We start from the raw sequence: 143628 nt of genomic DNA on the forward strand, positions 1-143628 counted from the left end.
CTACATATACCCTACATAACACTGTTGTAACTGGTCCTACTACCACGGCCTGGAGAAGGCCCTGAAGCCTGGTACGCTACATAACACTGTTGTAACTGGTCCTACTACCACGGCCTGGAGAAGGCCCTGAAGCCTGGTACGCTACATATACCCTACATAACACTGTTGTAACTGGTCCTACTACCACGGCCTGGAGAAGGCCCTGAAGCCTGGTACGCATACATATACCCTTCATAACACTGTTGTAACTGGTCCTACTACCACGGCCTGGAGAAGGCCCTGAAGCCTGGTACGCTACATATACCCTTCATAACACTGTTGTAACTGGTCCTACTACCACAGCCTGGAGAAGGCCCTGAAGCCTGGTACGCTACATATACCCTTCATAACACTGTTGTAACTGGTCCTACTACCACGGCCTGGAGAAGGCCCTGAAGCCTGGTACGCTACATATACCCTACATAACACTGTTGTAACTGGTCCTACTACCACGGCCTGGAGAAGGCCCTGAAGCCTGGTACGCTACATATACCCTACATAACACTGTTGTAACTGGTCCTACTACCACGGCCTGGAGAAGGCCCTGAAGCCTGGTACGCTACATAACACTGTTGTAACTGGTCCTACTACCACGGCCTGGAGAAGGCCCTGAAGCCTGGTACGCTACATATACCCTTCATAACACTGTTGTAACTGGTCCTACTACCACGGCCTGGAGAAGGCCCTGAAGCCTGGTACGCTACATATACCCTACATAACACTGTTGTAACTGGTCCTACTACCACGGCCTGGAGAAGGCCCTGAAGCCTGGTACGCTACATATACCCTACATAACACTGTTGTAACTGGTCCTACTACCACGGCCTGGAGAAGGCCCTGAAGCCTGGTACGCTACATATACCCTACATATCTTGTTTTTGTATAGTGTTCTTACGTTAATTAAATACAATCATGATGAACACTAACTCCGCTGCGCCTTGGTCTACTCTCTCCCGACAGCCGTTACAAACACTTGGTATTTTTTCTGAGGGGAGATGGAGAACTGTGTTCTCCGTTACTTTTTGTTCTCCGTGTATCCTGTGTTGGTCAGACCTTATCCTGACTCACTCACTCAAACTCCTAAATGATCAGCAAGAAACATGTCTTCCCTCTTGTCTTCTTCTTTAATAAGAATCCATGTTGTCACAACACCCAAGAGGTGTTTTTGTGCAACAATTCAGCATTTTGGACAAGGTACCAGACCTTTGCCACTCTAAATACAATATGTATTTACTTAACTTATTGACTGATTGGTTGGTTGTATGATTTAATTATTTCACATGCATACACACACAATCTATTGTATATCAGACCTGCACGAAGTACTTTCTCTGTAACACACAGATAAGAGAATAACATCATTATCTATATACTACTAACAACATCATAATCAATATAACATTTATAATCAATAACATCATTATCTATATACTATTAACAATAATCAATAACATAATTATCTCTATACTACTAGCAACATCATAATCAATATAACATTTATAATCAATAACATCATTATCTATATACTATTAACATCATAATCAATATAACATTTATAATCAATAACATCATTATCTATATACTACTAACAATAATCTACATCATAATCAATGTAACGTTTTATAATCAATAACATCATAATCTCTATACTACTAACAATAATCTACATCATAATCAATGTAACATTTTATAATCTATAACATCATGAGAGAAACTAAACTAGAAAATAAACCCCACCTACTATATTGAATTGTGAAAAATACAGTGTAGAAAACATTAAGTACACCTTCCTAATATTGAGTTGCACCCTCCCCCCTGGTTGTGGTGGCTGCATCATGTTATGGGTATGCTTGTAATCGTTAAGGACTGGGGAGATTTTCAGGATAAAAAAATTCACGGAATGGAACGAAGCACAGGCAAAATCCTAGAGGGAAACATGGTTCAGTCTGCTTTCCACCAACACTAGGTTACGAATTCAACTTTCAGCAGGACAATAACCTAAAACACAAGGACAAATCTACACAAGGTGCTTACTAAGAAAACAGTGACTGTTCCTGAGTGGCCGAGTTACAGTTTTTGTAACAGTTGTCGTACTGGAGAGAAGACCAAGGCGCAGCGGGAATGTGGATACTCATATTCTTTTAATGAAACACGCAAAGCATCCACAGGGAAAACAATAAACAGTACTCACGACACCAGGAACAGTTTTGCAGGCTCACAAAACGCAGTGCAAAAACAACTACCCACAACCCCAAAGAAAAACACACACTACTATATAGGACTCCCAATCAAAGGCAACTCAACACACCTGCCTTCAATTGGGAGAACAATCACCAACACAACACTTAACACACAAAAACCCTGCCACGTCCTGACCAAAACTAATACAATTGCTCCCTCTGCTGGTCAGGACGTGACAGTTTTGACTTAAATCCGCTCTTAAATCTATGGCAAGACCTGAAAATGGTTGTCTAGTAATGATCAATAACTAATTAGACAGAGTTTGAAGAAATGTTGTTAAATAATATTGGGCAAATGTTGTACAATCCAGGTGTGGAAAGCTCTTCTAGACTTACTTAGAAAGACTCACAGCTGTAATCACTGACAAATGTGATCCAAATAAGTATTGACTCAGGGGGTTGAATAATTATTTTATCCATTTTTATTCCACTTGGACAGAGTATTTTGTGTAGATCGTTGACAAAAAAATTACAAATCTATTTTTATCCCATTTTGTAAGTAAAGGGGTGTGAATATTTTCTGAAGGCACAACATCATAACAATAATCTGCATCATAATCAATATCAACATCATGAGAGATTTAAAAATCAAATAGAAAACAAACTACAACAATAAACCAAATTGACTTGTGAAAAATGTCCCCTTTTATTGAAGTGTTTAAAAATACAAAGAATGAAAAGATGATTATAATAATACATGGACTAATAATGGAAACACTTCAAGATAAATTATCTAACAGTAGGCTATACTAAATAATATAAAGACATGAAGACGAAAGCAAAAACTACAATAAATGAATGTATAGAATGCAGTGGAGGCTGGTGGGAGGAGCTACAGGAGGACTGGCTCATTGTATTGGCTGGAAGGGAATGAATGGAACGGTATCAAACAGATCAAATGTTTGACTCCGTTCCACCTACTCCATTACAATGAGACAGTTTTCTGAGGGCTCCTCCCTCCAGCCTCCACTGATGGAATGCAAAACAGACCTAATTGAGATAGTTTCTTCAATGAACCAAAACCCCATGTTACCCAAAACCCCATGTTACCCAAAACCCATGTTACCCAAACCCCCATGTTACCCAAACCCCCATGTTACCCAAACCCCATGATACAAAAACCCCATGTTACCCAAACCCCATGTTACCCAAAACCCCATGTTACCCAAACCCCCATGTTACCCAAACCCCATGATACAAAAACCCCATGTTACCCAAAACCCCATGTTACCCAAAACCCCATGTTACCCAAACCCCCATGTTACCCAAACCCCATGATACAAAAACCCCATGTTACCCAAACCCCATGTTACCCAAACCCCATGTTACCCAAACCCCCATGTTACCCAAACCCCCATGTTACCCAAACCCCATGTTACCAAAACCCCATATTACCAAAACCCCATGTTACCAAAACCTCATGTTACCCAGAACCCCATGTTACCAGAACCCCATGTTACCAGAACCCCATGTTACCCAGAACCACCATGTCACCCAGAACCCCCATGTCACCCAGAACCCCCATGTTAACCAGAACCCCCATTTAACCAAAACCCCATGTTACCCAAAACCCCATGTTACCCAGAACCCCATGTTACCCAGAACCCCATGTTATCCAAAACCCCATGTTACCCAGAACCCCATGTTACCCAGAACCCCATGTTTCTCTGGTGGTAAAAATCAAACTAAAAGGAATAATGGTGGTTGCAGTCACTCCTTTTAGATTTCTTCCAAGGCTCTAGAAAGAGAAACTAATTCTGAACTTTTTATTAAAATTAGAACCACTTCAGGTTTGTCACCACATTTTAAACACCAGTCCACTGCTGACCATCCATTTAAAACACAAAACTGACCTAAGATCAGCATGTAGGGTCAGCTTCATTCTACTCCTACTCCGTCCCCTGGGCTGCTCTCTCCTCTCCCGGTCCAGCTTCAGCTCTGGAGCTCAGAGAGACCATCTCCATGGCATTGACATAAAGATCCATGCTGCTCACCCTGTTCACTCTCTTCTGCCTCCTGGTGGGCTAGAGAGACACAGCACCAACAGTCAGACATTTACTCTCTAGTATCTCCATTCTCTCTCCCTCCCTCCCTCTCCCCCTCACCCTCTCCCTCTAGTTTAAATGACTTGTAACGTCTGAGTAAATGTCTTTACCTTGTAGTACAGGTAGGAGGTGGTGATGGCTGTCAGTAGGATCAGCAGCACTACAACGTGTCTGATGATGAAGGCTGGCAGAGGAGAGGCTGCAAACAGAAACACCTTTGATGAGGGGACTGATCATCATCAGATAGATCTGTGGGAAATCTGTCAATGACAAAGTTATAAGTCTGGTTCATGTTCAGTTACCTGTGATGGTGAGGGAGAGGAGCTCACTCTCAGAAGAGAAGTTATGAGAGAAAACATAATTCTCATAAACACATCTGTAGTTCCCTTGGTGGGAGTCATCTGCAGCAGGGAAGAGGAAGGCAGCAGAGTGATTGACAGCTGGCTGGGTCTGGGTTCTGTTGGAGCCGGTGAACGTGAGGAGGAAGGAGCCTCCTGGGTACTGTGGCTGAGTGGAGCAGGTGATGGTGAAGCTGTAGCCCCTGAACACCTCGGGCCCCTGGTGGCCCCTGGAGACCCCTCCCATTGAGTCAGTCAGGGAGATATCAGGCTGGACCAGGAGATCTGTAACAATAAAAGAGAACAAGAAAAACCTCTTCAACTAGTTTCCTATAGATATGACAATAACATCAGCATGTAACAGTGCTAGCCACCCTCCCTCACAGGGCAACATGAGTAGTGGGCCTACAGTCACTGAGACAACATATGTTGATATCAGGCTTAAGCAGGACATCTGGAACAAGAGGAGAGAAAAAGAAAACGTAGCTCCTCAACTACTTTCCTCATTTAGATATGACAATAACATGACATGTGACAGTGGTAGTGAGTAGAGACGTTCACTGAGATAACACTCAAATACAAAAGCATTCTGGGATATTTAAGTTGTATTTGATGTAGGGACTCCTGTTGAACCGGTACGTGGGGTATATAGTCACCCTGTGATGGTGTTGATTGGGTTGGTGTGGTAGGTGGGTATATAGTCACCCTGTGATGGTGTTGATTGGGTTGGTGTGGTAGGTGGGGTATATAGTCACCCTGTGATGGTGTTGATTGGGTTGGTGTGGTAGGTGGGGTATATAGTCACCCTGTGATGGTGTTGATTGGGTTGGTGTGGTAGGTGGGTATATAGTCACCCTGTGATGGTGTTGATTGGGTTGGTGTGGTAGGTGGGGTATATAGTCACCCTGTGATGGTGTTGATTGGGTTGGTGTGGTAGGTGGGGTATATAGTCACCCTGTGATGGTGTTGATTGGGTTGGTGTGGTAGGTGGGGTATATAGTCACCCTGTGATAGTGTTGATTGGGTTGGTGTGGTAGGTGGGGTATATAGTCACCCTGTGATGGTGTTGATTGGGTTGGTGTGGTAGGTGGGGTATATAGTCACCCTGTGATGGTGTTGATTGGGTTGGTGTGGTAGGTGGGGTATATAGTCACCCTGTGATGGTGTTGATTGGGTTGGTGTGGTAGGTGGGGTATATAGTCACCCTGTGATGGTGTTGATTGGGTTGGTGTGGTAGGTGGGGTATATAGTCACCCTGTGATAGTGTTGATTGGGTTGGTGTGGTATGTGGGTATATAGTCACCCTGTGATGGTGTTGATTGGGTTGGTGTGGTAGGTGGGGTATATAGTCACCCTGTGATGGTGTTGATTGGGTTGGTGTGGTAGGTGGGGTATATAGTCACCCTGTGATGGTGTTGATTGGGTTGGTGTGGTAGGTGGGGTATATAGTCACCCTGTGATGGTGTTGATTGGGTTGGTGTGGTAGGTGGGGTATATAGTCACCCTGTGATGGTGTTGATTGGGTTGGTGTGGTAGGTGGGGTATATAGTCACCCTGTGATAGTGTTGATTGCGTTGGTGTGGTAGGTGGGGTATATAGTCACCCTGTGATAGTGTTGATTGGGTTGGTGTGGTAGGTGGGGTATATAGTCACCCTGTGATGGTGTTGATTGGGTTGGTGTGGTAGGTGGGGTATATAGTCACCCTGTGATGGTGTTGATTGGGTTGGTGTGGTAGGTGGGGTATATAGTCACCCTGTGATGGTGTTGATTGGGTTGGTGTGGTAGGTGGGGTATATAGTCACCCTGTGATGGTGTTGATTGGGTTGGTGTGGTAGGTGGGGTATATAGTCACCCTGTGATGGTGTTGATTGGGTTGGTGTGGTAGGTGGGGTATATAGTCACCCTGTGATGGTGTTGATTGGGTTGGTGTGGTATGTGGGTATATAGTCACCCTGTGATGGTGTTGATTGGGTTGGTGTGGTAGGTGGGGTATATAGTCACCCTGTGATAGTGTTGATTGGGTTGGTGTGGTAGGTGGGGTATATAGTCACCCTGTGATGGTGTTGATTGGGTTGGTGTGGTAGGTGGGGTATATAGTCACCCTGTGATGGTGTTGATTGGGTTGGTGTGGTAGGTGGGTATATAGTCACCCTGTGATAGTGTTGATTGGGTTGGTGTGGTAGGTGGGGTATATAGTCACCCTGTGATGGTGTTGATTGTGTTGGTGTGGTAGGTGTGGTATATAGTCACCCTGTGATGGTGTTGATTGTGTTGGTGTGGTAGATAACCTTGACGTGTTGATGGTAGGATCAGAGGTGATGTCACTCTCTTGGAGTCTGGCTGAGGTGTCTGAAACCTGGCTGGTCAGACTACTGCTGGGATCCTGGGTGGAAGTAGCCACGCTGGGTTTAACAGAGGTGGGGGTCGATGGGGTAGCTGGGTTCCATGTCTTAACATAGTTGTAGTCATTCTGAGTAGCTGGAGTATGGGTTGGAGAGAGAGCTGTAATTAAACACCATGGGTTGGAGAGAGAGCTGTAATTAAACACCATGGGTTGGAGAGAGAGCTGTAATTAAACACCGTGGGTTGGAGAGAGAGCTGTAATTAAACACCATGGGTTGGAGAGAGAGCTGTAATTAAACACCAAGGGTTGGAGAGAGAGAGCTGTAATTAAACACCATGGGTTGGAGAGAGAGCTGTAATTAAACACCGTGGGTTGGAGAGAGAGCTGTAATTAAACACCGTGGGTTAGAGAGAGAGCTGTAATTAAACACCGTGGGTTAGAGAGAGAGCTGTAATTAAACACCAAGGGTTGGAGAGAGAGAGCTGTAATTAAACACCGTGGGTTGGAGAGAGAGCTGTAATTAAACACCGTGGGTTGGAGAGAGAGCTGTAATTAAACACCGTGGGTTGGAGAGAGAGCTGTAATTAAACACCGTGGGTTGGAGAGAGAGCTGTAATTAAACACCGTGGGTTGGAGAGAGAGCTGTAATTAAACACCATGGGTTGGGAGAGAGCTGTAATTAAACACCGTGGGTTGGAGAGAGAGCTGTAATTAAACACTGTGGGTTGGAGAGAGAGCTGTAATTAAACACCATGGGTTGGAGAGAGAGCTGTAATTAAACACCATGGGTTGGAGAGAGAGCTGTAATTAAACACCGTGGGTTGGAGAGAGAGCTGTAATTAAACACCATGGGTTGGAGAGAGAGCTGTAATTAAACACCATGGGTTGGAGAGAGAGCTGTAATTAAACACCATGGGTTGGAGAGAGAGCTGTAATTAAACACCGTGGGTTGGAGAGAGAGCTGTAATTAAACACCGTGGGTTGGAGAGAGAGCTGTAATTAAACACCATGGGTTGGAGAGAGAGCTGTAATTAAACACCATGGGTTGGAGAGAGAGCTGTAATTAAACACCATGGGTTGGAGAGAGCTGTAATTAAACACCGTGGGTTGGAGAGAGAGCTGTAATTAAACACCGTGGGTTGGAGAGAGAGCTGTAATTAAACACCGTGGGTTGGAGAGAGAGCTGTAATTAAACACCATGGGTTGGAGAGAGAGCTGTAATTAAACACCATGGGTTGGAGAGAGAGCTGTAATTAAACACCGTGGGTTGGAGAGAGAGCTGTAATTAAACACCATGGGTTGGAGAGAGAGCTGTAATTAAACACCATGGGTTGGAGAGAGAGCTGTAATTAAACACCATGGGTTGGAGAGAGAGCTGTAATTAAACAGGAAAGATAGTTGAAGACAAATTTCACATGTTTTCAACTTCATATTCATCATCTCCAGCAACATCAACATATGTGATAATGGTGTGTTTCTATGTTTAGTAGTAAACAAGACAGAGGAAGATAAGTGTTTCCAATGACATCATCAGTGTGCATCGTATGATTTTTAACCAATTACGTGTAGGCATTGCCTACTAATCACGTATTAATGTTCTACTAATTGGTTGATGATGTCATTGGAAACGCTTATATTCAATCTTGTTTACGACTAAATATAGAAACGCGCCATTATCACATATGTTGATGTTGCTGGAGATGATGAATATGAAGTTGAACATTTGAGAAAATTCCCTTCAACACAATCTACATGATGACACAGCCCTTTAAATCATATCTTGTGTTAGTCGTGTGTATAGTAAGGTAGTTGACTACACAACACAGGCTTTCTGGAACAATAAAGGACACTGAGAAAAACCTTTTCAACTACCTTCTAGTAATAAACTGAAAACATGATACATGCCAATGTAATGTTCAAATGAATCTCTCAATATTACCAGTCTCTTATCTGAACAGGTCACATGATGATAATATCCACCATCACAGTAACCAGGTCTTCCTTCTATGATGTCACACTGTAACAGAAGACTCATCTCCCCTACAGCCAGTCAGTCTGATTCCTCCTCTTCCCTCCTCAATCAGAACTCTAGATTCAGCTACAACATTCCCACAGTCCATCTCTCTACACACAACCTTAACCTCTCTCATCATGCCCCACCACCTAGAACATAGACCTGACCACTCTCCTCTGTAGAAGACTTCCACTGTCCCAGAACAGGAAGTGGTCCCATCCACCAGTCTGACTGAGAGTTCAGCTGTAAACAGCAGAGAGGAAAACACAGTGGTGAGGACAGATGATGACAGTGATTCTGTTATTCTAACAGCAGTAGTGCTTTGTGGTTGACAAGTATTAGTAGTTCCATAAAACACTACTTGTTATTGGGGTTTAGAATGGTTTGTATGGACACATGAATTTCTCCATGTGGGACAATAAAGTTGACTAATATTGAACTGCTATAATCACTGTAGATTTATACTCTACCTACCTGGTGGACTGACGCTTTGAGCCTGGAGATCTGAGGAGAAAGAGAGAGAAAGAGACAGAGAGATAGAGAGAAACAAAGGAGAAAGGGAGGAGTCAGAGGAAGAGAGAGACAGAGGTTAAATGAACATCAACATGACCTTTCATGATGTGATGGGGAAGACAGGCTTATCGTTGGTATGGTGCAACAACACCCATGTGTAAACACATTCCCCTTCCATGGAAAGGTGAACCTCTCTTTGCAGATGAGATTATATCATATCTAATTAAATATATTAGAATGTGTCTGTTCATAGGAAGTGGATGTTTTCATGATTGTTCATTTAAATAGGTCAGAGGTCAAGCTGACCAAGAGTGGAAGAGTGGAAAAGGTTACTGGCTATGATGACATCACTGGTGAAAAGTCAATAATGAAAAGAAATTCAGATGACTTGGCAAAAACTGGTTGAATCAACATTGTTTCCATGTCATTTCAACCCAAAACAATCTACGTGATGACATTGAATCAATGTAGAAAACTGATTGGATTTGCTAATTCATTAACGTCGGGGGATATCACTGGTATTTGAGGGTATTTTGGTACGTAGCTGTTTCACCGTTACTAATGAATGCACTGTCCAGATACATACAGAGGGGAGTGTTAGACCAATATAAAATAGAATATATACTCTAATTACATAGGGACAGATGCAATCAATCATTGACACACTGAATATACAACAGTCAGATGCATGACACCATCACAACTTAAAGATACTACTCTCACTGAAAACATAAAATCATTACCTAGAGATATTTTTGCAAGGAAAGACTTGGGTCATGAAAGTAGATGTGAATTTTTCAAATATAAAGTCAGAGTGGTAGCCATTAAACGTGCCAAAGAGCTGATGCACTTAAAGAACCTTAGAGAAAAGGAGATGATGAGCAAGCTTGACAGTTTTCTAAAGAAAGAGAATCTATCTGAAGAAGAAGAGTCTGTATTTAAGTCTTTACAACTAGAATTAGAAAGAAGAAGAGTCTGTATTTAAGTCTTTACAACTAGAATTAGAAAGAAGAAGAGTCTGTATTTAAGTCTTTACAACTAGAATTAGAAAGAAGAAGAGTCTGTATTTAAGTCTTTACAACTAGAATTAGAAAGAAGAAGAGTCTGTATTTAAGTCTTTACAACTAGAATTAGAAAGAAGAAGAGTCTGTATTTAAGTCTTTACAACTAGAATTAGAAAGAAGAAGAGTCTGTATTTAAGTCTTTACAACTAGAATTAGAAAGAAGAAGAGTCTGTATTTAAGTCTTTACAACTAGAATTAGAACAGCTTTACACGGGTCAAAGGGTGCCTTTGTAAGGTCAAGAGCAAAATGGATTGAAGAGGGGAAAAAACAATAGTTACTTTTTTGCACTTGAAAAGAGAAACTACAAAAGAAAATCTATAACTGCACTCAAAATTAACAATGTTTTATGCAAAGATCCCATTACAATATTATCATTTGTCAATTCCTTTTATGAAAACCTTTACAGCTCTCAATTTCAGGAAGATGGTTGTGAAAGCTACATTTGCCACATTCAGAATTATGTCCCTGTAATTGAGGATGATTTCCACTCAGTTTGCGATTCACCTGTGTCAATTGAAGAAATTAGAGAGGCTCTGAATTCAATGAAAAAAAGGGAAATCTCCTGGCCCTGATGGCCTATCAGTTGACTTCTATAGACAGTTTGGGGAGTTACTACAAGACCCGATTTTTAATATGTTTCAGATTGCATTAAAAATGGTGAAATGGTCTCCACTATGAAACAGGGCCTTGTTTCACTGATTCCGAAGCCCATTAAAGACCCTTCTCTCATTGACAATTGGAGACCAATTACTTTATTAAATATTGATTACAAATTGATTGCTCTGGTTTATGGCAAAAATTAAAGAAAGGAATAGATACCATTATAAATGAGACTCAAACAGGATTCATGAAGGGCCGTCACATCAGCTCTAACATTCCTTTAGTCTTGGACCTTATAGATTATTCAGATGCTATTGACTCAGATGCGGTTGTTCTGTAAAGCCTTTGACACAATTGAACATCAATTTCTCTTTAGGTCTCTTAAACTTTTTGGATTTGGTGAAAATTTTATCAAAGTAATTCGCATGTTTTACAAAGATATAAATAGTTCTGTGCTATTAAACCTTAATACTTCCAAAATATTCAGTATCAACAGAAGTGTACGACAGGGAAGGCGTGGGCTTACTTGAGAAATCTTGTTGTAATAAATATATAACACAAATTCTCCATTCACAAAACCAACTTACACCAAGAGGAAAATGTTTCTGGAACATGCTTATTCCTGACATTGTCTGGGAAAATGCATGGTTAAGGCCTAACAAAGATTGTATACCAAACTAAGTTAAGGAAGTGCACTTCAACATTCTACATAAGATATATCCATGTAATTCTATGATATCCACATTTGTGGCTATTGATGATATCTGCGTTTTCTGTGAAAAAGGGGAGAATCTGTCTCGTTCTTTGAATATAAATTTGTGTCAGAATTTTGGGAAAACCTTGCAAAATACTTATTTACCATTATGAACACGACCCATGTTTTTGACATGAAAGATATAATATGTTACTCTTGCAATGATAACAAGACCACTGAAATGATTGTGAATTTTTATATTCTTGTTGCCAAATTCTTCATACACAAACAAAAATTCCAATATTACTATTTTTTTTTATTGAATTTAACTATTTTATTAAAACATTAACCCTAGTGAACAACAACAAGAATAACATTTTCCTAAATCATTACAATAAGATTTTTTCAGAGTGATTACAATTGTACTAGAATTGTTTATTTTTTTATAAATTTTTTTGCTCCAGTATTTTCTCATTAATACCTGCGTTCTGTTTTGTATAATGTAAGAATGTAAATTATTGACCTGTATTTGAATAAAAAAAAAATAATAATAAATAAAAAGACATTCATTTGATGTACATGTTAGTCTGTCAGTCAGTTACTGTCGTCCTCAGCTGTGGTCCCTTTATGCCTCCTAATGTCAGTGTTCCAGAGTGGTAAGAGACAATATTGATGACATATTGAGTCTATCTATGGTTATAGAAGTCTAGAGACACAAAAACGAGGAATTACTAGACAATCTTGTCCTGTACAGAGGAGCCGTTCATTAAGCGTGGAACTTCCTAGAAACCCCCTGGCGTTCCGTCGACAGTAAATAGATTCCTCCCGTCCTCTCGCGAGCTTTATTACCGTGCTGTCATACGTGGCCACCGGCCAACAAGTTGCACAATTAGCATCAGGGGAGTTTCTAAACTCTCCGCTCCTTCCACAGACAATGACAACCAGGGAGAGTTTATAGCCCAGTCGGCGAGTTGCCATTAACTTTGCCACTTTTATATAACGTCAAAGACATCGACATAACATATTGTCTTGTTGGGAGTAGTTGGAGAAGCCTAGATATCACTCTTTAATTAGAGTTTTTACGCGATATGGAATCATCCCTGGAGTTCTCAAACTCTTTCACCAGTGTGTCTTCGCCCTCCGCGCGGTGTCGGATCTTCAAGATCATCGTGATCGGAGACTCCGGTGTCGGTAAAACTTGTCTCACCTACCGGTTCTGTGCCGGTGAGTTCCTCGACCGAACCGAAGCCACCATCGGTGTCGATTTCCGTGAGAGATTGGTCGAGGTCGAAGGCGAGAAAATCAAGGTAAGAGAAGTATAAAGTTTAAACCGTTATTTGCAAATGTTATGAACGAGTTGGGTCGTAATTAATTGGTGCATTACACAATTTAATGCACCAGAGAATCACTGCGTAAAGAAAATGTGCCTCATCATTTTTATGTTCACGCATTTTGAGAAGGTGTTGTTGATTTCTTTGAGACAATTTTTTTTCTATAGATATTTGCACTTTGTAAGCGTTACTCGTTAAACCTTTGTGTTTGCAGCTGAATCTGCGCCTACTATTGCGCATGAACATCAGTCTGTGGTACTATCTCTGGTCTATCAGTCTTAAATGCCCTTTGAAATATAGTTGTATTTGTACAGGACTAACTAACATGACTACTGTGTGGTGAAACAAAATGTAATCTATGTAAACGGTCCGTTTTTGACCTAAACCAGTGTAGGATATCTAAGTGTCATTAAAGGCTCAGTTGAAAGGACTGACACAGTACTGTTTGTTTGGCCTATTGGATCAACAGTCACTGTTTGGTTCGTTCAATACAATGGACGTTTTTTTTAACTTGAAACTAGTGTGTTTCAGAGTTACATGTGTAACCGATATGAAATGGCTAGTTAGTTAGTGGTGGTGCGCGCTAATATCGTTTCTATCGGGTGACGTCACTCGCTGTGAGACCTGAAGTAGTTTTTCCCCTTGCTCTGTAACGGCTGTGGCTTTTGTGGAGCGATGGGTAACGATGCTTCGTGGGGTGTCAGTTGTTGATGTGTGCAGAGGGTCCCTGGTTCAAGCCCAGGTTGGGGTGGGGAGAGGGACGGAAGATATACTGTTACACATACATACATACAACAGAACAAACCACATTTTCAATGCTTTTATATCTTTGACACATATGACAAAGGCTGTATCACAACCGGCTGTGATTGGGAGTCCCATTGGGAAACCTTTGTTCTCTTTATCAGAGCAGGGCAGACCACATGATAGAGGAAGCATGTCATGGTGATGAACAAAACATTGTTTTGCATCTGGGTTAAAGAAAGATAGAGGAGGCCAGACATGGGCAGAATACTTATTTAAAATATTACAAATACTTGAGATGCCTTAGGTTGCCTGCATGGTATACTGTTTTCACTTTTGGGACTATCCAATTGGTTCCATTGTGCAAGGACAAATTAAATCAAGCATTACTCACCTGCAAGTATTTTACATAATGTATTTCTGCCTTTTGGCATTCGTGTATTCTGTGTTTCTCTCTCTGACCTACCTCAGACTGCTTCAAAACACATATCTCGTTTAGGGGCCAAAAGTCCTCCATGTATTTAATCACAGCCAAACATTCCACTGCCTTTAGACAGTCTACGGAAACGGAGTGACAGAGCATCGTATACGGTCCGTTCCAAAAATGCAGCAGGACAAAAGTATGTAGAAGTCGATGCAAACTGCGCTCCGTTTACATCATAGGTAGAGGCCTTTAGAGACTCGAGGTTACTGTAAGACAGGGTTGACCTTCTGATTGGATGCACATATCATGAGAGAAGTGACGAGAAATCGTTATATTGACGTTGGTCTTCTATCTGCTGAGTCGATATATTGATGAAGTAGGATAACATCATCTGCTGACTAACCCGAATGTGAGAGAGTTTATACAGCAGCCCTCTCTCTCCCCCCGCCCCCTCTCTCTCTCCCCGCCCCCTCTCTCTCTCCCCGCCCCCTCTCTCTCCCCCCGCCCCCTCTCTCTCCCCGCCCCCTCGCTCTCCCCGCCCCCTCGCTCTCCCCGCCCCCTCTCTCTCCCCCGCCCTCTCTCTCTCTCCCGCCCCTCTCTCTCTCTTGAAATCTGCCACGCCCCCTTTAAATCAGCTATTGTTTTTCTCAAAGGAGAAATGCATGCAAACATTTATGCTACTTATCATTTTATCTATAAAATATCTTGTCCAACTATCAAAATAAGTTTTTATCACTTTATACATTTATTTTGGGATTCCACCCTCTAAACCTCATTAGCCTAATGACGCGCGATTGGAGAAGTCTCATTTCATACAAGCTCATTTTCTTCCACTTTCCCTCTCCTCACCGCCTCTCCTGGTTTAACTTGACCTTTTTAAAGGAGGACAGAGAGGATGGAGGAGAGAGGACGCAGGAGGTGAGCAAATCTAATTGAGAAAAGGCCTCCCACTCCCTCTGTCTGCTTCCCCCTCTTTCTCCATCTCTCTCTAAAACCCCTTCTCTCACATGTAGAATAGTTTCAACCCCCCAACCATCTCTCTCCCTCCAGCTCCAGCTATGGGACACGGCGGGCCAGGAGCGTTTCAGGAAGTCTATGGTCCAGCAGTACTATCGGAACGTTAATGCTGTTCTCTTCATTTATGACGTCTCCAGACCAGACAGCTTCAGAGGCCTGCCAGCCTGGATAGAGGAGTGTAGACGGTACTCACTGGGACAGGAGATAACCAGGTTAGTTATATACACACAACCTGGATAGAGGAGTGTAGACGGTACTCACTGGGACAGGAGATAACCAGGTTAGTTATATACACACAGCCTGGATAGAGGAGTGTAGACGGTACTCACTGGGACAGGAGATAACCAGGTTAGTTATATACACACAGCCTGGATAGAGGAGTGTAGACGGTACTCACTGGGACAGGAGATAACCAGGTTAGTTATATACACACAACCTGGATAGAGGAGTGTAGACGGTACTCACTGGGACAGGAGATAACCAGGTCAGTTATATACACACAACCTGGATAGAGGAGTGTAGACGGTACTCACTGGGACAGGAGATAACCAGGTTAGTTATATCACACAACCTGGATAGAGGAGTGTAGACGGTACTCACTGGGACAGGAGATAACCAGGTTAGTTATATACACACAACCTGGATAGAGGAGTGTAGACGGTACTCACTGGGACAGGAGATAACCAGGTTAGTTATATCACACAACCTGGATAGAGGAGTGTAGACGGTACTCACTGGGACAGGAGATAACCAGGTTAGTTATATACACACAACCTGGATAGAGGAGTGTAGACGGTACTCACTGGGACAGGAGATAACCAGGTTAGTTATATACACACAACCTGGATAGAGGAGTGTAGACGGTACTCACTGGGACAGGAGATAACCAGGTTAGTTATATACACACAACCTGGATAGAGGAGTGTAGACGGTACTCACTGGGACAGGAGATAACCAGGTTAGTTATATACACACAACCTGGATAGAGGAGTGTAGACGGTACTCACTGGGACAGGAGATAACCAGGTTAGTTATATACACACAACCTGGATAGAGGAGTGTAGACGGTACTCACTGGGACAGGGAGATAACCAGGTTAGTTATATACACACAACCTGGATAGAGGAGTGTAGACGGTACTCACTGGGACAGGAGATAACCAGGTTAGTTATATACACACAACCTGGATAGAGGAGTGTAGACGGTACTCACTGGGACAGGAGATAACCAGGTTAGTTATATACACACAACCTGGATAGAGGAGTGTAGACGGTACTCACTGGGACAGGAGATAACCAGGTTAGTTATATACACACAACCTGGATAGAGGAGTGTAGACGGTACTCACTGGGACAGGAGATAACCAGGTCAGTTATATACACACAACCTGGATAGAGGAGTGTAGACGGTACTCACTGGGACAGGAGATAACCAGGTCAGTTATATACACACAACCTGGATAGAGGAGTGTAGACGGTACTCACTGGGACAGGAGATAACCAGGTTAGTTATATACACACAACCTGGATAGAGGAGTGTAGACGGTACTCACTGGGACAGGAGATAACCAGGTTAGTTATATACACACAACCTGGATAGAGGAGTGTAGACGGTACTCACTGGGACAGGAGATAACCAGGTCAGTTATATACACACAACCTGGATAGAGGAGTGTAGACGGTACTCACTGGGACAGGAGATAACCAGGTCAGTTATATACACACAACCTGGATAGAGGAGTGTTGACGGTACTCACTGGGACAGGAGATAACCAGGTTAGTTATATACACACAACCTGGATAGAGGAGTGTAGACGGTACTCACTGGGACAGGGAGATAACCAGGTTAGTTATATACACACAACCTGGATAGAGGAGTGTAGACGGTACTCACTGGGACAGGAGATAACCAGGTTAGTTATATACACACAACCTGGATAGAGGAGTGTAGACGGTACTCACTGGGACAGGAGATAACCAGGTTAGTTATATACACACAACCTGGATAGAGGAGTGTAGACGGTACTCACTGGGACAGGAGATAACCAGGTTAGTTATATACACACAACCTGGATAGAGGAGTGTAGACGGTACTCACTGGGACAGGAGATAACCAGGTTAGTTATATACACACAACCTGGATAGAGGAGTGTAGACGGTACTCACTGGGACAGGAGATAACCAGGTTAGTTATATACACACAACCTGGATAGAGGAGTGTAGACGGTACTCACTGGGACAGGAGATAACCAGGTTAGTTATATACACACAACCTGGATAGAGGAGTGTAGACGGTACTCACTGGGACAGGAGATAACCAGGTTAGTTATATACACACAACCTGGATAGAGGAGTGTAGACGGTACTCACTGGGACAGGAGATAACCAGGTTAGTTATATACACACAACCTGGATAGAGGAGTGTAGACGGTACTCACTGGGACAGGAGATAACCAGGTTAGTTATATACACACAACCTGGATAGAGGAGTGTAGACGGTACTCACTGGGACAGGAGATAACCAGGTTAGTTATATACACACAACCTGGATAGAGGAGTGTAGACGGTACTCACTGGGACAGGAGATAACCAGGTTAGTTATATACACACAACCTGGATAGAGGAGTGTAGACGGTACTCACTGGGACAGGAGATAACCAGGTTAGTTATATACACACAACCTGGATAGAGGAGTGTAGACGGTACTCACTGGGACAGGAGATAACCAGGTTAGTTATATACACACAACCTGGATAGAGGAGTGTAGACGGTACTCACTGGGACAGGAGATAACCAGGTTAGTTATATACACACAACCTGGATAGAGGAGTGTAGACGGTACTCACTGGGACAGGAGATAACCAGGTTAGTTATATGCACACAACCTGGATAGAGGAGTGTAGCCGGTACTCACTGGGACAGGAGATAACCAGGTTAGTTATATACACACAACCTGGATAGAGGAGTGTAGACGGTACTCACTGGGACAGGAGATAACCAGGTTAGTTATATACACACAACCTGGATAGAGGAGTGTAGACGGTACTCACTGGGACAGGAGATAACCAGGTTAGTTATATACACACAACCTGGATAGAGGAGTGTAGACGGTACTCACTGGGACAGGAGATAACCAGGTCAGTTATATACACACAACCTGGATAGAGGAGTGTTGACGGTACTCACTGGGACAGGAGATAACCAGGTTAGTTATATACACACAACCTGGATAGAGGAGTGTAGACGGTACTCACTGGGACAGGAGATAACCAGGTTAGTTATATCACACAACCTGGATAGAGGAGTGTAGACGGTACTCACTGGGACAGGAGATAACCAGGTTAGTTATATACACAACCTGGATAGAGGAGTGTAGACGGTACTCACTGGGACAGGAGATAACCAGGTTAGTTATATACACACAACCTGGATAGAGGAGTGTAGACGGTACTCACTGGGACAGGAGATAACCAGGTTAGTTATATACACACAACCTGGATAGAGGAGTGTAGACGGTACTCACTGGGACAGGAGATAACCAGGTTAGTTATATACACACAACCTGGATAGAGGAGTGTAGACGGTACTCACTGGGACAGGAGATAACCAGGTTAGTTATATACACACAACCTGGATAGAGGAGTGTAGACGGTACTCACTGGGACAGGAGATAACCAGGTTAGTTATATACACACAACCTGGATAGAGGAGTGTAGACGGTACTCACTGGGACAGGAGATAACCAGGTTAGTTATATACACACAACCTGGATAGAGGAGTGTAGACGGTACTCACTGGGACAGGAGATAACCAGGTTAGTTATATACACACAACCTGGATAGAGGAGTGTAGACGGTACTCACTGGGACAGGAGATAACCAGGTTAGTTATATACACACAACCTGGATAGAGGAGTGTAGACGGTACTCACTGGGACAGGAGATAACCAGGTTAGTTATATACACACAACCTGGATAGAGGAGTGTAGACGGTACTCACTGGGACAGGAGATAACCAGGTTAGTTATATACACACAACCTGGATAGAGGAGTGTAGACGGTACTCACTGGGACAGGAGATAACCAGGTTAGTTATATACACACAACCTGGATAGAGGAGTGTTGACGGTACTCACTGGGACAGGAGATAACCAGGTTAGTTATATACACACAACCTGGATAGAGGAGTGTAGCCGGTACTCACTGGGACAGGAGATAACCAGGTTAGTTATATGCACACAACCTGGATAGAGGAGTGTAGACGGTACTCACTGGGACAGGAGATAACCAGGTTAGTTATATACACACAACCTGGATAGAGGAGTGTAGACGGTACTCACTGGGACAGGAGATAACCAGGTTAGTTATATACACACAACCTGGATAGAGGAGTGTTGACGGTACTCACTGGGACAGGAGATAACCAGGTTAGTCATATTAAAACCCAATTCCATTTGTCCTTTTTTGTTAAATCGCCCCCTTTACACTTGATCATTTCCACATGGCCCAGAGGAACTAGCTCTATCGCCAGGATCAGATTCAGAAAAGCTGTATTGTGTCAGCATTGGGCAGCTGTGTTACACACACCTCAACCAACACACAATAACAACACAGTAAACACATTGTTTTGAATACTCTGTAGTGGCCAACATTGCCTTTTGGGTTGTAACCTGTAACGTTTTTAACTCTCCATCTGTCTCCCCCTCTGCAGGTTCCTCGTGGGCAACAAGAGCGACCTCCGTGACACCTGCAGCTGTGACCCCTGCCCCATCGAGGTCGAAGGTCAGGTGACACGGGATCAGGCCCAGAAGTTTGCCGCGGCCCACGGGATGATTCTGTTTGAAACGTCTGCTAAAAGCCTCCCAGGGGGAGGAGAACCAGGAGAACCAGGAGGGGGGCATCAGCACAGCGTGGAGGATGTGTTCATGGCCCTGGCCTCCAGGCTGAAGAGACAGACCAGACCCCCTCCCCCGGTTCTCAACAACACAGGAGTGTCTGGGTCGTATTGTGGCTCCTATACAGGGACAGCTTCATTCAGACTGCCAGCCAAGAAGAACCCTCATAAAGACTTCTGGACATGCACCTGTTGAGAGAGGGAGGGTGAGAAGAGGGATGGAACATGGGATGGAAGGAGGGGGGGTGGGAACAGGGGAATTTAGGGTGCCCACCAAGAACTCAGAGAGAGACTTCTGGACATATACCTGTTGAGAGGGAGAGAGAAAGAAAGAAGAAGGAGAGAGGGGGAAGTCCTCTCTGATCAAGGCTACTGAGGGGAGGACAGCTCATAATAATGGCTGGAATGGAATGAAACACGTGTTTGATACTATTCAATTTACTCTGTTCTGGCCATTATTATGAGCTGTCCTCCCCTCAGCAGCCTCCACTGATCTATAGCCTGCTCTCAGAGCTGTTCCTTCTATAGCCTGCTCTCAGAGCTGTTGTCTCCTTCTATAGCCTGCTCTCAGAGCTGTTCCTTCTATAGCCTGCTCTCAGATCTGTTGTCTCCTTCTATAGCCTGCTCTCAGATCTGTTGTCTCCTTCTATAGCCTGCTCCCAGAGCTGTTCCTTCTATAGCCTGCTCCCAGATCTGTTGTCTCCTTCTATAGCCTGCTCTCAGATCTGTTTGTGCTCTTGCCAACTCCGTTGCCAACTCTCAAGCCAAAAATGAAAGATTGGTACCCAGGATAAAGCATTAACGAAAGGGTCATCCTACTAATTCGGTGCCTTTTTGAAAACGTTTGACTTCACCTAATTTTAACATTCTGTCATAAAGAGTACATGTTCAACTTCATTCAAAATATGTTTCCCATCTCAAGAGGATAAAGAAGAAAATTACTATAGTAAGTGCCAAATACTGTAACAGGGTTGACCGTGACGGGGTTGACCGTGACGGGGTTGACCGTGACGGGGTCGACCGTGACGGGGTTGACGATTTCATCTTAAATCAGCCATGAATCTCCTTGTGACAGGGGGAATGGAAGCTTGCTACTGTATGTGCAACAGGGGGAGGCAAGCTTCCCAAAACATTTTTAATTGTTAAAACATTTCTAGCCTGTCTATCTGAAGGTAACAGGGTTGACTTGTTATGCTCGACCCGCTCAGTTTTACTCCACAAAACACCAGGAAATGGACATAAAGAGTAGAACCAGCTCACCTGTTTTGACACTATGATTTGACTACTAGATGTTCAATGTTTCTTTGGGAAGAAATATTTAAAATAGGAATATTTTCACCATATTAAAATGAGAGTTCAATTCACGTAACAGGGTTGACCTTAAAATGAGGGACTGAATCACTAATCACAAAATAACTAGGTCTTTACAATGATGGAGAAATGTTGGGGTTAATCTTCCTAGAAGTCAGAGAGGGTGCACGGAGGGACATTTCAAAATGCTGAAGTCTATTCATATAAAATCTGATTTATTGAATTCTCCATGTGGTCTATATTAAATGGCACTTCATTTAATATAACAGGCTTTTCAACTTCAATATTGGTGCTCATTTTATACCTAAAATATCAAAGGGATGCAAAAGGCCCTCATTTCGTGGAATGACCCAAAAACAGTGGAGACTCTTGGAGATACTCCTCTGGAAGTACTGCATAATGTAACTTTCTGAAGCTTGTGCAGTGGGTCGTCTTTTATGTGTCTTGATCTGTCCATCTTTGCCATATGGTAATTGTATAGCAAGAAATATATGACTGTACATTATCATCCATGATGTGTGTAAATGTTTTCAATATTCAATAAAATAATCAATGTTCTACAAAGTTGTAATCAATAGTACCACTCTTTTCTTTGAACTGAAATGGGTTTTATATTGTTAGTCTGATTTTTCACAGCGATCTAATGCAGGTCTGTATGACTTTTCAGTGTTAGTTTTGCAGGTAAACTATGTACTACAGCACAGCAAGACTAGAACACGTTCAGTATGTTTCTTGGTCTCTGGATGACAAGGAGACAGTCGCTGCCCCAGGATATCAACTGTGAAAAGGTTACACTTCACAACCGATTTACTCCTGGAAACACTCCCATGGTTACTGTGGTAGAGGGACTACACAGGAGGAGTGGTGTGTTGGTCATGCAGGAGTGTGGGCGGTTGAATGGTGTGTGTGTGACTGAGGCCGTCACATGACCCTTCTTCTGCTCAGTGCAGCAGACGACACACTTGCAACACACATGCCACCAACAGCTGTGTGTGTGTGGCGACAGTATGGTGCAACATTCATCGGTTAGCTGACAGAGAGGTCCTTCTCAGTTTTCTCCTTTCACAGACTTCCTGAACTGACTGAACCAGAACAAGTGGAAGGTGCCTCCTGGTTGCCTTTAAGCACTGGCCTCAGGTCAGGGAGTTCATAAAGCATCTCAGAGTAGGACTGCTTATCTAGGATCAGGTCCCATGTCAACTCATTACCATCGACTTGACTCATAATGGTTCATTTGGGGTTAGTTAAATCTGATCCTAGATCTGCACTATAGCTGTGTTTTATAAACAATCTCTATTGTTATAGGTCTTTTTACAAACGCAAAATAATGACCTCTGTCGCAAATCATTTGGAGTCCGGGAGTTATTTCATTGATAACACGTCTAGGGTGACAGGCAAGCAAGGAGGAACTCAGGAAGCAGACTCTAGATGAAGATCCTATATTGACTACTGGCGCCAATTAAAAGTACTAATTCTCAGAGCATCATTAGGTGCAAAAACTCGACTTTACCCAGCATCGCCCACTTTTTGGAAGCGCAAACCACTCGATTTTGTCTCCTACGTTATATTGGCATCAAACATGTCACCCTCCCGAGGAGAGGAGGTGACCTCGATAATTGAATTAAATTATAGCCAGCAGCATACCACCCTGCAGCCCACTGCTGGCTTACTTCTGAAGCTAAGCAGGTTTGGTCCTGGTCAGTCCCTGGATGAGAGACCAGATGCTGCTGGAAGTGGTGTCGGAGGGCCAGTGGGAGGCACTCTTTCCTCTGGTCTAAAAAATGTATCCCAGGGCAGTGTAGGGTGCTGTCTTTTGGATGGGATGTTAAATGGGTGTCCTGACTCTCTGTGGTCACTAAGGATCCCATGGCATTATTGTAAGAGTAGGGGTGTTAACCCTGGTGTCCAGGCTAAATTCCCAATCTGTCCCTCATACCATCATGGTCACCTAATCATCCCCAGTTTACAATTGGCTCATTCATCCCTGTAACTGTTCCCTGGGTTGTTGCTGTAAATGAGAATGTGTTCTCAGTCAACTGACCTGGTTAAAAATAATTTATTGTTAAAACGATCTTTAATTTAAAGACCCTTGCTCCCTTCGGTCTCAACGTTGACTTTGATCTGAAGCCATTCTTGTGATTATTGTGAGTTTTCTATTGTAAATGTTTGTAGGCTTATGTAGCCAAATTGTATCTATGATCGTACGCTATCCATTTATGTTTTTTGTATGATATTTTAATATATGAGAATTAACCAACGATATCAGGCCACACCCGGACATGATTACAGACACCTGTGTGTGTCCTTTAACACTATAAACTAGTCACCCAGCAGTGTCTGTCATTATACCCTGATAAAGACATCTTGTCTGTTCCTTTACATGATGTATTCTCTATAAACTAGTCACCCAGCAGTGTCTGTCATTATACCCTGATAAAGACATCTTGTCTGTCCCTTTACATGATGTATTCTCTATAAACTAGTCACCCAGCAGTGTCTGTCATTATACCCTGATAAAGACATCTTGTCTGTTCCTTTTACATGATGTATTCTCTATAAACTAGTCACCCAGCAGTGTCTGTCATTATACCCTGATAAAGACAGCTTGTCTGTTCCTTTACATGATGTATTCTCTATAAACTAGTCACCCAGCAGTGTCTGTCATTATACCCTGATAAAGACAGCTTGTCTGTTCCTTTACATGATGTATTCTCTATAAACTAGTCACCCAGCAGTGTCTGTCATTATACCCTGATAAAGACATCTTGTCTGTTCCTTTACATGATGTATTCTCTATAAACTAGTCACCCAGCAGTGTCTGTCATTATACCCTGATAAAGACATCTTGTCTGTTCCTTTTACATGATGTATTCTCTATAAACTAGTCACCCAGCAGTGTCTGTCATTATACCCTGATAAAGACATCTTGTCTGTTCCTTTACATGATGTATTCTCTATAAACTAGTCACCCAGCAGTGTCTGTCATTATACCCTGATAAAGACAGCTTGTCTGTTCCTTTACATGATGTATTCTCTATAAACTAGTCACCCAGCAGTGTCTGTCATTATACCCCTGATAAAGACATCTTGTCTGTTCCTTTACATGATGTATTCTCTATAAACTAGTCACCCAGCAGTGTCTGTCATTATACCCTGATAAAGACATCTTGTCTGTTCCTTTACATGATGTATTCTCTATAAACTAGTCACCCAGCAGTGTCTGTCATTATACCCTGATAAAGACAGCTTGTCTGTTCCTTTACATGATGTATTCTCTATAAACTAGTCACCCAGCAGTGTCTGTCATTATACCCCTGATAAAGACAGCTTGTCTGTTCCTTTACATGATGTATTCTCTATAAACTAGTCACCCAGCAGTGTCTGTCATTATACCCTGATAAAGACATCTTGTCTGTTCCTTTACATGATGTATTCTCTATAAACTAGTCACCCAGCAGTGTCTGTCATTATACCCTGATAAAGACAGCTTGTCTGTTCCTTTACATGATGTATTCTCTATAAACTAGTCACCCAGCAGTGTCTGTCATTATACCCTGATAAAGACATCTTGTCTGTCCCTTTACATGATGTATTCTCTATAAACTAGTCACCCAGCAGTGTCTGTCATTATACCCTGATAAAGACATCTTGTCTGTCCCTTTACATGATGTATTCTCTATAAACTAGTCACCCAGCAGTGTCTGTCATTATACCCTGATAAAGACAGCTTGTCTGTTCCTTTACATGATGTATTCTCTATAAACTAGTCACCCAGCAGTGTCTGTCATTATACCCTGATAAAGACATCTTGTCTGTTCCTTTACATGATGTATTCTCTATAAACTAGTCACCCAGCAGTGTCTGTCATTATACCCTGATAAAGACAGCTTGTCTGTCCAAACATTGGATGTTAGGTTATTACATCTGAGCTCCTAGAGTGTGTGGCTCTCCTTTATCACCTAATCCCTGTTATCAGTCAATATAGATCAACCTGTACCTTCAACATCACCTAATCCCTGTTATCAGTCAATATAGATCAACCTGTACCTTCAACATCACCTAATCCCTGTTATCAGTCAATATAGATCAACCTGTACCTGGAATATCTGAGACAACAGTGAGGATATTGCATTCATCTACGTCAGTATTTTCTAAAACCACATAACATTTATAATGTCTCACTATGGTCCATACAATCACTATGCCTCACTATGGTCCATACAATCACTATGCCTCACTATGGTCTATACAATCACTATGCCTCACTATGGTCCATACAATCACTATGCCTCACTATGGTCAATACAATCACTATGCCTCACTATGGTCCATACAATCACTATGCCTCACTATGGTCTATACAATCACTATGCCTCACTATGGTCAATACAATCACTATGCCTCACTATGGTCCATACAATCACTATGCCTCACTATGGTCCATACAATCACTATGCCTCACTATGGTCTATACAATCACTATGCCTCACTATGGTCCATACAATCACTATGCCTCACTATGGTCCATACAATCACTATGCCTCACTATGGTCCATACAATCACTATGCCTCACTATGGTCCATACAATCACTATGCCTCACTATGGTCCATACAATCACTATGCCTCACTATGGTCCATACAATCACTATGCCTCACTATGGTCCATACAATCACTATGCCTCACTATGGTCCATACAATCACTATGCCTCACTATGGTCCATACAATCACTATGCCTCACTATGGTCCATACAATCACTATGCCTCACTATGGTCTATACAATCACTATGCCTCACTATGGTCCATACAATCACTATGCCTCACTATGGTCTATACAATCACTATGCCTCACTATGGTCCATACAATCACTATGCCTCACTATGGTCCATACAATCACTATGTCTCACTATGGTCCATACAATCACTATGCCTCACTATGGTCCATACAATCACTATGCCTCACTATGGTCCATACAATCACTATGCCTCACTATGGTCCATACAATCACTATGCCTCACTATGGTCTATACAATCACTATGCCTCACTATGGTCCATACAATCACTATGCCTCACTATGGTCCATACAATCACTATGCCTCACTATGGTCCATACAATCACTATGTCTCACTATGGTCCATACAATCACTATGCCTCACTATGGTCCATACAATCACTATGCCTCACTATGGTCCATACAATCACTATGCCTCACTATGGTCCATACAATCACTATGCCTCACTATGGTCCATACAATCACTATGCCTCACTATGGTCCATACAATCACTATGCCTCACTATGGTCAATACAATCACTATGCCTCACTATGGTCCATACAATCACTATGCCTCACTATGGTCCATACAATCACTATGCCTCACTATGGTCCATACAATCACTATGCCTCACTATGGTCAATACAATCACTATGCCTCACTATGGTCCATACAATCACTATGCCTCACTATGGTCCATACAATCCCTATGTCTCACTATGGTCCATACAACCACTACACCTCTTAGTGTGTCTCAGTTATTCTAAAAGCCCAACCGCAGCAGGTGTTGTGGAACATGTGTTTACACTCAGCATACACAGACATATACACAGTCAGCATACACAGACACATACACAGTCAGCATACACAGACACATACACAGTCAGCATACACAGACACATACACAGTCAGCATACACAGACACATACACAGTCAGCATACACAGACACATACACAGTCAGCATACACAGACATATACACACTCAGCATACACAGACACATACACAGTCAGCATACATAGACACATACACAGTCAGCATACACAGACACATACACAGTCAGCATACACAGACATATACACACTCACCATACACAGACACATACACAGTCAGCATACACAGACATATACACAGTCAGCATACACAGACACATACACAGTCAGCATACACAGACACAGTCAGCATACACAGACATATACACAGTCAGCATACACAGACACATACACAGTCAGCATACACAGACATATACACACTCAGCATACACAGACACATACACAGTCAGCATACATAGACACATACACAGTCAGCATACACAGACACATACACAGTCAGCATACACAGACATATACACACTCAGCATACACAGACACATACACAGTCAGCATACACAGACATATACACAGTCAGCATACACAGACACATACACAGTCAGCATACACAGACACAGTCAGCATACACAGACATATACACAGTCAGCATAAACAGACACATACACAGTCAGCATACACAGACACATACACAGTCAGCATACACAGACACATACACAGTCAGCATACACAGACATACACAGTCAGCATACACAGACATATACACAGTCAGCATACACAGACACAGTCAGCATACACAGACATATACACAGTCAGCATACACAGACACATACACAGTCAGCATACACAGACATACACAGTAAGCATATGCAGACACATACACAGTCAGCATACACAGACACAGTAAGCATACACAGACACATACACAGTCAGCATACACAGACACAGTCAGCATACACAGACATATACACAGTCAGCATACACAGACATATACACAGTCAGCATACACAGACACATACACAGTCAGCATACACAGACATATACACAGTCAGCATACACAGACACATACACAGTCAGCATACACAGACATATACACAGTCAGCATACACAGACATATACACAGTCAGCATACACAGACATATACACAGTCAGCATACACAGACATATACACAGTCAGCATACACAGACATATACACAGTCAGCATACACAGTCAGCATACACAGACATATACACAGTCAGCATACACAGACATATACACAGTCTGCATACACAGACATATACACAGTCAGCATACACAGACACATACACAGTCAGCATACACAGACACATACACAGTCAGCATACACAGACACATACACAGTCAGCATACAAAGACACATACACAGTCAGCATACACAGACATATACACACTCAGCATACACAGACACATACACAGTCAGCATACACAGACACATACACAGTCAGCATACACAGACACATACACAGTCAGCATACACAGACATATACACACTCAGCATACACAGACACATACACAGTCAGCATACACAGACATATACACAGTCAGCATACACAGACACATACACAGTCAGCATACACAGACACAGTCAGCATACACAGACATATACACAGTCAGCATACACAGACACATACACAGTCAGCATACACAGACACATACACAGTCAGCATACACAGACACATACACAGTCAGCATACACAGACATACACAGTCAGCATACACAGACATATACACAGTCAGCATACACAGACACAGTCAGCATACACAGACATATACACAGTCAGCATACACAGACACATACACAGTCAGCATACACAGACATACACAGTAAGCATATGCAGACACATACACAGTCAGCATACACAGACACAGTAAGCATACACAGACACATACACAGTCAGCATACACAGACACAGTCAGCATACACAGACATATACACAGTCAGCATACACAGACATATACACAGTCAGCATACACAGACACATACACAGTCAGCATACACAGACATATACACAGTCAGCATACACAGACACATACACAGTCAGCATACACAGACATATACACAGTCAGCATACACAGACATATACACAGTCAGCATACACAGACACAGTCAGCATACACAGACATATACACAGTCAGCATACACAGACATATACACAGTCAGCATACACAGACATATACACAGTCAGCATACACAGTCAGCATACACAGACATATACACAGTCAGCATACACAGACACATACACAGACACATACACAGTCAGCATACACAGACATACACAGTCAGCATACACAGACACATACACAGTCAGCATACACAGACACAGTCAGCATACACAGACATATACACAGTCAGCATACACAGACACATACACAGTAAGCATACACAGACACATACACAGTCAGCATACACAGACACAGTCAGCATACACAGACATATACACAGTCAGCATACACAGACATATACACAGTCAGCATACACAGACACATACACAGTCAGCATACACAGACATATACACAGTCAGCATACACAGACATATACACAGTCAGCATACACAGACATATACACAGTCAGCATACACAGTCAGCATACACAGACATATACACAGTCAGCATACACAGACATATACACAGTCAGCATACACAGACATATACACAGTCAGCATACACAGCAACACATACACAGTCAGCATACACAGACATATACACAGTCAGCATACACAGACATATACACAGTCAGCATACACAGACACATACACAGTCAGCATACACAGACATATACACAGTCAGCATACACAGACATATACACAGTCAGCATACACAGACATATACACAGTCAGCATACACAGACATATACACAGTCAGCATACACAGACATATACACAGTCAGCATACACAGACACATACACAGTCAGCATACACAGACATATACACAGTCAGCATACACAGACAACACAGTCAGCATACACAGACACATACACAGTCAGCATACACAGACACATACACAGTCAGCATACACAGACACATACACAGTCAGCATACAAGACACATACACAGTCAGCATACACAGACACATACACAGTCAGCATACACAGACACATACACAGTCTCAGCATACACAGACACATACACAGTCAGCATACACAGACACATACACAGTCAGCATACACAGACAACACAGTCAGCATACACAGACATATACACAGTCAGCATACACAGACACATACACAGTAAGCATACACAGACATATACACAGTCAGCATACACAGACATATACACAGTCAGCATACACAGACACATACACAGTCAGCATACACAGACATATACACAGTCAGCATACACAGACACATACACAGTCAGCATACACAGACATATACACAGTCAGCATACACAGACATATACACAGTCAGCATACACAGACATATACACAGTCAGCATACACAGACACATACACAGTCAGCATACACAGACATATACACAGTCAGCATACACAGACATATACACAGTCAGCATACACAGACATATACACAGTCAGCATACACAGACATATACACAGTCAGCATACACAGACATATACACAGTCAGCATACACAGACATATACACAGTCAGCATACACAGACACATACACAGTCAGCATACACAGACACATACACAGTCAGCATACACAGACATATACACAGTCAGCATACACAGACATATACACAGTCAGCATACACAGACATATACACAGTCAGCATGCACAGTCAGCATACACAGACATATACACAGTCAGCATACACAGACATATACACACTCAGCATACACAGACATATACACAGTCAGCATATCGTTTGATGATCGACACACAAACACAGTCCTGGATGTTATCCGCTGACTCTAGACGGTTTTATCTCCACATCTCTTTATTCAAAGACTCAAGCAGGGACACTCTTACTGACAGTTGTGGCTGCGTCGCGTGATGTATTGTCTCTACCTTCTTGCCCTTTGTGTTGTTGTCTGTGCCCAATAATGTTTGTACCATGTTTTGTGCTGCTACCATGTTGTTGTCATGTTGTGTTGCTACCATGCTGTGTTGTTGTCTTAGGTCTCTCTTTATGTAGTGTTGTGGTGTCTCTCTTGTCGTGATGTGTGTTTTGTCCTAGATTTCTATTTTTAATCCCAGCCATCCCCGCAGGAGACCCGCAGGATGCCTTTTGCCTTCCGGTAGGCCGTCATTGTAAATAAGAATTTGTTATTAACTGACTTGCCTAGTTAAATAAAGGTCAAATAAAATAAATAAAAAGACTGCAAAATGTTCATTTCCAGGAATGTGTTTTTCCTGTTTGTCATGCTCTGTTGAGAAGGAGATGACATTCCTGTCTAAATGTCTGGACGTGGTGTTCTGCTGTATTCAGAGCCTGAGGGATGGAAGAGGAGGGACCAGCAGCTCAGGACCCATTCTAATACTTTATTCATCCTTCCTCCTTTCCTTCCTCTCTCCTTGGTGATGGGGACATAGAGCCTGAGGGATGGAAGAGGAGGGACCAGCAGCTCAGGACCCATTCTAATACTTTATGCATCCTTCCTCCTTTCCTTCCTCTCTCCTTGGTGATGGGGACATGGAGCCAGAGGAAGGGAAGAGGAGGGACCGGTAGCAGCTTAGAGCCCTGTTGTAATACTTATTAAATGCATCCTTCCTCCTTTCCTTCCTCTCTCCTTGGCAATAGGGACATAGAGCCTGAGGAAAGGGAAGAGGAGGGACCAGCATGTCATAATAGTTGAAGCCGTGTTGTATGGACCAAACTGCAGACGGAATGTGGATACTCATCTTTTAATGAAAAGAATAATACATTAAAGCAAAGTATACACAGGAAACCAATAACCACGACAGGCTAACTACAACCAAAAGACTAGCAGTGTTAGCACAACCACCCACAAACCCAAGTGACAAACATACTCCTAAATATATGACTCCCAATCAGGAACAACGATCACCAGCTGTCCCTGATCGGGAGCCACACAGACCCACATAGAAATACAACACCCAGAACACACATACACAGACATACTCTGCCACGTCCTGACCAAAACTACACAACAACACCCTCTGCTGGTCAGGACGTGACACAGCAGCTCAGGACCAATTCTAATACTTTATGCATCCTTCCTCCTTTCCTTCCTCCCTCCTTGGCGATAGGGACATGGAGCCTGATGGAAGGAAAGAGGAGGGACTTGGAGCAGCAGAAGTAGCAGCAGCACAGTAGCCTGGTCCCAGATCTGTTTGTGTGCTGTCTTGCCAACTCCTATGGTCATTGTCACGTAGGATTTGACAAGACAGTCAAGCAGATCTGGGACCAGCAGATAATCATGCCCTGTTCTGTTCTAATACTGGTCAATAATCACTGACCTGTGGCTGGATAAGTGGAAGCTAGGTTAGGATTGCTTTGACTCTCACCAATCCATCCTTGTCAGATCAATGGGGACTCTGGGGAGAAAAGGAGGAGAGGAGGGGAAGGGAGGAGAGGGGAAGGAGGAGGAGAGGGGAATGGAAGGGGGAGAGGAAGGGAGGACAGTGGGAGAAAGGAGGAGAGGGGGGGAGGAGGAGGAGGAGAGGAGGGTAAGGGAGGAGAGAGGGAGAAGGGAGGAAAGGATTCATGTTTTAAATCAATTGAAAGAGGGCTGGTCATTGTAATATCCCTGGCAAGAACAGAATAGTTATAATATAATTATTTATAAGTGGCAGCAGCCAAAACAGACAACAACCACTCCTGGATTATTGAAATACCGTAGCATGATGGTAGCATGACAACGGTGTCATATAAAAACTACAGAATTCCACATGAAAAACTACAAATTCCACAAATCTAAGGGCTACGGGAGGGATGTGTGATGTCATGGGTCCATATGTTAAGTCTGATAGTGGTGCCTTGTGCAAGTCATCTGCTCTGACTCATGTGCAGCACTGATGAGTTGAAAATCATGTGTCTCAGAGCAGACAGGATGTATTGTATGAGGTCTTACAGTGTTTGCATTGGGTGAAACAGAGGGGGGTATAGGGGGGTGTTTGTTATGTTCCTCTGGGTACCAGCTCATGTGGGAGTAGACGGGAAAGAGGAAGTGGATATTATTGCCAAGCAGCCTCTTAAAACATCCTAGTGTTGAGATGGAATTGTCAATCAGTAAAGCAGAAGCCAAGGGGTTAATAAGAACAGTGGTTAAAAACAAATGGTAGGAGTTGTGGAACAAGGAGAGAAAGGGAAGACACCTGTATAAGATCCAGGAACATGTGGGGGCAGGGAGGTCCTCAGGCCGAGAGAGAAGGGAGGACAGTGTAGTCACAAGGCTGAGACTGGGACACACCAGGCTGAGACAGGGACACACCAGGCTGAGACTGGGACACACCAGGCTGAGACTGGGACACACCAGGCTGAGACAGGGACACACCAGGCTGAGACTGGGACACACCAGGCTGAGACTGGGACACACCAGGCTGAGACAGGGACACACCAGGCTGAGACTGGGACACACCAGGCTGAGACTGGGACACACCAGGCTGAGACAGGGACACACCAGGCTGAGACTGGGACACACCAGGCTGAGACTGGGACACACCAGGCTGAGACTGGGACACACCAGGCTGAGACAGGGACACACCAGGCTGAGACTGGGACACACCAGGCTGAGACTGGGACACACCAGGCTGAGACTGGGACACACCAGGCTGAGACTGGGACACACCAGGCTGAGACTGGGACACACCAGGCTGAGACAGGGACACACCAGGCTGAGACAGGGACACACCAGGCTGAGACTGGGACAAACCAGGCTGAGACAGGGACACACCAGGCTGAGACTGGGACACACCAGGCTGAGACAGGGACACACCAGGCTGAGACAGGGACACACCAGGCTGAGACTGGGACACACCAGGCTGAGACAGGGACACACCAGGCTGAGACTGGGACACACCAGGCTGAGACTGGGACACACCAGGCTGAGACAGGGACACACCAGGCTGAGACTGGGACACACCAGGCTGAGACTGGGACACACCAGGCTGAGACTGGGACACACCAGGCTGAGACTGGGACACACCAGGCTGAGACAGGGACACACCAGGCTGAGACTGGGCACACACCAGGCTGAGACTGGGACACACCAGGCTGAGACTGGGACACACCAGGCTGAGACTGGGACACACCAGGCTGAGACTGGGACACACCAGGCTGAGACAGGGACACACCAGGCTGAGACTGGGACACACCAGGCTGAGACAGGGACACACCAGGCTGAGACTGGGACACACCAGGCTGAGACTGGGACACACCAGGCTGAGACAGGGACACACCAGGCTGAGACAGGGACACACCAGGCTGAGACTGGGACACACCAGGCTGAGACAGGGACACACCAGGCTGAGACTGGGACACACCAGGCTGAGACTGGGACACACCAGGCTCAATAGTACAGTGAAAGTGTCGGGGAAACATCCGACTGGGAGGTGTGATCATTGTCAGGAGGAGATGGAGACAGTGGAACAAGTTCTATTTCAGTGGCAGAAATATGAGAGAGAAAGGGAGCACGTTATTCGATTTGAGGAGTAATGGGCTTGAAGAGACAGGATTAAGTGAACTAGTGGGGAAAAACTTCAGGGGATGTAGAATTTAATTATGTATTTTGTTCCCTTAGTTTAAGGGATTTAGATCTTCTCTGTCTCTGCTCCACACTCCAGTCCAGTTGATGGCGGTAATGCACCTTAAAGTTATTTGCCAACCGGCATATACAATCCACAGAAGAAGAAAAGGAAGGAGTAGGTGCCTTGCACACGCTGATCTTTAGCCCACAGATGCGTAAAAGACACAAGAAAGTCAAATAGTGCTCCATTTCTTTTACAAATGTTTAGCTTGTATGTGACAGTCCCATCAGGCTGGAGGTCAGGGCAGGCAGGTACGGAGTCCAGAAAACAGGCAAGGGTCAAAAACCAGGAGGACTAGCAGAAGAGAATAGAAGCAGGAGGACCAGCAGAAGAGAATAGAAGCAGGAGGACTAGCAGAAGAGAATAGAAGCAGGAGGACCAGCAGAAGAGAATAGAAGCAGGAGGACTAGCAGAAGAGAATAGAAGCAGGAGGACCAGCAGAAGAGAATAGAAGCAGGAGGACTAGCAGAAGAGAATAGAAGCAGGAGGACCAGCAGAAGAGAATAGAAGCAGGAGGACCAGCAGAAGAGAATAGAAGCAGGAGGACTAGCAGAAGAGAATAGAAGCAGGAGGACCAGCAGAAGAGAATAGAAGCAGGAGGACTAGCAGAAGGGAATAGAAGCAGGAGGACTAGCAGAAGAGAATAGAAGCAGGAGGACTAGCAGAAGGGAATAGAAGCAGGAGGACTAGCAGAAGAGAATAGAAGCAGGAGGACTAGCAGAAGAGAATAGAAGCAGGAGGACCAGCAGAAGAGAATAGAAGCAGGAGGACTAGCAGAAGAGAATAGAAGCAGGAGGACCAGCAGAAGAGAATAGAAGCAGGAGGACTAGCAGAAGAGAATAGAAGCAGGAGGACCAGCAGAAGGGAATAGAAGCAGGAGGACCGGCAGAAGAGAATAGAAGCAGGAGGACCAGCAGAAGAGAATAGAAGCAGGAGGACCAGCAGAAGGGAATAGAAGCAGGAGGACCAGCAGAAGAGAATAGAAGCAGGAGGACTAGCAGAAGGGAATAGAAGCAGGAGGACTAGCAGAAGAGAATAGAAGCAGGAGGACCAGCAGAAGAGAATAGAAGCAGGAGGACTAGCAGAAGAGAATAGAAGCAGGAGGACTAGCAGAAGAGAATAGAAGCAGGAGGACCAGCAGAAGAGAATAGAAGCAGGAGGACCAGCAGAAGAGAATAGAAGCAGGAGGACCAGCAGAAGAGAATAGAAGCAGGAGGACCAGCAGAAGAGAATAGAAGCAGGAGGACTAGCAGAAGGGAATAGAAGCAGGAGGACTAGCAGAAGAGAATAGAAGCAGGAGGACTAGCAGAAGGGAATAGAAGCAGGAGGACTAGCAGAAGAGAATAGAAGCAGGAGGACCAGCAGAAGAGAATAGAAGCAGGAGGACTAGCAGAAGAGAATAGAAGCAGGAGGACCAGCAGAAGAGAATAGAAGCAGGAGGACCAGCAGAAGGGAATAGAAGCAGGAGGACTAGCAGAAGGGAATAGAAGCAGGAGGACCAGCAGAAGAGAATAGAAGCAGGAGGACTAGCAGAAGAGAATAGAAGCAGGAGGACTAGCAGAAGAGAATAGAAGCAGGAGGACCAGCAGAAGAGAATAGAAGCAGGAGGACCAGCAGAAGGGAATAGAAGCAGGAGGACTAGCAGAAGGGAATAGAAGCAGGAGGACCAGCAGAAGAGAATAGAAGCAGGAGGACTAGCAGAAGGGAATAGAAGCAGGAGGACTAGCAGAAGGGAATAGAAGCAGGAGGACTAGCAGAAGAGAATAGAAGCAGGAGGACCAGCAGAAGAGAATAGAAGCAGGAGGACTAGCAGAAGAGAATAGAAGCAGGAGGACTAGCAGAAGAGAATAGAAGCAGGAGGACCAGCAGAAGAGAATAGAAGCAGGAGGACTAGCAGAGAGAGAATAGAAGCAGGAGGACCAGCAGAAGGGAATAGAAGCAGGAGGACTAGCAGAAGAGAATAGAAGCAGGAGGACCAGCAGAAGAGAATAGAAGCAGGAGGACTAGCAGAAGAGAATAGAAGCAGGAGGACTAGCAGAAGAGAATAGAAGCAGGAGGACCAGCAGAAGAGAATAGAAGCAGGAGGACTAGCAGAAGAGAATAGAAGCAGGAGGACCAGCAGAAGAGAATAGAAGCAGGAGGACTAGCAGAAGAGAATAGAAGCAGGAGGACCAGCAGAAGAGAATAGAAGCAGGAGGACCAGCAGAAGAGAATAGAAGCAGGAGGACTAGCAGAAGAGAATAGAAGCAGGAGGACCAGCAGAAGAGAATAGAAGCAGGAGGACTAGCAGAAGGGAATAGAAGCAGGAGGACTAGCAGAAGGGAATAGAAGCAGGAGGACCAGCAGAAGGGAATAGAAGCAGGAGGACTAGCAGAAGGGAATAGAAGCAGGAGGACTAGCAGAAGAGAATAGAAGCAGGAGGACCAGCAGAAGAGAATAGAAGCAGGAGGACCAGCAGAAGAGAATAGAAGCAGGAGGACCAGCAGAAGAGAATAGAAGCAGGAGGACCAGCAGAAGAGAATAGAAGCAGGAGGACCAGCAGAAGAGAATAGAAGCAGGAGGACTAGCAGAAGAGAATAGAAGCAGGAGGACTAGCAGAAGGGAATAGAAGCAGGAGGACTAGCAGAAGAGAATAGAAGCAGGAGGACCAGCAGAAGAGAATAGAAGCAGGAGGACTAGCAGAAGAGAATAGAAGCAGGAGGACCAGCAGAAGAGAATAGAAGCAGGAGGACCAGCAGAAGAGAATAGAAGCAGGAGGACTAGCAGAAGGGAATAGAAGCAGGAGGACTAGCAGAAGAGAATAGAAGCAGGAGGACTAGCAGAAGAGAATAGAAGCAGGAGGACCAGCAGAAGAGAATAGAAGCAGGAGGACTAGCAGAAGAGAATAGAAGCAGGAGGACCAGCAGAAGAGAATAGAAGCAGGAGGACTAGCAGAAGGGAATAGAAGCAGGAGGACTAGCAGAAGAGAATAGAAGCAGGAGGACTAGCAGAAGGGAATAGAAGCAGGAGGACTAGCAGAAGAGAATAGAAGCAGGAGGACCAGCAGAAGAGAATAGAAGCAGGAGGACCAGCAGAAGAGAATAGAAGCAGGAGGACTAGCAGAAGAGAATAGAAGCAGGAGGACCAGCAGAAGAGAATAGAAGCAGGAGGACCAGCAGAAGAGAATAGAAGCAGGAGGACCAGCAGAAGAGAATAGAAGCAGGAGGACTAGCAGAAGGGAATAGAAGCAGGAGGACCAGCAGAAGAGAATAGAAGCAGGAGGACCAGCAGAAGAGAATAGAAGCAGGAGGACCAGCAGAAGAGAATAGAAGCAGGAGGACCAGCAGAAGAGAATAGAAGCAGGAGGACCAGCAGAAGAGAATAGAAGCAGGAGGACCAGCAGAAGAGAATAGAAGCAGGAGGACCAGCAGAAGAGAATAGAAGCAGGAGGACCAGCAGAAGAGAATAGAAGCAGGAGGACCAGCAGAAGAGAATAGAAGCAGGAGGACTAGCAGAAGGGAATAGAAGCAGGAGGACCAGCAGAAGAGAATAGAAGCAGGAGGACCAGCAGAAGAGAATAGAAGCAGGAGGACCAGCAGAAGAGAATAGAAGCAGGAGGACCAGCAGAAGAGAATAGAAGCAGGAGGACCAGCAGAAGAGAATAGAAGCAGGAGGACCAGCAGAAGAGAATAGAAGCAGGAGGACCGGCAGAAGAGAATAGAAGCAGGAGGACCAGCAGAAGAGAATAGAAGCAGGAGGACCAGCAGAAGAGAATAGAAGCAGGAGGACCAGCAGAAGAGAATAGAAGCAGGAGGACTAGCAGAAGAGAATAGAAGCAGGAGGACTAGCAGAAGAGAATAGAAGCAGGAGGACTAGCAGAAGAGAATAGAAGCAGGAGGACCAGCAGAAGAGAATAGAAGCAGGAGGACTAGCAGAAGAGAATAGAAGCAGGAGGACCAGCAGAAGAGAATAGAAGCAGGAGGACTAGCAGAAGAGAATAGAAGCAGGAGGACCAGCAGAAGGGAATAGAAGCAGGAGGACTAGCAGAAGAGAATAGAAGCAGGAGGACTAGCAGAAGAGAATAGAAGCAGGAGGACTAGCAGAAGAGAATAGAAGCAGGAGGACTGGCAGAAGAGAATAGAAGCAGGAGGACCAGCAGAAGAGAATAGAAGCAGGAGGACTAGCAGAAGAGAATAGAAGCAGGAGGACCAGCAGAAGAGAATAGAAGCAGGAGGACCAGCAGAAGAGAATAGAAGCAGGAGGACCAGCAGAAGGGAATAGAAGCAGGAGGACCAGCAGAAGAGAATAGAAGCAGGAGGACCAGCAGAAGAGAATAGAAGCAGGAGGACCAGCAGAAGAGAATAGAAGCAGGAGGACTAGCAGAAGAGAATAGAAGCAGGAGGACCAGCAGAAGGGAATAGAAGCAGGAGGACCAGCAGAAGAGAATAGAAGCAGGAGGACTAGCAGAAGAGAATAGAAGCAGGAGGACCAGCAGAAGAGAATAGAAGCAGGAGGACCAGCAGAAGAGAATAGAAGCAGGAGGACAGGGAAACCGCTGGTTGACTTGAAAAACATTCAATACGACATCTACCCTCTTTCTTTCTACCTGTCCTTGTTCTGTAGGTCTTGTTTTGTATGATTTACTTTGTACCTACAACTCTGGGTCTTGTTGTTTCTGTCTGCTCTTATGTTTAGATCAGAATTGCACACTTGTCTTTTATACCTATACACCACTATTGTGTGTGTTCAATAAAAACATTACAGTGATGCAACATTCATGTAAATGTGTCGGGGTTAGACAGAAGATAACCTGCACCCGTAGTCACTGGGCAGTTAAGGGCTATTACACAGCCACTACACAAATACAAAATACTCACTAAATACAATGCAAAACAACCTATTCATAATAACAACACTATCATCAGGAACATACGAGGAACCACAGATAACTAGTGTGTACAGGTTTGGATAGATTTGAGCCATGTTTTCAATTGAAATGTAAAAGTGTAGTAATAAGTACAGTTTCTCAAGTCCATGGGCAGATTATTCCAGTATATGATAGTTCTTACTGAGAGGGCGGATTGTCCCAGTTTACAGTGTGGAAAAGGGACAACACAGTCCTCTCTAGTTCCTGCCCTTGTTATCCTGCAGGTGGTTTCCTTGAGCATGATATACCTGCGGAGGTGGAGGAGCAAGGCCATGCAGCATCATAAAGACAAAGTTTAAAGCTGTCCAGACTGAATACATGATGTTTGTGAATGACGTGACAATGGTGGTAACTGTTTGGTTTGTTATATAAAAGTGTTTGTAGAGTGATTCAATTGGTTTCTGAATGGTAGCTCCTACTAGTGACCAGCATGTGATGCTATAACTCAGATGGGAGAACATCATATCATACCTACATAGTTTGGTGGCCTCCAGAGGAAGGTGTTATAAACCTAAAGCTTAATCCAAACATGACCGTGTTAACCACCACCACCTTCGCCTGCTTCTTGAATATGAAGTTGGGAGTCCAAAATGATGCCGAGATAATTAGAGTTAAACACAACTATTGAGTTTCTCCCCATTGACCGGAACAGCTCGTTGGGTCGAATCAACGGTTTTCTTCCAGAAGTACATCCAAACAGTCTTGTGAATATTTAAATGCAGGCAAGAATCAGCCAACCATTTAGAGACGTGGACAATAGCTTCAGTTAACTTGTTAACAACATGTTGTCTGTTTGTTGACAGTACATACAGGACTGTATCGTCCACATACATCTGCATGTCAGCTTGTGGGCAAGCAGGTAGGAGATCATTTATATTGATGGTAAACAGAAGAGGGCTTAATATTGACACCCCCCCACCCAGACAAACCATTTGGCTTCTGTTCGTCAGATAGGAATACATTCAACTCATGGCTTCAGTGGACACATTACGGGAGGATAGTTTGGATAGGAGCACCTCATGATTCACAGTATCAAAGGCCTTTTTAAAGAGTTGTTAGTTCTGAATCCACATTTCATTTGATGTATGGAGTTGCCCTGTCTGAGGTGATCAGTCAGCTGGTCAGCCATCCATCTCATGAATATGATATCAACATTCTTTTTTCATTTTTTTGTGATTAGGAAACATCTTGAGGATTTCAGAAATGTATCATGTGTTGGGCGAATATGTTGGATAGATGTCTGAAGAGGTTACAGGAGACAGAAACGCAAAAAGGGGTACCACTTATTGAGAATTCACCCTGTATGTAGGCGACAGGAGGCTGCTGAGGGGAGAACGGTTCATAATAATGTCCGGAACGGAGCAAATGGAACGGCATCAAACACCTGGAAACCATAGCTGCTTCGCAAGTTAGTTTTAGGGTGCGTTTGTAAATTCACTCTGGAGTGCCAGCGTACGCTCTGGACGTTCGTAAATTCAGAGCGTTGTCAGATTGTTGTTTGTAAATTCAGAGCGTTTCACTCTTGGAGCATTCAGAGCGCACACTGGACGCTCTGGCTGAGGAGTAGGGTTGATCTGAGCGTTCTGACCTCACAACGGCAGTCGAGCACCCAACGCTAACTGGCACCCAACGCACCCAACACTGAGTTCAGCTAGCTTGCTAGTTACTTCCAGATATAAATGAGAGAACACCTCGCTCTGACCATTTTACTCTCCTAGCAGAGCTGGTTAGGCTGTTTTCATGTTATCCAGAGCGTTGGTGACTGTAACTATGCTGCTGGCAATAATTTAATTACACTTTTTTTGCCAATGTTTTCTGCCGCGGGCCATATTCAACGGGTGTTGAGTGTTCGTAAATTCATCAGTTATTCTGCGCTCTGGCACACTCAGATGAGAGCGCTCTGACATCTGAGTAGATAGCCAAAGTTAAATTTACGAACACACCCGTATTGGTATGATGTCTAGCTAGTAATTTGTTGCGCTAGCAAGAGGTTGCATAGCAACATCTTCAACTTCCAGTAGACAGGCGAAGTGTTAGTACGCTCAACTGAAATGATACAGTTTGTTTATAGTATACAAAAATGAACTAATAGTATGTAATAGCATGTAGTGTATATACTCATTAAGTATGTAGTATACAGTATGTCAGTATGGGTATTTGAACACAGCTCATGTGTTTGCTGTATTTGATACCATTCCACTTATTCCGCTCCAGTCATTACCACAAGCTCGTCTTCCCCAATTAAGGTGCCACCAACCTCCTGTGATGTAGGCCCACAGTAGAGCCCTGCCTGTCCATGGCTGTGGGGTATTTGTTCTGGATTTTGTCCCAAAATGGCACCCTATTCCCTATAGGTCCTGGTCAAAAGTTGTGCACTCTATAGGGAATACCAAATGCCACCCTATTCCCCATGGGCCCTGGTCAAAAGTAGTGCACTAAATAGGGAAAAGGCTGCCATTTGGGACGCATCCTATTCTCTGATGTATACTGAACAAAATGTATAAACGCAACATGGAACAATTTCAAAGATGTTACTGAGTTACAGTTCATATAAGGAAATCAGCCAAATGAAATAAATAAGGCCCTAATGTATGGATTTCACACGACTAGGCAGGGGCGCAGCCATGGGTGGTTCTTGGAGGGCATAGGCCAACCCACTTGGCAGCCAGGGCCACCCTCTGGGGACCCAGGCTGCACCAATCAGAATGAGTTTTTCCCCACAAAAGGGCTTTACTACAGACAGAAATACTCCTAAAAATGTCAGGGATTTTTTATTTCAGTTTATGAAACATGGGACCAACACTTTACATGCTGCGTTTATATTTTTGATCAGTGTACATGTCCTTCCAAGCTGCAGGAGAGGCCTAACTAATCCATTTATACATAGTAGTTGGGGGGAATGAGATGCTCTGGGAATCCGACAGGCACTTATCGAATAGGGCTATGGTAATATGGTTTTATTATGGTAGTTAGACTTATGCAGAAGTTATTATATGAAATAATACCACAATATGCATACTGTACTTTGATAAAGATCCGCCTGTATTTCTGGCATCTCCACGGTACTATACCAGTTGAACAAGCTAACATTTATGCCTGAACGAGATCTGGTCTGCCATTCTCATTTACGCATAACAAAATCCACCACAAAACTTCCAGAATATTTATCTGAAATCCATATAGAACCCCTTGAACATGATGTTCAAAATGTTTATTTTGTTTATTCCCCAAAAACCACGTGTCATGTCAAATCAACCTTTGACCTGTCGAGGATGACGTTTATAAAGAGGCGGGGGGTTGGTTTGCTCTCTTTGGTGAATTCTCTGCCTCCAGTCTAACGAGCGCAGTCTGTAGTTGCGTGATCACAGCTGGTCTCTCCTCAGTCATCCAGCAAGACTCCTGTACCACCACACACACTGTACACTAGATCCTGGATTTGATCAGAAATGTTTTTCTGTAGATCTGCTTGGCAGAGACTGGGGCTCCTGGCACGAATGACAGTCGCCCTACCCCTATCCAGAAATGGTGAGTGGATTAGAAGTGGTTCAATTTGATGGAGTATATTGTATTTGTTTGGGGCATTTTTATATGAAGCGTTTGTTGCATCCTAGCTGACGCGTCACGCGTGCGTGATGTGGGGATTTACGCGAAGGTCAATGCAATTACAGTGGGTTTTAATGACCGTCTGTGTAAACAGTTGAGCTTGATTTCTTTTACATTTGGATTGTCTGAATTTTGTATACAATATTTCAGGATTTTTCAATCAATGCAGTTTCCTTCAAATTGCGCGACATTTATGTACTTTATTCATTCCAGGATGATCCACGGTATCATTCTTTACTAGTTTATTGAAAAACATTGCAAGAAAAGTTACATATAATCATTTCAGCTTTACATTATTGCTGAGCGCTTGTTGGGGCAACACACCCCTTTTCCGTTGGGGAGGTGTGTCCATGTCCACAGAGATTAGAACATGCAGTTATGCACTATTTAGTTACGAAACAGCGCATCCCCGTCCAGAACGACTACATAATCGGTGTTATCAAGTGCATGTATTTAATATCAGATATATCCCCTAAATCGTAGTTTTTTTTAAGGCTAAGTGGAGATGTTGTCGCCTATATGATGTCCTATGGATATTCTTCACGTGTGACGGTAGCGCGTGTATAGGATAGGGGTTGTGTGTGTGTGTGTGTGTAGATAATTGGATTAGCCTATAGCAGCCCTACTTGAATTTGACCTGTCGAGTTCTGCAGAGACGTCACTCTATAATCCAAATTGATCGTGATGTTGTATTCATTCTCCCCAGACTCATCAGAGCGTTTTGTCAGGGAGAGAGAAATGTTATTGTTTGGTTAATAGCTTTGTGTGTGTTTGAGTGAAAACAAGGGGAAGAATGGATTTTGGTTGTGTTTTTAGTGTAGCTACTTTCCCATGCACGAGCTTCATCGATAGACTAGTTCTAGTCTGGCTTCATTCCGGAACTACAATCCCTATTTGCTTTGTTGGGTAAGGAATTTGCCCTGAGGGAGATCTGAACAGTGTTGGTTTAATTTCCTGTTTTCTAAATGTAAGAGCCTCTCCATCCTCTCCATGTTTTGACACTAGGATGTATAGATGTATATTCCCCCTGATCTATAGCTAGAAGCATAGACATGCATTATAACAGCTTTATCCTCTGTGTATTTCTGCACACCCTGCTCTGGATTATATTTAGCTGACTAATGACGTATTGATCACTAGTCAGTCGTTACTAGGTCTATGTCTAGGGCAGATGGGCCTCATGGTTAGGCTTCAGGCCTACGTAGGGGGCGGGCATTTCTTCATGCATGTATAGTCCTGTGTGTGTGTGTGTGTGTGCCACTGGTGTGAATGGTCTCTATTCAGTTGGAAGGAATCGGTGGTTCTGTGCCATGACTGGCTGTCAGGGAGGAAACTGGGATCACGTGTGTCTGTGACTCGTCTGACCTCCAGCTCAGCTTAACTGATTAGTACCTAGCTACCTGTATAAATAACTGGGCCTTCACAGGAACAGACAGGAACAGACAGGAACAGACAGGAACAGACAGGAACAGACAGGAACTGACTTGCTGTGTGATGGGATTAGAGAGAGCAGCGGAGTAGCTCTGGGTCAACCAGGATCAACGTCTGCTAACAACTGATGGCTGTGTTTTCTGAGGAACCTTTTACTGGCAATGACTGTTGGGATTTGTCTTGTCCTACTTTAGTTGAATGTATTGACTGTGTCTCTCTGGACCACAGTCTGCTAAATGGCCTCTATGTAAAAGGTGGTGTGTTTTTATTGAACCTTTATTTAACCAGGCAGGTCAGTTAAGAACAAATTCTTATTTACAATGACGGTCTAGGTAACAGTGGGTTAACTGCCTTGTTCAGGGGCAGAATGACAGATTTTTATCTTGTCAGCTCAGGGATTAGATCTAGCAACCTTTCGGTTACTGGCCCAACGCTCTAACCACTAGGCTACCTGCTGGTTACTGGCCCAACACTCTAACCACTAGACTACCACCAGGCTACCTGCTGGTTACTGGCCCAACACTCTAACCACTAGGCTACCTGCTGGTTACTGGCCCAACACTCTAACCACTAGACTACCACCAGGCTACCTGCTGGTTGTTGGCCCAACACTCTAACCACTAGACTACCACCAGGCTACCTGCTGGTTACTGGCCCAACACTCTAACCACTAGACTACCACCAGGCTACCTGCTGGTTACTGGCCCAACACTCTAACCACTAGACTACCACCAGGCTACCTGCTGGTTACTGGCCCAACACTCTAACCACTAGACTACCACTAGGCTACCTGCTGGTTACTGGCCCAACACTCTAACCACTAGACTACCACCAGGCTACCTGCTGGTTACTGGCCCAACACTCTAACCACTAGACTACCACCAGGCTACCTGCTGGTTACTGGCCCAACACTCTAACCACTAGACTACCACCAGGCTACCTGCTGGTTACTGGCCCAACACTCTAACCACTAGACTACCACCAGGCTACCTGCTGGTTATTGGCCCAACACTCTAACCACTAGACTACCACCAGGCTACCTGCTGGTTACTGGCCCAACACTCTAACCACTAGACTACCACCAGGCTACCTGCTGGTTACTGGCCCAACACTCTAACCACTAGACTACCACCAGGCTACCTGCTGGTTACTGGCCCAACACTCTAACCACTAAACTACCACCAGGCTACCTGCTGGTTATTGGCCCAACACTCTAACCACTAGACTACCACTAGGCTACCTGCTGGTTACTGGCCCAACACTCTAACCACTAGACTACCACTAGGCTACCTGCTGGTTACTGGCCCAACACTCTAACCACTAGACTACCACCAGGCTACCTGCTGGTTACTGGCCCAACACTCTAACCACTAGGCTACCTGCTGGTTACTGGCCCAACACTCTAACCACTAGACTACCACCAGGCTACCTGCTGGTTACTGGCCCAACACTCTAACCACTAGACTACCACCAGGCTACCTGCTGGTTACTGGCCCAACACTCTAACCACTAGACTACCACCAGGCTACCTGCTGGTTACTGGCCCAACACTCTAACCACTAGACTACCACCAGGCTACTTGCTGGTTACTGGCCCAACACTCTAACCACTAAATTACCACCAGGCTACCTGCTGGTTATTGGCCCAACACTCTAACCACTAGACTACCACTAGGCTACATGCTGGTTACTGGCCCAACACTCTAACCACTAGACTACCACCAGGCTACCTGCTGGTTACTGGCCCAACACTCTAACCACTAGACTACCACCAGGCTACCTGCTGGTTACTGGCCCAACACTCTAACCACTAGACTACCACTAGGCTACCTGCTGGTTACTGGCCCAACACTCTAACCACTAGACTACCACCAGGCTACCTGCTGGTTACTGGCCCAACACTCTAACCACTAGACTACCACCAGGCTACCTGCTGGTTACTGGCCCAACACTCTAACCACTAGACTACCACCAGGCTACCTGCTGGTTACTGGCCCAACACTCTAACCACTAGACTACCACCAGGCTACCTGCTGGTTACTGGCCCAACACTCTAACCAATAGACTACCACCAGGCTACCTGCTGGTTACTGGCCCAACACTCTAACCACTAGACTACCACCAGGCTACCTGCTGGTTACTGGCCCAACACTCTAACCACTAGACTACCACCAGGCTACCTGCTGGTTACTGGCCCAACACTCTAACCACTAGACTACCACCAGGCTACCTGCTGGTTATTGGCCCAACACTCTAACCACTAGACTACCACCAGGCTACCTGCTGGTTATTGGCCCAACACTCTAACCACTAGACTACCACTAGGCTACCTGCTGGTTACTGGCCCAACACTCTAACCACTAGACTACCACCAGGCTACCTGCCGCCCCCGTGTGTGTGTGAAGCACAAAACTACTGGTCTGAGTTCTGGGATGTTATCTAAGTTGCTTCGGTTATCTATGGAGCTGATAAGACTTGTGTGTATGTATCTGATCAGCTCACTGAAGTGGTACATGTGGTTCTGTTGACCTCTATCAGGGGGTAGATGAGTAGTCAGCATGGTAGCATACATGTGGTTCTGTTGACCTCTATCAGGGGGTAGATGAGTCAGCATTGTAGGGTACATGTGGTTCTGTTGACCTCTATCAGGGGGTAGATGAGTAGTCAGCATGGTAGGATACATGTGGTTCTGTTGACCTCTATCAGGGGGTAGATGAGTAGTCAGCATGGTAGGATACATGTGGTTCTGTTGACCTCTATCAGGGGGTAGATGAGTAGTCAGCATGGTAGGGTACATGTGGTTCTGTTGACCTCTATCAGGGGGTAGATGAGTAGTCAGCATGGTAGGGATACATGTGGTTCTGTTGACCTCTATCAGGGGGTAGATGAGGAGTCAGCATGGTAGGATACATGTGTTCTCTGCAGAGCTGCAGGATGAAATGTGATACTCTTTACATGGAAGGAACAGGGGTGGAGATCTCCCTTCTGTACATTGTTCCCTTACTGCAGCCTGGGCTGCTCTACACACACACACACACACACACACACACAACACACACACACACACACACACACACACACACGCTCTCTCTCTCAGCCAGAGACAGGTGAACACACATTCTCTCAGCCAGAGACAGGTGAACACACACACACCTCTTATAGAACACATGACGCTCACACACTCACCCAGAGACAGAGGTGCGGAAACATACACACCTCATGAGCACACACCACAGAGGCACCACTTATAGAAAGTGTCTCTCTTGTTTTGCCCTGTAGGTGCCCCTCTGCCAGACCTTTGCATTCTGGGACACATGTTGAACTTTGAACCTAGTCCCCTGTACACCACCACGGTACAGTTATATTCCTGGTGTTTTGTACTCAGGGCTGAATGTAGACAGTAGTCTATAGCAGTCCTTTACTAGTCTCTAATGGATTAACAGGCAGAACTACACAGTGGAACACGGCCACATTTCCTGTGTAGTTGACTGGTTTTATGTCGTGGGGCTGTGCCGTTTCTATGGTGTGTGATTGACTGGTTGTGTGTGTGATTTTAGGGAGTGTTTGGGTGACGGTGTAGCAGAGGAGAGGATCTTTGGTCCAGGAAGGACGAGGTTTTATTTATGTCTGTGTTCTAAATGCACCACCATTGCCAGTGTTGATAGGATCAGGCTATTTAGCCTGAGGAGAGCCAATCCTGTCAACCCTGGCAGTCTGTTTACTGAAGACTAGGCTCCTGCTATCCACCCAGCCCTACTGGCCATGTGGACCATGCCACCCACACAACAACAATAACAACCCATTATGGAGATTTATGGTCTTATCTCAAATCTCTATTGCTGCATTTGGGTCTTTCTTTAGTGTTGTTAATATGATGGTTCTGTGAAGATGATTCAGTGTCCCACAGTCTGACAGTGATTTTACATCAGCACTATGCTATTGGCAAAGATTCAATTGACATTAACCCAAATGAAATGTGTTTAGATGGGGAGGGGTTTAGAAAGCAGGACATGTTTATTGGGGGTTGTCCAATCAAACACAGTATCAGGCATAAAACAAGGACTAGAATAGATCTGCGTTCAAACACTATTTGAAATCTTTAACATACCTTTTGAGCTTTTGCTTTAGGCTTTTAGGAGCACCAGAAGGGTGGGGTTTGGTCCGTCTGTTGGTCCATTAAGCCAGGCAAGCTCAATCAACAGAAACTTCTTGAAATTATTTCAGGTATTATTTGAACCCAGGTCTGGACTAGGTTGGACTGGGATAGGTTGGCTAGTCGCGTTTAGCTTGGTAGGATGGACTGGGATAGGTTGGCTAGTCGTGTTTAGCTTGGTAGGATGGACTGGGATTGGCTGGCTCGTCGTGTTTAGCTTGGTAGGATGGACTGGGATTGGCTGGCTCGTCGTGTTTAGCTTGGTAGGATGGACTGGGATAGGTTGGCTAGTCGCGTTTAGCTTGGTAGGATGGACTGGGATTGGTTGGCTCGTCGTGTTTAGCTTGGTAGGATGGACTGGGATTGGCTGGCTAATCGCGTTTAGCTTGGTAGGATGGACTGGGATTGGTTGGCTCGTCGCGTTTAGCTTGGTAGGATGGACTGGGATTGGCTGGCTCGTCGTGTTTAGCTTGGTAGGATGGACTGGGATTGGTTGGCTCGTCGTGTTTAGCTTGGTAGGATGGACTGGGATTGGTTGGCTCGTCGTGTTTAGCTTGGTAGGATGGACTGGGATTGGTTGGCTCGTCGTGTTTAGCTTGGTAGGATGGACTGGGATTGGCTGGCTCGTCGTGTTTAGCTTGGTAGGATGGACTGGGATTGGCTGGCTCGTCGCGTTTAGCTTGGCTTATGCTAACACTTTCCGCTGCCTCTGCTCTGCTGTGTCAAATGAATGGTGCTACTGTGTCTTTCTTGTGTAACGCGATTAAGAGGGATAGAGGCTTGTTGCCATGGTACCAGAACACCACTGATGCCCTGAGTGGAAAGAAGATGGCTGGACAGGACAGGATGAACCCAGGCCCTGTTGTAGGACAATGTTGACCATGATGGAGGATAACATTAGATATGCATAGATTGACAATGCAAGAAACTGATCAATAGGGCCCATACAGAAATCATAGTGGGTCCATTGCCATGGTATGGTCATCTGTCCAATGCAAAACTAGCATCTTCCTTACTGTCTGGGTAGATGAACGAAAAGTGTACAACTTGCTTTCTATTCATATATTTACATGTTTTATGTATATCTCCCTCTGTATCTACAGTACCAGTCATAGGTTTGGACACTGACTCATTCAAGGGTTTTTCTTTATTTCTATTATTTTCTACATTGTATAATAGTGAAGACATCAAAACTATAAAATAACACACATGGAATCATGTAGTAACCAAAAAAGTGTTAAACAAATCTGAATATATATATTGATCATAGCTTTGCACACTCTTGGCTTTCTCTCAACCAGCTTTATGAGGAATGTTTTCCAACAGTCTTGGAGTTCTCACATATACTGAGCACTTGTTGGCTGCTTTTCCTTCACTCTGCGGTCCAACTCATCCCAAACCATCTCAATTGGGTTGAGGTCGGGTGATTGTGGAGGCCAGGTCATCTGATGCAGCACTCCATCACTCTCCTTCTTGGTCAAACAGCCCTTATGCAGCCTGGAGGTGTGTTGGGTCATTGTCCTGTTGAAAAACAAATGATGGTCCCATTAAGCGCCAACCAGAAGGGATGGCCTATCGCTGGTTAAGTGTGCCTTGAAATCTAAATAAATCGGTGTCACCAGCAAATCACCATCACACCTCCTCCATGCTTTACGGTGGTGGCTGCTACTTTGAAGAATCTTTCACAGACAGGAACCTTGACCATTTTTGGTAAACTGGTAAACCGCCTTCATGAGATCTTAATTATCCACAGTCTTTGGTAGCTCTCTCTTCTGGTCCGTCCCCTAACCATGTCCCCTTCTCCACTGTGTCTCCTTCCAGTGGTTCCAGTGCGGCAGATGTCCGTCGGGATCCCCGGTGGCTCTGCCACCAACGTGGCGTACGCTGTTCTGTGTGGAGGAGGCCTCACTGCCGCTGTAGTCTACGTAAGTACTGATTCAAGATCGGTTGTGTGTGTACCTAATGTTAAAGGGTAAGGTCTGGGCAGTATATGCTGATCCTAGATCAGATTTGTGCCTGAAGGACACCACCTACTCAGAACCGTATTCTACTATTTGAGTATCACCCTAGACACTGATCTTAGGTCAGTTTGTTTCCTCCCATAATGGTTAAGGTGATCTGGAGAGCGCACACTGATCTGAAGTCTGTTCCTGGAGGTTAATGTGAATTAAGCATGCTATATAGTTTACTTTAATTTCAAGCTTATTGATTTTTCCTTACTCTTCCCAGATCAGTTTTCCACACTTTAATCCAATGCATAAACATTAGGACACATGACCCCAGGCCAGTGGTTTGGTTAGGGAACAATGCATAAACATTAGGACACATGACCCCAGGCCAGTGGTTTGGTTAGGGAACAATGCATAAACATTAGGACACATGACCCCAGGCCAGTGGTTTGGTTAGGGAACAATGCATAAACATTAGGACACATGATCCCAGGCCAGTGGTTTGGTTAGGGAACAATGCATAAACATTAGGACACATGATCCCAGGCCAGTGGTTTGGTTAGGGAACAATGTGAGGAGTGGCTGCGGACCCCAACTTTTCTCTGACCGTTTTTCCTCCGGACTAAAGATGGTTTCACGTTCTGCTCGTGTTTATTCTGTCCTTGACTCTCTACCTGTAGAGAACAGGCTACTCTGTTGAATGGTGGTCGTTTTAATAAAGTTTGATCAAAACTGAATGTCTGCCAGATCACATAATGATAGTATTCTACAGGACCCAATATAATAGCATAGTATTACGTTACTGTAGGATGAAAACCCCACAACATTTTTTCTCTTATGTGGCTGAAACTCAACAGCACTCGCCTCAACTAGGAAAAATACACAGGTAGGCTATGCTTCAGTTAAACACCTGCTCTATAATTCTCTCACGCACAAATATCATACCCTCCCAAATAAATGCTAACCTCCCCCTGTAATTGTAATGTCTTGGCGGTATGATATTGTTGTTACTTTCTCACTCATCATTATTCACGTTTCATTCAGGATTGTCCGTAATCATGGTAGCATCCACGTTACTATATAATATTTTATTCTTATTTATAAGTGACTCAAAAATGACACATTATTTACCATTTTATTTCTATTGAGCACAAAATAATCTGGAACACAACCAAAACAAAGTAGTCGTTTCGTGCTCTGAAAATGGGACTAAATACTACACTTTTGACTACTTTTAACACTCATACAAGTGAAATTCTCTCAACTTTTGGTCCCCTAAAATGGGGGGGGACTATGTACAAAAAGTGTTAATTTCTAAATGGTTCACCAGGTATGGATGAAAATACCCTCCAAAGCTGACAGTCTGCATTTTAACCTCATGTCATTTTCATTAAAGTGCAGGAGTACAGAGCCAAAACAACAACAAATGTGTCACTGTCCCAATACTTTTGGAGCTCACTTTATAGCCTTGTGGTAACTGTTGTCATGGAGAACCCTTACCGCAGCAGTGGTGCTTTTTAAAGACCGTTATACCAGTTCTACAGACAACTGTTGGCAAGGACGTTCGCTTAGTCCACTGCTTTATTTAACACTACACTGTTACTTACTAGAGCTGAGGGAAGAGGATTCAGGTTCTCAACTTTCAGTTCAAGGCAGCCATTTTGAAATGCAGCTAGATTCCCTTTCTGTGTTCTTTTAGTTTGGCGTGTCCCTCCAACCTCTGTCTGTTCCATTCAGGCTTACAAGACTGTGAATGGTGACAGTGAGCGGTACAATGACAGACTCGCCGAGATGAACTCGAGGCCCAAGGGTGAGTACTAAGTAGCCTACTGTCTGCACTGCCACACACTCATTGATCCACACTCTTGACATTCTACCAAAAGACATGAACCATAGAATTTAGAACCATAGAATGTAGAGTCCTAGGGGAGTTGTAGAATTTATACTCTCAGTATTCCAGAATTCCTCATCATAATGGACAAGAATGGCCAGAGTTGTAGTGTCAGTTGGAGAAGGAATGTCTCATCAGAACGTTGAAACCATGACAATAATGTTTTTGTCCACGCTAAGCCTAGCCAAATGTTTTCATTTGGCATGGACCCTGTTTTGGCGCTGCCACCGACATGCCAGCATGGTGGAATGATCACCCTGAATGTGATTAATCTAGACTGTCAGGGCTGATTTCTGTCAGTGATGAATTGACCTGTTGGGGTTCCCGGGCCCTGTGCCCAGATCGCCTGATTGGTCTGTTGTTGGGCTAAGCTCCTTGGTTCACATAGTGTCGCTGGGAGCTCTGATTGGTTCATGTAGAGTCTAGTTTTCTGTTCCTACCTACATTCACCCATCCTTAGTACACTAGTGGCCATACGGTGTGTAGACAAACCCTAAACCTATATATAGACAACGGATGTCATTTTTTCTTTTTGTGTTACAGGCGAGGCAGAGGGGGAGTTCTTTTTGGAAGTCTTTTAGCGTGCCTGTGAAAAATGTAGCTTGAATGCTTTAGCAGATCCTGTCTGTCCGGCGCTGTGGTGATGGGGAATAGAGTGCCATTTGAGACACTGCTCTAGTCATACCTGGCATGAAACATCTTATAACTGCCTGTCAGAACAAAGCGTAACAAACTGCCATTTCATACCTTTGTGGTGGTGGGAGCCGCCATTTTGTAGGCTTCACTATTCAATCACATTAACTTTAAATTAAATTCTACACCTCCCCCGACACACCTGGCACTGGTAGCCATTTTGAAATTGCTAGCCAACAAACTTTCAATAACTAACTTGGATTTCTACATCTGGCCTACACGTATTCAACAAACTCTACCCCTGCCCCTTTAAGCATTCTGAACTCTCCTTTACCTGTTTCTAAAATAGCTACATAAGCTGGGCACACGTTAAAAGGAAAGGGTAATGTTGAGCTTTGATCAAAGATGTTCTTACCGGTGTCCATCTAGGAGATTTTCTTGCTTATTATTGCCCTTTTTACTCAGTAGTATTGTTTACTCTCCACACATTTCAGACTAAGCCATGGGAACTCATTCATTTCCTTCATATCTTCCTGTTGGTCTTTTTATGTTGTACATTTGCATATCTTTTGGTGTATTCCAGAAAGCTTGTTCTTTTTTTTCTGTCCTGACTGCATGTTATGTTTGCTCGTTGCTTCGTCTGTCACAGCGATATCGCCCAAAGTACCTGACCCCAAGTTCCTCGTCTTCTTAATTACACAGTTTAAAACAAGTTGAGGCTGCTGCTGTCATTCCTGGCTAATTAGTTGAGATCTTCTCCTTGTTCGTGTACTTGGGTATACTTCTACAACAGAATGTGTCTGGATCTTTAACTACTCAGGGGCCAGTTTAAATACCAATACAGACCACTGGCTAATCAGTTGATTATCCTTGTTACCTATTATAATGGTTTGTTAATAAAACCAGCTGATTTCAGTTAAGCCTAGTTAACCTTGACCTTAACCCTGCTCCAGCTGATCCCTCTGGCTGGGAGTGTGTCCCAAGAGGCACCCTATTCCCTATTTACTGCACCATGTTTGACCAGGGCCCATAGTGCACTACTTTTGACCAGAGCCCTATGTAGGGAAATGGGGTGCATCTTGGGATGTCTAGATCCCATCCTAGATTCCACTATTCCTCGCCGCTCTCTCAAAGCACATTGGAGGAAAGGATCCGAGGTCCTGCCCCTCTGACCTCCAATGACCTTTGAGGGAGCGTAATCAAGGAATAGGGATTTGACGGTTTTTCAAAGCCACAGGGGCCCTTTACAGCTGAGCAGGTGTCACCGACCTGGTCGGAGCCCTAAACGACGAATGTGGTGTGAGTCGTCTTTGGTCAACTCTGAGTTCAACTCAGACATGACTGTGGCTCACCTTTTTAACCAGCTACATTTCTATGCCAATGAATCCTTTAGAAGTAACTTGCACCAGGCAGGCGAACTATACTGATCCTGAATGAAGTGTTAAAGCCCTGAGTTGAGGACCGTTCCAATTAGACTTCCTCCCTCTGAGTGGATCATCTCTTTATTCTCCATATTTGAGGAAGACGACTGACTCAACATTTTATTAATCAACTGTTCTTGTGTTAAAAATTGTAATCAAATACATATGACAAAAAAACATTTAGTGACTGGAAGCATTTGAAACTTCACATGTGGTGCAACTTTCCTAATACAATGATTTTATCATGGGACTGGGTGGGAAAGGACTAATAACACAGAAGAAACAATGTGTGAGAGACTGTACTTCTAATAGTCCATTCCACACCATCGTCTGCTGAAATTGCAGGGTGACTATTTTTTGTTTCAATTTGATTTAGTCAAAAATGAAAATGTGACACTCTGGCACATGGATTGATGTTTTAGAATTGTTAATGACGAGTTCGGTGTTCGACTAGCTATGTAGTTACAAGCCTGGCTTGAGCAGGCTGGAGGAAGTGACGGGTGCACAATCAATATCTACCTAAGTAACATGGAAAAAGCCTGAGCTGGAATGTGAAGCTAACTGATGCTAGCTAATTTCAGAAAAGCCTGAGTACGTCTAGCTACATTCGTAGTGTACGCCTCAGGGGTTTCCAGAGGGTTCAAAAGTCAAACTGCGTCACACATTAAAAGGTAGTTAACACTGCTTAGCAGAGGACTAAAACTGAAAGCAGTTTAAACTTAGTATTTCTCTCCATGTTGGATCCACCTATCCTTTTCTTTCTGATCAGGATATGTTAGACCCAGGACCAGACCGCATGGTACAATTTAGAATCTGTCTTTAGGGGATTGATGTTGGAATTGGACTAAACCCTATAAGGAGGACACGTTCTCATCCCTCCCGACCTTTCTCTCTATTCCACTTCTCTCTCTCGCTCCATCTCCTTCCAGAAGCAGCACCAGCAGCAGAGGAAGTAGAATCCCCAGAAGAACCGGCACCAGTAGAAGCAGAGGTGTTAGCCGAGGTGGTCGCTGAGACAGCCGCCATCGAGGAGGTGCCTGCAGCAGCAGAGGAAGTCGTGGCAGAGGTCACAGCCGAATCCGTTGCTGTCGTAGAGGCGGTTGCAGAGGTTGCTGTGGAACCAGAGGTCGTCGCAGTTGAGGTGCCCGCAGTGGAAGTCGCCGTGGTTACGGAAGAAGCTGCCCCGGAGGCTGTCGCAGAGGCGGCTCCTGACGCCGTGGAGGCGGCTCCTGACGCCGTGGAGGCGGCTCCTGACGCCGTGGAGGCGGCTCCTGACGCCGTGGAGGCCGCCGGTGAGGAAGTTGTGGCCGAAGTAGTGGCTGAGACTGCTCCCACCGCCCCTGAGGCAGAAGCTGCCCCTGCCGCCGAGGTGGCAGCATAAGGGGTCAGAGGTGAAAGGTCAACCTAGAGGGGTGGGTTTAGCTGTGGTGTGTCCCTCTTACTACTACCCCCCCCTCCCAACCCTAAACCTGACCCCCCCCCCACAGGCCCCAGCTACACCCTATTCCCTGTGTAGTGTGCTACTTTTCCTGGTCTAAAGTAGCGCCCTACGTATGGAGTAGGGTGCCTTTTTGGATCACAGCCCCCTATCTACTAGCACATGTTACAATAAGAAGCAGGAGGTGGACTATGTTCTGTTAAAGAACACTTCAGTTAGGTATGATGTCATGGTGATGGGGACAGCTGTCTCTTCTCATTCTGACTCCTTTACAGCAGAGCTATAACCAGGGGTAAATACAGAGCTGTTTCAGGTTTTTATTAATACCGGTCTATTTGTCAAGCAATATGGTCGTATTTATCACTGGGGACAGGAGTTTTTTTTCTGGTCGGATCATGGTTGTTGGGGTAAACTCCTGGCTCTGTTTTTCTGAGGAGTTCCTAGGTGTTAAAGGGGATGTAAAGGGAGATATTGGATTCATGATGGTACATGTTGTCCTGACCCCCAAACCTATGTGCCTTTGAAATGCACCCTATTCCCTATATAGGACCTATAGGCTCTGGTCAACAGTAGTACATCACTATATAGGAAATAGGGTGCCATTTTTGGACAATTCTAATGTAAAGATTCAAGATGGATTTAGGATTTCTAGATAATGTCAGTGTTATCTTGGCTTTAAATCAAGTTTGCACTCCCATTTTGACGATGCGTTGAACGTGCTCCAAATTCAGATTAAAGTAAGGTAGTGTTATGAACCTCGACACGATAAGCACTTCAAGCAGGTTAAATGGTTATTATGCAAATAATAAATATACTAGTCGGAGAAGCATTTGAATTGCTTTTTGAACGGCATCTTATTGTGAAATGTGACCAAAAACCTGCTATCTCCTTCCTCCTTCCTGCTCTCTCTCCTCTAAGTGCTGCTCACACCTCTCCCTAGGATAAGCTCTAGAAGGATTAGTCGGTGATTTCATAAAGCTCAGTGTTCCAGTGCCCAAATGGAACTCCCAGTGATTGGAACTTTGGGGAACAATTGGATCAGTTGGTTCTCTGTGTCTTCGCTGATCTCTTTATGACATCATCTCTGTCTGATCCTTCTCATCACATCCTAGACACTGTGCCAGGGAGAAGTCTGCCCCCACCAAGCACAGATAAGGGATCAGTTCCCCCTTGCCCCCAATGCTGAGAACATAGGGCTGCAACCAGTGGTTCCAGAAGTGGATTCTCAACCCTCAAAACCCGTAGTGGTATCAAATATTATCAATATTACTGTGCAACGTAGACGTTCTATTTTCAACCGAGATTGCGAAACAATTTCTTATGTTGATGTAGTGTCCATCGGTTATGAATGTTTAAACCTCTGAGAAATCTCGTTTGTGCTCTGTTTGTTTCAAAGAGCACTAAAGCCTACACTAACCATGGCGCCTCGCGGTCTGTATCGTCCAATCACAGAGCAGGTAGAAGTCATGTGATCTGTTAGCGGCACATGATGTGGCACCGAACAGATGACGTGACTTGGATCTGCTCTGTGATTGGAAGATACTACAGCTATCGCGTACCATCATGTGTTCGCTAACAAACCACATGACTTGTATTCTGCTCTGTGATTGGATGATACAGACCGCAATGCTGTAGGAGATGAGTAGTTTGTTTGCCCCCCCCTAACTCTGGTACACTTTTATAAAAACATTTGAAAGCCATTTCTAATCTTTTCAATTATTGGTTCATCCTGGAGATGTGTAGCTATTCATCATTTGAAACCACAGTAAGCAGCATGTATTTTAAACAAGTGTTTATACAAAGAATTTGTGGCCCTGTCAGTTCCTGGAACCATAACCGTGGAAAGAGGGGCGCGGCCTGTTGCAGCCCTAGGAATTGTTTAATTAAAAGCGGGTCTTGGATAAGTGCTTGGTGGGAAGTGACTTCCACTAAAATGCACCTTTTTTAAATACCTGTTGTTTACAGAACCTGAGCCTCTACCTTGAACTTCAAACCTCACTTAACAAACTGTAGTAGTGAATTTGTCCTTTACCTGCCTTACCTCCTAGTGGAGCACCTAGTGGACCGTTTTATCTAGACGAGTCCACTACTAGTTTAATCAACCAACACTCAAGTTTGCCTTGTAACCACGGTGACTGACACACAAACCAGCCAAGACTTACATGATGTAATGAAGCTGTCCAGGACGATGCCCCCAGGCTGCATCCCAAATGATTCCCTGTATGGAACCTTTATTTAACTAGGCAAGTCAGTTAAGAACAAATTCTTATTTACAATGACGGCCTACCCCGGCCAAACCCTCCCCTAACCCGGATGACGCTGGGCTCTATAGTGCGCTTACGTTTCACCAGAGCCCTATGGTGTGGCCTATTGGCCTTGGTTAAAACTAGTGCGCTTTATAGAGAATAGGGTGCCATTTGTGATGCAGACATACATTCTACTACTAATACTGTCACACTAAGTGTTTTTTTCCCCTTTAGCCAACCAATCATTCACCATCTCTCAATAGAACTTCAAAAAGTCCAAGCCGTTTTGTTTATTTGCTTGCGCCGATGCTGTTACAAGTCTGTCTTTTTATTTCCTAACTGTGAAAGGTAAACATTAAGGGAACATTTTATAATAACCCAACAATCTCACTTCAACACTACTGTTCTATTGATCTCCAATCCATCGACATTGGAAATGTTGTACTGTCTGGAGATGATCGCCATGGGCCAACTAATAATGCGCCATTGTTGACAACTTTTAAGGAAATGTTTTATAAAGTATCAGTGAAGAAGTAAATCAGGAAGCTGAAGTCCTTCAATAAAGACGTTGTCAGTTACTTCTATGGTCCATTTCTTCTATTGTATTACCCTCACGTGTGTAATAAACACTATTGCTGCGTTTGTCTAACGTTTTTATCCAAATAGAAATTACCATTTCAGATTTGACAGCTTTTTTTTACAACACATTTGCATTTTAGGTCAGAGTTCCTGAACAGAACAAATGATAAGTTTTCCAGGAAAAAATGTTTTAAAATCAATATCTAAGCCTAACCTACACATTATGGAAAGGCAGGTTTTGTTAAATATTTACCAGTTATGTAGAACCTATAGTTCCCACACCCACCCATCCAGAACTCCTCTAGTCTAGACATACCCATGACCGTACATTGCTTTTAGTTTAGTCATGAGTTTTGGTAGCAGTTGGATATTATTTTTATGATCATCTATCAGGTGCCTCAATGCCATGTTCATGCTCCCATGTGTACTGAAGGGTTTTATGTAGCTGTGTGTGATCTTTTAGTAAAGCATAGACATCTTGTACCAGATTTCAGAATTGTCTAGTCTCTGTGCCTGTCAGGCTTTCAACCCAGAACTGGTACAAACTGGTCTGAAGACACAGCAGCAGATTGGTTTGACAGGTCTGGCTCTACAGGTTTTACAACATCAAAGCAAATGTAAAAACACTAAACCATGATTAGTTATTAAATAACATTCACCTTTTTTATGCTTTGTCTTTATGATGCGTTTAGTATTATGGTACTTGGCATGAATTGTTTTCTAGTTGAATTTGTCGGCTGGTTAAAGTAGTGCACATATACCAGGCAGTCAGACTGCCAGCAGTTGATCAACACTGTCCAATGGCCTTGGGCCCTGTGCACATCCAAACACGACCAGGAACTGGATTGAAGGAACAGTTCAGAGAACTAAATGGATCCGTACACGGTTGGCTACTCCTGAAGTGGAGTGTTTATCAGTCATAACATTCCAGCCTGTAGTAGGGTCTTTATCAACAAACCTCCAGGTTTTTATCCACACTACACAGACAAGGGGCATGACATGGCTGCTGGACTAGTCCCATGTGTTAGACCCCTCCCCCCCCCAGATGGTCACGTGCCCCCCACGGCGGAATGATGTCAAGGTATGTCATCCTGAGCCCTGAGGTGAATGGAAGGTAAGTACAGTAGACGGTAAACAATGTTTTAATTACTTTTATAAAGATTGAATGTTATTACTTCACACATGATTTGATATCTGTAATTAAATGACCCTATCAGTATGTAGGCTGTTGGTAAGACCGTGGTACAGGCCTACATAGATACCATTACAGTACGATACCTTTTTCCTTACATAAACTCAAGTTTAGATTAGTTGATGTCCATAGAGTTGATAACCTGCCAATATGTGATTCTCTGGAAGAAAATACTAGACTGCTGTAATACAATAACTCACCCACATCTAACATGGTTACTCTGTAGGTTATTACTGATTTAGTATGGTATCTGTTGTAATAATAACACTATCACCCACATCTAACATGGTTACTTTATGTAGGTTATGACTGATTTAGTATGGTATCTGCTGATCTGCTCCATCCTTTTGTATATACAATATTTTTGCATATACTTTTCTGAAAATCTCACCAAAGTGTGTCTGCAATATACAGGCATCCTTTTTGTCTTTCTTGCAAGACTGACATGACTGTTGCTTCTCTTTTTAGATGCTGTGTCTGACATCACGTCTGCCTCCATGAAGCTCCTGGCCAGCTCTGAGATCGCTGCTGCCTCGGTAGCCGAGAGGAGGCTCATGCCCGCCGTCCAACACCTAGAAGACCGGACTGAAGAACCCTTGCTCGCTCCCGCTGAGGACATTCTAGAATCCCTGGAGGTTCCTAAAGCTAAGGTAGAGCAGGAAGTAGTATCTGTGGAGGTGGAAGTGGCAGTAGAAGCATCAGCTGCAGAAGCAGCTGTCGTGGAAACTGAAGAACCAGAAGAGGAGGCTGTTGTTGCTGCCCCTGATGTCACAGAGGAAGTGGTTACTGAGGCGACCCCTGAGCCAGAGGAAGTAGTTCCGGTCGCCGTAGAGGAGGAGACGGCTGCACTTCCCCTAGAGGCCCCAGAGCTCCCTGCCGCTGTGGAAGTACCTGTGGCTGAGGCTTCTGCCGCTGTGGAAGTACCTGAGGCTTCTGCCGCTGTGGAAGTACCTGAGGCTTCTGCCGCTGTGGAAGTACCTGAGGCTTCTGCCGCTGTGGAAGTACCTGAGGCTTCTGCCGCTGTGGAAGTACCTGAGGCTTCTGCCGCTGTGGAAGTACCTGTGGCTGAGGCTTCTGCCGCTGTGGAAGTACCTGAGGCTTCTGCCAAGGAGGGACCAATAGTAGAAGCACCAGCAGTAGAGGAATTTTCCCCAGAAGAGGCTGCCCCAGTCGAAGAGTCAGCGCCAGTTGAGGCAGAGGTACCTGCAGCCGAAGAGGTAGCAGTAGTAGAGGATGCTGCCCCAGTGGAGGAAGCCCCAGTAGCGGAGGAAGCCCCAGTAGCGGAGGAAGCCCCAGTAGCGGAGGAAGCCCCAGCAGCGGAGGAAGCCCCAGCAGCGGAGGAAGCCCCAGCAGCGGAGGAAGCCCCAGCAGCGGAGGAAGCCCCAGCAGCGGAGGAAGCCCCAGCAGCGGAGGAAGCGGCAGCGGCAAAGGAGGCTGTGGAGACAGCCCAAGTGTCTGAGGATGAGGGGCTCGTCGTGGAGGCGGCAATGCTGGCAGCAGCCTCAGCCCTGGATGTTGTGGAGGCAGAGGCAGCCCCGGCTGAGGAAGTCAAGGAGGCCCTCTTCACTTCATGCCACCAATGTGAAGCCCCAGCTTCTGAGGCTCCCCCAGTTGAGGCTGCTGTGGCAGTCACCCCCGTGGAGGTTGTAGAGGCTGCATCTGTGGTGGAATTAGAGGCTCCCCCTGCTGGTGTGGAGTCAGTTGGTGAGGCAGTGGAGGTGACCGCAGAGGAGCGTGCCACCGATTGGCCTGTGGAGCTGACCGCAGAGGGAGTGGAGGAAGCCAAGGTGGAAGGTAAGTCAGATCTCTACACTCTATTTCTTATGTGGGATTTTTAGTATAGTTCTTTTTTGTTGTTTTTACATACATTTAGAGTTAGGAAAAGGCAGACAATTTAGATAAATATATTGCTTGTTTTCTTTGAGTAAAGGGCCCTTTGGTCACAAACAACAGGGACATGTTTCATTTTTATAATATAATTAATTAGGATAAGAAACAAATGTAAGACCCCGACCAATACCACATATAATACAATACCTACTGTGGCCAACATATAGTAGATTCTCCCTAAACTCTGTCCCGTTTCTGTCCCACCTTTACTATGCCAACAGGAGAGACTGCCAGGCCAGTAAAGAGGTCCTGCTCAGTGATGTAATAGTACAGAAGGTAAATAGAATGACAGTAGCATAGAATTAGAACTAGGACAACAGACGTTCCCATTCTAAGCAACATTCCATTTGAATGTTTGATCATGGCATTAGAATTCTGTGCCCCTTCAGAATTCCGTACATTCCGACTCTTTCACACAAGAAAAGGACATTATTTTCAGAGCTACTGTGTGTCTGCTCAATTTATTCTAATTCTATGGACAGAACACATTGGCCCCAGATAGCTAGTAGTTGCTTGCATGTTGCATTACACATTGGATTAGTTGCTAGGAAGGATACATGGATTTTCACTAAATACTGTTATTCTTTTTCCTCCCCAGGTGCACAGAGTATGAGCCTGATGTTGCTGACAGCCCAGTCCTGACTAGAGACTAGCGAGATGTGCCTTCTGGAATAGTCAACGCCCACAGCTGTCAATCAAACAGGACGATCAACATAAAACACACACAGAATTAGAACTGGTTTGAATTTAATTCTATAATTATAATAAACTAATTATATTTAAATGTTGTCTAATGACAACAGTTGTCAACCTTGTAACTACATTCCAGGTTCTCACTCAGTTTCTTGGTCTTGTATTATCCCTACATTTATATTTACGTCATTTAGCAGACACTTTTATCCAGAGTGACTTACAAATTGGTGCATTCACCTTATGATAATCCAGTGGAACAACCACTTTACAATAGTACGTCTATATCTTTTTTTGGGGGGGGGGTAGAAGGATTTCTTTATCTTATCCCAGGTGAGGTGACACTTCTGTAAGGGTTTGAAGTCTGACTTTATTCTTAGGTTCAGACCCAAATGTCACCTTATACCCTATATAGTGCACTACTTTTGACCAGGGCCGTAGGGGAATTGGGTACTATTTGGGACGGACATCAACTATTTCTCAGTACCACCCTGTTCCACAAGGTGCCACTGTTACCAAGCTGACGAAGACCACTTGAATGTATTTGAAGTTACTTGATAAATTATCGTGTACTTGACATAGCCTAATGAATTCTGACTGTATTTTTTTTGATTGAATGAAATAAGATCTGAATTGGTGTATTAAACAGTAGGCTATTAGACAATGTCTAGATGATTGTGTTCTTCAAAGACTGTTGGGTTAGTTCTGCATGGAGTTTTTTTTATTCTATCAGGGAATATCTAGATTAAGTTTAGTTCCCAAGCCAGTAAACTGTTGGTAGACAGTATTGTACCTATGTGATGTAAAAATAAAATGTATGTTTCAGTCCAATAACAATCTATGTAATAGCTTTGCAGGTGGGGTTGGTTGGTGAGGTTGGGTGGTTGTGTGTGTGTAACACAGTATGGAAAGACTAGTTGTCCAAACTATCCTGTGGTTATATATTCATGTTGCTTGTGTATATTCTATAGAAAGACTAGTTTGAAGATCAAAACTAACACTATCCTGTCACTATATAGTCATGTTGTGTATATTTTAGATGGAAAGACTAGTTTAAAGGTGGAAACTAACAATATCCTGTCATTTATTTAAGTCATAATATAATTGTCATTATGTAATTACTAAAAAAGCTACTATGATGTCATACTCAGAAAAGTGTAATGTTGTATTTCTAAATTGAATGGAGCTGTACGCTTATTCAGAATGGACAAGTGGACTGTACACTTTTGACTTTGAACTTCATTGACATGATTCCATATCTAATTATGAGATTCAATTTGGAGAGGCCTTTTTTTAATGGATGAAATGATCAACTCAATAATTGTTTTATGTATAGTATGTTATTGTAAAGACTAATTCTTTGTAAATAAATAAAGGTGATTTAAACTGTTTGGTTGGCAATGTAATTATTGGGATGTTTTTGTATGCTACAGGATAAAACAACATTTTGGACAGTAGATGGAGCTCAATACTTCCATTCGATCTCCTTCAATCCGTTTGAATGGGTAACAGTCTCATTCAGCCAATGTTTATTGAAATGTATTCATTAGAGACTGGATGGCTACATGACTGGCAGTAGTGCAAAATGACTAGCAGTAGTGCAAATTATATGAAAAGAAACGCACAGAGAACGGGCATATCCTTCAGAAAATTATTTGATACACAGAAATAAAGTTGTATTTCAATGCTATGAAACATAACATCAGTAGTATAACAATTTTGGAGAATGTAGCAAAATCTAAATGACACTATTTATGGGGAAGGTTCGGGGGGCAGTTGCTGTTCTGCGTGACGTCACGGCCGGTGTGTCATTCGCTGGCAGGCTGTGTTGTCGTTTTCTGGACCCGAACCTCTCCTCCCAGCAAAAACAACGAGTCCAGCCCCCTTGGAAAAAAACACCGTTTTATTTATTGTTCAGAATAACATAGAAACAAACGTGCTTTCACAACGACCAGAAACAACCAAATCTAAATGTTGTAGATAGCGTTACACAATGGTTCGCTAACAACAAACGGGTTGCTAGTGAACGTTAGCTAGCTTTGGCGTTAGCAACGCTAGCTAGGTCTGTTCGGAGGAGGTTACGGAGTGTCACTGGCAGCAGCTAACGTTACCATTGTGTCTGTTGTTGACTCGGCCTTGCATCAGAAACCCCCTTAGGACTGGGCAGAAGAGGCATTTCAAGGTAAGGACATTCTTGTAGCTATCCATATGCTAATTATGCAAAACCATTTATCTAGCTAACAAGCTGATAATCGTGAATACCAGAACATATGCATGTTAGCTAACTAACTAGAAAGGAGGGGGCGTCACAATATAGCTAACGTTAGTTAATAATGGTAACTAGTTAGCTAGCCGCTGTGGGTTTTAAATAAATAAACTCTTTAATTAATGTTCATGTTTGAGAGCGAGAGAGGGCTCCAGAAAGTTACAGTAAAATGGCTAGCTAGTTAACTTACTATCCCAGTGCTGTACATCTCGCCCTCAGTTTTGTTTAATACCCATACATTTACACTGGCAATGCCCCTGGTAATGACAACTTAACCCAATACCACCCCAATGTACTGTTGCCCAGGAGTTAGACTACAGACTATAGTGTAGTGTCGGCAAAAGCTGCAAAGGCGTCCGTGGGTTTTGTGAAGCACTCGTAGCTACTCTGCTACATTTTATATTTTAGTCATTTAGCAGACGCTCTTTTCCAGAGTGACTTACAGTAGTGAGTGGATACATTTTCATATTTCATTTTCCTACATTATTAATAAGTTATTCAGACTAGCTAAAACAGCCGTTGGTCTGTCTGAATGTAATGTTATCTTGCCCTAGATAAGACTATGGCGGCACTTGACATTTGTCCTGTGATAACTGCTTCCCTCACAAGGAATTTGTGACTAGCTGCTAATGCAAACAAACGGAGAGCTAACTGAGTAGCACTGGCGTAGAGTAACCTTTGAACCAGCGAGCTAGGCCCTGAAGGATAGTTATCTCACAAGTGAACCAACGGTTTCAGCTTGGCACCAATGTCCTTGTTAGGCAACCAGTAACTAGAGTCCAACAGACACCGTTTACACAGTGAAACTTGCAGTGTACCGACTGTTGAACAAAAGCGTACGTTTACTTGAATATTACATATTGGGTGAATGTTTGGTTGGTTCTCAAGAGGGGGGTGGTGGGATGGACCACAGGGTTACCATAGTGATATGAGATGGGGTGGCAGGGGATGAATAAATGCTCACAGTGAGGGTTGGGTTCTCTGGTCAAACTCTGGCACTGCTAGAATACTGTCCTTGTAGAGTAGATACACACAGTGGTATGCTACACCTTATAGGCTACTTGATCTTGGGGGTGTGCTGAGCACACAGTCTAGTCAACATCCATTCTCTCAGGCGCTGACTGGGTATAAATAATACGACCTCTCTGGCACTGACTGGGTATAAATAATATGACCTCTCTCAGGTACTGACTGGGTATAAATAATACGACCTCTCTCAGGCACTGACTGGGTATAAATAATATGACCTCTCTCTGGCACTGACTGGGTATAAATAATACGACCTCTCTCAGGCACTGACTGGGTATAAATAATACGACCTCTCTCAGGCACTGACTGGGTATAAATAATACGACCTCTCCGGCACTGACTGGGTATAAATAATATGACCTCTCAGGCACTGACTGGGTATAAATAATACGACCTCTCTCTGGCACTGACTGGGTATAAATAATACGACCTCTCTCTGGCACTGACTGGGTATAAATAATATGACCTCTCAGGCACTGACTGGGTATAAATAATATGACCTCTCTGGCACTGACTGGGTATAAATAATATGACCTCTCTGGCACTGACTGGGTATAAATAATATGACCTCTCTCTGGCACTGACTGGGTATAAATAATATGACCTCTCTGACACTGACTGGGTATAAATAATATGACCTCTCTCAGGCACTGACTGGGTATAAATAATATGACCTCTCAGGCACTGACTGGGTATAAATAATACGACCTCTCAGGCACTGACTGGGTATAAATAATATGACCTCTCTCAGGCACTGACTGGGTATAAATAATACGACCTCTCTGGCACTGACTGGGTATAAATAATACGACCTCTCTGGCACTGACTGGGTATAAATAATATGACCTCTCTCAGGCACTGACTGGGTATAAATAATATGACCTCTCTCAGGCACTGACTGGGTATAAATAATATGACCTCTCAGGCACTGACTGGGTATAAATAATATGACCTCTCTCTGGCACTGACTGGGTATAAATAATATGACCTCTCTCTGGCACTGACTGGGTATAAATAATATGACCTCTCTCTGGCACCGACTGGGTATAAATAATATGACCTCTCAGGCACCGACTGGGTATAAATAATATGACCTCTCAGGCACTGACTGGGTATAAATAATATGACCTCTCAGGCACTGACTGGGTATAAATAATATGACCTCTCTAGCACTGACTGGGTATAAATAATATGACCTCTCTAGCACTGACTGGGTATAAATAATATGACCTCTCTCTGGCACCGACTGGGTATAAATAATATGACCTCTCTGGTACTGACTGGGTATAAATAATACGACCTCTCTCTGGCACTGACTGGGTATAAATAATATGACCTCTCTGGCACTGACTGGGTATAAATAATATGACGTCTCTCAGGCACTGACTGGGTATAAATAATATGACCTCTCAGGCACTGACTGGGTATAAATAATATGATCTCTCTCAGGCACTGACTGGGTATAAATAATACGACCTCTCTGGCACTGACTGGGTATAAATAATACGACCTCTCTGGCACTGACTGGGTATAAATAATATGACCTCTCTCAGGCACTGACTGGGTATAAATAATATGACCTCTCTCAGGCACTGACTGGGTATAAATAATATGACCTCTCAGGCACTGACTGGGTATAAATAATATGACCTCTCTCTGGCACTGACTGGGTATAAATAATATGACCTCTCTCTGGCACCGACTGGGTATAAATAATATGACCTCTCAGGCACCGACTGGGTATAAATAATATGACCTCTCAGGCACTGACTGGGTATAAATAATATGACCTCTCTGGCACTGACTGGGTATAAATAATATGACCTCTCTCTGGCACCGACTGGGTATAAATAATATGACCTCTCTGGTACTGACTGGGTATAAATAATACGACCTCTCTGGCACTGACTGGGTATAAATAATATGACCTCTCTCAGGCACTGACTGGGTATAAATAATATGACCTCTCTCAGGCACTGACTGGGTATAAATAATATGACCTCTCAGGCACTGACTGGGTATAAATAATATGACCTCTCTCTGGCACTGACTGGGTATAAATAATATGACCTCTCTCTGGCACCGACTGGGTATAAATAATATGACCTCTCAGGCACCGACTGGGTATAAATAATATGACCTCTCAGGCACTGACTGGGTATAAATAATATGACCTCTCTGGCACTGACTGGGTATAAATAATATGACCTCTCTCTGGCACCGACTGGGTATAAATAATATGACCTCTCTGGTACTGACTGGGTATAAATAATACGACCTCTCTCAGGCACCGACTGGGTATAAATAATACGACCTCTCTCAGGCACCGACTGGGTATAAATAATATGAACTCTCTGGTACTGACTGGGTATAAATAATACGACCTCTCTCAGGCACTGACTGGGTATAAATAATATGACCTCTCTCTGGCACTGACTGGGTATAAATAATACGACCTCTCTCTGGCACTGACTGGGTATAAATAATATGACCTCTCTCTGGCACTGACTGGGTATAAATAATATGACCTCTCTCTGGCACTGACTGGGTATAAATAATATGACCTCTCTCTGGCACTGACTGGGTATAAATAATATGACCTCTCTCTGGCACTGACTGGGTATAAATAATATGACCTCTCTCTGGCACTGACTGGGTATAAATAATATGACCTCTCTCTGGCACTGACTGGGTATAAATAATATGACCTCTCTCTGGCACTGACTGGGTATAAATAATATGATCTCTCTCTGGCACTGACTGGGTATAAATAATACGACCTCTCTCTGGCACTGACTGGGTATAAATAATATGACCTCTCTCTGGCACTGACTGGGTATAAATAATATGACCTCTCTCTGGCACTGACTGGGTATAAATAATATGACCTCTCTCAGGCACTGACTGGGTATAAATAATATGACCTCTCAGGCACTGACTGGGTATAAATAATACGACCTCTCAGGCACTGACTGGGTATAAATAATATGACCTCTCTCAGGCACTGACTGGGTATAAATAATATGACCTCTCTCAGGCACCGACTGGGTATAAATAATATGACCTCTCTGGTACTGACTGGGTATAAATAATACGACCTCTCTCAGGCACTGACTGGGTATAAATAATACGACCTCTCTCAGGCACCGACTGGGTATAAATAATATGAACTCTCTGGTACTGACTGGGTATAAATAATACGACCTCTCTCAGGCACTGACTGGGTATAAATAATATGACCTCTCAGGCACTGACTGGGTATAAATAATATGACCTCTCTCTGGCACTGACTGGGTATAAATAATACGACCTCTCTCTGGCACTGACTGGGTATAAATAATATGACCTCTCAGGCACTGACTGGGTATAAATAATATGACCTCTCTGGCACTGACTGGGTATAAATAATATGACCTCTCTCAGGCACTGACTGGGTATAAATAATACGACCTCTCTCTGGCACTGACTGGGTATAAATAATATGACCTCTCTCTGGCACTGACTGGGTATAAATAATATGACCTCTCTCTGGCACTGACTGGGTATAAATAATATGATCTCTCTCTGGCACTGACTGGGTATAAATAATACGACCTCTCTCTGGCACTGACTGGGTATAAATAATATGACCTCTCTCTGGCACTGACTGGGTATAAATAATACGACCTCTCTCAGGTACTGACTGGGTATAAATAATAAGACCTCTCTGGCACTGACTGGGTATAAATAATACGACCTCTCTCAGGCACTGACTGGGTATAAATAATACGACCTCTCTCAGGCACTGACTGGGTATAAATAATACGACCTCTCTCAGGCACTGACTGGGTATAAATAATACGACCTCTCTCTGGCACTGACTGGGTATAAATAATATGACCTCTCTCAGGCACTGACTGGGTATAAATAATATGACCTCTCTGGCACTGACTGGGTATAAATAATATGACCTCTCTCAGGTACTGACTGGGTATAAATAATACGACCTCTCTCTGGCACTGACTGGGTATAAATAATATGACCTCTCTCTGGCACTGACTGGGTATAAATAATACGACCTCTCTCTGGCACTGACTGGGTATAAATAATACGACCTCTCTCAGGCACTGACTGGGTATAAATAATACGACCTCTCTCAGGCACTGACTGGGTATAAATAATATGACAGTTGGTGGTGAATAACTGCTTGTGTCTGTCTGTAACTGTTGATGTTGCTGTGGGAGTTGTTACAGTTGGTGGTGAATAACTGCTTGTGTCTGTCTGTAACTGTTGATGTTGCTGTGGGAGATGTTACAGTTGGTGGTGAATAACTGCTTGTGTCTGTCTGTAACTGTTGATGTTGCTGTGGGAGATGTTACAGTTGGTGGTGAATAACTGCTTGTGTCTGTCTGTGGTTGTGTGAGATCATGTGATGTTGACTTGTGTGTGCACTTTTGGTCATCTAGGCCTAAATTGTGTGTGTGTGTGTGCGAGAGTGAGGGCAGGGCAGGGCGTTGTATCTTTAACAACTAGCCTCAGTCTGAACAAAAGCTCTGTTGTTGCAGTATCATGTGACGCTGTGTGTGTGTGTGTGTGTTCCACCCTCATCATGTGATCTGGGGGCAGGGCTCACACTCTCAAAGTGCTGAGTCTCTGTGGCTCACTCTCTTTCCACCGCATGGAGAAGACGGAGAGGGGAGAGGGATGAAAAGAGAGGAGGATAGAGGGATGGGAGAGAGAGAGAGAGAGAGAGAGATATAGAGGCAAGAAGAATGGTTCTGCAGTGCAGCAAGAACACATTCTCTCTCTCTTTCTCCTCTTTGTATCATTACTTGTTTATTTAGCTGGTTGAAAGACAGTCAAAGAAAGCTCCTACCTTTTTATAGATGTCATGGATGAATTAACAGCAGAAGGAACTCAGAATGTTGTGGGATTCCTCAGAACGTTGGATACTTGTATGGAATGTTGGAATCCTTCCAATATAGGATCCAGTCTGGGGATGAATGTGCAGGGTTCAGATTGAGCATGTGGAGCAGTCATGAGACTCTGACTCTATCTAAACCTGCTCTCTCTGTTCCATGGAGTTCCTTGGTAAGTAGCCTGTCTGAGGAATGTTTGCAGTGGTTGTTTGGCTCCTCTGTATCTTGTATGGTGAAGATGTTGGCTTTCGTTAGACTTTGGAATGACAGGACTTTGGAGTGAGTGATAACCTACATTCTCTTTATGTAATGTATATGGATAGGCGTTCTGTAGTGTTTTTATGCCAGTAGTCCAAACTAATCATGCTAACTTTGTAAACTAAGAGCTACAGTTTGGTGGGGTTGTTTTTTGCCTGTCTTTTGTTGACTTTTAGGGTTTGCAACTGTTGTGTACTTCTGTGGTGACATGGCAGCCTCTCTTGACGGGCCTGTAATTCTGGTTTGAATGTTGAAGGTCTTGTTTGAGACTTGTTTAGTCTGCTGCTGTGTGTGTGTGTGTGTGTGTGTGTGTGTGTGTGTGTAAGGCCGTCATACCTGTTTGTCCCACATTAACTAGCTACAAAGAATATGGTACTCCGTTCTAGTATTTGAACAAAGGAACATTGGGTGCAACAGCTGTCAGGGAATGTTTGTGTGTGGACTTTGAGGTCTGACGAGGCTACTTTATATCATGTTTATGAAACCACTACAGCTGGCGCCACTGCATTTCCAATGTTTTTGAAAGAGGGAGTGCGAGGCAATGGGAGAGAGAAAGAGGGAGGGAGAGAGAGAGACCATCCTCCAGCTGGTTTGTGATTTGCTGATGGCATCCTTTCTTTGACTGTTATCTTAGTGTCAACGTTTTCCACCAGCCTTGAGCCAGAGTGGAAAGAAACTTGTAGATGTTGCAGCCCTCAAGGATGCAGGGCTGTGCACTTTAACACTTACACACAGACAGTCACACACACACTATGTTCCTTGGATGATTGGGCTGCCTATTCCAAGGTCTTGACATATCACTGTGTGACCAGGCAACGTCCATTGCACTGCCCACATGCACAGTTGCGCACGCTCACTCAGCCAGCCGATCACTCAGCCAGCCGATCACTCAGCCAGCCGATCACTCAGCCAGCCGATCACTCAGCCAGCCGATCACTCAGCCAGCCGATCACTCAGCCAGCCATCCAGCCTCTCACTCAGCCAGCCATCCAGCCACTCAGCCAGCCATCCAGTCACTCAGCCAGCCATCCAGTCACTCAGCCAGCCATCCAGCCACTCAGCCAGCCAGCCAGCCACTCAGCCAGCCAGCCACTCAGCCAGCCAGCCACTCAGCCAGCCAGCCACTCAGCCAGCCAGCCACTCAGCCAGCCAGCCACTCAGCCAGCCAGCCACTCAGCCACTCAGCCAGCCACTCAGCCAGCCAGCCAGCCACTCAGCCAGCCAGGCCTCACTCAGCCAGCCAGGCCTCACTCAGCCAGCCAGCCACTCACTCAGCCAGCCAGCCACTCACTCACTCACTCACTCAGCCAGCCAGCCACTCACTCACTCACTCACTCACTCACTCACTCACTCACTCACTCACTCACTCAGCCAGCCACTCACTCACTCACTCACTCACTCACTCACTCACTCACTCACTCACTCACTCACTCACTCACTCACTCACTCACTCACTCACTCACTCACTCAGCCACTCAGCCAGCCAGCCACTCACTCACTCAGCCAGCCAGCCAGCCACTCACTCACTCACTCACTCACTCACTCACTCACTCACTCACTCACTCACTCACTCACTCACTCACTCACTCACTCACCACTCACTAACAATATGTTTAATGACCAGGCTATAGGAATAAGGTTAGGCTAATGACCAAGGTCTTCTCTCTCTGAGTCTGTTTTAGTCCACTACAGGTTAAGTGAACTAAACTACATGAATCAAGTTGTTAATAAGGTCTGCAGGTCCTGGATCAGTCAGCTGTGTTGAATAATTGAAGAAGGTTTTCTATTAGTATTGATCCCAGCCCTGTCCTCCTACATTACAGTATGGAACACCACGGCAGCCTGTCCCATTAACAATACTACTACATTACAGTATGGAACACCACGGCAGCCTGTCCCATTAACAATACTACTACATTACAGTATGGAACACCACGGCAGCCTGTCCCATTAACAATACTACTACATTACAGTATGGAACACCACGGCAGCCTGTCCCATTAACAATACTACTACATTACAGTATGGAACACCACGGCAGCCTGTCCCATTAACAATACTACTACATTACAGTATGGAACACCACGGCAACCTGTCCCATTAACAATACTACTACATTACAGTATGGAACACCACGGCAGCCTGTCCCATTAACAATACTACTACATTACAGTATGGAACACCACGGCAGCCTGTCCCATTAACAATACTACTACATTACAGTATGGAACACCACGGCAGCCTGTCCCATTAACAATACTACTACATTACAGTATGGAACACCACGGCAACCTGTCCCATTAACAATACTACTACATTACAGTATGGGACACCACGGCAGCCTGTCCCATTAACAATACTACTACATTACAGTATGGGACACCACGGCAGCCTGTCCCATTAACAATACTACTACGTTACAGTATGGAACACCACGGCAGCCTGTCCCATTAACAATACTACTACGTTACAGTATGGAACACCACGGCAGCCTGTCCCATTAACAATACTACTACGTTACAGTATGGAACACCACGGCAGCCTGTCCCATTAACAATACTACTACGTTACAGTATGGAACACCACGGCAGCCTGTCCCATTAACAATACTACTACGTTACAGTATGGAACACCACGGCAGCCTGTCCCATTAACAATACTACTACGTTACAGTATGGAACACCACGGCAGCCTGTCCCATTAACAATACTACTACGTTACAGTATGGAACACCACGGCAGCCTGTCCCATTAACAATACTACTACGTTACAGTATGGAACACCACGGCAGCCTGTCCCATTAACAATACTACTACGTTACAGTATGGAACACCACGGCAGCCTGTCCCATTAACAATACTACTACGTTACAGTATGGAACACCACGGCAGCCTGTCCCATTAACAATACTACTACGTTACAGTATGGAACACCACGGCAGCCTGTCCCATTAACAATACTACTACGTTACAGTATGGAACACCACGGCAGCCTGTCCCATTAACAATACTACTACGTTACAGTATGGAACACCACGGCAGCCTGTCCCATTAACAATACTACTACGTTACAGTATGGAACACCACGGCAGCCTGTCCCATTAACAATACTACTACGTTACAGTATGGAACACCACGGCAGCCTGTCCCATTAACAATACTACTACGTTACAGTATGGAACACCACGGCAGCCTGTCCCATTAACAATACTACTACGTTACAGTATGGAACACCACGGCAGCCTGTCCCATTAACAATACTACTACGTTACAGTATGGAACACCACGGCAGCCTGTCCCATTAACAATACTACTACGTTACAGTATGGAACACCACGGCAGCCTGTCCCATTAACAATACTACTACGTTACAGTATGGAACACCACGGCAGCCTGTCCCATTAACAATACTACTACGTTACAGTATGGAACACCACGGCAGCCTGTCCCATTAACAATACTACTACGTTACAGTATGGAACACCACGGCAGCCTGTCCCATTAACAATACTACTACGTTACAGTATGGAACACCACGGCAGCCTGTCCCATTAACAATACTACTACGTTACAGTATGGAACACCACGGCAGCCTGTCCCATTAACAATACTACTACGTTACAGTATGGAACACCACGGCAGCCTGTCCCATTAACAATACTACTACGTTACAGTATGGAACACCACGGCAGCCTGTCCCATTAACAATACTACTACGTTACAGTATGGAACACCACGGCAGCCTGTCCCATTAACAATACTACTACGTTACAGTATGGAACACCACGGCAGCCTGTCCCATTAACAATACTACTACGTTACAGTATGGAACACCACGGCAGCCTGTCCCATTAACAATACTACTACGTTACAGTATGGAACACCACGGCAGCCTGTCCCATTAACAATACTACTACATTACAGTATGGAACACCACGGCAGCCTGTCCCATTAACAATACTACTACATTACAGTATGGAACACCACGGCAGCCTGTCCCATTAACAATACTACTACGTTACAGTATGGAACACCACGGCAGCCTGTCCCATTAACAATACTACTACGTTACAGTATGGAACACCACGGCAGCCTGTCCCATTAACAATACTACTACATTACAGTAGGGGACACCAGCCTGTCTCAGTAACAATACTACTACATTACAGTAGGGGACACCAGCCTGTCTCAGTAACAATACTACTACATTACAGTAGGGACCACCAGCCTGTCCCAGTAACAATACAACTACATTACAGTAGGGAACACCGGCCTGTCTCAGTAATAATACTACTACATTACAGTAGGGAAAACCAGCCTGTCTCAGTAATAATACATCTACATTACAGTAGGGAACACCGGCCTGTCTCAGTAATAATACTACTACATTACAGTAGGGAACACCGGCCTGTCTCAGTAATAATACTACTACATTACAGTAGGGGACACCGGCCTGTCCCAGTAATAATACTACTACATTACAGTAGGGAACACCGGCCTGTCCCAGTAATAATACAACTACATTACAGTAGGGAACACCAGCCTGTCCCAGTAATAATACAACTACATTACAGTAGGGAACACCAGCCTGTCCCAGTAATAATACAACTACATTACAGTAGGGAACACCAGCCTGTCTCAGTAATAATACTACTACATTACAGTAGGGATTGGATAGTTACTAGGTTAAACTGAAAGACCATGAGTAAATGACAATTAGGCTAAAAGAGAGAGAAAGTGAATTATTGGATAGAGAGATATTGTTAGTTGAGGATTAATTGGCCATGGTCTCAAAGAAATGAGAGGAGAGACTCTTGTTTGAGAATGGTGTGTGTTGAGTTCTGTCCTAGATAGCACTGAGCTGGGACAGATACCTGGGAACAGTCATTATGTTTTGGTATTGACCTGTCCTGTATCTAACGGAGGAGGGAACAGTCGTTATGTTTTGGTATTGACCTGTCCTGTATCTAACGGAGGAGGGAACAGTCATTATGTTTTGGTATTGACCTGTCCTGTATCTAACGGAGGAGGGAACAGTCGTTATGTTTTGGTATTGACCTGTCCTGTATCTAACGGAGGAGGGAACAGTCGTTATGTTTTGGTATTGACCTGTCCTGTGTCTAACGGAGGAGGGAACAGTCATTATGTTTTGGTATTGACCTGTCCTGTATCTAACGGAGGAGGGAACAGTCATTATGTTTTGGTATTGACCTGTCCTGTATCTAACGGAGGAGGGAACAGTCATTATGTTTTGGTATTGACCTGTCCTGTATCTAACGGAGGAGGGAACAGTCATTATGTTTTGGTATTGACCTGTCCTGTATCTAACGGAGGAGGGAACAGTCGTTATGTTTTGGTATCGACCTGTCCTGTATCTAACGGAGGAGGGAACAGTCATTATGTTTTGGTATCGACCTGTCCTGTATCTAACGGAGGAGGGAACAGTCATTATGTTTTGGTATTGACTTGTCCTGTATCTAACGGAGGAGGGAACAGTCATTATGTTTTGGTATTGACCTGTCCTGTATCTAACGGAGGAGGGAACAGTCGTTATGTTTTGGTATTGACCTGTCCTGTATCTAACGGAGGAGGGAACAGTCATTATGTTTTGGTATTGACCTGTCCTGTATCTAACGGAGGAGGGAACAGTCGTTATGTTTTGGTATCGACCTGTCCTGTATCTAACGGAGGAGGGAACAGTCGTTATGTTTTGGTATTGACCTGTCCTGTATCTAACGGAGGAGGGAACAGTCGTTATGTTTTGGTATTGACCTGTCCTGTATCTAACGGAGGAGGGAACAGTCGTTATGTTTTGGTATTGACCTGTCCTGTATCTAACGGAGGAGGGAACAGTCGTTATGTTTTGGTATCGACCTGTCCTGTATCTAACGGAGGAGGGAACAGTCGTTATGTTTTGGTATTGACCTGTCCTGTATCTAACGGAGGAGGGAACAGTCGTTATGTTTTGGTATTGACCTGTCCTGTATCTAACGGAGGAGGGAACAGTCGTTATGTTTTGGTATTGACCTGTCCTGTATCTAACGGAGGAGGGAACAGTCGTTATGTTTTGGTATTGACCTGTCCTGTATCTAACGGAGGAGGGAACAGTCGTTATGTTTTGGTATTGACCTGTCCTGTATCTAACGGAGGAGGGAACAGTCGTTATGTTTTGGTATTGACCTGTCCTGTATCTAACGGAGGAGGGAACAGTCATTATGTTTTGGTATTGACCTGTCCTGTATCTAACGGAGGAGGGAACAGTCATTATGTTTTGGTATCGACCTGTCCTGTGTCTAACGGAGGAGGGAACAGTCATTATGTTTTGTCAGTGATCTGCTTTCTAGAATTCTGCCTCCTACAGCTCTGCTGCTGTGTGTGCAGGAGAGAAAGTGAAGTGTGTGTGTGTGTGTGTGTGTGCAAGTGAAGTGTGTGTCCAGTCCATATTTCCTCCTCTCAAAGTCCAATCATTCTTCCTCTGAGCAGGAAATGAGGGCCTTAGCAACCATTGCCATGGTGTCTGTTGGTCATCAGGCAGAGGGCAGTGGAGCTCAGTCAACTTCCTGTTTTGGTTCTTAGTTCCCCTCTCCACCAACAGGCACTTCCTGTATTCAGGAGATTGGAACGGAGGAGGGAGGGAGAGTTGGCGAGGAAATAGGCCCTTACAGATATGAGGGAGGGAGGGAGAGGGAATTGGCCCTTAGAGATGGGAAGGAGGGAGCGGGAATAGGCCCTTAGAGACAGGAGGGAGGGAGGGAGAATAGGCCCTTAGAGATGGGAGGGAGGGGGATTAGTCCCTTAGAGATGGGAGGGATGGATGGAGGGAGGGAGGGAGGGGAAATAGGCAGGGAGGGAGGGGAAATAGGCCCTTAGAGATGGGAGGGAGGGAGAGGGAATAGGCCCTTAGAGATGGGAGGGAGGGAGGGGTATTAGTCCCTTAGAGATAGGAGGGAGAGTTGGAGAAGGAATAGGCCCTTAGAGGTATGAAACCTGGTACTGGCTCAGTGGTAAAGAGGGGAAGAGAGCAGCAACTAGATGTTTCCCTAGACAACAGGTCTCTCTTACCATCATGTAGGCCTGTCCATGCCAAAGAGAATTTGCTCTCAACGACTGGCTTTATAAAGTTGAAATAACTCTTCTTCTGTCTCTTCCTCAGTGGTCTGAGCTGTGGCCTGGCTGCAGTACCGGAGGCCACCAGGTGGGGCCAGGAGGCAGCAGTGATTAGGCCGGGGCTGGATCTAGCCTGGAGGGGCATGTGTCATGACCTCGGTGGTGCTCGTTGACAGTGGAGGGGCGGTGGTGGAGTATGTCACCGCCGTGGAGGACCCTCATCAGGTGAGTGGTGAGAGGGTTGGACTGAGTAACAAACACCTTTCATGAACTAACACTCGCACTTGACTTTGCTGATAACTACTTTAATGAGGAAAAATGTACTGACTATGACTGAGATGTGTTTGTTTCACCTAGCTATCTGAAGATGAATTCACTAACTGTAAGTTTCTCTGCATAAGAGCATCTGCTAAATGACTCAAATGTAATGTTGAATTATGAGCAGTGAAATCACCTAGGACCTAGACTGGCTTCCTTTACACGTCTCCTTTCCTTAAAGATAGGACTAGATAGGTGCTGCGCTCCAATATTCACACTCACTGGCTTCCTTTCCTTGTTTCCTTGCTTTTAAGAAAGGAGATGATCAGGACTGCGCTACATCATGTTACCTACACTGGCCGCCTCCTTTACACGTCTCCTATACTTTGAGGACTGTATAGCAGTAGAGAAAGTGCTCTGTTTGGGATGTTCTGTTTTCTTAACCAAGCTCCTCTTCTTCTCCCCTTCTGTTTTTCTATCCTCGTCCCTCTCCATCCTCTTTGTCCTACTCCCTGACCCCTGTTCTCCAGGAGGGAGAGTGTGAGGTGGAGGAGTGTGAGGAGGGAGACGGTGAAGCTGAGGTAGAGGTGGTGGAAGAAGAGACAGACGGGGACCTGGATGAAGAGGAGGACTACCCAGCAGTGATCGTGGAGGAGGTCCCAGGCAGGGGGCTGGAGCAGTGTTTCTCTGCCCAGGTTCTGGTCTACGATGACGGGACCTACCTGATGCAGGACGTGGGGGAAGAACAAGAGGTGGAGACTGAGATGATGGAGACAGGTGAGAGGGGTGGGATGTACACACAGGCCTAGGCCTACATATACCATATACCTACCCAACCTGAATACACTAGTGGTATGTATACATTCAGTACCGGTCAAAAGTTTGGACACACCTACTCGTTTTTCTTTATTTGTACTATTATCTACATTGTAGAATAATAGTGAAGACATCACAACTATGTAATAACACATATGGAATCATGTAGTAAGCAAAAAAGTGTTCAAAGAGTGTGCTCAGCTGTCATCAAGGTTAAGGGTGGCTACTTTGAAGAATCTCAAATATATTTTGGTTTGGTTAACACTTTTTCGGTTACTGCATGATTCCAAATGGGTTATTTCATAGTTTTGATGTCTTCACTATTATTCTACAATGTAGAAAATACTCAAAATAAATAAAAACCCTTGAATGAGTAGGTGTGTCCAAAATGTTGACATGCATGCATGTACCTTTATATACAACCTGAATACACACACAGTAAAATAAGAATAGAAGTGGGACAGCTTTCAGCTTTGGCACCAGCTGTTGATAATAAAGCTAAGTGTTAGAGGGGGATAGTGAAGTATTACACTTAGCTTTTTACATTCACTTGACATAGACACCCCACACCAGTTTACAGATGCTATTTTCATTTGGGGAGATGTACATTATTTTCAACACCTTCATCCACAATACTACAGTCACTCACAGCTTTGGTCTGGTTGCTAGGAAACTCAGAAAGCAGATATATAAGGCCTGTCTGCCAGTAGACATCACCCTCTTGTGGCTGTCCACTGTAGTACATAAAAAGTCCACAAGTGTACTGTTTGGAAGTTGTAAACATGTGTTGATTGCTGTTGTGATTCCACTCTTATTATTATTTGACCCTGCTGGTCATCTATGAACATTTGAACATCTTGGCCATGTTCTGTTATAATATCCACCCGGCACAGCCAGAAGAGGACTGGCCACCCCTCATAGCCTGGTTCCTCTCTAGGTTTCTTCCTAGGTTTTGGCCTTTCTAGGGAGTTTTTCCTAGCCACCGTGCTTCTACACCTGCATTGCTTGCTGTTTGGGGTTTTAGGCTGGGTTTCTGTACAGCACTTTGTGAGATCAGCTGATGCAAGAAGGGCTTTATAAATACATTAGTTAGGCAAAAAGGTTAGGCAGACAGTTTATAGCCTATAGTTAGTTGGACAAGGTGGGAAAACCCCCCACACCAAACGCATGTAAAAAGTAAGGTATTTATTTCATTATTTTTGAAGTATTCTCTTTGGAAAGGAGTGTGGTCCAGCCAGGTAAGCAGACAGACAACGGTGTGTGCACATTCCCTCAAAGTTTCTAAAGTAGTCAGCCTACTGTACCATCCTAAACATATTTTTATTTTTTAACTCCTTGTTTTTCTTCCCTTTTTAAATTCCGTCATTGGTTGCTGAAACAATGACCTGTGCGAGTGGCTGAGTGCTGTCTGGGGCGTAGACTTGGTGTTAGACTCCAATCAGAAAACTAACCCATTAAAGTGGATGACCTAAGTACCTACATGCTCTGGCATCAATCTAAACATTTCTGCACTCTGTACCTCAGCAGACTTTCATTTTTAGTTACTTTAGTAAGAGATTTTTTAAAATCAGGTTTATATCATTCCTACTTAGCCTAAGGTCGTTTTGCTATAATGCAAATGAAGACACTTTTATATGCTCTTAAAATATTTATTCCTTGAGTTTAATGTTCATTGTTAGGAATGCAATACATACATTATATTAATGGTGTCTTAAAATGCTCTGTTATGCTTTTTTTAATGTTGAATGCACGGGCCTATTATGGAGGAATTTTCCTTTTTTCCTGCTTTGGTTGACGTTCGATCGATGCAAGAGCAGAGATGGAAAATGAAGCGAGACATCTCACTCGCTCCTTTTTTCTGCTTCCTATACACGCAAAGAACTAAGCGGATCAGACCCAGCTGCTAATGTATTGGTGCCTATGGGAGAGCCACCCCTTAAGCAGACAGGAATAAAAAAAAATGGTTAACGGCCTGAGTGGGACATCTAAATGTATCCACCATCTTTGGCAAGAGCTCGAGAGAGAGCGGAGGATTTCCTGTGTTTAGCGCGGAAGGATACCCGTCCGCCGCGGTGTGGGGGTTGTGAAGCGGCCAGGATGAATTTGAGATTTCCTGTGGCGGCGGAGTGATCTGAGCTTTTGGCTGCCTTTGCATTTCAGTGTGAAGTCAATGTGAATCTGCAACACGGGAAGAACATGGCGACTTCACTTCATGAGGGGCCCGCTAACCAACTCGATCTGCTCATCAGAGCAGGTAACGGAATTTATTTACAACTCGTTCTACCGGCGACCGTTTGTTGACACGTTATGTGTTTATTTTAGCGACCGCTGCGCCCCCATATCCGTTAAGTAGTTTCGTGAAATAATGGAGGGCAAAGCAGGAAGTGATCACCTTGCTTAGTAACCTGCATGGCGATGTCCGCTTTTCTTCAGTCGTTCTTAAAATGTTTCAAATTACCGTTTGGCTTTGAGCACTGGAGGATTAGACCGCAATCTGCACGTAGCAGCACGTGCATATCGTGATTTATAGTTTGTTAGTCCATGTGTATCATAATAACTGGTTATTCGGGCAGAGAGGGAGCCCCGCTGAAACCAGGAAGTGTTGTAGATGTGTTGTCTTTCCTACGTCTTTGCCACGCTGTCTGAGTCGGAAGGGCATGTGGATTTATGTTTATTCCGCGTTTATCATGGCATTAAATACACAATCTGTATATATGATCTATCTATATTGAATCAGTTATGTTGTGATTGTATCCATGTATTGAAATATAGTCTATCGAAATATTTTTCCTTGTTGAATAACACATACAGCCAGTTTGTTCAAACATTGAATGACACGGAAGTGAGTGTAAACATTTAGTTGAAAGCTGTATTCTAGTCATTTTGCGACTTTTTTTCTCATCTATTTTCAGCCATGTTCAGTTTCTCTGAGTCAGATTCGGACCGTTATCTAAGTATGGGCCCAGTGGTTTATCCCGTGAAGTGTGTGGCTGCTAACGGTGCACTCAATGCTGGCTTTTGCGTTTTACTCGCTAGCGATTTTTAAGTGCAAATCGTGTCTCGTTTAAGTTCAGTTCGGCATACAAAGGTTATATATATTTTTTTTTACATTGGCTAGAGTTATATTTTCTTCCTTGATTTAACGATATTTTTCTATTATTTTTGGATCATTTCGATGGCGGAAGCATTGTTATGCATCTAGGCGGGTTGTGGCTTGATTGACAGGTACAGTTGACCAACGGCGCTCGTGAGGCGTTCGAAATCCTCCCACCAGCCAATGAGCGCTGCTAGATGGGTGGGCGTAGATTACTGATGTATCCAATGGCGTCCGGGGCGGGGAGTGAGTGACGTGGGGATGGAGACCGTCTTCACCGTCTTCGAAGAGAACTGGAGGGAAAGGCTACGCGAGTGTAAACACGGAAGTCATCGGGGACAGCACTACTTTGTGTCGGACTTGCTATTATTGGCTCGGTCAAATAGTATCAGCTTATTCTTTCTTGTCGAGAAGTAATGATGAAAATCATATTTATTCACAATCATTTTGTACTTTGAAATATGCTGCCTTTTAGACTCAATTGCCTTTGACAGATGTTAATTAATTTTCTTAAGAAATACAATGACTGAATAGGGTAGTGTAGCAGTACTATTTCAACCCGAGTCTGTACCCATCCGAATATTCGGATAACCAACCTCTCTTAACCAAACACTGACTGTTGAACGAATCCCTAGAAATATGAAAATGCATAACATTTTATTTCAGACAGACTTTTACACTTAAACCCATATGTATGATATGCTTACAGAAAAATGCATCTTAGTATGTATGTCAAATGGCTATGTTTATTTATAGCCTATGTATCTGTGTCAAAGTCTCCAGTGCCCAGCCTATGTTATGGTCTATGGTGGGTTTATTTAGGTAGTCCTGCCTGGTTTCAAGTGCAGCTCGGCCTATCAGGTGCCTATAGTAGGTTTGTTTGTGTGTGGGGCTACAGTTTGTTTGCGCTTGGGATGATGGGTAGTGTGTGTGTGTGTCAGGGTCTGAATGAGGGGGGGCAGTCTTCCTAAAGATAACCCCTCTCCCCTACCCTGTGCCTGCCTCGTAGCCTAACAAGGGCAGTGGTGATGGTAACCAGAGACGTGCTTCCCAGAGAGGGACAACAACAGGTGCTCTGGGATTGGTCCCAAATGGCACCCTATCCGCTATATAGTGCACTACCTTTGACCAGGGCCCATAGCAGGTCCCATAGGGCTCTGGTCAAAAGTAGTGCACTATAAAGGGAATAGGGTGCCATTTTTGGAAGTATCCCTGGGCTTAGTCTGGCTCCTAGTTCCTCAGAATGACTGCATACCCATACTAATAAATTGCTTCATTTTTCCTTGTCTCCTTTTCTTTGTGTAACAATTCCTAGCCCAAATGATTTACCATGACCAGATGAGCCCAAGGAAACCCTCTAGACCCCTTGTTGTAGACAGCCCATAATGAGGAAAACAAAGGCCCAGAGGTTTTTCCAGGTTGGGTCATTTTATAAGGAAAAACCTCAGGGCCCAAAGGAAAGGAGGAAACCATGACTTCTGACCAATACTTATTGTATGGTTAGTTAGTTACTTGATGCTCTGTAACATCTGTTTTAAGGTCAGTTTGACACTGTAGGACATAGTGGTAAAGAATTTGACTTTTATTTGCAGCTGATCCTACATCAGTTATGCCATAGTAACTGGAGACGGAATGGTTGCCAGAGAGAGAATGTCAGCTTTGACAGACTTTAGAAGTCCTGTGTGAAGTGTAGTAAACAAGCCATTGATGTGTCTCAAACTTTAGTTTAGTAGTAAACCGTTAATGGTGGAATGTCGACAGTGTTTTCACAATAAAAACCAAACCGTGGTAACAGTCTGAGGTAACCAAACACAACTTTTATTTCCAGTAGGATTCATCAGAACCCCTCTGTACTGTACAAGTAATGAAATGCCGACACCGGCTGTACAGACCTGCAACGGTGCCGACACCGGCTGTACAGACCTGCAACGGTGCCGACACCGGCTGTACAGACCTGCAACGGTGCATTTCACCTTCACTAACGTGTGTTTTCTGTGTTTCAGTGGAGGCGTCCGTCCATTACCAACAGTCTGGCACCAGTATCTACTGTTCTGATAAGACCATAGAGGCTGCCGAGGCTCTGCTACACATGGACTCTGTTACCAGCCTGAGAGGGGACCGCAGCCCAGGTAACTCACACACACACTCACTTGAATCTTTAATTTGTATTCACCATGCCATATTGCATCCATAAGCAGCTGAGAGACAAGAACAGAGAGACGTCATTGATGTCATAGATCTCAGATGGTTTCTTACGAATGTTGGTGTTCACACAACGTCATATCCACCAGAACACACACACACACACACACACACACACACACACACTGTTTCTCTCTTCTTAACGTTTTCCCTCTTGTCCCACTAGATGTGTTCATCCCGGCAGGGTGTGTGACCACCCCAGACTTCATCCACGCTGCGATGCGTCCAGACGTGATGACCGAGACTGTGGTGGAGGTGTCTACGGAAGACTGTATGGACGAGGACATGGAGGTCACCCTCATAGAGGAACCAGACGAATCAGAGCCTGACCACCAACCTGTCAGGAAGAAGAAAGGTTAGTGATGAGGACATGGAGGTTACCCTCCTAGAGGAATCAGAGCCTGACCACCAACCTGTCAGGAAGAAGAAAGGTTAGTGATGAGGACATGGAGGTCACCCTCCTAGAGGAATCAGAGCCTGACCACCAACCTGTCAGGAAGAAGAAAGGTTAGTGATGAGGACATGGAGGTTACCCTCCTAGAGGAATCAGAGCCTGACCACCAACCTGTCAGGAAGAAGAAAGGTTAGTGATGAGGACATGGAGGTTACCCTCCTAGAGGAATCAGAGCCTGACCACCAACCTGTCAGGAAGAAGAAAGGTTAGTGATGAGGACATGGAGGTTACCCTCCTAGAGGAATCAGAGCCTGACCACCAACCTGTCAGGAAGAAGAAAGGTTAGTGATGAGGACATGGAGGTTACCCTCCTAGAGGAATCAGAGCCTGACCACCAACCTGTCAGGAAGAAGAAAGGTTAGTGATGAGGACATGGAGGTTACCCTCCTAGAGGAATCAGAGCCTGACCACCAACCTGTCAGGAAGAAGAAAGGTTAGTGATGAGGACATGGAGGTTACCCTCCTAGAGGAATCAGAGCCTCACCACCAACCTGTCAGGAAGAAGAAAGGTTAGTGATGAGGACATGGAGGTTACCCTCCTAGAGGAATCAGAGCCTGACCACCAACCTGTCAGGAAGAAGAAAGGTTAGTGATGAGGACATGGAGGTTACCCTCCTAGAGGAATCAGAGCCTGACCACCAACCTGTCAGGAAGAAGAAAGGTTAGTGATGAGGACATGGAGGTTACCCTCCTAGAGGAATCAGAGCCTGACCACCAACCTGTCAGGAAGAAGAAAGGTTAGTGATGAGGACATGGAGTTTACCCTCCTAGAGGAATCAGAGCCTGACCACCAACCTGTCAGGAAGAAGAAAGGTTAGTGATGAGGACATGGAGGTTACCCTCCTAGAGGAATCAGAGCCTGACCACCAACCTGTCAGGAAGAAGAAAGGTTAGTGATGAGGACATGGAGGTTACCCTCCTAGAGGAATCAGAGCCTGACCACCAACCTGTCAGGAAGAAGAAAGGTTAGTGATGAGGACATGGAGGTTACCCTCCTAGAGGAATCAGAGCCTGACCACCAACCTGTCAGGAAGAAGAAAGGTTAGTGATGAGGACATGGAGGTTACCCTCCTAGAGGAATCAGAGCCTGACCACCAACCTGTCAGGAAGAAGAAAGGTTAGTGATGAGGACATGGAGGTTACCCTCCTAGAGGAATCAGAGCCTGACCACCAACCTGTCAGGAAGAAGAAAGGTTAGTGATGAGGACATGGAGGTTACCCTCCTAGAGGAATCAGAGCCTGACCACCAACCTGCCAGGAAGAAGAAAGGTTAGTGATGAGGACATGGAGGTTACCCTCCTAGAGGAATCAGAGCCTGACCACCAACCTGTCAGGAAGAAGAAAGGTTAGTGATGAGGACATGGAGGTCACCCTCCTAGAGGAATCAGAGCCTGACCACCAACCTGTCAGGAAGAAGAAAGGTTAGTGATGAGGACATGGAGGTTACCCTCCTAGAGGAATCAGAGCCTGACCACCAACCTGTCAGGAAGAAGAAAGGTTAGTGATGAGGACATGGAGGTTACCCTCCTAGAGGAATCAGAGCCTGACCACCAACCTGTCAGGAAGAAGAAAGGTTAGTGATGAGGACATGGAGGTTACCCTCCTAGAGGAATCAGTCTGACCACCAACCTGTCGGGAAGAAGAAAGGTTAGTGATGAGGACATGGAGGTCACCCTCCTAGAGGAATCAGAGCCTCACCACCAACCTGCCAGGAAGGTTAAGATGACTCTAAGACAGAATAGAATACTGGCTATCCACTGAGAAATCAAGAAACTTTCCATAATACAACCCAAAGATGCTGGCTGTTGATTAAGATGCTGGCTGTTGATTAAGATGCTGGCTGTTGATTAAGATGCTGGCTGTTGATTAAGATGCTGGCTGTTGATTAAGATGCTGGCTGTTGATTAAGACTAAGTAATGCTAAAGAGCCTAAATGGTTTTAATGATAAAGGTACTATAAAGATAATGATGGTAAATAGGACTGACTTGTCAGACTGACTGTATCTTGTAGACAGGATGTTGACGTTAAATAGGACTGACTTGTCAGACTGACTGTATCTTGTAGACAGAGCGCCATCTATTGGCATATTGGGAGATTGCACGCAAAGTGAAATGCTCATGTCTTCGACTAATGTCAATTGATTTGATTTAGTTTGAACAACTTTATTGGTCTGTTTGTCTGTGTAGCGGGGAGGAAGCCAAAGACTCACCAGCCTGCTGTGTCCAACGGATCACCGGACCTCGCCATCAAGAAGAAACCCAGAGAAGGAAAAGGTGGGACACACCAAATATATAGAAAGGACACATGCATCAACTCCTAGGATTTCATGTGTTGACTAGGGGTTTGGACTTCATTTTCCCACAACCATATTCTTTGTGAAGTTAACCTGTTGTTTAAGCCTGTAAACTTAGAGAGAGGGATACATATTGTCTCCCTGTTGACCTGTCTGTCTCTGTTCCCCCAGGCAGCACCACGTACCTGTGGGAGTTCCTGTTAGACTTACTCCAGGACAAGAACACGTGTCCCAGGTACATCAAGTGGACTCAGAGGGAGAAGGGCATCTTCAAGCTGGTGGACTCCAAGGCCGTGTCCAAGCTGTGGGGTAAACACAAGAACAAACCTGACATGAACTATGAGACCATGGGACGGGCTCTGAGGTGAGGGCTTACCCAACAACCGTCTAGCACTTGAAATGGACTGGCATTGACTGTGAAAGAGGGTTTAAGCTGAGTTAGATTTGTTGGTTGTGGGAATACTGTTGGTTGGATGAGTTCCTCTGAGGAACATTAGTGTTTGTGTTTTTGTCAGTTATGACCGGCTGGATACCACTTCCAGTTCAGTCTGAACTTTACCATTCCCCCTCCTCTATTTCCCTCCCTCCCTCTCCTTCCTCCTCTATTTCCCTCCCTCCCTCTCCTTCCTCCTCCCTCTCTACCAGGTACTACTACCAGCGTGGTATACTGGCCAAGGTCGAAGGTCAGCGGCTGGTCTACCAGTTCAAGGAGATGCCCAAGAACATCGTTGTCATCGAGGACGACAAGGCCGACTCCAGATCGGACGATCTTATTGGCTCAGAGAAGTCTTACCACGAGAGAGTCCTGCCCTCGTCGGAGACGATACTGAATGTGGCCGAGCTCGCCACGACGCCCACCATCCTGAGGGGTGTGACTAGAACCATAGTCCATCCTCCGGTTGCTAAGGGCAACAAGGCGGTGATGACGGGGCGGGGCGGCAGTGGGGGTTCCGACGATAGTGACCATTTCCACGGCGCCAGACGGAACCCAGACGCAGCATTCTCACACGGCCATCATCCCCACTCCCTCAGGACCCAGGTTAGAGAGACACCCTAATACTGACCCTAAAACATACAATTCACTTTGGAGGTTTTATGCTGAATGTAAAATAGTTTATCTATCTAGCGATATCTAGTAAGTTTGTATTTACAAAACTTTGTCACTGACTCCATTTTGTTATTGTTTCCGTCTCCAGGACTGTACGGGTTGCCATGCAAGTGCCTGTAGTCATGACAACGTCACTGGGCCAGAAGATCTCAACGGTTGCCGTGCAACAGGCGCCAGGGACATCGGGAGGCCAAACGACGTACCAATTGGCCAACGCCTCTCCCATCGGCACGGCAACGGGCAACGCGAACTCCCAACCGAAGGTGGGTAACCACGCTAGTTAGCTAGTTGGTGTGTCAGCTAGCTACTCTGTAGTGTAGACAGAATGGACAGCAGGCACGCCTCATACTAACCAAATCCACGATTCAAAACTTGAATCTTGGAAACCATATTATCTTTTGATCTCATGAAATTGACTACATCTTTACCTTCTACATCATAATTATTTTGCCCGCGTTGTAATCAGACCACCCCCCCACTCTGTATAGATCAAGAATGTGTAGACCTGTTCTCTCCAGGTTGTGATCCAGACCATCCCCACCGCTCTGTATAGATCTAGAATGTGTAGACCTGTTCTCTCCAGGTTGTGATCCAGACCATCCCCACCACTCTGTATAGATGTAGAATGTGTAGACCTGTTCTCTCCAGGTTGTGATCCAGACCATCCCCACCACTCTGTATAGATCTAGAATGTGTAGACCTGTTCTCTCCAGGTTGTGATCCAGACCATCCCCACCACTCTGTATAGATGTAGAATGTGTAGACCTGTTCTCTCCAGGTTGTGATCCAGACCACCCCCCACTCTGTATAGATCTAGAATGTGTAGACCTGTTCTCTCCAGGTTGTGATCCAGACCATCCCCACCATGGTTCCAGCCACAGCGGAGAACGGAGACAAGATCACGGTCCAACTGGCTAAGATCATCACCATCCCAGCCCACCAGCTGGCCCAGTACCAGCAGCAGACCAAGCCTGGCCTGGGGGGCTCCCCGACGGGCAGCATCTCTCTCCTGGGCGGGACAAACTCCTGGGGGGTACGAGCCCTGCCACCTCATGTTACCATGGCTACCATGGCTGCAGGGACACAGGTGACTTAAAAAAATAGTTATTTTTATTTGCCATTTTAAGCTAGAAATTGGAAACACATACTTTGAAACATCACAAGATACTGAAATGCAAGTAAAAAAGTATTGCATTTGGGCCCAGACTTCAAATGTGTTTTTGTGTATTAATTTGTATTTATTTTTGTTACAAATTCAAACAACGTCTTCATTTATGTAATTACAAATTGTATCCCCTGTGACCAAGGTGATGAGGCTGGCTGTTCCCACAACGCTGCATCATCATCAACAACAGACACATCATATCGTCACGACGACGCAAGGTGGCGGGACCGGGACAGCAGTGGTCACCGTGACGACGACAGCCAATCAGAGCGCTCCGGTGGCGGCATCCCATATCATCAGCGGCATCATCAAGAGATCTGCCACGGCAATGAGAGAACCGCAGCAGCAAGCGAAGACGCTGACAGTTGAAACGGTGTCGGTACAGGCCCTTCCCGTCCAGACAACGTTACCGGAAGCACCGGAGATCATCCCGGTAGTCGTCCAATCAGAAGAGGTTCCGCCTGAGATCAAATCAGAAGATCCGGAGTGTTGAGGTCACAAGTACGGACACACACACACACACACACCTCATTGTTTGTACAGTTTTTGCCCAGATAGGAGTTTGTTCCTCTTTTTATACATGACAGTCTGAGAGACTATAAAGACCCACAACCACCTCTGATTTACCCTGGGGTGGTCTACCTTCCAACCACAGCCTCATCTCTATGGAGACCCAGAATGCATCCCAAATGGCGCCCTATTCCCTATACAGTACACTACTTCTGTAGGGAATAGGGTGTCATTTGAGTCGTACAATACTGTAGGACACCCAGCCAACATAGGAACCCAGCAATGACTTTTGAAAAGGGAAGAATGTCCTTCAGAAAAAGGGACCAAGTCAAACTTAAATCACTACATGTTCTGTTTCTGGCAGACGAGACACTAGCTAACTAAGCTACAACGAAAAACGCAAACTTAACAGACAAAACGAGAACACTAAAAAAAAGGCTCATTATAAAAACCAAAAAATGTGAACCGGTAAGGAGGGAGGGGGTTTGTATAGAAATGTTTCTGTGTACAACCAGCATTTTATTTGCCTAATCACTGTGCAGATTCCTGGTGCATAAACAAACCACACGAAAGACGGGGCTGTTCTAGGATCAGCTCTTACAAGGGGGAAATAAAAAGCGAAAGGGACTTTATATGTATATAACTATTATACAGTTTAGGGGAATTAAATTCAAAACAAAACAACCTTAGAATGATGTTTTTATTTTTCATTCATTGTTTATAAGATAAGCAGATCTAGCTTTTTTTTGTATTACGGTTTCTTGACCTTTTGATACCTTGTACCAACACAGTGTTATAAAACAATATAGCAACACCATTCTTCTATTATAGTTTGAAGCCCAGGTCCGTGCATGTGGGTTGGTTGCAGGGTTTGGCGTCAAATCCGTTTCAATTCAGGAAGTAGACTGAAATTCCAATTCTCTTCAATGATAAAAACAAAATAGCATCGTCTGAAATGGAATTGACTCCAACCCTGGTTGGTTCTAGTAGGCCTTGACCACATCTACTTCCCCATGGTAACTGTCTCTAGGGTGACTGCCTGCAGCTTTTGTAAACGAAAGCTCGCCAGCATGAACTTCTCGTCAGCCATCTTGGCTCTGCCCCCTACATTTGTTAGTTGTATGAAGAGGGAGAAAGCTGTTCGGACTGAACTAGTTTGTATATTCAACATTTGAAGTATATTCTATTTTGTTGTACTCTTGTTTCAAAGTGTATTCAAGTAGATTTTACTGAAATATAAAAAAAAAACATTTGAATTAAACTATTTTCTGTTTTGTCTTTTGTTTAATGAAATTATGCTCTTCCAAAGGCGATGTTCCTGCATTTGCGGTAAATGCTCTTGTTGGCTCAGACATTGGCCGTGTTAGAGAGAGACACACCACCAGGAAGCCTTCTCTCTGGGACCTGTTCCACTCTACATGCAGTGAAATACAACTAGTTCTAGTCTCTGTTGTATTTCACTGAATGTAGGTTGGAACAGGTCCCCTCTCTCTGACGGTTTTGACGCTCTCTAACACGGCCAATGTGGTTGCAGGGATTCTGTTTTTAAACAGTTCCATTCAGCATTTAACCACCAGGGTTTAATGGGAGGCAACAGACTGGCTTCAATGGCTCAACTGGTTGGTGCAGAGTTGACTATTCACCACCCGCCTGACTTCCAAACGACTGCAATGTACTTAGTTGTAATTCAGTGTGTAGATGGAGTACGGTACCATTTAATCAGACTTCTAGACGTTACTATGTTGTAGTTAATATCCACGTTTCACTTGCTGGTGATGATGGTTAACTAGTTCTAAATGGATTGTTCCACAACTTACCACCAGGGGGCATTGGATGGCAGTTAAACTGGTGAGGTAGAAAGTGATTTATAATGCCTAGAACACCACACAGAGACAGAAGAAAATGGCAGATTATTTTATTGCACATAGTCTGACAGCTTGAATATAAAACTACTGTCCTGCATGTTATCCTGGGACTGATGCTCATGGACTGGAAATAACAGTATGCATGTAGTCTTGTGTGGGTCAGTTGGTACGTGGCACCATGGTTTCCCACAGGGGCCACCCATACAATGTATAGACACACTACTGTAAGTTTGCTTTGGATAAAATACATCTAGATACTTTTTATTACAAATTAAATGTACCGTGGTGGTACGCTCACCCCCAGCTGAACGTTCAGATAGAAATATGCTATGTAGAACAAACATGCATCTCTGACATATACAATAAGGAATCACATTGGCTCTATTTAGTGGTATTTCTATCTGCAACGTTCAATAACGTGTTTGTACTGAACATGGCCCTGGTACAAGTAGGTATTAATGACACACCTGACCAGTATTAGACCAGAAAAGGACAGATACCCACACAGTGCATTTGGAAGTATTCAGACACGTTTACTTTTTTCCACATTTTGATTCTAAACTGTATTACTTTTCATCAATCTACACACAATACCCTGTAATGACAACCTGTTTTTGCTTTAAGACATTTTTGCAAATTTATTACAAATAATTCATAAGTATTCAAACTCTTTACTCAGTACTTTGTTGAAGCACCTTTGGCAGCGATTACAGCCTCAAGTCTTCTTGAGTATGACGCTACAAGCTTGACACACCTGTATTTGGGAGTTTCTCCCATTCTTCTCTGCAGGTCAAATGTATTTATATAGCCCTTCTTACATCAGCTGATATCTCAAAGTGCTGTACAGAAACCCAGCCTAAAACCCCAAACAGCAAGCAATGCAGGTGTAGAAGCACAGTGGCCAGGAAAAACTCCCTAGAAAGGCCAGAACCTAGGAAGAAACAGGCTATGAGGGGTGCAGATCCTCTCAAGCTCGGTCAGGTTGGATGGGGAGCGTCGCTGCACAGATATTTCAGGTCTCTCCAGAGATGTCCGATCAGGTTCAAGTCCGGGCTCTGGCTGGGCAACTCCTGCGTTGTCTTGGCTGTGTGCTTAGGGTCGTTGTCCTGTTGGAAGGTGAACCTTCGCCCCAGTCCGAGGTCCTGAGTGCTCTGGAGCAGGTTCATCAAGGATCAGTCTGTACTTTGTTCTGTTAATCTTTGACTATTCTCCCAGTCCCTGCCACTGAAAAACATCCCCACAGCATGATGCTGCCACCACCATGCTTTACCATAGGGATGGTGTCATTCATGCCAATGAGTTCAATCTTGGTTATCATGGTCAGAGTCCTTTAGGCAAACTCCAAGCGGGCTGTCATGTGCCTTTTACTGAGGAGTGGCTTCCGTCTGGTCACTACCATAAACGCCTGATTGGTGGAGTGCTGCAGAGATGATTGTCCTTCTGGAAGGTTCTCCAATCGCCACAGAGGAACTCTGGAGCTCTGTCAGAGTGACCATCGGGTTCTTGGTCACCTCCCCGACCAAGCCACTTCTCAACCAATTGCTCAGTTTGGCTGTGCGGCCAGCTCTAGGAAGAGTCTTGGTGGTTCCAAACTTCTTCCATTTAAGAATGATGGAGGCCACTGTGTTCTTGGGGACCTTCAATGCTGCAGAAATGTTTTGGTACCCTTCCCCAGATCTGAACCACGACACAATCCTGTCTCGGAGCTCTATGGACAATTCCATTGTTGTCAACTGCAGGACTTTATATAGACAGGTGTGCCTTTCCAAATCATGTACAATCAATGTAATTTACCACAGGTGGACTCCAAACAAGTTGTAGAAACATCTCAATGGAAACCAGATGCACCTGAGCTCAATTTCAAGGCCCATAGCAAAGTATTGCTATAAATAAGGTATTTCTAAAAACCTGTTTTTGCTTTGTCTTGTGGGGTATTGTGTGAAGATTGGGGTTAAAACATTAATTTAATCAATTTTAGAATAAGGCTGTAATGTAACAAAATGTTGAAAAAAGTAAAGGTGTCTGAATACTTCCCGAATGCACTGTATACTTCAGAATATTTAGGCTAGTTAGCCGGCTAACTCCTTGATCCTGCTCTGTACTATTACCCTGCTGAATTGAAGCAGCCCAGGACAAGTAGAACCATTGAGTTGGATAGTACAAACAGCAGGTAGGGTGCAATCATCAGTGTCAAGAGGTACAACAACAGCACCTATACTGTAGACAGGCACCATAGAGCCTAGTTTCAGCAGTCTGTCCAGTCCATTCCTCTTGGTCTCTCCTTCATTCAGAGTGTTTTAGTCAATGAAAACATGACTTCTGAAAAGTAAGCTCACACCAGAGGGTAGTCTCCTCCCTCTTTCCCTCCTGTTCTCCAGTCATCATACCCCAGAGATGGGTTCGGACTCAGAGGGATAGTGGCGCTTCTGTTCCCTCCATCCTTCCATCCCTCGTTCTGTTCCCTCCATCCCTCGTTCTGCCACTCCATCCTTCCATCCCTCGTTCTGTTCCCTCCATCCTTCCAACCCTCGTTCTGTTCCCTCCATCCCTCGTTCTGCCACTCCATCCTTCCATCCCTCGTTCTGCCACTCCATCCTTCCATCCCTCGTTCTGCCACTCCATCCTTCCATCCCTCGTTCTGCCACTCCATCCTTTGAATTGTCAATCAAGTGTCCATATGATCCTCTTCACTCCTCCTCCTTTTTAAAGCTGAAGTCACACACCAGCGAGAGGTGATCGGAGGGGTAGTTGTACGACGGAAGCCTGTTAGGGCCAATCTGTTCCTCTGTAGGCATATCCAACACGGCGTCCACACGGAAAGCTTCTCTAGAGTACCAGATATAATCCAATGTGGTACAACATTCTCCCGTCGGTCGGATCTTCCACGTGGTATAGGCCGGTTCCGAAAGCCCGTCCCGGCTTAACCGTTTATAGGCCGAGTCAAGGATCAACGGCGACGAGGCGAAACGTTGGTAGACGTCCTCGGAAGGCACAGCGTTGAAGTCCCCGCAGACAAGGAGAGGGGTGTCTGGGGCGATGCCTATGGGACCCGAAGGACCCCCTGGTGATTGGGTGAGGGTGGTGAGGTTCCGGAGAAGGTCGGAACCCTGGGCGCTACGGAGACGTTCCCAGCCGCTCCGGGCTTTGAGGTGCGTCACGGCAACACACAGCCGCCGGCCTGTCACCCTGCAACGCAGCGTCGTGACGACCGCCACCTGTAGGGAAGACGATGGCATAAAACAGTTAAGGGTTACGGTCTAGTCAGTATTTCTAACAATCTACACAAAAAGTAGCTGTCCAGGAGGAGGGTTGACCTCTCTTGCCTGTTATGAAATAGGATCCTGTTGGAATCCTTCATTCCTTGAGGTAATCATATTACGGTCAGACCAGTGATTACTTCAAAGAAGAAAGGACAGTTAAACTAGCATAGCTTTACAAACCTGGTTGGTGGGTATTAAAACGGCACACAGCCGGACATTCACACTATCCACCAAGTCAAACCGGGCTTCATCATAGAACAGAGCACACCCATCCGGACCGTTGTTGCCCTCCACATCCAAACACGGAGACCAGGGCTTGGGGCAGAAGTTGCTGCGGTAACCCAGGCTGGCCAGGATTGGCTGGAAGGTGTCGTAGTAGTGGTCGACTTCCTGTAGACACAGGATGTGAGGTCGGTAGGTGAGGATCTCTTCGAGGATGAGGTATTTACGCTCCGCCCAGTTCAGTGCTTCCAGGGGACAGTTGACGAAACTGTCCATCCCTTCACCTAGAGCTGGAGGGAGAGAGAGAATTCATCTGTCAGTCTATTCATCCATCTCACTGTCCTTGATGCCAATTAAAATGAGCCATAATATACCATTTAATAACCCTGAATTAGATGAAACGTTCATGATTATTTTTGCTAAAGAAAGGCTTCAATAAAAAAACATTTACCTTGAGCCAGTATGTTCCACTGCATAACCCTGATGGTCCTCTGAGTGGCACTGTTGTCCACTTCCTCCCTGTCCACCTCTCCCTCCCCGGGGCAGATGAAGGCTCTGAGGAGGCGAGGAGGCCTGTCCCGTAGAGCCTCCTCACACTCCCTCAGCAGCTCCAGGGGGTCCGTGGGGTGCTCCGGGGGAGAGTGACACCCCTGGGAGGGGTGCTGGGGGTCCTGGTGATGGGCCAGCGGGGTGGTAGTGGTGCTGTTGTTGACTAGGGTCTGGGCCAGGGAGCTGTAGAGTCTACTGGCACCACTGCCCATTGGACAGACTGGAGAGAGAGGGTGTAGGGAGATAGAAAACATGATCATATGATATTTTACAGGACACTTTAGTCCAATACCAAGTTCCAAACTATTTTAACCACAACATAGAACCACACAAAGGGCCAACAAGGGTACCCCGAGGTTGATTCCATCCCAGAAATAGGTGTCAGTCTCTAGGGAGAAGTCCTGCTAACCCTGGGCCTCACTCCCCACGTGCCTGGTTCCTCACACTGTAACAGGGCCTAGTGTTGTACTGTTCCATGTCTACTGCTGTAGCAACACCAGCTGACACTTTTCCCTACACACTGATCTTAGGTCAGTTTTACCTCCAGCCCTTTATGGTTAAGGATTTGGGGAAGCTGATCCTAGATCTGTGCTTAAGGGTGACATTTATCTTCTCTCTCAATTCAGGGAGGATCCGACCAACCAAAACACACTAACCTAATCCCTTTGGTCAATCAGGAGTAAGTTCAAAGGTGAGATTGGGGTTGTTGCCAGGTGAAGGGGTAAAGGTCACCTATTGACTAGTCACTTGACTTGGAACAACATATTGACAACCTAGGCCTTTTTGTTTTCTACCTCAAATGTGTTTTTTTTTTTTGCCCTAGAAAATTATCTGAATAGGACATCTATGGGTGGACTATCGGACGGTGTGTGTTTTTGCAAGGCAATTGTGTGTGTGTGTGGTTCAGTTCATGTGCGGATACAGAAAGACTGCTTGTTAGCTGGCTGATGAGCCTTACCTTGTCCTTGGACAACAACAGTAGCTCTGTGTGCTTTGAGGGAGTGTGTGTGTCATCTCTGGTTTCATCCAGTCAGTGTATGTGTGTGTTTCATTCCTCCAAAGTGTGTGTTCTTTTGGCTCCGTCTCGCTCTCTCTCCACTTTGTCGGTCAATATATATATATGTGTGTGTGTGTGTGTGTGTGTGTGTAGTATTTATTTCTCTGCTTTCAGTTTGTCAGTTCTTCTCTCTCAACTAGTCACATGCACCAGTGACCCTACAGCCCAGTTTGAAGTGACTGTGTGTGTGTGAGCGCCTGGACAGCAGTATGCTGTGTGCTGGGAGATAAACATGTCAGTGTCAGCTGACTGTGTTCCTCTCTTTGCCCTCTCTGGACACATGAACCAGTAAGGCTCAGTTTCTAGTAGGACTACATCTCCCAGCTCTCACATGAACCAGTCAGGCTCAGTTTATAGTAGGACTACATCTCCCAGCTCTCACATGAACCAGTCAGGCTCAGTTTATAGTAGGACTACATCTCCCAGCTCTCACATGAACCAGTAAGGCTCAGTTTATAGTAGGACTACATCTCCCAGCTCTCACATGAAGCAGTCAGGCTCAGTTTCTAGTAGGACTACATCTCGCAGCTCTCGGTCTAATGGCAGCGTGTAGTTGGACTACCTCTCCCAGCTGTCATCTCTGTCTAGTCTTCATTGTTTCTAAATTCTAGTTTAACCTCTGATGGCCTTCAGTTGAACTGGATTAGCCTCATCTAGTCCCCTGACAGTATCTCTCTACCTCAATACTGATCTAGGGTCAGTATGGTTATTAACCTCATGAAGGTAAAGGGTTATGTCAGGGGAAGGGTGATCTGATCCTAGATCTGTGGTTAATGGAAACTCCTGAGTATCTATGAATGGTGAATCAACCCATATAAAAGGGGAAGGGTTAGCTGATCCTAACCGGTGTTTAGGCTCCGCATCTCAGTGCTAGAGGCATCACTACAGACCCTGGTTTGATCCCAGGCTGTATCACAACCGCTCGTGTTCGGGAGTCCCATAGGGCGGCGCACAATTGGCCCAGCGTTGTCCGGCTTAGGGGAGGGTTTGGCCGGGGTAGGCTGTCATTGTAAAATAAGAGTTTGTTCTTAACTGACTTGCCTAGTTAAATAAAGTTAAATAAAAAAGAATAATGTATGAGTAAATCAAAACATCAAACTATTAGGTAGGTTACTAAGCAACAAACAAGAAGACCTTTTGTTGACATTACCACTAAAACGCCATCTCTGTGACAAGACCAATGGCCATCCAGAAACAGTCAGTGGCCAGCAGTTTTATTACCTGCTGTTTGTTCTATTGCAAACTCCTGATTTCTGACGATCTCATACTGGCCCATATGCCCAGACGATCTCATACTGGCCCAGACGATCTCATGCTGGCCCTGACGATCTCATGCTGGCCCAGACGATCTCATACTGGCCCTGACGATCTCATACTGGCCCTGACGATCTCATGCTGGCCCTGACGATCTCATACTGGCCCATATGCCCAGACGATCTCATACTGGCCCTGACGATCTCATGCTGGCCCTGACGATCTCATGCTGGCCCTGACGATCTCATACTGGCCCATATGCCCAGACGATCTCATACTGGCCCATACAGACGATCTCATGCTGGCCCATAGCCGACGATCTCATACTGGCCCTGCGACGATCTCATACTGGCCCATATGCCCAGACGATCTCATACTGGCCCATATGCCCAGACGATCTCATACTGGCCCATATGCCCAGACGATCTCATACTGGCCCATATGCCCAGACGATCTCATACTGGCCCATATGCCCAGACGATCTCATACTGGCCCATATGCCCAGACGATCTCATACTGGCCCATATGCCCAGACGATCTCATACTGGCCCATATGCCCAGACGATCTCATACTGGCCCATATGCCCAGACGATCTCATACTGGCCCATATGTCCAGAGGACCCACCACATGTCCCTATCTGTTGCTCTGAGACCAGGACATGGCTGTTTACCAGGGTGTGATGACCAGGTGCATGGTCTAAACCAGAGCTATGGTAACCAGGTCAGACACAGTGATGGGATAAAGGTAGGGTTTAGCTCTTAAACAAATACTACATGTCGGTCTACATTTTCAGTGTGTGTGTGTGTGTGTCGGTCGCTGACAAATGAACCACATGCATCATATGGATATTTTCCAACAGGATCCCTTATCTCTGACTCCTTATCTAAACACATCTGAATCACTACTGCACCTCGTTCTGAAAGAATTCCTTCCATCTAACAATGAATGAGTTGCAGCTCTGAAGACTCATTACAGAAAGACAACAGAGCTTACATACAGAGAGATGTCACTAGGATACTAGTCCCTCGTTTCACCTTAACAGTGACCAAGACAGACAACTGTGTGCTTCCTAACCAACATAAAGGACGTTGTGTTGTCCCACTAGGGGCCCTAGCAAAGTCTGACCTTATTGGGTGAAACAGAACACCGGCACCCCTCCCCCAACGTCTCCCCCCTCAACCAAACAAGGATGAGACTACAACTTGAGAAAACAAACATCACACTACCCATTCTACCCAAACACTAGGATACACACAACAATATGAAGGAGAATTCATCCATTACCTTACAACAACCAGTAGCTCCATAAGTTCAATAAACACCAGTGATACTTGCAAGCGCAGTGTACTGGTTTTTCCTTTCAATTTACTGCCAGATCATTCCCAGGCATCTGCAACAAGTCCCCTCAGACGGGCGAGAGCCTTTCCCATTACAACGACCAATATAAACCCGCTAACGTAAGAGTTTAATAAAGATACCACAGTCATGCTCACCCATAGTTTCCATCATTATAGTCTCTTGCTTCCTTGTATGTCTGACTGACAGTCTTGAGAAAGAACGGTCAGTAAATGTTGCAGAACTTCTGATAAACACTTGATGTGTTGTCTCTCGTCAAGTGTGTGAGAGACGTACTCGCTGTGTTTCTGAGTGAGCTCAATGTTCACTACACCTTATAACCCATAGGGAGGGAGGGAGAGAGAGATGAGGAGGGAGTGACGACAGCAGTCCGTATGAGGCGTCACTACAGATCATGTGCTTGGGGACAGGATATAATGCTGCACAATCTCCACCGCTGATTCACACACAGGGTGCGTTCTTGTATAAACAGACGTACACATAGGGAGGGTTATTTCACCACACTCACACACGCAAGGGTTGTGGTTTGGTTCATGACTATAGAGTTAACGGAATCAATGGCAGTCATTAGCAAACAGCCACTTCAGTGTCACACACAGTTCCTCAATATGTCCATAGATAGAACGGTGTCCCCAGATGCCCACAGACCTGTTGTATCTGCTCCTGACCACAGATGATGTAGGAAAAACACATTCATGCATTTCCTCATTTAAATTTTTCCACTTCATATTGGGTAATTGTCCTATCCTCTCCTATCATGTGTAATTGTCCTATCCTTTCCTATCATGTGTAGCTGTCCTATCCTCTCCTATCATGTGTAACTGTCCTATCCTATCCTATCCTGTTTTTCCACTTCATATTGTGTAATTGTCCTATCCTGTGTAACTGTCCTATCCTCTCCTATCATGTGTAATTGTCCTATCCTATCCTGTTTTTCCACTTCATATTGGGTAACTGTCTTATCCTCTCCTATCATGTGTAACTGTCCTATCCTGTGTAATTGTCCTATCCTCTCCTATCATGTGTAACTGTCCTATCGTGTGTAATTGTCCTATCCTCTCCTATCATGTGTAACTGTCCTATCGTGTGTAACTGTCCTATCCTCTCCTATCCTGCGTAATTGTCCTATCCTCTCCTATCATGTGTAACTGTCCTATCGTGTGTAACTGTCCTATCGTGTGTAATTGTCCTATCCTCTCCTATCCTGTGTAACTGTCCTATCCTCTCCTATCCTGTGTAATTGTCCTATCCTCTCCTATCATGTGTAACTGTCCTATCCTGTGTAACTGTCCTATCCTCTCTTATCATGTAACTGTCCTATCCTGTGTAATTGTCCTATCCTCTCCTATCATGTGTAACTGTCCTATCCTCTCCTATCATGTGTAACTGTCCTATCCTGTAACTGTCCTATCCTCTCCTATCATGTGTAACTGTCCTATCCTGTGTAACTGTCCTATCCTGTGTAACTGTCCTATCCTCTCCTATCATGTGTAACTGTCCTATCCTCACCTATCCTGTGTAATTGTCCTATCCTCTCCTATCCTGTGTAACTGTCCTATCCTGTGTAACTGTCCTATCCTCTATCATGTGTAACTGTCCTATCGTGTGTAACTGTCCTATCCTGTGTAATTGTCCTATCCTCTGCTATCGTGTGTAACTGTCCTATCATGTGTAACTGTCCTATCCTCTCCTATCATGTGTAACTGTCCTATCCTGTGTAATTGTCCTATCCTCTCCTATCCTGTGTAATTGTCCTATCCTATCATGTGTAACTGTCCTATCGTGTGTAACGGTCCTATCCTGTGTAATTGTCCTATCCTCTCCTATCCTGTGTAATCGTCCTATCCTCTCCTATCGTGTGTAACTGTCCTATCATGTGTAATTGTCCTATCCTCTCCTATCATGTGTAACTGTCCTATCCTGTGTAATTGTCCTATCCTCTCCTATCATGTGTAACTGTCCTATCCTGTGTAATTGTCCTATCCTGTGTAACTGTCCTATCGTGTGTAATTGTCCTATCGTCTCCTATCCTGTGTAATTGTCCTATCGTCTCCTATCCTGTGTAATTGTCCTATCCTCTCCTATCATGTGTAACTGTCCTATCCTCTCCTATCATGTGTAACTGTCCTATCCTGTGTAATTGTCCTATCCTCTCCTATCTTGTGTAACTGTCCTATCGTGTGTAATTGTCCTATCGTCTCCTATCCTGTGTAACTGTCCTATCGTGTGTAACTGTCCTATCCTCTCCTATCCTGCGTAATTGTCCTATCCTCTCCTATCATGTGTAACTGTCCTATCGTGTGTAACTGTCCTATCGTGTGTAATTGTCCTATCCTCTCCTATCCTGTGTAATTGTCCTATCCTCTCCTATCCTGTGTAATTGTCCTATCCTCTCCTATCATGTGTAACTGTCCTATCCTGTGTAACTGTCCTATCCTCTCTTATCATGTGTAACTGTCCTATCCTGTGTAATTGTCCTATCCTCTCCTATCATGTGTAACTGTCCTATCCTCTCCTATCATGTGTAACTGTCCTATCCTGTGTAATTGTCCTATCATGTGTAACTGTCCTATCCTGTGTAACTGTCCTATCCTCTCCTATCATGTGTAACTGTCCTATCCTCACCTATCCTGTGTAATTGTCCTATCCTCTCCTATCCTGTGTAACTGTCCTATCCTCTATCATGTGTAACTGTCCTATCGTGTGTAACTGTCCTATCCTGTGTAATTGTCCTATCCTCTGCTATCGTGTGTAACTGTCCTATCCTGTGTAATTGTCCTATCCTCTGCTATCGTGTGTAACTGTCCTATCATGTGTAACTGTCCTATCCTCTCCTATCATGTGTAACTGTCCTATCCTGTGTAATTGTCCTATCCTCTCCTATCCTGTGTAATTGTCCTATCCTATCATGTGTAACTGTCCTATCGTGTGTAACGGTCCTATCCTGTGTAATTGTCCTATCCTCTCCTATCCTGTGTAATCGTCCTATCCTCTCCTATCGTGTGTAACTGTCCTATCCTGTGTAATTGTCCTATCCTCTCCTATCATGTGTAACTGTCCTATCCTGTGTAATTGTCCTATCCTCTCCTATCCTGTGTAATTGTCCTATCCTATCATGTGTAACTGTCCTATCGTGTGTAACGGTCCTATCCTGTGTAATTGTCCTATCCTCTCCTATCGTGTGTAACTGTCCTATCATGTGTAATTGTCCTATCCTCTCCTATCATGTGTAACTGTCCTATCCTGTGTAATTGTCCTATCCTCTCCTATCATGTGTAACTGTCCTATCCTGTGTAATTGTCCTATCCTGTGTAACTGTCCTATCGTGTGTAATTGTCCTATCGTCTCCTATCCTGTGTAATTGTCCTATCGTCTCCTATCCTGTGTAATTGTCCTATCCTCTCCTATCATGTGTAACTGTCCTATCCTCTCCTATCATGTGTAACTGTCCTATCCTGTGTAATTGTCCTATCCTCTCCTATCTTGTGTAACTGTCCTATCGTGTGTAATTGTCCTATCGTCTCCTATCCTGTGTAACTGTCCTATCCTCTCCTATCCTGTGTAACTGTCCTATCCTCTCCTATCCTGTGTAACTGTCCTATCCTCTCCTATCCTGTGTAACTGTCCTATCCTCTCCCATCCTGTGTAACTGTCCTATCGTGTGTAACTGTCCTTTCCTCTCCTATCATGTGTACAGTGAGGGAAAAAAGTATTTGATCCCCTGCTGATTTTGTACATTTGCCCACTGACAAAGAAATGATCAGTCTATCATTTTAATGGTAGGTTTATTTGAACAGTGAGAGACAGAATAACAACAAAAATATCCAGAAAAACGCATGTCAAAAATGTTATAAAATGATTTGCATTTTAATGAGGGAAATAAGTATTTGACCCCTCTGCAAAACCTGACTTAGTACTTGGTGGCAAAACCCTTGTTGGCAATCAGAGGCCCCATGTCCCATCCTATTATGTGTAACTGTCCTAATCTCGCTTATCGTGTGTAACTGTCCTGTCCTATCCTCTGTGTTTACTGTATCCGTAAATTCTACTGTCTATCTTGTCTATTGCCGGCAGCACCATTTCACCAAGCCAGATGGTATCAAGGAGATTCTGATATGGATGCCTACATGTGACAATGAATCAATGTTACTAAAAACAAGTCATGTTTTGATCTGCTCTCCACTGACTCGTAATATTTCCTAGGAATTGAGGAAGAAGCATTAAATATATACAGACAGGTCTGCACAAATGCAGAGGGCTGGTTTCCCAGACACGTATTAAGCCCATATCATTGGGCCTTGAAGACTAAAAAGCTTAATGGAGAATCTCCATCCAAAGTGCTTTTAAAAAGGCCCAGTGCAGTCAAAATTCTGTTTTGTATCATATTGTACAACAGCTGATGAAACTAACATTGTAAAATTCTGAAAGAATGTGATCAGTGTTATTTCCACGATAACAACAGCCACCAGTAGCACGCGCTCCAGCAGGTATATCTCACTGGTCACCATAACAACACCCACCCGCAGCACGCGCTCCAGCAGGTATATCTCACTGGTCATCATAACAACACCCACCAGTAGCACGCGCTCCAGCAGGTATATCTCACTGGTCACCATAACAACACCCACCCGCAGCACGCGCTCCAGCAGGTATATCTCACTGGTCACCATAACAACACCCACCCGCAGCACGCGCTCCAGCAGGTATATCTCACTGGTCACCATAACAACACCCACCAGTAGCACGCGCTCCAGCAGGTATATCTCACTGGTCACCATAACACCCACCCGTAGCACGCGCTCCAGCAGGTATATCTCACTGGTCACCATAACACCACCCATCCGTAGCACGCGCTCCAGCAGGTATCTCTCACTGGTCACCATAACACCACCCACCCGTAGCACGCGCTCCAGCAGGTATATCTCACTGGTCACCATAACAACACCCACCCGTAGCACGCGCTCCAGCAGGTATATCTCACTGGTCATCATAACAACACCCACCAGTAGCACGCGCTCCAGCAGGTATATCTCACTGGTCACCATAACACCCACCCGTAGCACGCGCTCCAGCAGGTATATCTCACTGGTCACCATAACACCACCCACCCGCAGCACGCGCTCCAGCAGGTATATCTCACTGGTCACCATAACAACACCCACCTGTAGCACGCGCTCCAGCAGGTATATCTCACTGGTCATCATAACAACACCCACCCGTAGCACACACTCCAGCAGGTATATCTCACTGGTCACCATAACACCACCCATCCGTAGCACGCGCTCCAGCAGGTATATCTCACTGGTCATCCCCAAAGCCAACAGCTCCTTTGGCCGCAGTTCTCTGCTGCCAATGACTGGAACGAACTGCAAAAATAGCTGAATGTGGAGACTTATATTTCCCTCACTAACTTTAAACATCAGCTATCTGAGCAGCTTACCGATCACTGCAGCTGTACATAGCCCATCTGTAAACAGCCCACCCAATCTACCTACCTCATCCCCATATTGTTTTTATTTACTTTTCTGCACACCAGTATTTCTACTTGCTCATCATCATCTGCTCATCTATCACTCCAGTGTTAATTTGCTAAATTGTAATTACTTTTCTACTATGGCCTATTTATTGCCTTACCTCCTCACGCCATTTGCACACACTGTATATAGATTTTATTTTTCTCTATTGTGTTATTGACTGTATGCTTGTTTATTCCATGTGTAACTCTGTTGTTTATGTCGCGCTGCTTTGCTTTATCTTGGCCAGGTCTCAGTTGTAAATGAGAACTTGTTCTCAACTGGCCTACCTGGTTAAATAATAATACAAATCGTTGCTGGTTGAAAATACAACACAGGACCTTCTAAACAGCAGGTTTCGGCTTGTCTGGTGACATCACCAGGCAGTATAAGTTAAAAGACCAATAACAAAGAGTTCCATACCTCTCTGCCAATAAAAAGGTCGTATTGAAGTTAAATATCCCTCCCATTAGGTCACTCACTCAGAACGCTCTCAGGCAGTCTTAGCAATACTCCTGCTTGAGACATTTCTTTTAGGAAAAAACTGTTTGTTTTTTTACCTTTTTAATGGAAAACTATTACAGTAAGGAACTTAATTGTTACCCAGAAAGGATTTGATATTAGGATAATAACGGCATCATTGGGCCTTTAAGTCCAGGACTAGGCTTAATATGTGTCTGGGAAACCAGCCCAGAGTGTATAGGGCTAGGGATTGGTTTGGGACTGGGCAGCTGTGTTCAGGATATGACCAACAACCACATTGCCCTACTTCAATGACTGTCTGGATTTTTCATTTGTTTACGTGATGTAGTTTTTCAGATGTCATGTTGTGTTAACGGAGACAAGGGCATTTCAGAGCAGTAGACAGACAGACGGGCATATCAGAGCAGACAGACAGACAGACAGACGGGCATATCAGAGCAGAAGCCAGACATAGAGAGAAGGGCATATCAGAGAAGACAGTGTGAGAAGGTTACATCAGAGAAGCAGAGGGGATGGAACACACAGTACACTGCCAGGGTGGAAATGTCAATGTGTCACACACGGATAAAGTGACACTGTCTGAGTGAACATCTCTCTGAGACGGTGTATGTGTACTGTGTGTGCCTGTGAGAGAGAGTACATACCTGTGTCCTTCACTCAAATGCCAGACAATTTTCCACTGGCTTACCTGCTCATGTCATATCTATACCACTTGGCCCTAATATAGAAGTTAATAGACCAATTAACTCATATATAACATACATACATACATACTTGAAGTCGGAAGTTAAACTGAGTTTAAATGTATTTGGTTTTCACAATTCCTAACATTTAATCCTAGTAAGAATTCCCTGTCTTAGGTCAGTTAGGATCACCACTTTATTTTAAGAATGTGAAATGTCAGAATAATAGTAGAGAGAATGATTTATTTCTGCTTTTATTTATTTCATCACATTCCCAGTGGGTCAGAAGTTTACATACACTCAATTAGTATTTGGTAGCATTGCCTTTAAATTGTTTAACTTGGGTCAAACGTTTCAGGTAGCCTTCACCAAGCTTCCCACAATAAGTTGGGTGAATTTTGGCCCATTCCTCCTGACCGAGCTGGTGTAACTGAGTCAGGTTTGTAGGCCTCCTTGCTCGCACACACTTTTTCAGTTCTGCCCACATATTTTCAATAGGATTGAGGTCAGGGCTTTGTGATAGCCACTCCAATACCTTGACTTTGATGTCCTAGTGGAATAGATGGGTCTAGTCTAGCTATATCTAGGGCCTAGTGGTATATATGGGTGTAGACTAGCTATATCTAGGGCCTAGTGGTATATATGGGTGTAGTCTAGCTATATCTAGGGCCTAGTGGTATAGATGGGTGTAGTCTTATATCAAGGGCCTAGTTATAGATGGGTGTAGTCTAGTTATATCTAGGGCCTAGTGGTATAGATAGGTGTAGTCTAGCTATATCTAGGGCCTAGTGGTATAGATGGGTGTAGTCTTATATCAAGGGCCTAGTTATAGATGGGTGTAGTCTAGTTATATCTAGGGCCTAGTGGTATAGATAGGTGTAGTCTAGCTATATCTAGGGCCTAGCGGTATAAATGGGTGTAGTCTAGCCATATCTAGGGCCTAGTGGTATAAATGGGTGTAGTCTAGTTATAACTAGGCCCTAGATATAACTACACCCATCTATACCACTAGGCCTAGATATAACTAGACTACACCCATCTATACCACTAGGCCCTAGTTATAACTAGACTACACCCATCTATTCCACTAGGCCCTAGATATAGCTAGACTACACCCATCTATACCACTAGGCCCTAGATATGGCTAGACTACACCCATATATACCACTAGGCCCTAGATATGGCTAGACTACACCCATTTATACCGCTAGGCCCTAGATATAGCTAGTCTACACCCATCTATACCACTAGGCCCTAGATATAGCTAGTCTACACCCATCTATACCCTAGGCCCTAGATATAACTAGACTACACCCATCTATACCACTAGGCCCTAGATATAGCTAGACTACACCCATATATACCACTAGGCCCTAGATATGGCTAGACTACACCCATTTATACCGCTAGGCCCTAGATATGGCTAGACTACACCCATCTATATCACTAGGCCCTAGATATAGCTAGACTACACCCATCTATACCACTAGGCCCTAGATATAGCTAGACTACACCCATCTATACCACTAGGCCCTAGATATAGCTAGACTAGACCCATCTATACCACTAGGCCCTAGATATAGCTAGTCTACACCCATCTATACCACTAGGCCCTAGATATAGCTAGACTACACCCTTAGGACCAAACGTTGGCTGGCCATATAAATTATGGTTAACACTGATACTGCTTGACTGCCCACACAGAACTCAATGTTTCTTGTAGTGACACATGACGTGAGAGATACTCAACAGTTCCCAAAGCCACTCTACAATCATGACAACCAGTCGGCCCGGCAACCTAGAGGTAATACTAGTTCCGTCCATCTCACACCAGGTCTCATACCTACAGAGATCAGGATGTCAGTCTAAGAAGGATGTCTTAGCTGTTCCATCCATTGTCTACAAAACAAACATTCCGGCTATGTTGTAGAATTCCAGAATAGAGCACTGCTGGGAATGTCTTCTGAAATCAAATACACTGCACTCCATTCTACAATACATTAAAACATAACTAATCCTCTGCTAGATTACACAACAGCTGCCTCAGATACACAGACATGGTGTGCCATCGCCTAGCTCTGGCTAACAGGCAGGCTTGAACAGGCCTGGTGCTAACTGGGAGGGAACCAAAATATGTTCTGATTACTCAACTGTTACATAGCCCTCTATAAAAAGGACCAGAGCCAACAGGAGGCTGGGTATCAACCCAGTAACACAGCTAGCAGGTCTCTACTGGAGCACGGTGAGGGACGGGCCCAGTAACACAGCTAGCAGGTCTCTACTGGAGCACGGTGAGGGACGGGCCCAGTAACGCAGCTAGCAGGTCTCTACTGGAGCACGGTGAGGGACGGGCCCAGTAACGCAGCTAGCAGGTCACTACTGGAGCACGGTGAGGGACGGGGCCCAGTAACACAGCTAGCAGGTCTCTACTGGAGCACGGTGAGGGACGGGCCCAGTAACACAGCTAGCAGGTCTCTACTGGAGCACGGTGAGGGACGGGCCCAGTAACACAGCTAGCAGGTCACTACTGGAGCACGGTGAGGGACGGGCCCAGTAACACAGCTAGCAGGTCTCTACTGGAGCACGGCGAGGGACGGGCCCAGTAACGCAGCTAGCAGGTCACTACTGGAGCACGGCGAGGGACGGGCCCAGTAACGCAGCTAGCAGGTCTCTACTGGAGCACGGCGAGGGACGGGCCCAGTAACGCAGCTAGCAGGTCTCTACTGGAGCACGGCGAGGGACGGGCCCAGTAACGCAGCTAGCAGGTCTCTACTGGAGCACGGCGAGGGACGGGCCCAGTAACGCAGCTAGCAGGTCTCTACTGGAGCACGGTGAGGGACGGGCCCACTAACGCAGCTAGCAGGTCTCTACTGGAGCACGGTGAGGGACGGGCCCAGTAACGCAGCTAGCAGGTCTCTACTGGAGCAAGGTGAGGGATGGGCCCAGTAACACAGCTAGCAGGTCTCTACTGGAGCACGGTGAGGGACGGGCCCAGTAACACAGCTGGCAGGTCTCTACTGGAGCACGGTGAGGGACGGGCCCAGTAACGCAGCTAGCAGGTCTCTACTGGAGCACGGTGAGGGACGGGCCCAGTAACGCAGCTAGCAGGTCTCCAAAACCTTTTATTGTAACCGCTGGTCTAGTTCTACAAAAGGGCCAGATCAGCCTCCTACAGCGTTTCCACTGGGTGATCTAGACATCTGCCAGATCAGCCTCCTACAGCGTTTCCACTGGGTGATCTAGACATCTGCCAGATCAGCCTCCTACAGCGTTTCCACTGGGTGATCTAGACATCTGCCAGATCAGCCTCCTACAGCGTTTCCACTGGGTGATCTAGACATCTGCCAGATCAGCCTCCTACAGCGTATCCACTGGGTGATCTAGACATCTGCCAGATCAGCCTCCTACAGCGTTTCCACTGGGTGATCTAGACATCTGCCAGATCGGCCTCCTACAGCGTTTCCACTGGGTGATCTAGACATCTGCCAGATCGGCCTCCTACAGCGTTTCCACTGGGTGATCTAGACATCTGCCAGATCGGCCTCCTACAGCGTTTCCACTGGGTGATCTAGACATCTGCCAGATCGGCCTCCTACAGCGTTTCCACTGGGTGATCTAGACATCTGCCAGATCGGCCTCCTACAGCGTTTCCACTGGGTGATCTAGACATCTGCCAGATCGGCCTCCTACAGCGTTTCCACTGGGTGATCTAGACATCTGCCAGATCGGCCTCCTACAGCGTTTCCACTGGGTGATCTAGACATCTGCCAGATCAGCCTCCTACAGCGTTTCCACTGGGTGATCTAGACATCTGCCAGATCAGCCTCCTACAGCGTTTCCACTGGGTGATCTAGACATCTGCCAGATCAGCATCCTACAGCGTTTCCACTGGGTGATCTAGACATCTGCCAGATCAGCATCCTACAGCGTTTCCACTGGGTGATCTAGATATCTACTAGATCATGGAAGGGATTTGCTCGTGGCTAAAATGATTAAGTAAGTTAGTTAGGTCGGCCACACTATAAAGGGCAGAGCCTACAACAGTGTTGCCACTAATAGGTTCTATCTGTCTCTAGAAAACTAAATTAAAAATGGGCCGGTTCCCGGACACTAATAAAGCCTAGTCCTGGACTAAAAAACACTTTCAATTGAGATTCTCTAATGAGCTTGCTTTTTAATCCAAGGCCTAAACACTATCCAGGAAACCACTCCCAAGACTGTTGTCAGAGTTCTGCCATGAACAACACAGGTCTGAAAGAGTCTGGCACCAACATGCAGGCCTACACTTCTTAGGAAAGTGTAGGGCAACAGGTTTGTTGAAGGCCCAGTGCAGTCAAAAACCTGATTTTCCTGGGTTTTATATACATTTCCACAATATGAGGTTGGAATAATACTGTGAATATGATGATAATGCCCTTTTAGTGATAGAGCTGTTTGAAAAGACTGGTGACATTTCAGCCTGTTTAGGTGGGATTGAGTTGTCCAGCAGGACAATGACCCTAAGCATACTGCTAAAGCAACACGAGTGGTTTAAGGGGGAAACATTTAAATGTCTTGGAATGGCCTAGTCAAAGCCCAGACCTCAATCCAATTGAGAATCTGTGGTATGACAAAGATTGCTGTACACCAGCGGAATCCATCCAACTTGAAGGAGCTCGAGCAGTTTTGCCTTGAAGAATGTGCAGAAATCCCAGTGTGCCAAGATTGAGACATACCCCAAGAGACTTGCAGCTGTAATTGCTGCAGAAGGTGGCTCTACAAAGTAGAGGTCGACCGATTATGATTTTTCAACGCTGATACCGATTATTGGAGGACCAAAAAAAGCCAATACCAATTGATCGGCTGATATTTATTATGACAATTACAATAATACTGAATGAACACTTATTTTAACTTAATACATCAATAAAATCAATTTAGTCTCAAATAATGAAACATGTTCAATTTGGTTTAAATAATGCAAAAACAAAAGTGTTGGAGAAGAAAGTAAAAGTGCAATATTTGCCATGTAAAAAAGCTAACGTTTAAGTTCCTTGCTCAGAACAGGAGAACATATGAAAGCTGGTGGTTCCTTTCAATATTCCCAGGTAAGAAGTTTTAGGTTGTAGTTATTATAGGACTATTTCTCTCTATACCATTTGTATTTCATATACCTTTGACTATTGGATGTTCTTATAGGCACTATAGTATTGCCACCCTAATCTCGGCAGTTGATAGGCTTTAAGTCATAAACAGCACAATGCTTGAAGCACAGCAAAGAGCTGCTGGCAAATGCAGGAAAGTTCTGTTTGAATGAATGCTTACAAGCCTGCTGCTGCCTACCACCACTCAGTCAGACTGCTCTATCAAATCATAGACTTAATTATAATATCACACAAAAATACAAGCCTTAGGTCATTAATATGGTCAAATCCGGAAACTATCATTTCGAAAACAAAACGTTTCTTTTTTCAGTGAAATACGTTCCGAAACGTTCCGTATTTTTTCTAACGGGTGGCTTCCCTAAGTCTAAATATTGCTGTTGCATTGCACAACCTTCAATGTTATGTCATAATTATGTAAAATTCTTGCAAATTAATTTTGGTCTTGGTTAGGAAGAAATGGTCTTCACACAGTTCGCAACGAGCCAGGCGGCCCAAACTGCTGCATATACCCTGACTCTGCTTGCACAGAACGCAAGAGAAGTGACACAATTTCCCTAGTTAAAAGAAATTCATGTTAGCAGGCAATATTAACTAAATATGCAGGTTTAAAAATATATATTTGTGTATTGATTTTAAGAAAGGCATTAATGTTTATGGTTAGGTACACATTGGTACAACGACAGTGCTTTTTCGCGAATGCGCTTGTTAAATCATCACCCGTTTGGCGAAGTAGGCTGTGATTCGATGATAAATTAACAGGCACCGCATCGATTATATGCAACGCAGGACACGCTAGATAAACTAGTAATATCATCAACCATGTGTAGTTAACTAGTGATTATGTTAAGATTGATCGTTTTTTTATAAGATAAGTTTAATGCTAGCTAGCAGCTTACCTTGGCTCCTTGCTGCACTCGCGTAACAGGTAGTCAGCCTGCCACGCAGTCTCCTCGTGGAGTGCAATGTAATCGGTCATAATCGGTGTCCAAAAATGACGATTGTTATGAAAACTTGAAATCGGCCCGAATTAGTCGGCCATTCCGATTAATCAGTCGCTCAAGTTCAGTTTTGTCTCGTTTGTTTCACAAAAAATATTGTGCATCTTCAAAGTGGTAGGCATGTTGTGTTTATCAAAATGATAAACCCCCCCAAACAAATCTATTTTAATTCCAGGTTATAAGGCAACAAAATAGGAAAAATTCCAAGGGGGTAAATACTTTGACAAGCCACTGTACATCAAACATTACATACAACATAATCTTACCCACAATCCCCAGAGAGAGAGAGAGAGCGAGAATAAAACAGCTTGCTTGAGAGTAGGGTATTATTACATAACTATTCCAGAGCGCATGAAAAAAAGATAGAGAAAATGAAAGAGTTGAGCAACGGACCAACAGTAGAAGAGGTTAAACTTCAAAAACATGGTTAGAATCCTGGTAGCCAGGCTACTGTTGAAACGTTCTTTAAAAACATGGTTAGAATCCTGGTAGCCAGGCTACTGTTGAAACGTTCTTTAAAAACATGGTTAGAAACCTGGTAGCCAGGCTACTGTTGAAACGTTCTTTAAAAACATGGTTAGAAACCTGGTAGCCAGGCTACTGTTGAAACGTTCTTTAAAAACATGGTTAGAAACCTGGTAGCCAGGCTACTGTTGAAACGTTCTTTAAAAACATGGTTAGAATCCTGGTAGCCAGGCTACTGTGGAAACGTTCTTTAAAAACATGGTTAGAAACCTGGTAGACAGGCTACTGTTGAAACGTTATCTTACCAGACTGGAGCTATCGTTGCAGCTGTATCCTCAGCAGATTCACTGTGTGTGCGTTTCTTACTCCTGCCGTGCTGTGTGTGTCCAGTATGTATGTGTGTGTAGCTGTGTGTGTGTGTGGAGAAGCGTGGTAGCGCTGTGCTTTTCAACAGCTGCACTACAAGGTCATTGGAATGAGTCAGTGTGAAAACATGGGTTCTACTGCCACCTACTGGTGAACTGGAGAAACAGCAGCTATGTAAATGACGTTTAGGCATGTTGGCGCAGGGCCAGAGCAAAAGCCTCCACACGCAAAGGTGAGGTAGAGAACCAGGGGTAGCCTTTTCTAATCGGAGGCTGTGCTGGATGGATGTCTGCTTTTTCTCCAGCCCTTCTCGAACATACCTGACTCAAATCTATGAATCAAGCTCCTGGTGTTAGAGTAGGGCTGGAGCAAAAGCCTGCAGTTGCTGTCTGAAAGGAGGAGGAGAGCCTTTGAAGTAATGCCAGCGCTTTGGTGGTTAAATAATTGGAATGACTTTTGGAGTTTGTGGAACAAACATGCACATTCCCAACTTGCATAAATGGAGGCATTTTATATATATATATATATATATATATATATATATATATTCTTATAGTTTAAGCGAGATTACCCCTGACATGAATCATAACATTGTTGCATTTTCTAATGTCTAATGTCAGCCCAAAGAAATGTTACCAGTTTGGCTTATCTCAACAACAGCGCAGTTAACTATATTGTAGTGACTTGAACCCAACACTTAGCGACCTCGTCAAAAGGTTGGACCTGTTTGCGTAACGGTTTTGATTTGACCTGGTTTCGAGTCCCAGTCGGGGCCACCCCCCGAATTTGCTACAATATCTAAGTTATACCTTTACATGATGCCCATCTTGAAATCAGTAAGAGAACATTTCAAACTTTAGCATTAGTCTTGGATAGTTAAGAGTAGATACACATTTTATGACTCGTTGAGTGATTGTACTGTAAAATTGTTACAAAACCAACTCACCGGTTATGGAACCTGCGGAGCATTTCTGCCATGTTTGGATCGCATGTTTCTTCCGTTTATTGTTAAGATTGCCGATGTGTGTCACCGAATAATAAGGAGAACCGGCCCGTGAATTCAGCAACCCCGGGTTCATCACCAGCATGCGGTGGGTGGGCGCACAGAAAGCCGGTAACTCTTTAGGCAGTGTCAGTTGACTACTTGACAACGGTGACGCCGCAGGACTTTGACGATACATGGCGATTGCTGCGTTTGCCGGTGGTGGTTCCATCTCTTTTTCACCGGGGCTCTGCCCACCTGTGGGGTAATTACCGTTCATCTCCCTGTGTGCGTGCATGTCGCGGATCGGATTACCGGTTAAAAGGTATTCAAAAACGATGTTAACGTCTCTTTAGTCGTTTTGAGCCTTGTGAGATTGGGCAAAAAGCGAAACCTAAATTCTCCAGCTTCAGAAAAATGACACTTCCCGTCACTCTTTCGTAACTGGGGACTCTGCTTCTCCTTTCGTAATAACAGCAAGGCCTGCCAAGCGGGTTTGGCAGCGTGTCACTTAGTACAGAGGTTTTGGAACCACTTCTGATTCTGAAAGAAAAACTATTCTGAAAGCAACCATATAAAACGCATATCGTGGTACTTGGGCAAATTCAAGGCATACAATTACATTTTAAATCCCTAAAAATAAATACTGCATGGGTCTTAGTTTAATTTGCTTCCTCGATCACACCGACAGTGTTATGCATTTTGGTACACCATAAGTACCTTCATGTCCAATGGAACGTTGCGTTTGCCTTGCAGTGCGTTCTTTGTGGTGTATACGGTGACGTATGCGTCAAACCGTATGCGTCGACGGCTTGACAGAAATGGTAGCAGAAGGTGACCGTTGAACTTTTGTTGCATACTTATCCAGATGATGCTTCGTACTATTTTGCGCTAAAACACTCTCAGTGTGATCAAGGCGTTAGTCCTATATTGCAGGGTTTCTGAACTTGGTCCAAGGGCCCCCTCCTGGGTGCACGTTTTGGGGGTTTTCCTAGCACTACACAGCTGATTCAAATAACCAACTCATCATCAAGTCTTGATCATTTGAATCAGCTGTGTAGTGCTGGGGCAAAAAACTAAATGTTCACCCAGGGGGGAAACCCTGCTCAATTAGATACACAGCCTCCTCCACCTCTGGTTTACTACCTCTAGCTGTATGTCCCACCACCCCTGTACTCCAACACAGCCTCCTCTACCTCTGGTTTACTACCTCTAGCTGTATGTCCCACCACCCCTGTACTCCAACACAGCCTCCTCTACCTCTGGTTTACTACCTCTAGCTGTATGTCCCACCACCCCTGTACTCCAACACAGCCTCCTCTACCTCTGGTTTACTACCTCTAGCTGTATGTCCCACCACCCCTGTACTCCAACACAGCCTCCTCTACCTCTGGTTTACTACCTCTAGCTGTATGTCCCACCACCCCTGTACTCCAACACAGCCTCCTCTACCTCTGGTTTACTACCTCTAGCTGTATGTCCCACCACCCCTGTACTCCAACACAGCCTCCTCTACCTCTGGTTTACTACCTCTAGCTGTATGTCCCACCACCCCTGTACTCCAACACAGCCTCCTCTACCTCTGGTTTACTACCTCTAGCTGTATGTCCCACCACCCCTGTACTCCAACACAGCCTCCTCTACCTCTGGTTTACTACCTCTAGCTGTATGTCCCACCACCCCTGTACTCCAACACAGCTTCCTCTACCTCTGGTTTACTACCTCTAGCTGTATGTCCCACCACCCCTGTACTCCAACACAGCCTCCTCTCCCTCTGGTTTACTACCTCTAGCTGTATGTCCCACCACCCTTGTGTTTCATAAAGCACCTAGCATCCCAAATGGCACCATGTTCCCTTTATAGCACAGGAGGTTGGTGGCATCTTAGTGGTGGAGGACGGGCTCGTGGTGATTGTATAAAACACATGGTTTCTATGTGTTTGATTCCATTCCATTCTCTCTCAGACACTATTATGAACCATCCTCCCCTCAGCAGCCTCCACTGACGTAGTACTTTACTTCTGACCAGAGTATTAGGCAATAGGGTGCCATTTGGGACATCCTATGATCCACAAGTAAACACACAGATCAATTTTCCGGGTCAGGATCCAGTATTAAACCATGACCTGAGGGAAATCAGCCAGGACTGATGGGCCAGGATCCAGTATTAAACCATGACCTGAGGGAAATCAGCCAGGACTGATGGGCCAGGATCCAGTATTAAACCATGACCTGAGGGAAATCAGCCAGGACTGATGGGCCAGGATCCAGTATTAAACCATGACCTGAGGGAAATCAGCCAGGACTGATGGGCCAGGATCCAGTATTAAACCATGACCTGAGGGAAATCAGCCAGGACTGATGGGCCAGGATCCAGTATTAAACCATGACCTGAGGGAAATCAGCCAGAACCGATGGGCCAGGATCCGGTATTAAACCATGACCTGAGGGAAATCAGCCAGGACTGATGGGCCAGGATCCAGTATTAAACCATGACCTGAGGGAAATCAGCCAGAACCGATGGGCCAGGATCCGGTATTAAGCCATAAGCCAAGGGAAATCAGCCAGGACCGACGGGCCAGGGTCCAGTATTGAGCCATAAGCCAAGTGAAATCAGTCAGGATGGATGGGCCAGGATCCAGTATTAAGCTATGACCCAAGGGAAATCAGCCAGGACAGACGGACCATGATCCAGTATTAAGCCATAAGCCAAGGGAAATCAGCCAGGACCAACGGGCCAGGGTCCAGTATTGAGCCATAAGCCAAGTGAAATCAGTCAGGATGGATGGGCCAGGATCCAGTATTAAGCTATGACCCAAGGGAAATCTGCCAGGACAGACGGACCACGATCCAGTATTAAGCCATGACCCAAGGGAAATCAGCCAGGACAGATGGGCCAGGATCCAGTATTAAGCCATAAGCCAAGTGAAATCAGTCAGGATGGATGGGCCAGGATCCAGTATTAAGCCATGACCCAAGGGTGACCTGTGTATCCTCCAGACAGACTACTGCATGTTGACCTGTGTATCCTCTACAGACTACTGCATGTTGACCTGTGTATCCTCTAGACAGACTACTGCATGTTGACCTGTGTATCCTCTAGACAGACTACTGCATGTTGACCTGTGTATCCTCCAGACAGACTACTGCATGTTGACCTGTGTATCCTCTACAGACTACTGCATGTTGACCTGTGTATCCTCTACAGACTACTGCATGTTGACCTGTGTATCCTCTACAGACTACTGCATGTTGACCTGTGTATCCTCTACAGACTACTGCATGTTGACCTGTGTATCCTCTACAGACTACTGCATGTTGACCTGTGTATCCTCTACAGACTACTGCATGTTGACCTGTGTATCCTCTACAGACTACTGCATGTTGACCTGTGTATCCTCTAGACAGACTACTGCATGTTGACCTGTGTATCCTCTAGACAGACTACTGCACGTTGACCTGTGTATCCTCTAGACAGACTACTGCACGTTGACCTGTGTATCCTCTAGACAGACTACTGCATGTTGACCTGTGTATCCTCTACAGACTACTGCATGTTGACCTGTGTATCCTCTACAGACTACTGCATGTTGACCTGTGTATCCTCTACAGACTACTGCATGTTGACCTGTGTATCCTCTACAGACTACTGCATGTTGACCTGTGTATCCTCCAGACAGACTACTGCATGTTGACCTGTGTATCCTCTACAGACTACTGCATGTTGACCTGTGTATCCTCTAGACAGACTACTGCATGTTGACCTGTGTATCCTCTACAGACTACTGCATGTTGACCTGTGTATCCTCTAGACAGACTACTGCATGTTGACCTGTGTATCCTCTACAGACTACTGCATGTTGACCTGTGTATCCTCTAGACAGACTACTGCATGTTGACCTGTGTATCCTCTACAGACTACTGCATGTTGACCTGTGTATCCTCTACAGACTACTGCATGTTGACCTGTGTATCCTCTACAGACTACTGCATGTTGACCTGTGTATCCTCTACAGACTACTGCATGTTGACCTGTGTATCCTCTACAGACTACTGCATGTTGACCTGTGTATCCTCTACAGACTACTGCATGTTGACCTGTGTATCCTCTACAGACTACTGCATGTTGACCTGTGTATCCTCTACAGACTACTGCATGTTGACCTGTGTATCCTCTACAGACTACTGCATGTTGACCTGTGTATCCTCTACAGACTACTGCATGTTGACCTGTGTATCCTCTACAGACTACTGCATGTTGACCTGTGTATCCTCTACAGACTACTGCATGTTGACCTGTGTATCCTCTACAGACTACTGCATGTTGACCTGTGTATCCTCTACAGACTACTGCATGTTGACCTGTGTATACTCTACAGACTACTGCATGTTGACCTGTGTATCCTCTACAGACTACTGCACGTTGACCTGTGTATCCTCTACAGACTACTGCATGTTGACCTGTGTATCCTCTAGACAGACTACTGCATGTTGACCTGTGTATCCTCTACAGACTACTGCATGTTGACCTGTGTATCCTCTACAGACTACTGCATGTTGACCTGTGTATCCTCTAGACAGACTACTGCATGTTGACCTGTGTATCCTCTAGACAGACTACTGCATGTTGACCTGTGTATCCTCTACAGACTACTGCATGTTGACCTGTGTATCCTCCAGACAGACTACTGCATGTTGACCTGTGTATCCTCTACAGACTACTGCATGTTGACCTGTGTATCCTCTACAGACTACTGCATGTTGACCTGTGTATCCTCCAGACAGACTACTGCATGTTGACCTGTGTATCCTCTAGACAGACTACTGCATGTTGACCTGTGTATCCTCCAGACAGACTACTGCATGTTGACCTGTGTATCCTCTACAGACTACTGCATGTTGACCTGTGTATCCTCTAGACAGACTACTGCATGTTGACCTGTGTATCCTCTAGACAGACTACTGCATGTTGACCTGTGTATCCTCTACAGACTACTGCATGTTGACCTGTGTATCCTCTACAGACTACTGCATGTTGACCTGTGTATCCTCTACAGACTACTGCATGTTGACCTGTGTATCCTCTACAGACTACTGCATGTTGACCTGTGTATCCTCTACAGACTACTGCATGTTGACCTGTGTATCCTCCAGACAGACTACTGCATGTTGACCTGTGTATCCTCTACAGACTACTGCATGTTGACCTGTGTATCCTCTACAGACTACTGCATGTTGACCTGTGTATCCTCTAGACAGACTACTGCATGTTGACCTGTGTATCCTCTACAGACTACTGCATGTTGACCTGTGTATCCTCTACAGACTACTGCATGTTGACCTGTGTATCCTCTACAGACTACTGCATGTTGACCTGTGTATCCTCTACAGACTACTGCATGTTGACCTGTGTATCCTCTAGACAGACTACTGCATGTTGACCTGTGTATCCTCTACAGACTACTGCATGTTGACCTGTGTATCCTCTGACAGACTACTGCATGTTGACCTGTGTATCCTCTACAGACTACTGCATGTTGACCTGTGTATCCTCTAGACAGACTACTGCATGTTGACCTGTGTATCCTCTAGACAGACTACTGCATGTTGACCTGTGTATCCTCCAGACAGACTACTGCATGTTGACCTGTGTATCCTCTACAGACTACTGCATGTTGACCTGTGTATCCTCTAGACAGACTACTGCATGTTGACCTGTGTATCCTCTAGACAGACTACTGCATGTTGACCTGTGTATCCTCTAGACAGACTACTGCATGTTGACCTGTGTATCCTCCAGACAGACTACTGCATGTTGACCTGTGTATCCTCTAGACAGACTACTGCATGTTGACCTGTGTATCCTCTACAGACTACTGCATGTTGACCTGTGTATCCTCTACAGACTACTGCATGTTGACTTGTGTATCCTACAGACCAGTGGTTCCCAAACATTTTATAGTCCCGTACCCGTTCAAACATTAAACCTCCAGCTCCGTACCCCCTCTAGCACCAGGATCAGCGCACTCTCAAATGTTCTTTTTTGCCATCATTGTAAGCCTGCCACAAACACACTATACGATACATTTATTAAACATAAGAATGACTGTGAGTTTTTGTCACAACCCGGCTCGTGGGAAGTGGCAAAGAGCTCTTATAGGACCAGGGCACAAATAATAATAATCAATAATGTTGCTCTTTATTTAACCATCTTCATATAAAACCTTATTTGTTCATCGAAAATTGTGAATAACTCACCACAGGTTAATGAGAAGGATGTGCTTGAAAGGATGCTCATAACTCTGCAATGTTGGGTTGTATTGGAGAGAGTCTCAGTCTTAAATCATTTTCCACACAGTCTGTACCTGTATTTAGTTTTCATGCTTGTGAGGGCCGAGAATCCACTCTCACATAATTAAGTGGCTGCAAAGGTCATCAGTGTCTTAACAGTGTGATTTGCCAAGAAAGAAACTCTGAGTGCAGCCCAATCCAGAAATCTGGCAGTGGTTTCTGATTAAGTTACATTTTCACAGAACCGCTGGTTGCAATTTCGATGAGGCTCTCTTGTTCAAATATCGGTAAGTGGACTGGAGGCAGGGCATGAAAGGGATAACGAATCCAGATGTTTGTGTCGTCCGTTTCAGGAAAGTACTTGCCCAACTCAACTCACTCAGGTGCTTCACTATATCACATCTGACATTGTCCGTAAGCTTGAGTTCATTTGCACACAAAAAAATCATACAATAATGGAAAGACCTGTGTGTTGTCCTTGTTAATGCAGACAGAGAAGAGCTCCAACTTCTTAATCATAGCCTCAATTTCATCCCACACATTGAATATAGTTGCGGAGAGTCCCTGTAATCCTAGATTCAGATCATTCAGGCGAGAAAAAACATCACCCAGATAGGCCAGTCGTGTGAGAAACTCGTCATCATGCAAGTGGTCAGACAAGTGAAAATTATGGTCAGTAAAGACAACTTTAAGCTCGTCTCTCAATTCAAAGAAATGTGTCAATACTTTCCTCCTTGATAACCAGCGCACTACTGTATGTTGTAAAAGCGTTACATGGTCGCTGCCCATATCATTGCATAGTGCTGAAAATACACGAGAGTTCAGGGGCTTTGGTTTATCCTGTTAGGGCTAGGGGGCAGTATTGACACGGCTGGATAAAAAACATACCCGATTTAATCTGGTTACCACTCCTACCCAGTAACTAGAATATGCATATACTTATTACATATGGATAGAAAACACTGTAAATTTTCTAAAACTGTTTGAATGGTGTCTGTGAGTATAACAGAACTCAAATGGCAGGTCAAAACCTGAGAGATTCCTTTACAGGAAGTGGCCTGTCTGACCATTTCTTGAACTTCTTTTCCATCTCTATCATTTACTAAGGATCTCTGCTCTAACGTGACACTTCCCACGTCGTCCATAGGCGCTCAGAGCCCGGGAAAAAACAGAATGTCGTCATTCCAGCCCCAGGCTGAAACACATTATCGCCTTTCTCAAGTGGCCGATCAAGGGACTCTGGGCTTATGCGCGTGACCCGACCGCCCCCGCCTTTGGGATTTTTTCCTCTGTTTGCCGAAAAGGAGATTCCCTGTCGGAATATTATCGCTTTTCTACGAGAAAAATGGCGTAAAAATAGATTTTAAACAGCGGTTGACATGCTTCGAAGTACGGTAATGGAATATTTAGAATTTTATTGTCACGAATTGCGCCATGCGCGCGACACTTCTTTACTATTTCGGATAGTGTCTGGAACGCACGAACAAAACGCCGCTATTCGGATATAACGATGGATTATTTTGGACCAAACCAACATTTGTTATTGAAGTAGGAGTCCTGGGTGTGCATTCTGACGAAGACAACAAAAGGTAATCAAACTTTTATAATAGTAAATATGATTATGGTGAGTGCTAAACTTGCCGGGTGTCTAAATAGCGAGCCCGTGATGCCTGGGCTATGTACTTAGAATATTGCAAAATGTGCTTTCACCAAAAGCTATTTTAAAATCGGACATATCGAGTGCATAGAGGAGGTCTGTATCTATAATTCTTAAAATAATTGTTATGCTTTTTGTGAACGTTTATCGTGAGTAATTTAGTAAAATGTTAGCGAATTCCCCGGAAGTTTGCGGGGGTATGCTAGTTCTGAACGTCACATGCTAATGTAAAAAGCTGGTTTTTGATATAAATATGAACTTGATTGAACAAAACATGCATGTATTGTATAACATAATGTCCTAGGGTTGTCATCTGATGAAGATCATCAAAGGTGAGTGCTGCATTTAGCTGTCTTCTGGGTTTTGGTGACATTATATGCTGGCTTGAAAAATGGGTGTCTGATTATTTCTGGCTTGGTACTCTGCTGACATAATCTAATGTTTTGCTTTCGTTGTAAAGCCTTTTTGAAATCGGACAGTGTGGTTAGATTAACGAGAGTCTTGTCTTTAAATAGCTGTAAAATAGTCATATGTTTGAGAAATTGAAGTAATAGGATTTTTAAGGTTTTGAAAATCGCGCCACAGGCTGCCAGTGGCTGTTACGTAGGTGGGACGCAAGCGTCCCACCTAGCCCATAGAGGTTAACAAAGTTAACCATTTTTATTGTAGTGTCCAAAACGTCTTTCAAGCTGTCAGGCATTCCCTTGGCAGCAAGAGCCTCTCGGTGGATGCTGCATTGTACCCAAGTGGCGTCGGGAGTAACTGCTTGCACGCGCGTTACCACTCCACTATGTCTCCTGTCATGGCTTTTGTGCCATCAGTACAGATACCGACATGAGCAGCAGCTACGTTTGGCTACATATGTATCCTCTACAGACTACTGCATGTTGACCTGTGTATCCTCCAGACAGACTACTGCATGTTGACCTGTGTATCCTCTACAGACTACTGCATGTTGACCTGTGTATCCTCTAGACAGACTACTGCATGTTGACCTGTGTATCCTCTACAGACTACTGCATGTTGACCTGTGTATCCTCTACAGACTACTGCATGTTGACCTGTGTATCCTCTACAGACTACTGCATGTTGACCTATGTATCCTCTAGACAGACTACTGCATGTTGACCTGTGTATCCTCTACAGACTACTGCATGTTGACCTGTGTATCCTCTAAACAGACTACTGCATGTTGACTTTTGTATCCTCTAGACAGACTACTGCATTTTGACCCGTGTATCCTCCAGACAGACTACTGCATGTTGACCTGTGTATCCTCCAGACAGCCTACTGCATGTTGACCTGTGTATCCTCTACAGACTACTGCATGTTGACCTGTGTATCCTCTACAGACTACTGCATGTTGACCTGTGTATCCTCTACAGACTACTGCATGTTGACCTGTGTATCCTCTACAGACTACTGCATGTTGACCTGTGTATCCTCTAGACAGACTACTGCATGTTGACCTGTGTATCCTCTAGACAGACTACTACATGTTGACCTGTGTATCCTCCAGACAGCCTACTGCATGTTGACCTGTGTATCCTCCAGACAGCCTACTGCATGTTGACCTGTGTATCCTCTACAGACTACTGCATGTTGACCTGTGTATCCTCTACAGACTACTGCACGTTGACCTGTGTATCCTGTAGCCTACATGCGCATATAACTGCAGTCAGTGTTCCAACTTAGCATATAGTGCTACCTCCCTGAACCAGCCTCTGACTGGGCTTGACCCAGGGTCCTCCATCTCCCTGAACAAGCCTCTGACTGGGCTTGACCCAGGGTCCTCCATCTTCCTGAACCAGCCTCTGACTGGGCTTGACCCAGGGTCCTTCATCTCCCCGGACCAGCCTCTGACTGGGCTTGACCCATGGTCCTCTATCAAGCTACTGTGTATCTGTGTATCAAATTCTATTCTTTGTGTGAAATATAAAATCAATTCTATAAAATAAGAGCAAAGTTATGGTGGGCAGAATATTTGGTATTTTAGACAAATCCCCAAAATACACACATTCAAGTTAGCAATTAAATAGTTTTACTGTGAAGAGGAGAGGACGCAGAGGAGAGGAGAGGAGGAGGCGGAGGAGAGGAGAGGAGGTGGAGGAGGGGGAAGAGAGGAGGAGGAGAGGAGACGAGGAGGCAGAGGACAAGAGGAGGCAGAGGACGAGAGGAGAGGAAGAGAGGAGGCAGTTGACTAGAGAAGAGGAAGCGGAGGAGGAGAGGAAGCGGAGGAGGAGAGGAAGCGGAGGAGGAAGAGAAGAGGTGGAGGAGGAAGAGAGGAGGCGGAGGAGGAAGAGAGGAGGCGGAGGAGGGGGAAGAGAGGATGAGGAGGCAGAGGACGAGAGGAGGCAGAGGACGAGAGGAGGAAGCGGAGGAGGAAGAGAGGAGGCGGAGGAGGAAGAAAGGAGGCGGAAGAGTGGAGGCAGAGGTGGTGGAGAGGAGGCGGAGAGGAGAGGAAGGGGAGGAGGAAGAGAGGAGATGGAGGAGGAAGAGCGTAGGCAGAGGTGGAAGAGAGGATGCCCAAGAAATCACTACTAAAAGACACCAATAAGAAGAGATTTGCTTGGGCCAAGAAATGCGAGCAATGGACATTAGACTGGTGGAAATCTGTCCTTTGGTCTGATGAGTCCAAATTTGAGATTTTGGGTTCCAACCACCGTGTCTTTGTGAGACGCAGAGTAGGTGAACGGATCTCCGCACTTGTGGTTCCCACCGTGAAGCATGGAGGAGGAGGTGTGATTGTGTGGGGGTGATTTATTTAGAATTCAAGGCACACTTAACCAGCATGGCCATCACAGCATTCTGCAGCGATACGCCATCCCATCTGGTTTGCGCTTAGTGGGACTATCATTTGTTTTTCAACAGGACAATGACCCAACACACCTCCAGGCTGTGTAAGGGCTATTTGACCAAGAAGGAGAGTGATGGAGTGCTGCATCAGATGACCTGACCTCCAAAATCACCTGACCTCAACCCAATTGAGATGGTTTGGGGTGACTTGGACTGCAGAGTGAAGGAAAAGCAGTCAACAAGTGCTCAGCATATGTGGGAACTCCTTCAAAACTGTTGAAAAAGCATTCCTCATGAATCTAGTTGAGAGAATGCCAAGAGTGTGCAAAGCTGTCATCAAGGCAAAGGGTGGCTACTTTGAAATATATAAAATATATTTTGATTTGTTTAACACTTTTTTTTGGTTACTACAGTACATGATTCCATATGTGTTATTTTATAGTTTTGATGTCTTCACTATTATTCTACAATGTAGAAATAAAGAAAAACCCTTGAATGAGTAGGTGTGTCCAAACTTTTGATTGGTACTGTATATACGTATGCACTGCACTACGAAGGATGGGATAAACCCTCTGACATACCACACTGGAGTGTGCAGTATATAGGGAATAGTGTGCCAATTGGGACACAGACAACATGTTGTGAACCTGTTCTGTCTAAACCAGAATGTAGCTGTTCACAACTACTTCTATCATGACACACCATCCAGTCAGCCAGTCATTCAGCCAGTCATTCAGCCAATCAATCAACCAGTCAGGCATTCAGTCAGCCAGTCAATCAGCCAGTTGGCCAGTCAATCAACCAGTCAGCCAGTCAGTCAGTCAGTCAGTCAGTCAGTGTTTTCTAGTCAACAGGTGTCTCCCAGCTCTTTCTCTCCTCTCCTCTCCCATCACTGCCACCAACTCTCATCCCTTGTCCTCTTTGTCCCTTCCCACTTTCCTTATCCATTTTCACCATGAAAACTTTGTAGAGTCTTGTCTGACCTCTCTCTCTCTCTCTCTCTCTCTCTCTCTCTCTCTCTCTCTCTCAAGGAACCTCATTTATTTAATTTTCTCTCTACTTCTTGTCATCTGTGATCGGTCTGCCCGCAACTCTTCTTTCTAGTTGGGTTTTCCAACTTTACCTCCATTTGTCTGCTTGAACCAAAAACAAACAAATCTAAAAGTGAAAGAAATGCATGGAGACAGAGAAGAGATTGGGAGAGAGGGAGAGAGAGAAATAGGGAGAGAGAGAGAAATAGAGAGAGGGAGGGAGAAAGGGTGAGGGAGAGAGGGAGAAAAGGTGAGGTAGAGAGAGGGAGAAAGAGGAGAGAAAGCAGATCGTAGTAGAACAAGAAGAACTAATCTCCATAATCTCCAGAGCATTTCAATAATATCTTGTCCTTCTGCTGTCTCTCACCTTATTGCTCGTATAGTGATAGTTAAAGGTGCAATATGCGGAAATTATTCCCTCATTTCCTGGATGCTAAAATTCTAAGATTCTAACAAATTTCACATTTATCAGACAGAACAAGCAGCCAGAGTGTAGAGATCATTGTACCATCTAAACCACTGTGAGATATATTTTCAATAGCCCCAAATATTGTATTTTCAGCTGTTTGAAGCTGGTGTACAAAACCCAAAGGAAAACGCACAAGAAGGAAAGTTAACAGGAGGCATAGAAATAGTGCGCATAGAAAATATCTACCACTTCTTATACTCGCTTTTCAATGAGAAGGACAGATCTATAACTCACATTTCTATGTGGGTTTGGTCGGGTCACCCCAAAAAGGTACATATTGCAGCTTTAAAGGCTCTACCTGTTCAGTAATGAAATATTATATAGCTGGCTGTCTAGACTGTATTTTTACACCTCAGGATATCCCTCTATCTCATTCTCATTTGACATTATTAATGTGTGGATAGACCATGAGATGGTTCAGAGTAGGATCAGTGTTGCCTTTTAGTTCATAATGAATAAGACTATATGGACAGATGGGACCTGATCCCAGATCAGCTCTCCTACTCTGAGATGCTTTATTAATATGGGCCCTGGTGTCAGAATAACAATGGAATTGTATCGGTTTTATGTACATTTTTTCCAGACGTTTTAATGAAATAGCTTGAAGCAGCAGGTAGCCTAGTGGTTAGAGCTTGTGCCAGTAACCGAAAGGTTTCTGGATCGAATGCCCGAGCTCACAAGGTACAAATGTGTCGTTCTGCACCTGAACAAGGCAGTAACCCACTGTTCCCCCGGGTGCTGAAGACGTGGATGTCGATTATGACAGCCCCCCACACCTCTCTGATTCAGAGGGGTTAAATACGGAAGACACATTTCAGTTGAAGCCATTCAGTTGTACAACTGACTAGATAACCCCCCACCCCCAAAAAAGAGAAAGCTGGGGCTAAGATGAGAATAGTGTTAGTTCCTTAGTTGGCCACATAGGGGCACTCTTTACCTGTTTGTTTTAAAGGGAAAGGGAGATGGAGGAGAGATGGAGAGACTAAGAGAGGAGAGGGAGAGATAGAGAGGGAGGGTGGAGAGAGAGAGAGAGGGGGAGGGTGGAGAGAGAGAGAGAGAGAGAGGGGGAGGGTGGAGAGGGAGAGAGAGAGAGAGAGAGAGGGGGAGGGTAGAGAGGGAGAGAGAGAGGGGGGTGGAGAGGGAGAAAGAGAGAAGGTGGAGAGAGAGGAGGAGGGTGGAGAGGGAGAGAGTGTGAGAGGGGGAGGGTGGAGAGGGAGAAAGAGAGAGAGAGAGAGAGAGAGAGAGAGAGAGGGTGGAGAGAAATTGTGCATCCCAAATGACCCCTCTATTCTCTATATAGCTTACTACATAGGGAATACACTATATTTAGACATTTATACTGGCCTCCTGACTGACACATTCTACCTTTCATAGAGAGAGAGAGAGAGGGGGGGAGGATAGAGAGGGAGAGAATGAGAGAGAGCAAAATAGGGGGAGGGTGGAGAGAGGTTCTGTCTGAGTACAGAACCCACAACAGTTGGTAAGTTCATGCTTGCAGGAAAGTGTGTTGGTGGTCAATCTGCTGTTGTCTGTGTGTTGTATCCAGTGTGTCTGGATTAGTGGCTGTGTGTATGTGTCTGTGTGTCTGTGTGAGTGTCTGTGTGTGTTTTAGGGTCTTTTTCTGTCTGACATGATCCTGTTTTATTTAATGTTTGAATCCAAATTACATTTTAGTCATTTAGCAGATGCTCTTATCCAGAGCGACTTACAGTAGTGAATACATACATTTCATTTTCATTTCATGCATTTTTTGTTGTTGTACTGGCCCCCCGTGGGAATCGAACCCACAACCCTGGCGTTGCACACACCATGCTCTACCAACTGAGCCACAGGGAAATAACATGAGGAGTTATCTGTAAAGAGAGATGGAGAAATGACTTCTTCAGGAAACACACACACACACACACACACACACACACACACACACACACACACACACACACACACACACACACACACACACACACACACAATGTAAAGGCAACATGCAACAATTTCCAAGATTTTACTGAGTTACAGTTCATATAAGGAAATCAGTCACTTGAAATAAATTAATTAGGCCCTAATACATGGATTTCCTGAACTGTAACTCAGTAACATGTTGGAAATGATTGCATGTTGAAGGTAAGGGTGTGGATCAGAAAACCAGTCAGTATCTGGTGTGACCACCATTTGCCTCATGCAGCGTGACACATCTCCTTCACATAGAGTTGATCAGGTTGTTGATTGTGGCCAGTGGAATGTTGTCCCACTCCTCTTCAATGGCTGTGTGAAGTTGCTGGATATTGGCGGGAACTAGAACACACTGTCGTACACGTCAATCCAGTGCATCCCAAACATGCTCAATGGGTGGCATGTCTTGTAAGTATGCAGGCCATGGAAGAACTTGGACATTTTCAGCTTCCAGGAATTGTGCACAGATCCTTGCGACATGGACGTGCATTGGGGTGACAGGTAGCCTAGTGGTTAGAGAGGCAGGTAGCCCAGTGGTTAGAGCGTTGGGCCAGTAACCGAAAGGTTGCAAGATTGAATCCCAGATCTGACAAGGTAAAAATCTGTTGCTCTGCTCCTGAACAAGGCAGTTAACCCACTGTTCCTAGGCCGTCATTGTAAATAAGAATTTGTTCTTAACCTCTATGGGCTAGGTGGGACGCTTGCAATTTCTCAAACATATGACTATTTTACACCATTTTAAAGATAAGACTCTCGTTAATCTAACCACACTGTCCGATTTCAAAAAGGCTTTACAACGAAAGCAAAACATTAGATTATGTCAGCAGAGTACCTAGCTAGAAATAATCAGACACCCATTTTTCAAGCTAGCATAAAATGTCACATAAACCCAAACCACAGCTAAATGTAGCACTAACCTTTGATGATCTTCATCAGATGACAACCCTAGGACATTATGTTATACAATACATGCATGTTTTGTTCAATCAAGTTGATATTTACATCAAAAAACAGCTTTTTACATTAGCATGTGACTAGCATGTGACTAGCATTCCCACCGAACACTGCCGGTGAATTTACTAAATTACTCACGATAAACGTTCACAAAAAGCATAACAATTATTTTAAGAGTTATAGATACAGAACTCCTCTATGCACTCGATATGTCCGATTTTAAAATAGCTTTTCGGTGTAAGCACATTTTGCAATATTCTCAGTAGATAGCCCGGCATCACAGGGCTAGCTATTTAGACACCCAGCAAGTTTAGCACTCATCAAAGTCAGATTTACTATAAGAAAAATGTTATTACCTTTGCTGTCTTCGTCAGAATACACTCCCAGGACTTCTACTTCAATAACAAATGTTGGTTTGGTTCAAAATAATCCATAGTTATATTCAAACAGCGGCGTTTTGTTCGTGCGTTCAAGACACTATCCGAAAGGGTAAATAAGGGTGACGAGCATGGCGCAATTCGTGACAAAGAAATTCTAAATATTCCATTACCGTACTTCGAAGCATGTCAACCGCTGTTTAAAATCAATTTTTATGCCATTTTTCTCATAAAAAAGCGATAATATTCCGACCGGGAATCTGCGTTTAGGTAAACAGACGAAAGAAAATAAAGCATTCGGTCGACTCGGGCACGCGCCTAAGCCCATAGTACTCTGATCGGCCACTTGCCAAAAGCGATAATGTGTTTCAGCCAAAGGCTGCCTCGATATCATTCAGCTTTTTCCCGGGCTCTGAGAGCCTATGGGAGCCGTAGGAAGTGTCACGTTATTGCAAAGATCCTCAGTCTTCAATAAAAAGAGCCAAGATGAAACACAATTTGTCAGACAGGCCACTTCCTGCATGGAATCTTCTCAGGTTTTGGCCTGCCATATGAGTTCTGTTATACTCACAGACACCATTCAAACAGTTTTAGAAACTTTAGGGTGTTTTCTATCCAAAGCCAATAATTATACGCATATTCTAGTTACTGGGCAGGAGTAGTAACCAGATTAAATCGGGTACGTTTTTTATCCGGCCGTGTCAATACTGCCCCCTAGCCCTAACAGGTTAACTGACTTGCCTAGTTAAATAAAGGTTAAATGATGAATGGCACGACAACGGGCCTCAGGATGCTGTCATGGTGTCTCTGTGCATTCAAAGTGCCGTTGATAAATTGTGTTTGTTGTCTGTAGTTTATGCCTGCCCATACCATAACCCCACCGCCACCACGGGGCACTGTGTTCACATCAGCAAACTGCTCAGCCATACATCTGCCCGGTACAGTTGAAACCGAGATTAATCCGTGAAGAGCAGTCTTCTCCAGCGAGCCAGTGGCCATCAGGGCATTTGTCCACTGAAGTCAGTAATGATGCTGTTAAGACCCTGGATGTTACAGCTTTAGTTTTTTTCCATTTCTGTTTTGAGGCTGGACTTTCCCACGTATAGCTCGTTAGCACGTAGAGCACATTGATTTAACCAGTTGTTGTTGCTAGTCAACTCTCAGTGGACACCTCCACGAGTGTCTTTCAGAACCCCTCCTAAAACCCACCTGTTTCATTTGGGTTGTTGGTCAGTGACTCTGTTAGTTCCCTTTTCTGTTCGAGCAACACTTTTTGGTTTTCATGTTGGGGAACGTAACAAGGATGACGAGCACGCAGACGAGATTCCCCGAGATGGTTTCTGACAGTTTGTGCAGAAATTCTTTGGTTGTGCAAAGCCACAGTCTCACCAGCTGTTTGGGTGGCCGGTCTCACCAGCTGTTTGGGTGGCCGGTCTCACCAGCTGTTTGGGTGGCCGGTCTCACCAGCTGTTTGGGTGGCCGGTCTCACCAGCTGTTTGGGTGGCCGGTCTCACCAGCTGTTTGGGTGGCCGGTCTCACCAGCTGTTTGGGTGGCCGGTCTCACCAGCTGTTTGGGTGGCCGGTCTCAGACCAGGGACCAGTATGAACACGTATCCACTCACTACTGTAAGTCTCTCTGGATAAGAGCGTCTGCTAAATGACTAACATGTAAAACACACACAGGCCGTTTGTCTCCCACACAGGCCAGACTGCAAGCCTATACAGGAAAGGGCAAACTGTGCATACGGACGGACGTGTGTGTTTCAACAGGTCACACATCTTGCTGCTGTGATGGAACACTGTGGTATTTCACCCAATAGATATGGGAGTTTATCAAAATTGGATTTGTGTAATCTGAGGGAAATATGTGTCTCTAATATGGTCATACATTGGGCAGGAGGTTAGGAAGTACAGCTCAGTTTCCACCTCATTTTGTGGGCAGTGTGCACATAGCCTGTCTTCTCTTGAGAGCCAGGTCTGCCTTCGGCAGCCTTTCTCAATAGCAAGGCTATGTTCGCTATTCTCTCACTCACATTCACTCATAGCCCAGATGTTTCTGCTCTCATGACGCAAGTGGAGGTTAATTTACAGAAATCTCTGTAGCCGTGGGCTGTTTGGAGGGTTAAAGGGGCAATCAGGGATTTGAAAAAACAACAACGTGACTGAGTTAAGAAGACAATGTGCCTGTTGATTTTCCCAACATCAACAGTTGTTTGTTGCGATTATCCCCTGACTGTGTTATGGTGTTTGAATGGCAGGGCAGCAGACAGAGAATGGTGTTGTGTCATTAGTTTGACTGTGTTATGGTGTTTGAATGGCAGGGCAGCAGACAGAGAATGGTGTTGTCATTAGTTTGACTGTGTTATGGTGTTTGAATGGCAGGGCAGCAGACAGAGAATGGTGTTGTCATTAGTTTGACTGTGTTATGGTGTTTGAATGGCAGGGCAGCAGACAGAGAATGGTGTTGTGTCATTAGTTTGACTGTGTTATGGTGTTTGAATGGCAGGGCAGCAGACAGAGAATGGTGTTGTGTCATTAGTTTGACTGTGTTATGGTGTTTGAATGGCAGGGCAGCAGACAGAGAATGGTGTTGTGTCATTAGTTTGACTGTGTTATGGTGTTTGAATGGCAGGGCAGCAGACAGAGAATGGGTGTGTCATTAGTTTGACTGTGTTATGGTGTTTGAATGGCAGGGCAGCAGACAGAGAATGGTGTGTCATTAGTTTGACTGTGTTATGGTGTTTGAATGGCAGGGCAGCAGACAGAGAATGGTGTTGTGTCATTAGTTTGACTGTGTTATGGTGTTTGAATGGCAGGGCAGCAGACAGAGAATGGTGTTGTGTCATTAGTTTGACTGTGTTATGGTGTTTGAATGGCAGGGCAGCAGACAGAGAATGGTGTTGTCATTAGTTTGACTGTGTTATGGTGTTTGAATGGCAGGGCAGCAGACAGAGAATGGTGTTGTGTCATTAGTTTGACTGTGTTATGGTGTTTGAATGGCAGGGCAGCAGACAGAGAATGGTGTTGTGTCATTAGTTTGACTGTGTTATGGTGTTTGAATGGCAGGGCAGCAGACAGAGAATGGTGTTGTGTCATTAGTTTGACTGTGTTATGGTGTTTGAATGGCAGGGCAGCAGACAGAGAATGGTGTTGTCATTAGTTTGACGGTGTTATGGTGTTTGAATGGCAGGGCAGCAGACAGAGAATGGTGTTGTGTCATTAGTTTGACTGTGTTATGGTGTTTGAATGGCAGGGCAGCAGACAGAGAATGGTGTTGTGTCATTAGTTTGACTGTGTTATGGTGTTTGAATGGCAGGGCAGCAGACAGAGAATGTGTGTGTCATTAGTTTGACTGTGTTATGGTGTTTGAATGGCAGGGCAGCAGACAGAGAATGGTGTTGTGTCATTAGTTTGACTGTGTTATGGTGTTTGAATGGCAGGGCAGCAGACAGAGAATGGTGTTGTGTCATTAGTTTGACTGTGTTATGGTGTTTGAATGGCAGGGCAGCAGACAGAGAATGGTGTTGTGTCATTAGTTTGACTGTGTTATGGTGTTTGAATGGCAGGGCAGCAGACAGAGAATGGTGTTGTGTCATTAGTTTGACTGTGTTATGGTGTTTGAATGGCAGGGCAGCAGACAGAGAATGGTGTTGTGTCATTAGTTTGACTGTGTTATGGTGTTTGAATGGCAGGGCTGCAGACAGAGAATGGTGTTGTGTCATTAGTTTGACTGTGTTATGGTGTTTGAATGGCAGGGCAGCAGACAGAGAATGGTGTTGTGTCATTAGTTTGACTGTGTTATGGTGTTTGAATGGCAGGGCAGCAGACAGAATGGTGTTGTGTCATTAGTTTGACTGTGTTATGGTGTTTGAATGGCAGGGCAGCAGACAGAGAATGGTGTTGTCATTAGTTTGATGGTGTTATGGTGTCTCTGACATACATATATCCACTGAGAACAGGAGGAGAGGGGGAAGACAGACGAGGAAGGAGAGAAGAGGGATTGAGACCGATGGAGAAAGAGAGAGAGTGTCTCTATGTTAGCATCTCCCTGGCCATTTCTCTGTATCTCTATTCACGACATATCTCTGTCTGTATCTCTATTCACTACATATCTCTGTCTGTATCTCTCTATTCACTACATATCTCTGTCTCTCTCTCTATTCACTACATATCTCTGTCTGTATCTCTATTCACTACATGTCTCTGTCTGTATCTCTATTCACTACATATCTCTGTCTCTCTCTCTATTCACTACATATCTCTGTCTCTCTCTCTATTCACTACATGTCTCTGTCTGTATCTCTATTCACTACATGTCTCTGTCTCTCTCTCTATTCACTACATATCTCTGTCTGTATCTCTCTATTCACTACATATCTCTGTCTGTATCTCTATTCACTACATATCTCTGTCTCTCTCTCTATTCACTACATATCTCTGTCTGTCTCTCTCTCTATTCACAACATCTATCTCTGTCTGTCTCTCTCTATTCACTACATATCTCTGTCTGTATCTCTATTCACAACATCTCTGTCTCTGTCTGTCTCTATTCACAACATTATCTCTGTCTGTATCTCTCGTATTCACTACATATCTCTGTCTCTCTCTCTATTCACTACATATCTCTGTCTGTCTCTCTCTCTATTCACAACATCTCTGTCTCTGTCTGTCTCTATTCACAACATCTATCTCTGTCTGTATCTCTCTCTGTTTTCACAACATCTCTGTCTCTGTCTGTCTCTATTCACAACATCTATCTCTGTCTGTATCTCTCTCTGTTTTCACAACATCTCTGTCTCTGTCTGTCTCTATTCACAACATCTATCTCTGTCTGTATCTCTCTCTGTTTTCACAACATCGGTGTCTGTGTCTGTCTCTATTCACAACATCTATCTCTGTCTGTATCTCTCTCTGTTTTCACAACATCTCTGTCTCTGTCTGTCTCTATTCACAACATCTATCTCTGTCTGTATCTCTCTCTGTTTTCGCAACGTCTCTGTCTCTATTCACAGCTAACTGGGAATAAACAACATGATAGATGAAAGAGATTAGTTCCATTAACAGTAATTCTCCTGACTAAATGCTAGTATTGATTTGACCAATAACTGCTCATATTATTTATTTTCTTCTGCTAAAAGAGTGATAACGTTATAAACTACCCAGTCCTTGCCTTGACGAATAAAACCTATTCATTTAATACTATTGTGGCTATAGATTTGTTCTACACTCCAAATTGCAGCCTATTCCCTATTTAGTGCACTACTTTTGACCAAGGCCCATAGGGCTCTGGTCAAAAGTAGAGCACTATACAGTATCTAGGGAAATGGTGCCTTTTAGGACTCATTCTTGATCTTCAGGGCCGTAGCTTTTAAGTGTGAAATAACACATTATCGACAGGGTTAAACAGAGAGACATAGAGGTTAGAGGTCGTGTTGGAAGATGTCACGCCCTGACCAGCAGAGGGAGTAGTTGTTTAGTATTTTGGTCAGGACGTGGCAGAGGGATGTTTGTTTTGTATGGTGGGGGTTTTGTGTGTGTTAGAGAGGGGTGTTTGATTTATGTGTTCCTGGGTTTTGGATGTATGTTCTAGGTTAGTTGTTCTAGGTTGTATTTCTGCATGTTGTCTAGTTTAGGTTTTCTATGTTTAGGTTTGGGTGCTGGACTCTCAATTGGAGGCAGGTGTTTCTCGCTGCCTCTGAGAGTCCTATATATGGGTAATTGTTTGGTATAGTGTTTGTGGGAGATTGTTTCTTGTTTTGCCTGTGTGAGCCTGACAAGACTGTTTTGTTGTTCGTGCGTTTCTTTTTTGTTGTTGTTGTGTGTTCTTGTTATTTAAAATAAATATCAAGATGAGTATCCACATTCCTGCTGCGTTTTGGTCCTCTATTCCAGACGACAACTGTGACAGAATCTCCCACCACAAACGGACCAAGCAGCGGAGGAAGGAGCAACAGGTGGACTTTGAGGAGCAAGGGGAATTTAAGTTGGACCAACGGGAGAAATGGACATGGGAACAGATTATGGCCGGAGAGGGCCCATGGAGAAAATGGAGCGAAGACCGGGAACGCTACCGAGGAACACGACTGGCGTTTAAGCCCGAGAGGCAGCCCCAATAATTTTTTTGGGGGGGGCATATGGGTAGTTTGGCTGGGCGAGGTTTGAGCCCCAGGCCAAATCCCCATACCTTTTCTGGGCAACCAGTAAATGGACAGGTCCCGTGCTTCGGGGTAATGGATACTGTGGCGAGGCCAAGTATTTTAGGCCGGTACGCGCTATACCAGCGCCCCCGCATTTGCCAGGGGGTAGTGGGCATCCAGCCCGTAAAAGTGATGTCAGTTCTGCGCTCGAGACCGCCAGTAAGCCTCTACGGTCCAGCGCATCAACCCAGTCCGATTCGGCCTGTTCCCGCTCCCCGCACTAGCCCTGAGGTGCGTGTTCCCAGGCTGATACCTCCAGTACCAGCACCACGCATCAGGCTTCCAGTGCGTCAACCCAGTCCGACTCGGCCTGTTCCCGCTCCCCGCACTAGCCCTGAGGTGCGTGTCCCCAGGCTGATACCTCCAGTACCAGCACCACGCATCAGGCTTCCAGTGCGTCAGCCCAGCCTCGAGAGTTCGGCAATAGTGTGCAGTCCAGAGTATCCGGCAACAGTGTGCAGTCCAGAGTATCCGGCAACAGTGTGCAGTCCAGAGTATCCGGCAACAGTGTGCAGTCCAGAGTATCCGGCACCAGTGTGCAGTCCAGAGTATCCGGCACCAGTGTCTAGTCCGGAACCGAGGGAGACTGCCTGCGATCCGGAACCGAGGGAGTCTGCCTGCGACCCGGAACCGAGGGAGTCTGCCTGCGACCCGGAACCGAGGGGGTCTGCCTGCGACCCGGAACCGAGGGGGTCTGCCTGCGACCCGGAACCGAGGGGGTCTGCCTGCGACCCGGAACCGAGGGGGTCTGCCTGCGACCCGGAACCGAGGGGGTCTGCCTGCGACCCGGAACCGAGGGAGTCTGCCTGCGACCCGGAACAAAAGGGGTCTGCCTGTGACCCGGGACCGAGGGAATCTACCTGTGACCCGGAACCGAAGGGGTCTGCCTGTGACCCAGAACCGAAGGGGTCTGCCTGTGACCCGGAACCGGGTGAGTCTGCCTGTGACCCAGAACCGGGTGAGTCTGCCTATGACCCAGAACCAAGGGAGTCTATCAGCAACCCGGAACTGAGTAAGTCTATCGACGATCCATAACTAAATATAAGTAACTGTGTTTCAAATGAGTCTGCCTACAGTGTGGAACGGAAGAGGTCTGCCTACGATCCGGAACGAGGGGAGTCTGCCTACGGCCCGAAACTGATCAAGTCTGTCTGCATTCTGGAGGACAGTAGGCCGGAGCCTGAACCACCACCTGTATAGGTGGGTTGGGGAGGGGGGGTGTAGCACAAGTGCCGTCGGTGACGGCAGCCACCCTCCCTTCCCTCCCTTTAGTTTAGGGGGATTTTTTTGTTGTTATTTTGGGTTTTTTGTTTAGTTATGAGGTGCATCCGGGGTCTGCACCTTTAGGGGGGGTTACTGTCACGTCCTGACCAGCAGAGGGAGTAGTTGTTTAGTATTTTGGTCAGGACGTGGCAGAGGGATGTTTGTTTTGTATGGTGGGGGTTTTGTGTGTGTTAGAGAGGGGTGTTTGATTTATGTGTTCCTGGGTTTTGGGTGTATGTTCTAGGTTAGTTGTTCTAGGTTGTATTTCTGCATGTTGTCTAGTTTAGGTTTTCTATGTTTAGGTTTGGGTGCTGGACTCTCAATTGGAGGCAGGTGTTTCTCATTGCCTCTGAGAGTCCTATATATGGGTAATTGTTTGGTTTAGTGTTTGTGGGAGATTGTTTCTTGTTTTGCCTGTGTGAGCCTGACAAGACTGTTTTGTTGTTCGTGCGTTTCGATTTTTTTTGTGTGTTCTTGTTATTTAAAATAAATATCAAGATGAGTATCCACATTCCTGCTGCGTTTTGGTCCTCCATTCCAGACGACAACCGTGACAGAAGATCTATGTGTGGAGGCCAGAGAGTAAGGGGTCTTGTTTATAAATCCTTTATATTAAATAAAAAACAACTCATGAAGAATTAAAAAAATGTATTTACAATTTACATTATGATTTTTTATAATTACATACAATTTACACTCATTTTTTGTAATTATTTATAATTTACAATGTAATTTTTTATAATTATTCAAAATGTACATTCATTTTTTATAATTATTTATAATTGTTTTGCTCTGAACTTGTAGCAGTTATTTTATTAATGAGAGATGTAGTTTTAGATTTCAGAACCAAATTGAATTAAACTGCTTGTTTGTGCTGCAGTGTGTGTGGATATTGGGTAATGTACGTAAAGGGGCAATCCGGTGTTTGTTACATCCATTTATCCATAAATGAAATATAGTCAGTCCTTGTGCCCATAGCTCTGAGAGTCATTTCATTTCTCCAGCCCCATTGCCCAGCTGTTTACCAAAACAACTGCTAGGTCGGCCTTTAAGATGGTAAGTGATGTTGGAATTGAAGTGCAGTCTCCCCCCCTCTCTCTCTCTCTCTGTATCGTTATGCATTTTTTATCTGCCATTCTTTATTTCTCAAAGAAAAGGTGTCAAGGTTTTCCTTTGACCTGTTGGGGCTAGGGGGCAGTATTTTCACGGCTGGATAAAAAAACGTACCCGATTTAATCTGGTTACTAATCCTACCCAGTAACTAGAATATGCATATACTTATTATATATGGATAGAAAACACCCTAAAGTTTCTAAAACTGTTTGAATGGTGTCTGTGAGTATAACAGAACTCATTTGGCAGGCAAAACCCTGAGACATTTTCTGACAGGAAGTGGATACCTGATGTGTTGAATTACCTTTAAGCCTATGCCATTGAAACACACAGGGGTTGATTAATGTTTTGGCACTTCCTATTGCTTCCACTAGATGTCACCAGCCTTTACAAAGTGTTTTGAGTCTTTTACTGTGAGATCTGACCGAACAAGAGCCATGGAACGGTGATGGCCGATTAGACTCTGGCGCGCGAGTTCATGTTGGGTACCCTCGTTCCAATACGTTATAAAAGAGAATGCATTCGTCCACCTTGAATATTATTCATGTTCTGGTTAAAAAAGGCACTAATGATTTATGCTATACAACGTTTGACATGTTTGAACGAACGTAAATATATTTTTTCCCCTCGTTCATGACGAGAAGTCCGACTGGCTTAGATCATGTGCTAACAACACGGAGCTTTTTGGATATAAATGATGAGCTTTTTTGAACAAAACTACATTCGTTATGGACCTGGGATCCCTGGAAGTGACATCTGATGAAGAGAATCAAAGGTAATGGATTATTTACATAGTATTTTCGATTTTAGATCTCTCCAACATGGCCGTTTGTCTGTATAGCAAAGCATATTTTTCTGGGCGCAGTGCTCAGATTATTGCAAAGTGTGATTTCCCAGTAAGGTTATTTTTAAATCTGGCAAGTTGATTGCGTTCAAGAGATGTAAATCTATAATTCTTTAAATGACAATATAATATTTTACCAATGTTTTCTAATTTTAATTATTTAATTTGTGGTGCTGACTTGACTGCCGGTTATTGGAGGGAAACGATTTCCTCAACATCAATGCCATAGTAAAACGCTGTTTTTGGATATAAATATGAACTTGATAGAACTAAAAATGCATGCATTGTCTAACATAATGTCCTAGGAGTGTCATCTGATGGACATTGTAAAAGGCAAGGCCACAGGAGAGCTATACAGATGAAATCCACTCAGGAGGACTATATGTGAAAGAAAGACCTCAACACTCAAAAACACTTTTGTACTACAGATGAGTGTTCTTGAGAAGGAGTGGCCACTTGACTCTGTTTGTGCCCCTACTGGAACACTAATCCTTATATGCCTAGTGCACTACTGGAACACTATTCCCTATATAGCTAGTGTAGTACTGCAACACTATTCCCTATATAGCTAGTGTACTACTGGAACACTATTCCCTATATAGCGAGTGTCCCTACTGGAACACTATTCCCTATATAGCGAGTGTACTACTGGTACACTATTCCCTATATAGCTAGTGCACTACTGGTACACTATTCCCTATATAGCTAGTGCACTACTGGAACACTACAGTCATGGCCAAAAGTTTTGAGAATGACACAAATATTAATTTCCACAAAGTTTGCTGCTTCAGTGTCTAGATATTTTTGTCAGATGTTACTATGGAATACTGAAGTATAATTACAAGCATTTCATAAGTGTCAAAGGCTTTTATTGACAATTACATGAAGTTGATGCAAAGAGTCAATATTTGCAGTGTTGAACCTTCTTTTTCAAGACCTCTGCAATCCATCCTGGCATGCTGTCAATTAACTTCTGGGCCACATCCTGACTGATGGCAGCCCATTCTTGCATAATCAATGCTTGGAGTATGTCAGAATTTGTGGGTTATGGTTTTTCCACCCGCCTCTTGAGGATTTACCACAAGTTCTCAATGGGATTAAGGTCTGGGGAGTTTCCTGGCCATGGACCCAAAATATCGATGTTTTGTACCCCGAGCCACTTAGTTATCACTTTTGCCTTATGGCAAGGTGCTCCATCATGCTGGAAAAGGCATTGTTCGTCACCAAACTGTTCCTGGATGGTTGGGAGAATTGCTCTCGGATGATGTGTTGGTACCATTCTTTATTCATGGCTCTGTTCTTAGGCAAAATTGTGAGTGGCCCACTCCCTTGGCTGAGAAGCAACCCCACACATGAATGGTCTCAGGATGCTTTACTGTTGGCATGACACTGGACTGATGGTAGCGCTCACCTTGTCTTCTCCGGACAAGCTTTTTTCTGAATGCCCCAAACAATTGGAAAGGGGATTCATCAGAGAAAATGACTTTACCCCAGTCCTCAGCTGTCCAATCCCTGTACCTTTTGCAGAATATCAGTCTGTCCCTGATGTTTTTCCTGGAGAGAAGTGGCTTCTTTGCTGCCCTTCTTGACACCAGGCCATCCTCCAAAAGTCTTCGCCTCACTGTGCGTGCAGATGCACTCATACCTGCCTGCTGCCATTCCTGAGCAAGCTCTGTACTGGTGGTGCCCCGATCCCGCAGCTGAATCAACTTTAGGAGACGGTCCTGGCGCTTGCTGGACTTTCTTGGGCGCCCTAAAAGCCTTCTTCACAACAATTGAACCGCTCTTCTTGAAGTTCTTGATGATCCGATAAATGGTTGATTTAGGTGCAATCTTACTGGCAGCAATATCCTTGCCTGTGAAGCCCTTTTTGTGCAAAGCAATGATGCCGGCATGTGTTTCCTTGCAGGTAACCATGGTTGACAGAGGCTGAACAATGATTCCAAGCACCACCCTCCTTTTGAAGCTTCCAGTCTGTTATTCGAACTCAATCAGCATGACAGAGTGATCTCCAGCCTTGTCCTCGTCAACACACACACCTGTGTTAAAGAGACAATCACTGACATGATGTCAGCTGGTCCTATTGTGGCAGGGCTGAAATGTAGTGAAATGTTTTTTGGGGATTCAGTTCATTTGCATGGCAAAGAGGGACTTTGCAATTAATTGCAATTCATCTGATCACTCTTCATAACATTCTGGAGTATATGCAAATTGCCATCATACAAACTGAGGCAGAAGACTTTGTGAAAATTAATATTTGTGTCATTCTCAAAACTTTTAGCCAGGACTGTATATAGTTAGTGTAATACTGGAACACTATTCCCAATATAGCGAGGGCACTACTGGAACACTATATAGTTAGTGTAATACTGAAACACTATTCCCAATATAGCTAGGGCACTACTGGAACACTATATAGTTAGTGTAATACTGGAACACTATTCCCTATATAGCTAGGGCAGTACTGGAACACTATATAGTTAGTGTAATACTGGAACACTATTCCCAATATAGCTAGTGCACTACTGGAACACTGTATAGTTAGTGTAATACTGGAACATTATTCCCTATATAGCTAGGGCACTACTGGAACACTGTATAGCTGGTGTAATACTGGAACACTATTCCCAATATAGCTAGTGCACTACTGGAACACTGTATAGCTAGTGTACTACTGGAACACTATTCCCTATATACAGTCGAAGTTGGAAGTTTACATACACTTAGGTTGGAGTCATTAAAACTTGTTTTTCGCCCACTCCACAAATTTCTTGTAAACAAAATATAGCTTTGGCAAGTCGGTTAGGACATCTACTTACAGAAGTCATTTTTCCAACAATTGTTTACAGACAGATTATTTCACTTATAATTCAACGTATCACAATTCCAGTGGGTCAGAAGTTTACATACACTAAGTTGACTGTGCCTTTAAACTGCTTGGAAAATTCCAGAAAATGATGTCATGGCTTTAGAAGCTTCTGATAGGCTAATTGACATAATTTGAATCAATTGGAGGTGTACCTGTGGATGTACACTGCTCAAAAAAATAAAGGGAACACTTAAACAACACAATGTAACTCCAAGTCAATCATACTTCTGTGAAATCAAACTGTCCACTTAGGAAGCAACACTGATTGACAATACATTTCACATGCTGTTGTGCAAATGGAATAGACAACAGGTGGAAATTATAGGCAATTAGCAAGACACCCCCAATAAAGGAGTGGTTCTGCAGGTGGGGACCACAGACCACTTCTCAGTTCCTATGCTTCCTGGCTGATGTTTTGGTCACTTTTGAATTCTGGCGGTGCTTTCACTCTAGTGGTAGCATGAGACGGAGTCTACAACCCACACAAGTGGCTCAGGTAGTGCAGCTCATCCAGGATGGCACATCAATGCGAGCTGTGGCAAGAAGGTTTGCTGTGTCTGTCAGCGTAGTGTCCAGAGCATGGAGGCGCTACCAGGAGACAGGCCAGTACATCAGGAGACGTGGAGGAGGCCGTAGGAGGGCAACAACCCAGCAGCAGGACCGCTACCTCCGCCTTTGTGCAAGGAGGAGCAGGAGAAGCACTGCCAGAGCCCTGCAAAATGACCTCCAGCAGGCCACAAATGTGCATGTGTCTGCTCAAACGGTCAGAAACAGACTCCATGAGGGTGGTATGAGGGCCCGACGTCCACAGGTGGGGGTTGTGCTTACAGCTCAACACCGTGCAGGACGTTTGGCATTTGCCAGAGAACACCAAGAGTGGAAAATTCGCCACTGGCGCCCTGTGCTCTTCACAGATGAAAGCAGGTTCACACTGAGCACGTGACAGACGTGACAGAGTCTGGAGATGCCGTGGAGAACGTTCTGCTGCCTGCAACATCCTCCAGCATGACCGGTTTGGCGGTGGGTCAGTCATGGTGTGGGGTGGCATTTCTTTGGGGGGGCCGCACAGCCCTCCATGTGCTCGCCAGAGGTAGCCTGACTGCCATTAGGTACCGAGATGAGATCCTCAGACCCCTTGTGAGACCATATGCTGGTGCGGTTGGCCCTGGGTTCCTCCTAATGCAAGACAATGCTAGACCTCATGTGGCTGGAGTGTGTCAGCAGTT

At 44.8% G+C, this 143628-nt stretch overlaps 5 protein-coding genes and 1 long non-coding RNA gene across 9 annotated transcripts; 4 read left to right on the plus strand and 2 right to left on the minus strand.

Annotated features, from left to right (window-relative positions):
• Positions 1–12780: 12780 nt before the first annotated feature.
• LOC123724058 (ras-related protein Rab-33B) lies at positions 12781–22183 on the plus strand. The gene is made up of 3 exons (XM_045716291.1): positions 12781–13200; positions 15443–15621; positions 20119–22183. Exons 1-3 carry the CDS (start codon positions 12982–12984, stop codon positions 20495–20497), a joined length of 777 nt encoding a protein of 258 aa, XP_045572247.1. The 5' UTR covers positions 12781–12981; the 3' UTR covers positions 20498–22183.
• Positions 22184–43116: 20933 nt separating this feature from the next.
• Positions 43117–59159, plus strand: LOC123742377 (testis-specific gene A8 protein). 2 transcript variants are annotated; one of them, XM_045716293.1, is made up of 4 exons: positions 43117–43342; positions 50825–50928; positions 52690–52762; positions 55827–59159. In XM_045716293.1, exons 1-4 carry the CDS (start codon positions 43264–43266, stop codon positions 56276–56278), a joined length of 708 nt encoding a protein of 235 aa, XP_045572249.1. In that variant the 5' UTR covers positions 43117–43263; the 3' UTR covers positions 56279–59159. The 2 variants fall into 2 exon arrangements, with proteins under 2 accessions (XP_045572249.1, XP_045572250.1); XM_045716294.1 differs by having other exon boundaries at positions 55830–59159.
• A 1048-nt stretch (positions 59160–60207) lies between these two features.
• On the plus strand, positions 60208–64321 carry LOC106602106 (testis-specific gene A8 protein). Of its 2 annotated transcripts, XM_014194575.2 has the most exons (3): positions 60208–62146; positions 62464–62518; positions 62841–64321. In XM_014194575.2, the coding sequence occupies exons 1-2, from the start codon at positions 60850–60852 to the stop codon at positions 62505–62507; spliced, it is 1341 nt and encodes a 446-aa protein (XP_014050050.2). In that variant the 5' UTR covers positions 60208–60849; the 3' UTR covers positions 62508–62518; positions 62841–64321. The 2 variants fall into 2 exon arrangements, with proteins under 2 accessions (XP_014050050.2, XP_014050051.2); XM_014194576.2 differs by lacking the exon at positions 62464–62518 and having other exon boundaries at positions 60209–62146.
• A 107-nt stretch (positions 64322–64428) lies between these two features.
• Positions 64429–71368, minus strand: LOC123742378 (uncharacterized). The gene is made up of 2 exons (XR_006769506.1): positions 71083–71368; positions 64429–64816 (listed from the first exon to the last, which is right to left on the minus strand). It is a non-coding gene; the product is annotated as an uncharacterized lncRNA (long non-coding RNA).
• LOC106591483 (ETS-related transcription factor Elf-2) lies at positions 71010–91651 on the plus strand. Its single transcript, XM_045716292.1, is given in 12 exon segments — positions 71010–71297; positions 78536–78714; positions 79278–79524; positions 84661–84786; positions 85026–85214; positions 87501–87587; positions 87779–87971; positions 88253–88529; positions 88531–88646; positions 88804–88978; positions 89557–89802; positions 90023–91651. Coding segments are annotated over 11 exon segments (2082 nt in total). The 5' UTR covers positions 71010–71297; positions 78536–78639; the 3' UTR covers positions 90374–91651.
• A 2387-nt stretch (positions 91652–94038) lies between these two features.
• LOC106596388 (nocturnin) lies at positions 94039–115027 on the minus strand. Of its 2 annotated transcripts, none has more exons than XM_045716295.1 (4): positions 114554–115027; positions 96189–96506; positions 95696–96027; positions 94039–95470 (listed from the first exon to the last, which is right to left on the minus strand). In XM_045716295.1, the coding sequence occupies exons 1-4, from the start codon at positions 114885–114887 to the stop codon at positions 94943–94945; spliced, it is 1512 nt and encodes a 503-aa protein (XP_045572251.1). In that variant the 5' UTR covers positions 114888–115027; the 3' UTR covers positions 94039–94942. The 2 variants fall into 2 exon arrangements, with proteins under 2 accessions (XP_045572251.1, XP_045572252.1); XM_045716296.1 differs by lacking the exon at positions 114554–115027 and adding an exon at positions 100093–101155.
• Between the last annotated feature and the right edge of the window lie 28601 nt (positions 115028–143628).

This window comes from Salmo salar, chromosome ssa04 (genome assembly GCF_905237065.1).
Source record: "Salmo salar chromosome ssa04, Ssal_v3.1, whole genome shotgun sequence".
Lineage (NCBI taxonomy): Eukaryota > Metazoa > Chordata > Actinopteri > Salmoniformes > Salmonidae > Salmo > Salmo salar.

Excerpts from the sequence above, each read along its gene's own strand:
- LOC123724058 (XM_045716291.1), top strand. The coding sequence starts at position 12,982 with ATGGAATCATCCCTGGAGTTCTCAAACTCTTTCACCAGTGTGTCTTCG. Across the intron at positions 13,201-15,442 it reads TCGAAGGCGAGAAAATCAAG|CTCCAGCTATGGGACACGGC; the intron begins GTAAGAGAAGTA and ends CTCTCCCTCCAG. Across the intron at positions 15,622-20,118 it reads CTGGGACAGGAGATAACCAG|GTTCCTCGTGGGCAACAAGA; the intron begins GTTAGTTATATA and ends CCCCCTCTGCAG.
- LOC123742377 (XM_045716293.1), top strand. The coding sequence starts at position 43,264 with ATGTTTTTCTGTAGATCTGCTTGGCAGAGACTGGGGCTCCTGGCACGA. Across the intron at positions 50,929-52,689 it reads TCACTGCCGCTGTAGTCTAC|GCTTACAAGACTGTGAATGG; the intron begins GTAAGTACTGAT and ends TGTTCCATTCAG. Across the intron at positions 52,763-55,826 it reads GATGAACTCGAGGCCCAAGG|AAGCAGCACCAGCAGCAGAG; the intron begins GTGAGTACTAAG and ends ATCTCCTTCCAG.
- LOC106602106 (XM_014194575.2), top strand. The coding sequence starts at position 60,850 with ATGAAGCTCCTGGCCAGCTCTGAGATCGCTGCTGCCTCGGTAGCCGAG. Across the intron at positions 62,147-62,463 it reads GGAGGAAGCCAAGGTGGAAG|GAGAGACTGCCAGGCCAGTA; the intron begins GTAAGTCAGATC and ends CTATGCCAACAG.
- LOC106596388 (XM_045716295.1), bottom strand. The coding sequence starts at position 114,887 with ATGCACGCACACAGGGAGATGAACGGTAATTACCCCACAGGTGGGCAG. Across the intron at positions 96,028-96,188 it reads GTGGAACATACTGGCTCAAG|CTCTAGGTGAAGGGATGGAC; the intron begins GTAAATGTTTTT and ends CTCTCCCTCCAG. Across the intron at positions 95,471-95,695 it reads TTTTAATACCCACCAACCAG|GTGGCGGTCGTCACGACGCT; the intron begins GTTTGTAAAGCT and ends TCTTCCCTACAG.